A 144,179-nucleotide genomic window follows, 5' to 3' on the forward strand; every position below is an offset into this window, starting at 1 on the left:
TATAACAAACTGTGTCTCAGACCACAGTGCAAACAAATTAGAACTCATGATTAAGAAACACACTCAAAACCACTCAACTACATGGAAACTAAACAACCTGCTCCTGAATGACTACTGGGTACATAATGAAATGAAGGCAGAAATAAAGATGTTCTTTGAAACCAATGAGAAAAAAGACACAACATACCAGAATCTCTGGGACACATTCAAAGCAGTGTGTAGAGGGAAACTTATCGCACTAAATGGCCACAAGAGAAAGCAGGAAAGATCTAAAATTGACACCCTAACATCACAATTAAAAGAACTAGAGAAGCAAGAGCAAACTTGCAGACGGCAAGAAATAACTAAGATCAGAGCAGAAATGAAAGAGATAGAGACACAAAAACCCCTCAAAAATTAATGAATCCAGGAGCTGGTTTTTTAAAAGATCAACAAAATTGATAGACCGCTAGCAAGACTAATAAAGAAGAAAAGAGAGAAGAATCAAATAGACGCAATAAAAAATGATAAAGGGGATATCACCATCGATCCCACAGAAATACAAACTACCATCAGAGAAAACTATAAACACCTCTATGCAAATAAACTAGAAAATCTAGAAGAAATGGATAAATTCCTCAACACCTACACCCTCCCAAGACTAAACCAGGAAGAAGTTGAATCCCTGAATAGACAAATAACAGACTCTGAAATTGAGGCAATAATTAATAGTGTACCAACCAAAAAAATTCCAGGACCAGACAGATTCACAGTCAAATTCGACCAGAGGTACAAAGAGGAGATGCTACCATTCCTTCTGAAACTATTCCAATCAATAGAAAAAGAGAGAATCCTCCCTAACTCATTTTATGAGGCCAGCATCATCCTGATACCAAAGCCTGGCAGAGACACAACAAAAAAAGAGAATTTTAGACCAATATCCCTGATGAACATTGATGCAAAAATCCTCAATAAAACACTCGCAAACCAAATCCAGCAGCATATCAAAAACTTATCCACCACAATCAAGTTGGCTTCAACCCTGGGATGCAAGGCTGGTTCAACATATGCAAATCAATAAACATAATCCATTATATAAACAGAACCAAAGACAAAAACCACATGATTATCTCAATAGATGTAGAAAAGCCCTTCAATAAAGTTCAACAGCCTTTCATGCTAAAAACTCTCAATAAACTAGGTATTGATGAGACGTATCTCAAAATAATAAGAGCTACTTATGACAAAAAAAAAAAAAAACAGCCAATGTCATACTGAATGGGCAAAAACTGGAAGCATTCCCTTTGAAAACTGGCACAAGACAGGGATGCCCTCTCTCATCACTCCCATTCAACATAGTGTTGGATGTTCTGGCCAGGGCAATCAGGCAGGAGAAAGAAATAAATGGTATTCAATCAGGAAAACAGGAAGTCAAATTGTCCCTGTTTGTAGATGACATGAGTGTATATTTAAAAAACCCCATCTTTTCAGCCCAAAATCTCCTTAAGTGATAAGCAACTTCAGCAAAGTCTCAGGATACAAAATCAATGTGCAAAAATCACAAGCATTCCTATGAACAAATAACAGACAAACAGAGAGCCAAATCATGAGTGAACTCCTATTCACAGTTCCTTCAAAGAGAATAAAATACCTAGGAATCCAGCTTACAAAGGATGTGAAGAACCTCTTCAAGGAGAACTGCAAACCACTGCTCAACAAAATAAGAGAGGACACAAACAATGGAAGAACATTCCATGCTCATGGATAGGAAGAATCAATATTGTGAAAAAGGCCATACTGCCCAAGGTAATTTATAGATTCAATTCAATTCAATTCATCCCCATCAAGCTCTGATGACTTTCTTCATATAATTGGAAAAAACTACTTTAAAGTTCATATGGAACCAAAAAAGAGCTGGCATTGCCAAGACAATCCTAAGCAAAAAGAACAAAGCTGGAGGCATCATGCTACCTGACTTCAAACTATACTACAAGGCTACAGTAACCAAAACAGCATGGTACTCGTACCAAAACAGAGATGTAGACCAGTGGAACAGAACAGAGCACTCAGAAATAATGCCACATATCTACAACCATCTGATCTTTTATTTGTTTATTTATTTTGAGACCGAGTCTTGCTCTGTCACTCAGGTTGGAGTGCAGTGGCATGATCTCGGCTCACTGCAAGCTCCGCCTCCCAGGTTCATGCCATTCTCCTGCCTCAGCCTCCTGAGTAGCTGGGACTACAGGAACCTGCCACCACACCAGGCTATTTTCTTTTTTTTTTTTTGTATTTTTAGTAGAGACAGGGTTTCACCGTGTTAGCCAGGATGGTCTTGATCTCCTGACCTCGTGATCCACCCACCTCGGCCTCCCAAAGTGCTGGGATTACAGGCATGAGCCACCGCGCCTGGCCAACTATCTGATCTTTAACAAACCTGACAAAAACAAGCAATGCGGAAAGGATTCCCCATTTGATAAATGGTGCTGGAAAAACTGGCTAGCCATATGTAGAAAGCTGAAACTGGATCCTTTCCTTACACCTTATACAAAAATTAATTCAAGATGGATTAAAGACTTAAATATTAGACCTAAAACCATAAAAATCCTAGAAGAAAACCTAGGCAATACCATTCAGGAAATAGGCATGGGCAAAGACTTCATGACTAAAACATCAAAAGCAATGGCAACAAAAGCCAAAATAGACAAATGGGATCCAATTAAACTAAAGAGCTTCTGCACAGCAAAAGAAACTACCATCAGAGTAAACAGGCAACCTACAGAATGGGAGAAAATTTTTATAATCTACCCATCTGACAAAGGGCTAATATACAGAATCCACAAAGAACTTAAATTTACAAGAAAAAAATCAAACAACCACATCAAAAAGTGGGCAAAGGTTATGAACAGACACTTCTCAAAAGAAGACTTTTATGCAGCCAAAAGACACATGAAAAAATGCTCATCATCACTGACCATCAGACACATACAAATTAAAACCACAGTGAGATACCATCTCACACCAGTCAGAATGGCAATCATTAAAAAGTCAGGAAACAACAGGTGCTGGAGAGGATGTGGAGAAATAGGAACACTTTTACACTGTTGGTGGGAGTGTAAATTAGTTCAACCATTGTGGAAGTCAGTGTGGTGATTCCTCAGGGATCTAGAACTAGAAATGACATTTGACCCAGCCATCCCATTACTGGGTATATACCCAAAGGATTATAAATCATGCTGCTATAAAGACACATGCACACATATGTTTATTGTGTCACTATTCACAATAGCAAAGACTTGGAACTAACCCAAATGTCCATCAATGATAGACTGGATTAAGAAAATGCAGCACATATACACCATGGAATACTATGCAGCCATAAAAAATGATGAGTTCATGTCCTTTGTAGGGACATGGATGAAGCTGGAAACCATCATTCTCGGCAAACTATCACAAGGACAGAAAACCAAACACCACATGTTCTCACTCATAGTTGGGAATTGAACAATGAGAACACATGGACACAGGAAGGGGAACATCACACACGGGGGCCTGTCGTGGGGTGGGGGGAGGGGGGAGGGATAGCATTAGGAGATATACCTAATGTAAATGATGAGTTAATGGGTGTAGCACACCAACATGGCACATGTATACATATGTAACAAACCTGCACGTTGTGCACATGTACCCTAGAATTTAAAGTATATATATATATGTGTATATATATATATAAAAGACTTAAATCAGACCTCAAACAATGAAACTACTACAAGAACACATTAGGGAAAATCTTTACTACATTGGACTGAAAAATATTTATTGATCAATATTTTACAAGCACAGTCAACCAAAGCAAAAATGGACAAATGGGATCACGTGAAGTTAAAAAGCTTCTGCACAGCAAAAGATACAATCAATAAAGTGAAGAGACAATCCACAGAATGGGCAAAAATATTTTTAAACTACCCATCAGACAAGGAATTAGTAAGCAGAATATATAAGGAGTTTAAACAACTCTAGAGGAAATATCTAATAATTTGATCAAAAAATGAGCAAAAGATTTAAACAGACATTTCTCAAAAGAAAATGTACAAATGGCAAACAGCCATATGAAAAGGTGCACAACATCATTGATCATCTGACAAAGGTAAATCAAAACTAAAATGTGATATCATCTTATCCCAGTTAAAATGGCTTATCCCCAAATCAGGCAATAAGAAATGCTGGTGAGAATTTGGAGAAAGGGGAACCTTCAAACACTGTTAGTGGAAATGTAAAGTAGTACAACCACAATGGAGAACAGTTTGGAGGTTCTTATAAAAACTAAAAATGTACTTGCCATATGATCCAGCAATTCCACTACTGAGTATGTACTGAAAAGAAAGTCACTCAGTATATCAAATACATTCTATTTGTTGCAGCACTGTTTACAATAGCTAAGATTTGAACCTAAATGTCTACCAATAGATAAGTGGATAGAGTAAATTTGGTACATATATAAAATGGAATACTATTCAGTCATAAAAAAGAATGAGACCCAGTCATTTGCAACAACATGGTTGAAACCGGAGATCATTATGTTAAGTGAAATACGCCAGACACAGAAACGTAAACACCACATGTTATTACTTATTTATGAGACCTAAAAATCAAAACAGTTGAACTCATGTACGTAGAAAGTAGAAAATTTGCTACCAGAGGCTGGGAAGGGTAGTGGGAGGCAGGTGGTGATGGTTAATGGGTACAAAAATATAGTTAGAAAGAATAAATAAGACCTGCTATTTGATAGCACAAAGGGTGACAATAATATAACTTAATCGCACATTTTAAAATAACTTAAAGAGTGTAACTGGATCGTTTGTAACTCAAAGGATAAATGCTTGAGGGTATGGATGCCCCATTCTCCATGATGTGCTTATTTCCTATTGTATACTTATATCAAAACATCTCATGGACTTCATAAATATATACACCTACTATGTACCCACAGAAATTGAACATAACAATAAATAAATAAAAATAAACAAACAGGAATAGCAGCACTTAAAATGGATATTTCCACTGGCTCAGTGTAGAATGAGCAGACAAAAACACCCAGCTCCTGCTTTTCACATAATGTCCCAATATTCTCTGATGCTGCCTTTGGGATAAGTCTTCAAATAGCTGGAATAGGCAATTAGTAGTTCTCTGGGAGCCTCAACAGTCATGTAGGCACTTTCACAACTTCTTTCATGTTCTCACTCCAGAAATAAAATCAATCCTCTAGCTAGCCAGCTTGTCTCTGAGAGTAGATGGAGGTTAGTTAGCATTTGCTGGGCCCCTGAAGGTAACAAAGAGCAAACCAACGGGTTGAAAAACTGTACTGTCTAAAGAAGTGTGCATATGTTTGCACAGATTCTCTCTGTGGTTTAGTGCACAGTTAATAGACTCCACTTCCCAACTTCTTCCTAATGACAGAAGAAAGTGAAACACACATGTAACAACTCAAATTTTTCAACTGCATATTCAGGAAATGGCTTCTATCTCACCTGTCTCAGGGCATGAGAGAACTTGGTGCATCCAAATCTCTGAGAGATCACTAAGAACAACAACAACAAAATACACTTTGGCCAAGTACAAAGGTTTGAGAGGCACCTAGAATCACTGGATATGCTGATTGTTGAGGTCCGTCTTCTACAGAAGGCTAGTCTGTCAAGACAATGAGAGGGGGTTGTTTTATCCAATGCACATAAACCAATACACATAAACCAATACACAGATTCAAGATAAATGAAGAAACAAAATATGTTCAAGAAAACCCCCGAGATAAATCCTCCCAAAATTACCCTTAAACAACCAACTGGGTCAAGTTAGACATCCAAAGGAAGTTAAAACAAATCTTGAGATTAAAAAAAATTATTAAAATGTCTGGGATGCAGCAAAAGCAGTTCCAAAAGGGAAGGTTATAGCAATAAATGCCTCCACTTAAGAAGAAAAAAATATATATCAACTAAAAAACCCAACTTTCCACCTCAAGAAACTAGAGAAAAAAAACTCATAGTTAGCAGAAGGAAAAGAACAATAATAATGAGACTATAAATAAATCAAATAGAAAATAGGAAAAACTATAGAATAACACTCATATATTGGAGCTAAAATAGTTGTTCTCATGAAGGTAGAACAAAATGATGGTTATCAGAGTCTGGGAACGGTGCAAAGGAGAATAAAGAGGGGTTAGTTAATGGGTACAAGCATACAGTTAGACAAAAGCTCCAAGTCCTAGTGTTTGATAGCACAATAGTGTGACTATAGTTAATGATTCTTTATTACATATGTCAAAAATCTATAAGATATTTAAAATATTTCTAACACAAATGATAAATCAGATGATGGATATCTTAAATGAACTTATTTGATAATTACACATTGCATGCATGTATTAAAATATTACATACACCCCACAGGTATGTACAATCAATATGTTTCAATTTAAAAATCTATAGAAAGAAATTTACAAACTTACTGGGTTTTCGTTGTAAAAATATAAGCAAAAATGACAAACCTTTAGCTACACTATCTAAAAAAATACTCGAATAACAAAAATCAGATATGAAAGAAGAGTCATTACAATGGATGTCTTAGAAATAAAAGACTACTATGAAAAATTATATGCAAACAAATTATATAACCTAAAGAAAATGGATAGATTCCTAGAAACATAAGATCTCCCAAGATCATATCCAGAAGAAATAGAAAGGCTGAACGGCCTAGTAACAAAATATGAGACTAAAGAAGTAATCAAAAACCTCCTAACAAAGAAAATCCTAGGGCCAGACAAATATTCTATCAAATATTCAATTAATTAATAATCTTTACCAAGTGCTTCTAAAAATATGAGTAGAAGAATTACTTCTGGACTCATAAAATGATAACAAAGACAAAGACATCACAAGCAAAGAAAAGTATAAGCCAGTATCACGAATGGATATAAATGCAGAAATTCTCAATAAAATCCTAACAAACTAAATCCAAGTGGGACTTGTCCTTGAGATGCAAGATTAGTTTAATATATACAAATAGATGTGATATACCATATTAACAAAAGAAATGACAAACCACGTAATCATCTCATTAGATTCAGTTAAAGCACTTGACAAAGTTTAACACATTTGTAAGAGAAAAGTTTTCAACAAAATAGGCATAGAAAGAAATTTATTCTACACAATTAAGGTCATTGATGAAAAGCCCACATCTAACATCGTTATTTAATAGGGAAAACAGAAAGGTTTTCTTGTAAGATCCAGTACACTGCAATGATGCAACACTCTTGCTGTTTCTATTCAACATAATACTGGAAGAACTAGAAAGAACAACCATATTTTAAAAAGGAGTAAAGGCATCCAAATCAGAATGGAAGATGTAAAATTATCTCTGCATATGACATGATCCCATATGTAGGAAATTCTAAACATTCCACATGCAAAATCTGTTAGGGTCAATATATGAATTCAGTAAAGTTGCAGAATGCAACGTCAATGTGCAAAAGTCAGTTTTGTGTCTTTACAATAATAACTATTTTTTTCCAAAAGGAAATCAGAAAAAAATCCTATTTACTAGAGCAAAGAAAAGAATAAACTATTTAAAAATAAATTTAACCAAGGAAGTTAAAGATCTGTACACTAATGTATAAAAATTATGTGGTATGTGTACACTATACACGATGTTTTATACATTCTAAAACATTGGGAAAAGAGATTGAGGAAGGCACCAAAAATGAAAAAAAAAAGTATCTTGTGTCCATGGATTTTAAGAGCTTATATTGTTAAAATGTCCATACTACCTAAATCAATCTCAGAATCGATGCAATCCATATAAAAATTCCAATGACATTTTTCATAGAAATAGAAAATACAGTCCTAAAATTTGTGTAAAACTGCAAGCTATCCTTGAAAACTAAAGCAATCCTGAGAATGAAGAGCAAAGCTGAAGGCATCACAGTTCAGGATAATAAAATATACTACAAAGCTGGCTGAGTGTGGTGGCTCACACCTGCAATCCCAACACTTTGGGAGGCCAAAGCAAGAAGATTGCTTGAGGTCAGAAGTTTGAGACCAGCCTGGGCAACATATTGAGACCCCATAACTACAAAAATTAAAAAGTTAGCCAGGGCCGGGCGCAGTGGCTCACGCCTGTAATCCCAGCACTTTGGGAGGCCGAGGCGGGCGGATCACGAGGTCAGGAGATCGAGACCATCCCGGCTAAAACGGTGAAACCCCGTCTCTACTAAAAATACAAAAAAATTAGCCGGGCGTAGTGGCGGGCGCCTGTAGTCCCAGCTACTTGGGAGGCTGAGGCAGGAGAATGGCGTGAACCCGGGAGGCGGAGCTTGCAGTGAGCCGAGATCCCGCCACTGCACTCCAGCCTGGGCGACAGAGCGAGACTCCGTCTCAAAAAAAAAAAAAAAAAAAAAAAAAGTTAGCCAGACATGGTGGCAAATGCCTGTGATCCCAGCTATTTGGATGACAGAAGTGGGAGGATCACTTGAGCACAGGAGTTTGAAGTTGCAAGTAGCTATGATCACAACAGTGCACTCAAGCTTTGTGAAAAAGCAAGATGCCATCTCAAAAAATATACTACAAAGTTACAGTAATCAAAACAGTATGGTACTAGAATAAAAACAGTCATCTTGACAGGTGGAATAGAATACAGAACCCATAAGTAAATTTCTGCATAAATGATCAACCAATTTTCAACAAGGGAGGCAAAAAATACATAGTGGGGAAATATAGTCTCTTTGATAAATGATCTTTGGAAATTGAATATCCAGAAGCAAAAGAATAAAATTAGACATGATCTTACACCATAACCAAAGATCAATTAAAAATGAATTAAAGATCTAAACATAATAAATTAAACAGAAAAACTCCTAGAAGAAAACAGAGGGAAGAATTCCTTGACATTGGCCTTGCTAATGATATTTTGGATATTATATCCAAAGCTCAAGCAACAGAAGCAAAGCAAAAGAAAACCAAAAAAGTGGAATTACATCAAACTGAAAGCTTTTGCAAAGCAAAGGAAACAATCAACAAAATGAAAAGGCAGTTTATGAATGTAGAAAAAATGTTTGTAGACCGTATATCTGATAAGGGGTAATTATATAAAATACATAAGAAACTCACCCAACATAACTTGTTTACTTACCTCTGCCTGAACATTTTACCGCGCTCAGTGCCCTTCTGAAAATTCACCTCCCACAGACCTATGATATTCCTTTGGCCTTTACCACCTAAGACTTCTGTCTTCTCCAGCGTGAGAGTTCAGCTGGTGACACAGGGACCAGCCCATCCTTCTCCATCACAGCCAGCATCTGAACACTGGGATAGCCTGACCCTAGTCCAGCCTCTTCAAGACTCATAAGCACTGTACAGTTGGCCATCTAATGGCCTGGAAAGGAAGGAAATATCCATCCCATTTCAACTCTGCTGGCACCTAATCATGGCCTGAGGTAAGGCTAACCCCACCAGCTGACTCTGCCACAATCAACACCCACTTACACTGGCACAAACAGCCCTCCTTTACAAGAAACAATAAGACAGCCAAATGCCTAAGCAGATGAAAAGGGGTCCTTGGATAATCTCCAACCCACCCGACAAGTGTTTACATTAAATGCTTTTGTGCAGATGAGAAAACCTGCACAGGGCTTGTCTGGGCATGCTCACATTGGACTGGAGCCCGACATGCACACTGGGGGAAGTGGGTAGAGCCATGGGGAATTTGTACCTTATGCAGGCGAGGAGCCTGCTCTCTTCAGCTCCTGTGGAGCTGTGAGAATAAGTTGGTGAGGTGGAGAGCCTGTTAGCAGGACTCCATCTCACTTTGCTGAGTTGTTTTTCCTTTTTCCTTTTTGCACAAAAAAAAAATTCCACTTCTCACCCTTCTATGTGTCCATAAGCCTAATGTTTCCTGGTCATGTGATAAGAACCCAGTTGTAGCTGAACTAAGAAGAAAGTTATGCAGCATTTTTTGTTGTTGTTGTCTAGTCATAGGGCTTGAGGAACTGTGAGTAAGATGTGAATCAAAAAATATTTCTCTTTTCCTTTCTAAGCCTTTTTCTCCTCAGACTTCTTCTGAGGGTAGAGAAAACTACAAACTACCTCAACCCAACAGCTTCAGGTGTGCATGGGATGGATGGACAAATGGTGGCTCCCCTGCTTTCCTCCAGGCCAGGGCTGGGGCGCATGGCCCATGGCCCACTGGACAGCAATTACGTTTCTCTCTCTTTTGCAGGAACCAATTTGTATAAGAATAAGAGGTATCTTTCCAATCCCGCACTTTAAACTTCTCTTTTTCTCTATGCTGTCAGCAGTTAACGTTTAAGCGAGTTATTTTTTTTTTCATTTTATAAGACATTTTAGTCAGCCAGGAATTATAAGGATCACTGTTTATATTCTCCCTAAAGTTGTCATTATGAAAAGGGATTTGTGAGATTGGTCTTGAGCTGTAATCAACCTGGTGTAGTTTGCATTATTTTCTGTGTCGTCAGTAGCAAACTTTGTTGCAGGCCTCCATCTTGTTTTATCTCATTAGGAGCATGACTTGTAACCAAGTGGCCATGTTTTGTCTTAGCTTCTGTCATTTTACAATGGCAACTGGGTTTGTTCCTGGCTTAGGGAATGAGTCCTTTATGGTTTGATATCTGCATGACCTTTTACTGATTCTCTTCTCCTCTGTGAACAACTTCCAGACTTTTTCTTAAATCTTCCTTTCTCTGGGTTACTTTTAAAGGTCCTAAATTTTATCTAGAAGAAATGGATAAATTCCTCTACACATACACCCTCCCAGGAAGTTGAATTTCTGAATAGACCAATAACAGGCTCTGAAAGTGAGGCAATAATTAATAGCTTACCAACCAAAAAGAGTCCAGGACCAGATGGATTCACAGCCGAATTCTACCAGAGGTACAAGGAGGAGCTGGTACCATTCCTTCTGAAACTATTCCAATCAATAGAAAAAGAGGGAATCCTCCCTAACTCATTTTATGAGGCCAGCATCATCCTGATACCAAAGCCTGGGAGAGACACAACCAAAAAAGAGAATTTTAGACCAATATCCCTGATGAACATCGATGCAAAAATCCTCAGTAAAATACTGGCAAACGAAATCCAGCAGCACATCAAAAAGCTTATCCACCATGATCAAGTGGGCTTCATCCCTGGGATGCAAGGCTGGTTCAACATATGCAAATCAATAAACGTAATCCAGCATATAAACAGAACCAACGACAAAAACCACATGATTATCTCAATAGATGCAGAAAAGGCCTTTGACAAAATTCAACAACCTTCTTGCTAAAAACTCTCAATAAATTAGGTATTGATGGGACATATCTCAAAATAAGAGCTATCTATGACAAACGCACAGCCAATATACTGAATGGGCAAAAACCGGAAGCATTCCCTCTGAAAACTGGCACAAGACAGGGATGCCCTCTCTCACCACTCCTATTCAACATAGTGTTGGAAGTTCTGGCCAGGGCAATCAGGCAGGAGAAGGAAATAAAGGGCATTCAATTAGGAAAAGAGGAAGTCAAATTGTCCCTGTTTACAGATGACATGATTGTATATCTAGAAAACCCCATCATCTCAGCCCAAAATCTCCTTCAGCTGATAGGAAACTTCAGCAAAGTCTCAGGATACAAAATCAATGTGCAAAAATCACAAGCATTCTTATAGACCAATAACAGACAAACAGAGAGCCAAATCATGAGTGAACTCCCATTCACAATTGCTTCAAAGAGAATAAAATACCTAGGAATCCAACTTACAAGGGATGTGAAGGACCTCTTCAAGGAGAACCACAAACCACTGCTCAATGAAATAAAAGAGGATACAAACAAATGGAAGAAAATTCCATACTCATGGGTAGGAAGAATCAATATCGTGAAAATGGTCATACTGCCCAAGGTAATTTATAGATTCAATGCCATCCCCATCAAGCTACCAATGACTTTCTTCACAGAATTGGAAAAAAATTATTTTAAACTTCGTATGGAACCAAAAAGAGCCCACATTGCCAAGTCAATCCTAAGCCAAAAGAACAAAGCTGGAGGCATCACGCTATCTGACTTCAAACTATACTACAAGGCTACAGTAACCAAAACAGCATGGTACTGGTACCAAAACAGAGATATAGACCAATGGAACAGAACAGAGCCCCAGAAATAATGCTGCATATCTACAACCATCTGATCTTTGACAAACCTGACAAAAACAAGAAATGGGGAAACGATTCCCTATTTAATAAATGGTGCTGGGAAAACTGGCTAGCCATATGTAGAAAGCTGAAACTGGATCCCTTCCTTACACCTTATACAAAAATCAATTCAAGGTGGATTAAAGACTTAAATGTTAGACCTAAAACCATAAAAACCCCAGAAGAAAACCTTGGCAATACCATTCAGGACATAGGCATGGGCAAGGACTTCATGTCTAAAACATCAAAAGCAATGGCAACAAAAGCCAAAATTGACAAATGGGATCTAATTAAAGTAAAGAACTTCTGCACAGCAAAAGAAACTACCATCAGAGTAAACAGGCAACCTACAGAATGGGAGAAAATTTTTGCGATCTACTCATCTGACAAAGGGCTAATATCCAGAATCTACCATGAACTCCAACAAATTTACAAGAGAAAAACAAACAACCCCATCAAAAAGTGGGCGAAGCATATGAACAGACATTTCTCAAAAGAAGACATTTATGCAGCCAAAAGGCATATGAAAAAAATGCTCATCATCTCTGGCCATCAGAGAAATGCAAATCAAAACCACAATGGGATACCATCTCACACCAGTCAGAATGGCAATCATTAAAAAGTCAGGAAACAACAGGTGCTGGAGAGGATGTGGAGAAATAGGAACACTTTTACACTGTTGGTGGGACTGTAAACTAGTTCAACCATTGTGGAAGTCAGTGTGGTGATTCCTCAGGGATCTAGAGCTAGAAATACCATTTGACCCAGCAATCCCATTACTGGGTATATACCCAAAGGATTATAAATCATGCTGCTAGAAAGACACATGCACACGTATGTTTACTGCGGCATTATTCACAATAGCAAAGACTTGAAACCAACCCAAATGTCCAACAATGATAGACTGGGTTAAGAAAATGTGGCACATATACACAATGGAATACTATGCAGCCATAAAAATGATGAGTTCATGTCCTTTGTAGGGACATGGATGAAGCTGGAGACCATCATTCTCAGCAAACTATCGCAAGGACAAAAAACCAAACACTGTATGTTCTCACTCATAGGTGGGAATTGAACAATGAGAACACATGGACACAGGAAGGGGAACATCACACACTGGGGCCTGTTGTGGGGTTGGGGGAGGGGTGAGGCATAGCATTTGGAGATATACGTAATGTTAAATGACGAGTTACTGGGTGCAGCACATCAACATGGCACATGTATACATATGTAAGTAACCTGCACGTTGCGCATATATACCCTAAAACTTAAAGTACAATAAAAAAAATAACAAAAAATAAACCATGTAATAAGTAGACCAGATAGGTTGCATAAAGGTAAATAAAATAATTTTTCACACTAATGTAGATTCATTGCATCACATATTATTAATGTAAACTTTATCCTTCAAACCACCTAGCAACAATATCTCATCATTAAGTATAATAAATGCTGAGGGCATTTCCCACCTCTCTGTAAAACCACAGCACATTTTTTTCTCCCTTATTCATATTATGCAGGCCTAATTTGCACAGCATCCAGAAGTCTTTCATTAATTCACTTAAATAGGTTACTTTTTCCTAACGAGCTTACTTACACAAAAGTACCTAGGAGGTTTCCTCTCCTGGTGGGAAGACGTGTGATTCTGACACATAGGGTGAGAAAAAAAGAAAAAAAGTAATTCACTTGGGGCTGATGGCCTGAGAAGATGATAAATACATGGGTGGAAATCGTATTGTTTCTATCGGCGTCTACTTGAATTTCTACAAAAGTTTGGCCTTTGTTTACGCCACCTGAGTTTGAGCAGGACAGAGACAGGCTGTGGACACATCTGTCCCTAAGTATAGCCTCTCTCTGGCTCACTTTCCTCTTCCCATACTGCACCCTGTCCCTAGTAATCTCTGCTGAAGCATTTGTATCGTTTAGCATGCACTCTAATATCATAAGAATATAAGAAAGAGAGCTGTTATGGATTTAATTGTGTCCCCTTCAAATGCATATGTTGAAGTGCTAAACTCTGGTACCTCAAAATGTGACCTTATTCGGAAATACGGTGGTTGCACATGTAATTAGTCAAGACTAGGTCATACTGGTGTAGGGTGGGCCCCTAATTAAATATAACTGGTGTCCTTATAAAAAGAGAATCTTAGATGCAGAAACACACACAGGGAGAATGCCACGTGAAGATTACAGTTATGCTCCCGCAGCCAAGGACTACAGAGGCCAGGAGAGAACCTTGGAACGGATCCTTCTTTAGTGCCTTCAGAGAGGGCATGGCCATGCAGGCACCTTGATCTTGGATTTCTGGCCTTAAGAACTGTGAGACAATAAATTTCTGCTATTTAAAAAAAAAGTCCTAAATTGTGTAAGAACTACTTACCCCCTTTGAAAATACCTCATACACTCACAGTTAAATTATAACATTAATTGAGGCTTGTTGGTTTCACCTGTGAGGATACTTTTAGTAAAGTTTGAAAGCCAGAAATATTGCCTGTTTGGCGTGGCTAAAGTTGAGTAATAAGGGAGTTAAAAGAATTTTCTTAGAGAGTGCTCAGCTTAATCAAAAGTGGATATCCAAGTTATATGTATATTTTAAAGGCCTTTTTGTTTTTTTCTCTTCTGGGACCCTACTTTACTGGAAAAGGGCTTTTTCTCAGTCGACTGAATTATTTTTCTCCGTTTTGCCTTGCCACTCTTAATTCATGCCTGAGAGGCCCTAAAATAACTGCTGGGGGCATGGGACTCCTTGGGAAAAACAGAAGAGGTGCCATTAACACTGTTTTGGGAAGAAACCTGTTTTTCTCATGGAACCCCAGGAATTAAAAGCAGATAGATCCTTCTCAAAATCTGTTTTTGCCTCCCAGTCATGCCTGTTTATTAGGCCTTAAAAGATGCTTGCTTTCCTAGACCTGTTTCTTAAAGGGCTACACTCAGAAGGTAATAATCCAATTAGGAGATTGGCAAACAAAAAATCTATGGCTGCTGGACTTTCTTCTGCCTGTGTAGCTATATATATGTTGTGTGTATAATGTCTATTTTAAAAAAACTCAAATTTATTGGTCTAAAGGAAGATAACTGCTTGAATCAAATATTTTTAAAAGGGAAGATAAAAGCTGTGGTACTGCTCAGTTCAAGCGACTTTAATCTTTGAGAAATAAAAACACTCTTAAAGACTATTGGTAAAATGCAGATGTCATCAAAATGTAAATAAGTGGACTAAATTATGCAGGTTAGATAATAAGTTGGCTAAATATTTAAAGGTTATAAACTACTTTTTTGGTTTTTGAGAACTGTTCAACTTGGTAAGACCTGGGGACATATGGAATTAACCACCCCATAATTATGCTGGAAGGAGTCAAACCTTGGCTCCACCTAGCACATAAGTGAAACAACTTACCGGGTTTTACATTAAAGTTAAAAATTGCTAAAGGATACCATTGTGACACATAATTGAGACTATTGGATATAGATTTATATGTGAGGTGTGTAAGAACAGTAAAATATCTTTTTAATAAGATATTATAAGAAGGTATAGAAATGTAAATTCTTGCCTAGGGTTAAAGGATTGTTTTGAATGAAATAAAATAAATCTAAAAGTTCAAACATAAGATGGAAGGAATGTCAACATTAATCTTGCAAACATTCCATGTGTGAACATATTGACTAAATTCAAAAGGGTATTATACGGTTTTTCTGTAAATTGAGCATTGAAATAAAAGCACAACAAGGTATTCTTAAGGCACTAATCTGCTCTTTGGCAAAATTTGTAAAGTATTATAAAAGGTTTTTCCTTTTTTAAATTTCTGAGTCGTCATTTTGGCAAAATAATTTATTTTAATCTGGAATTCTATTTCATAATATATTGTGTTTTAAATCTCTAACATATTTAATAGGCTTTCCCAAATCAAACTTCAGTTTCAAAATTGCATTTCCTGACTGGGCATTGTGGCTCACACCTGAAATCCCAGCATTTTGGGAGGCTGAGGCAGGTGGATCATATGATGTCAGGAGATTGAGATTAGCCTGGCCAACATGGTGAAACCCCATCTCTACTAAAAACACAAATATTAGCTGGGCATGGTGGCAGGCACCAGTAATCCCAGCTACTTGGGAAGCTGAATTAGGAGAATAACTTGAACCTGAGAGGTGGAGGTTGCAGTGAGTTGAGACTGTACCACTGCACTCTAGCCTGGGTGAGAGAGCAAGACTCCATCTCAAAAAAAAAAAAAAAAAAATTGCTGTTCCTGACAGACATCTGGCTTTTGGAAGCTATAGAGGGCCACTGGAGTATCTAAAAGAGAGGTAAATGGGATTATTTGACATGTTTAGGTATACGGGATTGCCAAAATGATGTTTAATCTTCTTCAGGTTATTTAGTGAATAATACTAATATAAGTTCCAAAATTGTATAGAATGTCTACAATTCCAATGTCTGAGTATATGTTATCAATCATAATTCAGGTTGTTATGTGAAGTTATTTTAAACCATGGAGATAACCAAACTTCTTTGTGAATTGCATTTCTCACTGTAACTACCCTGGATATTTTGTTATTCACAGACAATTGCTGTCTTGTTTTGATCTTCTTCAAAAATGGTTTATAATTAGCTATAGAATTTTGACAGGTGCTCTCAAATGCAGGTTTCTGATAAATTTGGAGATTGTGACATTGGAATGTAGGAAAAATGCACAGGACTCATGTAGAGCTGAAATGTTCACAAATATCAAACAAAACAAGATTTAAGTAAATGGACTGAACTCATACACAACTGAAGCAATCTTTTTGACTTTTGCTTGGAATATCGCTGATCCTTGTTTTGTTTTTCAGAGTCAAGGAAACTTATTTTGAACTATTTATGACCTTTAATAATTGAGTAATGTATACTCCTGTGAACAAAATTTGGAGCATATTTGTCCCTCTCTTTCTGCCTGGCTTCTCCAGAATTTGGAAACCAGTTGTGAGTATTCTTAACTTATGGCAACATAGTTGTTTGCATCAGTGCAATAATAATCAATTTTCTTTTGCAACATGATGCAATTGGAGAAACTGGTTGTATTACCAGTGCTTTGACTGGAAGGGTATCCTTTCCTTTAAGGAGTCAAGCTTGACTTGCAGAGACGATAAAAGCCCCTGGGAAATCTGGCCTCATACTCTTGTCTACGCAGTCCCTGTAAAGGGTTCCTGACCTGTGGTAAGTAAAGAATGTCACTTCTGACAGGCCAAGGAGCTCCAAGTTTATCTTGGGACCATAAGAGAAGAGGATTACCCAACTAACAGGTATTTGAGGATACAAACCCATGGCTGGGCTCAGCTTTAAAAGGTCTTATCTGAGATTCCTTGTGGAACAGAGTTCCATCAAAGCCAATCTAAAAGGCCTATGTAGAAATAATTTTTCTTGCAGCAGTTTACGTGAATAATCAGGCCAAGTATAAGACTAAAGTCTATTTTGCAAACAACTCAGCCCTATCATGATTTGTTTTTTAACAAAAATAAGGGCTGCAGAGAGATAAATTATGTTTCAAACGTTATAAATTTGTCATTGAATTTTACAGTCATTAGTTGTTTTCAAGATTTTGCCTAGATTTTAGACTAACCCTACTTGTTCCTGTGAACCAACCAGCAATCTCTGGCTGCAGCTCAGAAAGAACAAAAGGGATGGGTGATGTAAAAATCTGGATCAATATTCTAGTTCTGAGCAATTATCTTGCAGATCCTGCCAGGTGATGGGAATAAATAGGGTGGCCATCACCCAGAATTTTCCTTTTTGGGAAAGTAAGACCAAATGAGCTAAACAAAGCCAAATCCCATGCACCCAAATCTTAGTTAGCATAACTATAGCCACTAGTTATCTGGGCATGTCACAAGACATCATTTTCACTCCCTTATTGAAGGAGGACTCAATTCCACAGCTTCATCTTAGTATTCAGCTTATGATAAGGAGTCGATGCAACCCACCTGAGACACATTTTTGTCTCAAATTCAATTCCAAGCTTCAGGTCAAAGCCCTAGGAATAAAAGCCAGATCTGAAGAATACAGAGGCAGATGATAACTGAAGTTAAAAGGCACATCATAAGTCAGCATGACTGATTCCTGCTGATTAAGCCAAGCTTCCCATTTCATGAATAAAGGTCATGTTAGTATCCATGGCAGTAATGAGGTCTAGGCAGGGGAAACGGGATGCACATGGGTAAGAACAGATACTGCCATCCCCTAGGCCCCTCTGTTAACATGGGTGAAAGCCAAGGTGACACCTATGGGTGGCACCCTCTCATGGTCACTGGGACTAAGTGATACAAGAATGGAGAAAAGAAAGAACGTCTCACTTTCCCTTCCTCACGTACCCCAAGTATTTGCTAGGAAGAGAAAGGAACCAGGGATGATTGCTCCCCTCTTTCTAAATGTGTAGCCATTCATCTTCAATCTGTACCCACTTCGAATGCATCCTGAACCCTGGGACTCCTTTGGAAAAAAAAAATGCCTCCTTTTTTTCCTCCTTCCTTCTCTGTCCTCTCTTCTCTGATAGGTAATTGTGTCTCTGTACTATGGACACTTCCCTCAGATGCATTCTTCAAACTAGGAAAAATTAATTTTTCAAACCTTAAACTGGTTGGCTTAGGATTGGGTTCGGGGAATGGGAACCCAAAGGCCTGACATGCCAACAAAAGAGTAAAAGGTTTTTTTGCCAGCTGGGCTTTTGGCCTCCCTCTCTCTGTGAAAACCGGTAAAAGTCCTCAGGATTTTTGAGTTATCCTTACCATCCTTGTTTCATTTTGACGCATGTTTCTTAATAACCTGGTTTCTCTCTTCTCACCTTCAGGCCATTAAACTCCAGTCATGCAACCAGAGCCTCGGATGATGACCCCCTTTTGCCAGGAACCATTAGATAGACCTCTGAAAAAGAACTGACTGCCGTTTTCCCAAAACAGCGCCCCCTGTCAGCAGGAAGCGATTACACGATCGGTCTTTGTCCTTATCCTTATCCTTATCCTTATCCTTATCCTTATCCTTATCCTTATCCTTATCCTTATGCTTATCCTTATCCTTATCCTTATTGTAATGACAGTTAGATGTACTTCTTTAGAGGGGGAAATGAGACAGCCAAATGCCTAGGCAGATAAAAAGGGGTCCCTGGAGAATCTCCAATCTGCCCCAGAAGTGTTTACATCACACTTGTGCAGATGAGGGAACCTGCCCCGGGCTTATCTGGGCATGCCCACAACAGACTGGAACCAAACATGTTTACTGGGGAAAGTGTGTGGAGCCACCAGAAATTCATACCTTAAAGAGGGGAGGAGCCTGCTCTCTTCAGCTTATGTGGAAATGTGGGAATCAATTGGTGAGGTGGACAGCCTATTAGCAAGACTCCATGTTACTTTGCTGAGTTGTGTTTCCTTCTCCCTTTTCACCCAATAAATTCCACTTCTCACCCTTCTATGTATCTGTGAGCCTCATCTTTCCTGGTCATGTGACAAGAACCCAGTTTTAGCTTAACTAAGGAGAGAGTTCTGCAATAGCAACAGCACTGCCTCATTGAACAGATGATCCATAAAAAGTCTGTATGAGGTTGAATGATAAGGTTATGCCCTGCAACCACTTTCATGGAGTTATAAAACTGATGTTTCCCATGGCTACCAACCAAATTGTGGTCTTGAGAAAGACTGCAGTGTGTGTCTGAACTAGTGGTCATGAGCCCTGGAACAACAAATCAAGTTTGTTGTCTATCTCGGACAAGGAACAAGTGAAGCCTCCTCTCTTTCTCACAGAGACCTCATTGCACTTCAGTAGGGGTGCCATTCAGCCACACTCATCATGGCTGATGCCTGCAGTCACCATTCGGGTATTTTGGGGCAAGTCATGGATTCCAGCTCTGTCTACTCTGTCCCCCAACTTCTGCAGAATGGAGAGCCCAGGACACCAGGACCTCTACCATCTAGCCCTTCACCTGAAACAACAGAGACCACCACACACTAAATGATTATCACGTATATACTCACCTGCTTGTGCCACAAGTGACTCTTATCCTCAAGCACTATCTACTGGCCTGTGGGTAAAAACACACAGCCCAATATAAAACCTTCTGACAGAGTGCATAGCACTTTAGAAACAAAGCCTAAAGGCCCCATAAAGCTTACTTTACAGTCATACCACCTAGGAAGGAAAAAAATTGTAAGATAAATTGAGAAGAAGGGAGGGAGGAAGGGAAGAAGGCAGGGAAGGAGGGAGAGAGAGAGAGAGAGAGAGAGAGAGAGAGAGAGAGAGAATATCCTATTTGGAAGAAAATAATGATGAATATCAGCAGTGCCAGCCTCTCCAGATGAGAAGGAACCAGATGGTAAGAATTTTAGCACCATGAAAAATCTGAATGCTGCAACACCACCAAAGGATTACCAAAACGGAAACTTGGAAATAACAGATAAATAATTAAAAGCATAAATTGTGATGAATCTCAATGAGATCAAGACAATGTTGAAAATCAAAACAAAGTAACTTTGACAGTAATCCAGGAAATTAAGAAATAGATAAACATCTTTAAAACATTTAAAGACAATCAGAGCATCTGGAATTTAAAAACTCACTTAAGGAATTTTCATATACAATTAAATGTTTTATCAATAAACTAGACCAAGTAGGAGAATTTCAGAGCTGAAAGACAAATCTTTGAACTAACCCCATCAGACAAAAACAAAGAAAAAATGATTTAAAATGAACAAAGTCTCAGAGAAATATAAAATTATTTAAAGAAACCAAACCTATGCATTATTGGAATTCCTGAGAGACAAAGAGAAAAAATGTAAATAACCTGGACAACATATTTGAGGACAGAATCCAAGACAATTTCCTTAGTCTTGCTTGAGAGGTAGACATTTAGATACAAGAAATTCAGAGAACAGCTGTCAGATACTATAGATAATGAACATCATAAAGGCATGTAGGCACCACTGCTGCTGCCTTGCTCCTGCCTGCACACAGATGTATGCTCCCGGTTCCCCTGCCCCAACCATCATGCATGCACTGCACTACGTTTCTGCTGCATGTGTGAACACGACTGAACCACCCCTGCAGGTGCATGTGCAACATGCCATGCAGCTACCGCCACTCTAATGTGGGGAAAAGTGTGGACCCCACTGCCACCACCCAGGTGAAGCACTTAGGCTGAAACCTCCCATTAGAGTGTTGTTTCCAGTATATCTGGAATAGCATGGCCCCTCCAGCACATCAAGTGCTTAATCTTGAGGGATCATGGAACAAAGCCTTGTGTCTGGTACCACACCTCGGGGTTGAAACACACAACCCAAAAGTGGTGAGTTGAACCTTGGCCTTTTGAAATCTTCCGGAAATGAAGCAAGTCAACTAAATCCAACATATGCCACAGTTAAACTCTCAAGGGCATCAAATAATCTAAAAGCAACAAACCCCATTCAAAGGAGAGCAACTTGACAGATTAAAGAAACAATAGTTGACACAGATGAGAAGAAAACAGCACAAGAACTCTAGAAACTCGATAAGACAGAGTGTGTTTTTACCTTCAAATGACTGAACTAGCTCCCCCAAAATGTTTCTTAAGCAGGCTGAAATGGCTGAAATGACAGACATAGAGTTAAGAATCTTGATAAGAATAAAGATCATTGAGATTCAGAAGAAAGTTGAAACCCAGTCCAAGGATTCTAAGGAATTTAAGAAAGTGATACAGAGTTAATAAATAATATAGTCATTTTAAGAAAGAACCAAATTATTCACAACAGAATAGATCAAGCTGAGAAAAGAATCTCAGAGCTCAAAAACCAGTTCTTTGAGTCAACTCAGCCAGACAATAATAAAGATAAGAATAAAAAAGAATGAACAAAACTGTCGAGAAATATGGGATTATGTAAAGAGACTAAACCTATAACTCACTGGCTTTCCTTAAAGAGAGAGACCTATGAGGGGCCTGAAAGAGACTAAAGCTATGATTCACTGGCATCCCTTAAAGAGAGGAAGAAAGAGAAAGCAACTTGGAAAATATATTTGAGGATATTGTCCATGAAAACCTTCCCAACCTCACAAGAGATGTAGACATTCAAATTTTGGAAATGCAGAGAACCCCTGAGAGATACTATACAAGGCAACTATACCTAAGACACATAGTCATCAGATTCTCTAAGTTTAACATGAAAGAAATAAAAATGGTTACTGTAGGTAGGAAGAAGAGGGAAATCACCTTCAAATGGAACCCTATCCGGCTAACAGTGGACTTTTCAGCAGAAACCCTACAAGCCAGAAAGGACTTGGGGCCTGTATCCAACATTATTAAGAAACTTAATTCTAACCAAGAATTTTCAATCCAGCCAAGCCAAGCTTCATAAGCAAAGGAGAAATAAGATCCTTTTCAGGCAAGCAAATGCCAAAGGAATTCATTACCACCAGAGCTAACTTATGAGAGGTCCTTAACGGAGTTTTAAACATGTAAACCAATGACCATTATTGACCACACAAAAAACACACATAATTATATACATGTATTACTGATACTGTAAAGCAACTATACAATCAAGCTTGCATAACAACCAGCTAACAACACAATGACAGAATCAAATCTGTGAGTATCAATATTAACCTTGAATGTAAATGGACTAAATGTCCCACTTATAAGGCACAGAATGGCAAATTGGAAAAAGATGCTAGGCTCAACTGTTTGCTTTTATCAAGGGACCCATCTCACATGCAATGATATCCATAGGCCCAAAGTAAAGAGATGAAGAAAAATCTAGCAGGCAAATGGAAAAGGAAAAAGAGCAGGAGCTACTATCCTAATTTCAGACAAAATATACTATAAATCAAAAAAAGATTTATAATATGTTTTGTATGGCATTAAATAATGACAAAAGAGGGTATTACATAATGATAAAAGGTTCAAGTCAACAAGAAGACTTAACTATCCTAAATATATATCCACCCAACACTGGTGCACCTGGATTCATAAAACAAGTACTTAGAGACTTACAAGGAGGCTTATATAACCACACAATAACAAAGGCAGAATTCCATACCCCACTGAAAATATTAGACAGATCATTGAGACATAAATCAAACCAAAATATTCAATACCTGAAGTTGATGCTTGACCAAAGGGACCTAACAAATATCTTCAGAACACTCCACCCAACAACAATAGAAAATTTAATCTTCTCATCTGCACATGTCACATAATCTAAAAATGACACATGATCAGCTATGGAACAATTCTGAACAAAACTTTAAAGAATAAAATTTAACCTTCCACATTCTCATACCAATAAATAAAAATCTCTGTAAAGAACATATCCAAAAACCATACAATTACATGGAAATTAAACAATCTTCTCCTGAACGACTTTTGGGTAAACAATGAAATTAAAGCAGAAATCAAGAAATTATTTTAAAATAATGAAAACAAAGATACAGTACACCAGAATCTCTGAGAAACAGCTAAAGCAGTGTTAAGAGGAAAGTTTATAGCATGAAACACTCACATCAAAAGATTAGAACAACCTCAGATTTACAACCCAACATCACAATAGATGTTAAGAACTAGAGAAACAAAAGGAAACCAAACCAAAAGCCAGCAGAAAATAAACAACCCAAATCAGAGCTGATCTGAATAAAATTGAGACACAAAAACATGTAAAAAGTTAGTTATTTAAAAGAGTAAATAAGATTGATATGCAGCTAGAAAGTCTAACAAAGAAAAAAAGAGAGGAGAGCTAAATAAAAACAGGCAGAAATAAAAAAGAGGACAGTACCAGTGACCCCACAAAACTGCAAAAACCCTCACAGACTACTAAAAACACCTCTATGCACACAAGTTAGAAAACCTAGAATAAATGGATAAATTCCTGGAAACATACAAAGTCCCAAGATTGAACCAGGAAGAATTTGAAACGATAAACAGAACAATAACGAGTTCTGAAATCAAATGAATAACAAAAAACCTACAAAGTAGAAAAAGTTCTGTACTCAAAAAATTCAAAGACAAGGAGCCAGGTGCAGTGGCTCACGCCTATAACCCCAGCACTTTGGGAGGCTGAGGTGAGAGGATCACGAGGTCAAGAGATCGAGACCATCCTGGCCAACATAGTGAAACCCTGTCTCTACTAAAAATTCAAAAATTAATTGGGCATGGTGGCACGTGACTGTAGTCCCAGGTACTCAGGAGGCTGAGGCAGGAGAATCACTTGAACCCAGTAGGCAGAGGTTGCAGGGAGCCAAGATCACACCACTGCACTCCAGCCTGGTGACAAAGTGAGACGCCGTCTCAAAAAAAAAAAAAAAAAAAAAAAAGAAAAAAATCACAGGCAAATCCTACCAGATATATAAAGAAAAGCTGGGCCAATCATACTGAAACTGTTCCCAAAATCCAGAGGGGAGAGACTCTTTTCTACCTTGGTATATTAGGCCAACAACATTCTGATACCAAAATCTGTCAGAGACAAAAAAAAAAAAAAAGCAACAACATAAAGTTTTCAGGCCAGTATCTTTGATGAACATCAATGCAAAAGTTCTCAACAAAGTACTGGCAAACCGAATCCAGCAGCACATCAAAAGGCTTATCCAACATAATCAGATAGGCTTATTCCTGGGATTCAAGGTTGGTTCACCATATTCAAATCAATAAATATGATTCATCACATAAACAAAACTAAAAACAATAGCCACACAATCATCTCAATAAATGTGGAAAAGGTTTTTGATAAAATTTAATATCCCTTTATGTTAAAAGCTGTCAACAAACTAGGCATTGAAGAAACATATCTCAAAATAATAAGAACCATCTATGATAAACCCACAGACAACATTATACTGAATAGGCACAACCTGGAAGTATTTCATTTAAGAACCAGAATGAGACAAGGATCCCCACTCACACTCCTATTTAACATAGTTTTGAAAGTCCTAGCCAGAACAATCAAGGAAGAGAAAGAAATAAAAGGCATCAAAAAAAAAAAAGAGAAAATCACAGTATCTCTCTTCACAGAGAGCATGATTATATACCTAGAAAACCCCACAAGCTCTGGACAAAAGCTCCAAGATCTGGTAAACAACACCAGCAATGTTTCAGGATATAAAATCAATGTACAAAAATCAGTGGCATTTGTATGCACCAAGAACATTCAAGTTGAGAGCCAAATCAAGGATACAGTTCCATTCAGAATAGCCACAAAAAGAATGAAATAGCGAAGATTACAGCTAACCAGAGAGGTGAAAGATTTCTACAATAAAAAATAGAAAACATTGCTGAAATAAATAAGAGATGACACAAAAAATGGAAAAAAAAAGCATTCATGCACATGGATAGAAAGAATCAATATTGTTAAAATGGCCATACTGCCCAAAGCAATTTATAGATTCAATGTTATTTTTATCAAACTACCAACTATATTTTTACAAAATTTTAAAAAACATATAAATTTCATATAGAGCCAAAAAAAAACTCCTCAAATAGCCACAGCAAAACTAAGCAAAAAAAAAAAAAAAACAAAAAACAAACAAACAAACAAAAAAACCCAGAGGCATCACACTATGCAACTTCAAATTATGTTACAAGGTTACAGTAAGAAAAACAGCATGGTACTGGTAAAACAACAAACACATAGACCAATGGAAGAGTATAAAAATCCAGAAATAAATTTGCACACCTACAGTTGTCTGATCTTTGACAAAGTCTACAAGAAAAGCAATGGGGAAAGGACTTTCTATTCAATACCTGGTGCTGGGATAATTTGCTAGCCATATGCAGAAGACTGAAACTGGATCCCTTCGTTTCAGCATGTGTAAAAATCAACTCAGGATTAAAGACTTAAAACCTAACACTACAAAAATTCTAGAAGAAATCCTAGAAAATGCCATTGTGGTTATACAAACTAGCAAAGTTTTCATGAAGAAGTTGCCAAAAGCAATTGCAACAAAAACAAAAATTGACATATGGGACCTAATTTAAATTTAAATTTAAAAAATTTAATTCAACAAGAAGACTTAACTGTCCTAAATATATATGCACCCAACACTGGAACACATGGATTCATAAAACAATTACTTACTTTGAGACCTACAAGGACACTTAGATAACCACACAATAATAGGGGCAGAATTCAATGCCCCACTGAAAATATTAGACAGATTATTGAGACAGCAAAAAAACCTTCCACACAGCAAAAATAACTATGAACAGCATAAACAGACAACCTAGAGAATAAGAGAAAATATTTGCAAGCTATGCATCTGACAAATGTCTAATATCCAGAATCTATAAGGAACGTAAATTAACAACCAAATCAAGAAATAAATAACTTCATTAAAAATGGGCAGAAGATATTAACAGACACTTCTGAAAAGAAGACATACATGCATGTGAAAAAATGCTCAACATCTCTAATCATTAGAGAAGTGCAAATAAAAACAAAAATGAGATATTATCTCAAATAAATCAGAATGGCTGTTATTAAAATGTCAAAAAATAACAGATACTTGTTAGGTTGTGGAGAAAAGAGAAGCTTATACATTATTGGTGGGAATATAAGTTACATCAGCTAATGTGGAAAGCAGTTTGGAGATTTCTCAAATAACTTAGAACTACCATTTCACCCAGCAATTCTATTACTGGGTATATGCTCAAAGAAATATAAGTCATTCTACCATAAAGGCACATGCACATGTATGTTCATCTTAGCAATACTCACAATAACAAAGACATAGAGTCAACCTAAATGCCCATCAACGGTGGACTAAATAAAGAAAATATGGTACATATACACAATGGAATACTATGCAGCCATAAAAAAGAATTAGATCATGTCCTTTGAAGCAACATGGGTGGAGCTGGAGGCCATTACCCTAAGTAAATTAATGCAGGAACAGAAAACCAAATAGTGTATGTTCTCACTTATAACTGGGAACTAATCATTAAGTACACATGGACACAAAGAAAGGAACAGTACATACCAGGTCCTACTTGAGAGTGGAAGGCAGGAGAAAGGTGAGGGTTAACAAACTACCTATTGGGTACTATGCTTATTACCTGGGTGCTAAAATAATCTGTACATCAAATTTTTTTGGCTTTCAGTCTACCTATGTAACAAACTGACACATGGATTCCCTGAAGCTAAGATAAAAGTAGAAAAGAAAAAAAAAGTATACAAAAACAACAATTAAAAATTTCTCTTAAAAAAGCACAAAAGAAGTTTTAGAACTCTTGGATATAACTCAAAAGCCAAAAGCTTTAGCCTTAAAAAGGTCATGACTACAAAAAATAAAGAAGCTAGAATCAAACATTTTGCAGACCAGGTAGCTAAAAAAGCTGCCTTAACTAAAAAACTTAGTTCTCTAAGCTCTTGTTTAATCCAAATATTCAAATTAACTCCCTCAATATTGAGAAAAGCTCAACAGACTCCCTCAGATACAAAAAAAGGAGAAGGTTTACAAAACAAAAGGGGGAAACTATTCTTTTGAAAATGGTATGTGATATGGCCCAGATCTGGATAACAAACCCAGAATACCCACCAGATTACAATTTCCATTTTTAGAGTACATGCATAAATTTACCCAGTGGGATCCCAAAATTGATTAAATGGAAAAAAAATACTTTTATAAACCATCATTTACTATAATAGAAAACGTGGCATCTGGATATACTGTCTGTCCTAAATATAACACAGGAAAATACTTCCATAGCACTCCTGAGCATTTTACCTTATACCTTATATAATACATATTGAGGTCTCACAATTGGAGTTTAGCAGCTCTCTCTCCTATGTGTGGACCTCAGGGCATTTAATCAGGATCTCCCCTTACCATTTCCATCGTGGTTTGCTGTGCTCATCGCAGAGGTATTCATGGGTGAGTTTGGGGGTCCAGTTACACCTAGAATTGTCTCCCTCTGGGCTGAAGAGGAAACAGCACATCAGACTGTCCGCAGACCAGCAAATCACCTGAAACAACAGAAAGCAACTCCCAGTAAACAAAGATCAAGATTAAGTCATACCCATGTTTTTGCCAAAGCCAGCTATTACCTGTAGGCACCATCTACTGGCCAAGACGCTAAACTGCACAATCCAATACAAAATCTGGAAGAAGTGCACAGTGCTGGGGAACCAGATAAGCTTCATGAGACCTCTGCAGTCAGGGTCTTGCAAAAGGAAGTGAGACTGCTCATATGCTCAGTACATCACTATTACAACCAGCATTTGAGAAAGCAACCAAACAAAGGATATTTATAACCAAAAACCTCATAAAGAGTCCTGGTTCATTGAAAGCACATAGAATCAAAGCCACACAATCATACACAGCAAGCATTAAGTCACATCCTCAAGGGGAAAGATAAGTTTTATCTAAACAGAAGTCAACCCAAAAAAAATAGTGACAACTTCACCTGATCAGAAGGAATTAACATGAAAACTCTGGCAGTATAAAAAAGAGCATTAAGACACCTCCAAAGGATCACAGCAACTCTCTAGCAATGAACCCTAATAAAAATAAACATTCTGAAATGACAGATAAAGAATTCTAAATATGGATTGTAAGGAAGGTCAGTGAGATCTAAAAGAAACTTGAAAAACAAAACAAATAAATCAGGAAAATAATTCAGGATAGGAAGGAAGATATGGATATTTTAAAAATCTAGAACATCTGGAAATAAAAACTTCATTGAAGAAATTTCAAAATACAGTTGAAAGCTTTAACAATACATTATACCAAGCGGAAGAAAACACTCAGAGATGTAAGATAGGTATTTCAAATTAACTCAGTTAGACAAAAACATAGAAAAAAACTAAAAACATTAACAAAGATTTTGTGAACTGTGAGGCTGTGTAAAGCTTCTAAACCTATGAATTATAGGTATCTAGAGGCAGAAGATAAAAAGTAAAATGTATGGAAAACCTGTTGGAGGGAAAAATTTAAGAAAACTTTCCTAGTCTTGCTAGCCATTTGCACATCCAGATATGGAAAACTCAGAGAACACCTTAAAATACATTGCAAGAAAAACCTCAACAAGGCATATTGCCATCAGACTATCCAATGTCCATATGAAGAAAAAAAAATGAAAAGCGACAAGATAGAAGGGTCTAATCACCTAGGAAGGAAATCCTAGCAGAATAGCAGTAGATTTCTCAGGAGAAATCCTACAAGACAGAAGATATTAAAGTCCAGTTTTTATTCTTCTTGAAAAAAAAAAGTCAGTCAAACTTTTGTATTCTGCTAAACTAGGCTTCAGAAAAAAAAACAGCTATAAAGTCTTTCTTACATAAACACGAAGGAAACTCATCACAACTAGACTGGACATATAAGAAATGCTCAAAGGAGTTCTAAACACAGAAATAAAGAGCAATACTAATCATCATGAAAAGATATAAAATTATGAAACTTGCAGGATTTATAAGGCTATTACACAATACATAATTGCAATTCCAAAGGAGCTAGATAATAATTAACATTATGACAGGAACAAAACCTCACTTATCAATAATAACCTTGAAGGTAAATGAACTGAATGCTCCACTTAAAAAATATAGACTGGTGGAACTGATTTTAAAAAAGATCCAACAAGAAACCCACCTAACTGGTAGAGACATTTATAACATAAAGAGGTGAAATTTATTTTTACAAAACAGAAGCCAAAAGCAAGCAGGAGTAGTTATGCTTATGTCAGATAAAACAGACTTTAAATCAACAGTAACAAAAAGACAAAGAAAGATCTTACATAATAAAAATGGATCAATTCAACGAGAACATATAAACAAACCCGAATATATATGCACCTAACACCAGAACACACAATAATGGTGGGTGATCTCAATCCCCCACTGACAGCTCTAGACAAATTATCAAAGCAAAGAAATCAACAAATTGGATTTAAATTGAATCATAGACCAAATGAGCCCAAAGGACATTTACATAAAATTCTACCCAACAATTATACAATATATATTCTTCTTCTCTGCACATGGAACATTCTCAAAAATAGACCATATCTTAGGCCACAAGGCAAGTCTCAATAAATTTTAAAAAATCAAAATCATAACAAGTATCTTCTCAGACCACAGTGGACTAAAACTAGAAATTAATACCAAGAGAAACTCTCAAAACTATACAAATATATGGAAATGAAACAAACTACTTCTGAATAATTGTTTGGTCAAAATACAAAAATAAGGCTGAAATTTAAGAAATAAAAATAAAAATAGACACGTAAAATATCCAAACCTGTGGGATACAGTAAAAGAAGTGCTAACAAGAAAGTGTATAGCATTCAATGCCTACATAAAAATAGAGTTCAAAAATTAAAAACCTAATGTCAAAACTAAAGTAACCAGGAAAAAGCAAGAGCAAAGTACACTCAAAGATAGAAGATGAGAAATAATGAAGATCAAGGAAGAACAAAACAAAATTGAAACAAAAAAAAATACAAACGATTAATGACAAGAAAAGTCAGTTCCTTTAAATAAGCACAATCAGAAACGTTAAATGTGACATAACTGATATCACAGATTAAAAAAAAAAAATTAACAGAGACTACCAAGAGTGTCTCCACACACAAACTAGAAAACCTAAAGGAAAAGAATAAGTTCCTGGAGACATGTAATTTCTCAATATTAAACCAGGAAATTAAAAAAAATTCTGAAAAGACCAATAATGAATAGTGAAATTGAACCAAAATATATAAAATAGATTCACAGATGAATTCTACCAAAATACAAGAAATAACTATATTAATCCTACTGAAACTGATCCAAAACTGTTAAGAGGAAGAAATCCCTCCAACTCATTCAACAAAGCCAGCATCACCCTGATACCAAAGCCAGACAAAGACACACACATAAAATAAGAAAACTACAGGTCATTATATCTGATAAACATAGATGCCAAAATCCTCAGCAAAATGCTATTAAACTGAATCTAACAACACATCAAAAACACAATACACCACAACCAAATGGGTTTGTTTTAAGGATGAAAGGATAGTTCAATGTGTTCAATTTGATCAATGTGATTTAACACATAAACAGAATTGAAAACAAAAACCATATGATTATCTCAATCGATGCAGAAAAATCATTGCATAAAATCAAGCATTCATTCATCATAAAATCTGTCAACAAACTAGGCGTAGATAGAACATACCTCAAAATAATAAAGCCATCTATGACAAATCTACAGTCAATATATTATTAAACAGGGAAAAGTTGAAAGTATTTTCTATAAGAACTGGAACAAGACAAGGATGCCTAGTTTCACCACTCCTAGTCAACATAGTACTGGAAGTCCTAGCTGGAGTGATCAGGTAGGAGAAAGAAAGAAAAGGCATCTAAATTGGAAAAGAGGAAGTCTCTGTTCACTGATGACATAATTGTATACCTAGAAAACTCTCAAAAAGACTCCTAGATTTTGTACATAAATTCAGAATAGTTTCAGATTACAATTCTTCTTTTTTGTGTTTTCCACTTGCTTGGTAAATTTTTCTCCATCCCTTTATTTTGGGCTTATGTGTTTCTTTGCACATGAGATGTGCCTCTAGAAGTCAGCATAACAATGAGTATTTACTTGTTATTCAACTTCCCATTCTGTTTGTTTTAATAGGGCAATTTAACCCTTTTACATTTAAGATTAATATTGTTATCTCTGGATTTGATCCTGTCATCATGATGCTAGCTGGTTATTTTGCAGACTTGTTTTTTGTAGTTGCTTCATAGTGTCACTTGTTTGTGTACTTCAGTGTATTTTGTAGTGGCTGGCAGTAGATTTTTCTTCTCTTATTTAGTGCTTCTTTCAGGAGCTCTTGCATGGCAGGCCTGATGGTGATAAATTCCCTCAGCATTTTCTTGTTTGAAAAGTATCTTATTTCTCCTTCACTTACGAAGTTTAGTTTGGCTGTATATGAAATTCTAGGACAGAAATTCTTTTTTTAAAAAAAATGTTGCATATTGGCCCCCAATCTCTTTCAGCATGTAGGGTCTCTGCTAAGAAGTCCCGCTGGTCGTCTGATGGGTTTCCTTTGTAGGTGACCTGATCTTTCTCTCTGGCTGCCCTTAACACTTTTTCTTTCATTTTTATCTTGAAGAATCTGATCATTATGTGTCTTAGGGTTGATCTTCTTGTAGAATATGTTGCTGTGGTTCTCTGAATTTCCTGAATTTGAATGTTGGCCTGTCTTGCTAGGTTGGGGAAGTTCTCCTGGATGACAGCATAAAGCATGTTTTCCAACTTGGTTCTATTCTCCCCATCTCTTTGAGGTACCTCAATTACTCATAGGTTTGGTCTCTACATAATTCTATATTTCTCTGAGGTTTTGTTCGTTCCTCTTTATTCTTTTTTAAAATATATTCTTGTCTGTCTTATTTCAGAAAAAAAATAGTATTCTAGCTCTGATATTCTTTCTTCTTCTTGGTCTATTCTGCTATCCATACTTGTGATTTCATCGTGAAACTCTCATGTGTTTTTCAGCTCCATTAGGTCAGTTATGTTCATCTTTAAACTGACTATTTTGGCTATCAGCTCCTGTATTGTTTTATTATGATTCTTAGCTTCTTTTCATTGGGTTACAACATGCCCCTTTAGCTGAGAAAAGTTTGTTATTACCCACCTTCTGAAGCCTACTTCTGTCAATTCAGCCATCTCAGCCTCAGACCAATTATGCACCCTTGCTGGAGAGGTGTTGCGGTTATTTGGAGAAAAAGAGACACTCTGTCTTTTGGAGTTTGCGGCATTTTTGTGTTTATTCTTTATCGTTTTTGTGGGCTTATCTACCTTTAACCTTTGAGGTTGTTATCTTTGAATGGGTTTTTTTGGGGGTCTTTTATGTTGATGTTGTTCCTGTCATTTTTTTTTCTGTTTGTTTGTCTTTCTTTTAACAGTCAGTCCATTCTACTCTAGGGCTTCTGCAGTTTGCTGGGGCTCTGCTTCAGACCCTAGTTGCCTTGGGCTCTCCTAAACCTGGAGGTATCACCAGTGAACGCTACAAAATAGCAAAGATGGCAGCCAGTTTCCCTCTCTGGAAGCTGGATCCCAGGGGTCACTGACATGCCACCAGTCATGCACCACTAGGAGGCAGGTGGGGTTCTCTGCTGGGAGATCTCAGTTAGTCAAGAGGGATGGTACTGACCCAATAAAAGAATCTTGCTGCTTCTTGGTGGAGCACGTGTGTTTTGCTGGGTTAAGGGGGAACCCTACTTCAACTGGACCACCTGTATTCTTCACAGCTAGCAGTCTGGAATGGCTGAGTTTAGGAATTTGCAGATATGACAGCCACCCCTCCTTCTGGGAGCTCCCTCCCACAGAAAGATCAGATGTCTGTCTAGGTAATTGAACACCTACCCAGTAATGAGAGGTGGGTTTTGACCCTGGTTAAAGAAGCAGTGTGGCCATGATTTGACAAGGCAGCTGTGCTGCACCTTGGCAGGGGGGACTCTCCTCACCTGGGGGTCTGTACTCTCCACAGCCAGTAGGCTGGGAAAACTGAGTCCTCCCAATGGCAGAGATGGAGTCTGCCCCTCCCCCTAGGAATGTGGTCCTGTCTCCAGCGGACTTCAGACCTCTGCTATTGTCTGACTAGGACTCCATTAGAGTGGGTCTTAACCTCTGAGGTGAGAGGTGACAGCGTGCTAGCAGCCGTCACAGCCTTTGCTGGCTCTCGGCGCCTCCTCTGCCTGGGCTCCCACTCTGGCAGCTCTTGAGGAGCCCTTCAGCCCACTGTTGCACTGTGGGAGCCCCTTCCTGGGATGGCTGCAGCTGGAGCCGACTCCCTCAGCTTGCAGGGAGGTGTGGAGGGAGAGGCATGGGCGGGAACCAGGGCTGCCTGCCGCACTTGCCGCCAGCTAGAGTTCCGGGTGAGCGTGGGCTTGCCGGCCCCAGGCTCAGAGTGGTGGGCCAGCCCCGCAGCCTGCCGGCCCCAGGCAGTGAGGGGCTTAGCACCCGGGCCAGCAGCTGCAGAGGGTGCACTGGGTCCCCCAGCAGTGCTGGCCCACGGTGCTGTGCTCAATTTCTCTACTGGCCTTAGCTGCCTCCCTGCGGGCAGGGCTTAGGACCTGCAGCCTGCCATGCTTGAGTCTCCCCCACGACCCCCGCCATGGGCTCCTGCGCAGCCTGAGCCTCCCCGAGGAGCACCGCCCCCTGCTCCACGCGAGGGGTCCCATGGACCACCCAAGGGCTGAGGAGTGTGGGCACACTGCGCAGGACTGGCAGGCAGCTCCACCTGCGGCCCCAGTGCGAGATCCACTGGGTGAAGCCAGCTGGGCTTCTGAGTCTAGTGGGGACTTGGAGAACCTTTATGTCTAGCTAAGGGATTGTAAATACACCAATCAGCACTCTGTATCTAGCTCAAGGTTTGTAAACACACCAGTGGACACTCTGTATCTAGCTAATCTGGGGGGGACTTGGACAATCTTTATGTCTAGCTAAGGGATTGTGAATACACCAATGGGCACTCTGTATCTAGCTCAAGGTTTGTCAATGCACCAATCAGCACTCTGTGTCTAGCTCAGGGTTTGTAAATACACCAATCAGCACTCTGTATCTTGCTAATCTAGTGGGGATGTGGAGAACTTTTGTGTCCGGCTCAGGGATTGTAAACGCACCAATCAGCACCCTGTCTAAATGGACCAATCAGCTCTCTGTAAAACAGACCAATCAGCTCTCTGTAAAATGGACCAATCAGCAGGATGTGGGTGGGGCCAGATAAGGGAATAAAAGCAGGCTGCCAGAGCCAGCAGTGGTAACCCGCTGGGCTTCCCTTCCACATTGTGGAGGGTTTGTTCTTTCACTCTGTGCAATAAATCTTGTTGCTGCTCACTGTTTGGGTCCACACTGCCTTTATGAGCTGTAACACTCATGGTGAAGGTCTGCAGCTTCTCTCCTGAGGCCAGCGAGACCACGAACCCACCAGAAGGAAGAAACTCCAGACACGCTGCCTTTAAGAACTGTTAACACTCACCGAGAGGGTCCGCGGCTTCATTCTTGATGTCAGTGAGACCGAGAACCCACCAATTCCGGACACAGAGGTGCTATGGAGGTTGGGCCCACAGAGAAGATGCTCCTTGGCTCCCTGTATTCAGCTGCCTTTCTAGGAATACGTACGTACAGACAAATTTTCCACCGTGGCAGAGATCCAGGGCCTGGAGTATGCAAATCTCCTGGGTCTCTAGTTGGGCCTGAGTGGCTGTTTTGCCGAGACTCCACACAGTTCTGTGTATCGGACCCAAGGCCCTGGTGGTGTGGGCTCACAGGGGATCTCCTGATCCACAGGTTGCAAAGATCTGTGGGAAAAGCATGGCTTTCAAGGTGGATTGCATAATCACTCACCACCTCCGCTGGCTGGAGGCCGGTATTCCTTTGGCTCCACTCCACACCCTGGTGGGCTGTTACAACTCTCTGTATCTCCTTGCTCTCCATGAGTCCACGCTGCTTGCCTATTCAGTCCCAATGTAGGAATTTAGATATTTCAGTTGAGGTTGCTGAATTTTTTTTCCCCTTTTCATTTCTCTTCATGAGCACCACAGACTGCAGCTCCTTCTAATTGGCCATCTTGCCCCTCCCTCTATTCACTTTTTTTAACAATTTACTTTTTAATTGAAAAATTAAAAAAGCATATATTTATTATGTGCAATGTAGTTTTAAGGTATGAATATTTTATGGGATGGCTAAATAAAGCAAATTAATATATGCATTATTTAAAATACTTATTTTTGTGATGAGAACATTATCTATTTTCTTTGCAGTTTTCAAGAATACAATAAGTTATTAACTATAGTCACTATGTAGTACAGTAGATCTCTTGAACTGATTTCTTCTAACTAAAATTTTGTATCTTTTGAGAAAAATCTCCAATCTTCCCTCTTCCTACACTTCGTACACTTAACTCCTGGTAATCATCTCCACTTCTACTCTCCACTTCAATGCATTCAACTTTTTTAGATTCAACATATAAGTGAAATCATACAGTATTTGTCTCTCGGTGCCTGGCTTATTTTACTTAACATATTGTATTTTTGTTTTTTCCATGATTTCACAAATAACAAGATTTTCTTTTATTTAAAGGTAGAGTAGTATTTCATAGTGTATACATACCACATTTTTAATCCATTTATTTGTTGATGAACACTCAGATTGAGTCTATAGCTTTGCTATTGTGAATAATACTGCAATGGACATAGTAGCTCAGATATCTCTTTAACATACTAATTTTATTTCCTTGGATTTATACCCAATAATAGAATTAATGAACCATACGGTAGTTCTTTTTTTATATGTTTTAGGAAAATCCGTGCTGTCCATACTGGTTTCCACATTGAATGTGCTAATTTATTTTCTGAAAAACAGTGTGCAAGTGTTCACTTTTTTCCAGAATTTGAGTAGCACATGTTATCTTTCACCTTTTGAATAATTGTAATCCTAATAGGTGTCAGGTGGTGTCTCATTGTCATTTTAATTTGCATTTCTTTCATAATTTGTGATTTTGAACATCTTCTCATGTACATGTTATTTGTGTGTCTTCTTTTCAGAAATGTTTATTCAGATTCTATGCCAATTATTAAATTTGTTTGTTTTAATTCTTGAGTTTCTTGAGTTTTTTAATATATTTGGACTATGAATGTTTTATTACATAAATGGTCTCCAAATACTTCCTCTTCTTCCATAAGTTTTCTCTTTGCTCTGTTGATTGTTTTTTTGGCTGTGCAGAAGCCTTTTTTTGTGATGGACTTCCCATTTGTCTATGTTTCCTTTTGTTGTCTGTGCTTTTGGTGATCATATTCCAAAAGTACAGTCAAAAAATAATTGCCCACCAAAGTCATGAAGCTCTCCCCATGTTTTTTATTAGTCCATTCTTGTATTTCTATTAAAAAAAACCTTAAAACTGGATAATTTATAAAGAAAAGAGGTTTGGTTGGCTCACAGTTCTGCAGCCTATACAGAAAGCATCAAGGCAGTATCTGCTTCTGGAGAGGCCTCAGGAAGCTTAAAATTATGGCAAAAGGCAAAGGAAGAGCAGGCATGCTACATGGTGAAAGCATAAGCAAGAGCAAGAGAGAGAGGGAGTAGGGAGGTGTCACACACTTTTAAATAACCAGATCTTGTGAGAACTCACTGTTGTGAAGACAGCACCAAGCCATGAGGGATCTGCCCCCATGATCCAAACACCTTCCACCAGGCCTGACCTTCAGCATTGGAGATTGCAATTCAACATGAGATTTGAGTAGGGACAAATATCCAAGTTATATCATTCTTTCCCAGCCCTTCCAAATCTTATATCCTTCTCACATTGCAAAATAGAATAATGATCTTCCAACACTACCCCCAAAATCTTAACTCATTCCAAAATTAATTCCAAAGCTTAAAGTTTCACCTGAGACAAGGCAAGTACCTTCCAGCTATGAGCCTGTAAAATAAAAAACAAGTCAGTTACTTCCAAGATACGATGTGAATATGGGTATTGGGTAAACGTGACTATTCCAAAAGGGTGCAATCTACTAAAAGAAAGGAGCTACATGCTCCATGCAAGTCTAAATCCTAGCAGACGTATATGCATTAAATCTTAAAGCTCCAGTGTAGTCATGTTTGACTTTCTGTTCCACTTCCAGGGAAACCTGTTGTGAGAGTTGGGCTCCCAAGGTCTTTCACAGCTTTGCCTCTGTGGCTTTGCACAGTTCAGCACTCATGGCTGCTCTAACAATTTGTTGAGAGCCTGTAGCTTCTTCAGGTGTAGAGTAAAAGTTGTCAGTGGATCTGCCATTCTGCAGTCTGAAGGATAGTGGCCCTCTTCTCACAGCTCCACTAGGCAGTGCCCCGCTGAGGACTCTGTTTGGGGGTTCTAATCCCACATCTACCCTCGGCACCACCATGGTGGAGGTTTCCAATGAGAGCTCTGCCCTCCAGCATGCTTCTGCCTGAGCACTGAGGCTTTCTCATACATCCTCTGCAATTTAGGTGGAGGTTGCCAAGGCTTTTTTAATCTTGCATTCTGTGTGCCTGCAGGCTTAACACCACATGAAAGCTACCAAGGCTTATAGCTTGCACCCTCTGGAGCTGCAGCCTGAGCTGTACCTGTGCTCCTTTGAGTCACAGTTGGAGCTGGAGTGGCTGGGATGTGGGGAGCAGTGTCCTGAGGATGTACAGGACTATGGGGCCCTGGGTCTGGACTACAAAACCATTCAGTCCTACAAGGCATCTGGTCCTGTTGTGGGAGAAGCTGCCACAAAGTTTTCTGAATTGCCTTCTATGTCTTTTCCCTCATTGTCTTGGATATTTACATTTGGCTCCCTTTTAGTTATGTAAATATGTCTAGCAATTTGTTGCCCCACAGATTGCTTGAATTCTTCTCCTCAAAAGAGGCTTTCTTTTCCACCACATGGCCAGGCTGAAAATTTTCCAAACACTTACACTCTGCTTCTATTTTAAATATAAGTTCCAGCTTTTATAAGTCATTTATTTGCTCCCACATCTTAGTGTAGGCTGATAGAGATAGCCAGGCCACATCTTGAACAATTTGCTGCTTAGATGCTTCTTCTTTCAGATACCCAACATCATCATTCTCAAGCTGAAACTTCTACAGAGCCCTAAAGCATAAACAGAATGCAGCCAAGTTTTCTTAAGGCATTACATGCATAATATTTGCTCCAGTTTCCAACAGGTTTATCATTTCCATTTGAGACCTCATCAAGCTGGACTTCACTGTCTGTTTACCATCAGAATTTCTGTCACAATTATTTTATCAGTCTCTAAAAAATTGCAAATTTCCCTCATATTTCTGTACTCTTCTTAGCCCTCCAAACTCTTCCATCCTCTGCCCATTACCCAGTACTAAATACACTTCCATATAATCAGGTACCTTTATAGCAAAGCCCTACTTCGTGGTACAAATTTTCTTTATTAGTTTGATTTGCATTGCTATGAAAAATACCTGAGGCTGGGAATTTTTTTTTGAAGTTTTAATTGGCTCACTGCTCTGCAGGCTGTATAGGAAGCATAGGGTTGGCATCTGCTTCTGGAGAGACCTCAGACAGTTTACAATCATGGCAGATGTTGAAGGAGGAGCAAGAGCATTATACGATAAAAGTAGGGGCAATAGCAAGAGGAGGGGAGGTGCCACACACTTTTAAATGACCAGATCTCACTAGAATTGTATTATAAAGACAACGCCAAGCAATGAGGGATCCTATCTCATGACTCAAACACCTCCTACAAGGCCTCATCTCCAGGATTGAGGATTACAATTCAACATGAGATTTGGCTAGGGACTGATATGGTTTGGCTGTGTCCCCACTCAAATCTCATCTTGAATTGTAACTCCCATAATTCCCACATGTCATGGGAGGAACCTGGTGGGAGATAATTGAATCATGAAGGAGGGTCTTTCCTATGCTGTTCTTGTGATAGTAAATAAGTCTCAAAAGATCTTTAAAAATCACAAGATTTAAAAATTTAAAATTTAATTAAATTTAAATTAGATTAATATGATTTAAATTAAGTTAATTCATTTTAACTTAGTTTAAATTAAAATTAAAATTTAAAATTTAAAAATCACAAGATTTTTAAAAGATGGTTTTAAAAATGAGAGTTTCTCTACACAAGCTCTCTCTTTGCCTGCTGCCATTCCCATAAGATGTGACTTGCTCCTCCTTGCTTTCCACCATAATTGTGAGGCCTCTCTGGCCACGTGGAACTGTAAGTCCATCAAACGCTTTTCTTTTGTAAATTGCCAAGTCTAAGGTACGTCTTTATCAGCACCATAAAAACTGACTAATACGGTAAATTGGTAAAAGTAGAGAGGGGCGCTGCTCTAGATACCCAAAAATGTGGAAGTGACTTTGGAACTGGGTAACAGGCAGGGGCTGCAACAGTTTGGAGGGCTCAGAAGAAGACTGGAAAATGTGAAAAAGTTTGGAACTTCCTAGAGACTTGTTAAATGGCTTTGACCAAAATGCTGATAGTGATATGGACAGTGGAACAGGCTGAGGTGGTCTCAGATAGAGATGAGAAACTTGTTGGGAACTGGAGAAAATGTGACTCTTGCTATGTTTTAGCAAGGAGACTGGCAGCATTTTGCCTCTGCTCTAGAGATTTGTGGAACATTGAACTTGAGGAAAATTATTTAGGGTACCTAGCAGAAAAAATTTATAAGCAGCAAAGCATTCAAGAACTGATTTGGGTGCTGCTAAAAGCGTTCAGTTTAAAAAGGAAAGGAAAACAGGGCATAAAAGTTCAGATAATTTGCAGCCTGACAATGCAATGGAAAAGAAAAACCTATTTTCTGAGGAGAAATTCAAGCCTGCTAAAGAAATTTGGATAATTTACAAGGAGCCAAATGTTAATTGCGAAGACAATGGGGAAAATGTCTCCAGGGCGTGTCAAGTCTTCACGTCAGCCCCTCCCATCACAAACCTGGAGCCTAGGAGTAAATAACGGTTTTGTGGGCTGGGCTCAGGGCACCTCCTGCTCTGTGTAGCCTGGGGACTTGGTGCCCTATGTCCTAGCCACTTCCGCCATGGCTGAAAGGGGCCAACAGATCTCGAGCCTTGGCTTCAGAGAGTTCAAGCCTCAAGCCTTGACAGCTTCCATGTGGTGTTGAGCCTGTGAGTACACAGAAGTCAAGAATTGGGGGCAAGGCACAGTGGCTCACGCCTGTAATACCAGCACTTTGGGAGGCTGAGGTGGGTGAATCATCTGAGTTCAAGAGTTTCAGACCAGCCTGGCCAACATGGTGAAACCCCGTCTCTACCAAAAATATAAAAAATTAGCTGGGTGTGGTGGTGCATGCCTGTAACCCCAGCTACTCAGGAGGCTGAGTCAGGAGAATTGCTTGAACCTGTGAGGTGGAGGTGGCAGTGAGCCAAGATTGTGCCACTGCACACCAGCCTGGGCGACAGAGTGAGACTCCATCTCAAAAAAAAAAAAAAAAAAAAAAAAAAAAAAAAAGAATTGGGGTTTGGGAACCTCCACCTAAATTTCAGAGGATGTATGGAAATGCCTGAATGTCCAGGAAGAAATTTGTTGCAGAGGTGGGGCCCTTATGGAGAACCTATGCTAAGGCAGTGTGGAAGGGAAATGTTGCATTGGTGCCCCCACACAGAGTCCCTACTGGGGCACTGCTTAGTGTAGCTGTGAGAAGAGGGCCACCATGCTCCAAATTCCAGAATAGTAGATCCACTGACAGCTTGCACTGTGCACCTGGAAAAGCTGAAGATACTCAAAGCCAGCCCATGAAAGCAATCAGGAGGAAGGCTGTGCCCTGCAAAGCAACAGGGGCAGAGCTGCCCAAGACCATGGGAACCCATTTCTTGAAAGGACATCATTTTGGAGTTTTAACATTTGACTGACTTGCTGGATTTTGGACTTGCATGGGGCCAGTAGCCCCTTTGTTTTGGCCAATTTCTTTCATTTAGAATGGCTGTATTTACCCAATGCCTGTACCTTGCATTGTATCTAGGAAGTAACCTACTTGATTTTGATTTCCCAGGCTCATAGGTGGAAGCGACTTGGCCTTGTCTCAGTTGGGACTTTGGACTGTGGACTTTTGAGTTAATGCTGAAATGAGTTAAGACTTTGAGGGATTGTTGGGAAGGCATGATCGGTTTTGAAATGTGAGGACATGAGATTTGGGAGGGTCCAGGGACAGAATAATATGGTTTGGCTGTGTCTCCACCCAAATCTCATCTTAAATTGTAACCCTCACAATTCCCAGATGATGTGGGAGAAACCCAGTGTGAGGTAATTGAATCATGAAGGTGGGTCTTTCCTGTGCTGTTCTCATGATAGTGAATAAGTCTGATGGCTTTAAAAATGGGAATTTTCCTGCACAAACTCTCTCTTTGCCTGATGCCATACATGTAAGACATGACTTGCTCCTCCTTGCCTTCTGCCACTATTGTGAGGCCTCCCCAACCACGTGGAACTATAAGTCCATTAAACCTCTTTATTTTGTAAATTGCCCAGTCTCGGGTATGTCTTTATCAGCAGTGTGAAAACAGACTAATACAGGGTGGAGACAATACACAAACAATATCAGTTTTCTTCCAGTAATTTTATAGTTTCAGATCTTATCTTTAAGTCTTATATCCACTTTGATTTAATTTTTTATATGGTGTGAAATAAGAGTGTAATTTCACTCTTCTGCAGTTGGATATCCAGTTTTCTCAGCATTATTCATTAAAGAGACTGATTTCTCCCCATTGTGTGTCCTTGGCAGCCTTGCTGAAAATCAGCTGACCTTAACTATGTGGATTTATTTCTGGGATCTCTATTATATTCCATTAAGCTATGTGCCTGATTTTATATGAGTATCATGCTTGTTTGATTTCTATGGCTTTATATTTTTTTTGAAGTGGTAGTATGATGCTTTGAGGTTTGTTCTTTTGGCTAAAAATTGCTTTACATGTTTGGTAACTATTGTGATTCCATATGAATTTTAAAATGATGTTTTCTATTTCCATGTAAAATGTCCTTGATATTTTGATAGTGATTTCATTGAATCTGTATAGCACATTGGATAGCATGAACATTTTAACAACATTAATTATCCCAATCCATGAACATATGATATCTTTCCATTTATTCGTGTCTTCTTCAACTTCTTTTATCAAAGTTTGATAGTATTCAATGTACAGATCTGTCAACTCCATGGTTAAATGTACTCATAAGTTTTTTACTGTTTGTAGCTACTTTAAATTAATTTTTTCTTGATTTCCTTTTTAGATAGTTTGTTGTTAGTTTATCAAAACACTGCTGAATTCCTTTTGTTGATTTTTACAATCTAAATTTTACTGAATTTATTTATAGTTCTCACAATTTTGGGTAGAGTTTTTACAATGTTCTATACATAAGATTATGTAAACAAGAACAATTTAACTTTTTTTTGGTTCTATTTGGAGTCTTTAACATCTCCCTCTTGTCTAATTGCTCTGGCTGGTACTTCTAGTACCACATTGAACAGAAGTGGCAATAATAATTATTCTTGTCTTTTCCCTGATCTTAGAGACAAACTGTTACACTTTTCACCATTGAGTATGATAGATATAAATTTCTTATGTAAAGCCTTTATTGTTTTCAGGTTAATTATTTTTATGCCTTTTATCTTGATAGTTTTTTATTCACAAATTGATGTTAAGTTTTGTCAAATGATTGTTTTGTATCTATTTATATGCTCATATAAATTTTGTCCATTTTGTTAATCTGATGTTTCAAAATTATCAATTTGTGTGTGCTGAAACATTATTGCATTCCTGGAATAAATCCCACATGAGATGGTGAAGTATTATTTTAACTTGCTGTTAAATTTGGTTTGTTCATATTTTCAAATCTCTGTTTATGTGGGATATTAGCCTAGAGTGTTTACTTTTTTTCTTTTTCTCTTTTTTTTCTTGTAGTGTCCATGTCTGACTTTGGTATCTGGGTTATGCTGGGCTTGGAAAATGAGTTTGAAAGTATTTTCTTTTTTTATTTTTTAGAACAGTTAGACAAGAATTGGTATTGGTTATTCAATGTTTGGTCAGAATTAACAGAGGAGTCAGCAGGTCTTAGGTTTTTCTTCCATGAGAAATATATTATTAATGTTTCAATCCCTTTATGCATTATTGTTATTTTCACAATTTCTGTTTCTTTGTGATTCATCTTAAGTTGTGTGTGTCTAGGAATGTATCTGTTTCTTCTAGGTTACCTAGTTTGTTAGCATATAATTTTTAATACTTTTGTATTATTCATTGTATTTCTGTTATATCAATTGTAATATATTTTCTTTCATTGCTGATTTTACTTGAGAATTTTCTATTGGTGTCTTAGTCTAGCTAAAATCTTGTTAATTTTGTTTAAATTTTCTAAAAGGAGCAACTCAGTTTTGTTGATTTCTTTCTATTCTTTTTGTAGTGTCTATTTCACTTATTTCTGTTCCAATCTTTATTAGTTATTTCTTTCTGCTAACTTTGGGCTTAGGTTGTTCTTTATTTTCTAGTTTGTTGAGATATAACATTAGGTTGTTCATTTTATATCTTTTTGCTTTTTTTGATATACATGGTAATTGCTACAAACTTCCATCTTGGAATTGCATTTGTTGCATCCCACATTTCTTGATATGTTGTGTTTTATTTTGTTTCCTCCAGATACTTTTACTTTTTCACATTTTATTTTAAATTCAGAAGGTGCATGTGTGAGTTTGTTACCTGGATATATTGTGTAATGGTGAGGTTTGGGATATAAATGATTTTGTTACTTAAGTACTGATCATAGTACCCAACCGTTTGTTTTTCAACCATTGCACCTCTCCCTTCCTTCCTCCCTCCCTCCCTCCTCTAGCAGTCCTCTGTGTTTATTGTTGCCGTCTCTGTGTCCATGAGTTCTTGATGTTTAGCTTCCACTTATAAGTGATATAATGTGGTATTTGGTTTTCTGTTCCTGCATTAATTCACTTAGAATAATGGCCTCCACCTCCATCCATGTTGCTGCAAACAACATAATTTTATTCTTTTTATCGCTGAATAATATTCCATGGTGTATATATACCATATTTTCTTATCCACTCTACCATTGATGGACACCTAATTTGAGTCCATTTCTTTGCTATTGTGAATAGTGTGGAGATGAACAAACAAGTACATGTGTCTCTTTGGTAGTATAATTTATTTTCTTTTGGATACATATCCAGTAATGGGATTGCTGGGTCAAAAAATAATTCAGTTTAAGTTCTTCGAGAAATCTCCAAACTGCTTTCCACAGTGGCTGAAGTAATTTACATTTTCACCAACAGTGTATAAGCATCTCCGTTTCTCTGAAGCCTCACCAATATCTGTTGCTTTCTGACTTTTTAATAATAGGCAATCTAGTTGGCATGATTGTATCTCCTTGTGGTTTTGACTTGCATTTCTCTGAAGATTAGTGATGATGAGCATTTTTTTCATAGGTTTGTGGGCTACTTGTGTGTCTTCTTTTGAGAAATATCTGTTTATGTCCTTTGTCCACTTTTTAACGGGGTTGTTTGCTTTTTCCTTGTTGATTGTTTAAGTTTCTTATAGATTCTGATATTAGTCCTTTGTTGGATGCATAGTTTGAAAATATTTTCTGCCATCCTGTAGGTTGTCTGTTTACTCTATTGATCATTTCTTTTGCTGTGCAGAAGCTTTTTATTTTAATTAGGTCTCACTGGTCAATTTTTGTTTTTGTTGCAATTGCTTTTGAGGACTTAGTCATAAAATCTTTCTCAAGGCCCAGGTCCAAAATGCTGTTTCTAAGACTTTTCTCTAAGATTCTTATACTTTGAGGTTTTAGATTTAATACTTTAATTCATCTTGAATTAACTTTTGCATTTGGTGAAAGGCAGGTGTTCAGTTTCATTCTTCCACATCTGGTTAGCCAGCTATCCCAGCACCATTTATTGAATGGAGAGTCTTTTTCTTGTTTCTTATTTTTTGACTTTGTTGAAGATTAAATGACTGTAGGTGTTTGGCTGTATTTTGGGGTTCTCTATTCTGTTCCATTGGTTTGTGTGTCTGTTTCTGTACCAGAACTGTGCTATTTTGGTTACTGTAGGCTTAGAGCATAGTTGGAGGTCAGGTAATGTGATGCCCTTAGCTTTGTTGTCTTGGCTTAGGACTGCTTTTGTCTCCAGGTATGTTTAAATTTCTTTTTTAATTTCTTAATTGATTCATTGGTTGTTCAGAAGCATATCGTTCAATTTTCGTGAATTTGTAAGTTTTCCAAATTTATAATTTTTCAAATTTATTATGTTATTGATTTCTATTTTTATTTCATTGCTATCAGAAATGTTACTTGATACAGTTTCAATCATTTAAAATTTGCTGATTTTTTTCATGGACTAAAATTTGATCCAACTTGGAGAATGTTCCATGTGCACTTAGGAAGAATGTGTATTTTGATACCATTGAATGGAATGTTATGTATATGTCAGGTTCATTTGATTTAAAGTGCAGCTTAATTCCAATGTTTCCTTATTGATTTTCTGTCTCTATGATATATCCATTTTTGATAGTAGTGTACTAAATTTGTGCTTTTATTTTTTGTATTACTCAGCTTTAGATTTCGTTTGACTTTTTAAAATAATTTTATTCTCTGTTAAATTTCTGGTTTTGTTTACTTATTATTCTCCTAATTTTATTAATAGTGTCTGTATTTTCTTGAAGTTTTGAGATTTTTCTGAAGATAACTGTTCGTAATTATTTTTCAGGCAGTTTGTATGCCTCCATTTTGGGGGGTCAGCTAGGGGAGATTACTGTGTCCTTTTGGTGATGTCTTAGTGTGTTTGTATTGCCCTTACAAAATACCTGATACTGGATAATTCATAAAGAATATATGTGTTGCCATTCTAGGAGCTGGAAACAAAAAATTAGGGCACTGGTAGGTTTCACTGTCTGGTAAGAGCTGTTCTCTGCATACTCCAAAGGGGTGGAATGATGTGTCCTCACATGGTGGAAGGCACAAGAGCAAGCTAGTCAAGTGCTAAGTGAATTCTCTTTTGTAATAACCTTAATAAAATTTAAAAGGACAGGAACCCTCCTGACCTAATCACCTATTAAAAGCCCTATCTTTTAATATTATCACATTGGCTATTAACTTTCAACACCTGAATTTTAAAGGGGACATACTCAAACTATAGCATTTGCCTCTGGTTACCCAAAATTCATGTTCTTGTCACATGGAAAATACATTTATTCCACTTCAGTAGCCCTAAAAGTCTTAGTTTATTCCAGCATCAACTCAAAAGTATAAAGTTCAGAGTCTCATTTAATCAAATTTGGGTAAGACTCAAGGCATGATTCGTTGTGAGAAAAAATTCCCTCTATTGGTGAGCCTGTGAAATTAAAACAGTTATATACTTGCAAAAGAAAATTCTGGGACAGTTTTAGAATACACATTTCAATTCCAAAGGTAAGAAATAGGTAAAAAAAAATTGTAACAGGTCCCAAGCAATTCCTAACACAAGGTAAATAACACCATGTAGTGAAGCCTAAGAATAGACCTCCCCGACACCATGTCTTTCCTTTTGCACAAACTAAGATGAGAGTTGGGCACCCAGACTCTTGGTGACCACACCCTCATGGATATTCTAGGAACAGCCCATGCTGCAACTTTCATGGGTTGAAGCCTTAGCCTATGGCTCTCCAATGCTGATGCTGCATGCTGATCACTTTAGAGATCTAGGGTCTTGAGAATGGTCCTGCCAGGACAGCTTCACTAACTATTGCCCTAGTGGGGAATCTCTGCAGTGCCCCAGCCCCACAGTTCCACTTGTCATTGCTCTGGTGAAGGCTCTCAGCACTAGCTCCAATCCCACAGCTCTACTAGACATTTTCTAAATGAGGACTGTCTTTTGCACACCCACCCCTGAAATAGTAATCTGCCTGGGCCCCAAGGCTCTCTATGGCATCCTGTAAAATCTAAGTAGAGTTAGTCATGCTTCTGCAGCTCATGCACTCTGTACACCTGCAGAATTAGGACCACACGGACACTGCCAAGGGCCCTAGACTGCACCCTAGGAAAGCAATGGCCTGAGGCTCACCTGTGCCTGCTTGAACTACAGCTGGGGCAGCTCAAGAGCATTGTGCCAGAATGTGGGGAACAGAGATGAGACAGCCCTGGGCAGCAAGCCCTGATGTTTCATGAGCACCTGAATTTTGGGGGGAAAGTATTCAAACCATTTTATTTTCTCCTGGACCCCGAAATTTGTGTCCTTCTCACATGCAAAATAAATTTATTCCACCACAATAGCTCCAGAAATATTAACTTTTTCAAACATCAACTTTAAAATCTATATCCAAAGTTTCATCTCAATATTGTCTAAATCAGATATGAGTGAGAATCAATGTATGATTCATTCTGAGACAAATTACCCTCCAACTGTCACCCTGTGATATCAAACAAGTTACGTGCTTCCAAAATCCAATGGTGGGATACAAATAGGATAGATATTCTCATTTTCAAAGAGATAAATAGAAAAGAAGAATAGACTTATAAGTCCCAAATACGCTCAAAACCCAGCAAGGCAAGCAACATTAAATCTTAAGGCTGGAGAAAGATATTTGTTTACCTCATGTCACGCATTCCAGTTACAATGAGGACAAAATTGGGCCCTTAAGGCTTCAGGTAACTCAGTCCCCATGTTTTAGCATAGCTCATGCTGCAGCCCTCAGAGACTGGAGTCTCATGCTTTGGGTTCTCCCAGGCTGTAGTTGCACACTGGTGGCTCTATTGTTTTGTGGTCTCGAGGGTGGTGGCTTTATTTATTTCTTTTTTTTTCTTTTCTTTTCTTTTTCTTTTTTTTTTTTTTTGAGACGGAGTCTCTCTTGCCCAGGCTGGAGTGCAGTGGCGCAATCTCCGCTTACTGCAACCTCTGCCCCCCCAGGTTCAAGCGATTCTCCTGCCTCAGCCTCCTGAGTAGCTGGGACTACAGGCGCCCGCCACCACGCCCAGCTAATTTTTGTAATTTCAGTAGAGGGGGGTTTTGCTGTGTTAGCCAGGATGGTCTCGATCTCCTGACCTCATGATCCACCTGCCTCAGCTTTACAAAGTGCTGGGATTACAGGCGTGAGCCACTGCTCCCCGTTGGGTGGCTTTATTTCTATGGCTCACTGAACATTGCCTTAATGGGGACTCTCTACCATTTCCTAGTTGCCATGGTTCCAATGGCTATTGCCATAGTAGGTTTCTCTGTGGCAACCCCACTCTCAAGGCAGCCCTCTTTTGGGGTTGCATATTCTAAGCTTTAGGAAGCTCCATTCTTCCAAATCCAGGTTAAGGCTTCCATGTTCCCATAGCTTGTGCACTCTGGTCCAGCAAAGATGGCACCGTGTGGATGCCTCCAAGGTTTTGTTACCTGTGCACTCTGGAGGGGTGGCCACTGTGACTCACATTGCACCTAGGCCCACTGGAGTCACACCTAGGATATCTGAGTTGCAATGGCTCAGAATTCAGGAAGCAGAGACTTAAAGCAGTGCCAGGCAGCAAGTGCTGAGACCTCAAGGATGACCAAGGCCCTTGTTTTAACATAGTTTTTTTCCCCAGGGCTTGGTACTTTTGGTTTTTGCTGGGAATGAAGCTATGATGATATTGTAAATGCCTTCAGAGTCATTTTTCCATCCTCATGATGAATAGCACAAGGCTTCCACTCATCCGTACTAATCCCTTTATCAAATGGTTTTTTGGCCACATCCTTTGCGTTCTTTCTTGGACATACTTTTTCACTGGGTGCAACATGGCCAGGCTGGGACTTTTCCAAATCTTGAAGTTCTGCTTCTCTTTATGTTATAAATTCTGTCTTTAATTTGATTCTCTTTTATTACCTTTTACTGTAAGCCATTACCCACCCTCAACACTTTGCTTAGAATTTTTTTTTTCTGCAAAAAAATTCTAGTTCTTTGTTCTTAAGTTTTTTTCACAAAGGACCAGGACACAAATAAAGTTCAGCCACATTTATTGCCACTTTATAACAAGGATGGCCTTTCCTCCAGTTTTTAATACCTTGTTCTTAATTTCCATCTTATACCTCATCAGAATTGCCTCCAACCCCTACCCATTACCCTGCTCCAAAGCCACTTTCACATTTTCAGTTATTTGTTATAACAATACTCCATTTTTCAATACTAGTATCTGTCTTAGTATATTGATGTTTCCATAACAGAATACTGCAAATTGGGTAATTTGTAAACAATAGAAATTTATTTTTCACAGCTCTGGAGGCTGGACGTTTCAAGTTCAATGTGCCAGCAGATTTTGTGTCTGGTGAAGGCTTGCTCTATGCTTCCGATATGGTACCTTGTTGCTGTATCTTCATATGGCAGAAAGCAGAAGGGCAAAAAAGGACTAGAACATTCCTTTCCATCTCTTTTATATGAGCTCTAATCCCATTCATGAGGTTGGAGTACTTATGACTTAATTATTTTCCGGGGCCCCACTTCTTAATATTATCACATAAAGTATAATGTTTTAACATGTTAATTTTGGAGGAACACATGCATTTAAACCATAGCATCCTGTTAAGTTTCTGGTTAGTCCTCCTTTACTGGTATTACACTTAGCTGTTAGATTCCACCAGTTACTAGTTGATTGAAGTCTTGCTTTTGGCCTTTCAAATTTATGCTCTTTAGCATAAATTTCTCTGCACTCTGATCCAATTGATTTCAGGCCCTTTGTCAGGGCCATGGTATTGCCCGTCTTAGAAGCTTGTTTTGACCCACCGATAGGCAGAAAGAACTTGTGTGTTATAAACCAGAAACTGGCATGTGGGGGAGAAGGAATTGCTCATCAGTAGCTTTCCTAACAAGATCTGCCCTACAGGGCAAGTGCTGTGTGTGCTTGTGTGTGTGTGTGTGCCCGCGCCTGCACATGCATGCATCCATGTATAGAGACAGAGAACAGGCACCAGTGTCACTGCCATCACTACTCAATATAGGCCTTCTGAAGCATGGATTTGTGAAAAATATGATCTGTAGATGTTAACTTGTTGCCAATCCACCCAGAACAGGTTTTCTACCTTAATCAGCTGTGAGAAAGAAGAATTGCCACCTGGCTGTCAGGATAGCTAAAATAGTTTCTCCACAAGGCAGACCTGTTGGGGATGGGTATAATCCCCACCTTGAATACCACAGGATCCCATTTTTCTTACCAAGTTTCTATAGATATTTTTGAGTAGATGCTTCCCAATTTTTTATAAGTACTTTGATCCCAAGCGCTTTGAATGATTGTCTTTGCTAGTTTTGACAAGCTTAAAACATGTCCCTGTGGGGCAGAGGTTTCTACAAGCTCCTCACATTGCCATTCCATGAGTTCTGCCTCCAAGTGTTTGTGGTTCTTTTAGTAGACATATTTTAGTTATTAATTGTAGTTATTACAAAATAATAGAAAATAACACTTGTATGTTTATCACTGCATTATTCACAATAGCAAAGTCATGGAATCAACCTAAGTGCCCACAAATAGATGAGTGGATAAAGAAAATATGGCATGTATAGGTCATGGAATACTATGCAGCCATAAAAATAATGAAACTATGTCCTTTGCAGCAGCATGGATGGAACATGAGGACATTGTCCTAGGTAAAATAACTCGGAAACAGAAAAACAAATACCACATGTTCTCACTTACAAGTATGAGCTAAACAATAGGTACACATGGACATAAAGATGACAGTAATAGAAGTGGGAGACTCCAAAAAGGTGGAGGTTAGGAGGAGGCCAAGTGTTGAAAATTATCTGTTGGGTACAATGTTCACTATTTGGGTGATGGGTACATGAGAAGCCCAAACCTCACCATTATGCAATGTATCCATGTAACAAACTTGTACATATACCCCCTGAATATGTAATAAAAAGGAAACTTCCACCATAGAAGGCAAAAAACAAAAAGCTATACTATGTTTAGTGATATTTAAATAAGCCTGAAACATATGATATGCAACTTTGGAAGGGAACATATTATGAGTGAACTTAGAAATACAGATGGAGGTTGATACTAGTGAGATATCCTAGGAACCTGTTAGAGTTATAGACTTCCTGTAGCCTCATCTATGGAAGAGATTCCAGAATTCCTAGGAAATATGGATGTAGGTTTGCAGATGGAGAGTGGATTGAACGCAGATGAGGATTAGATTAATTTTTGATGACATTGTCTAAAGCTGAGATATAAACTGGTGTTAATAATTAGATTTTAGTTTACCTGTCAGCTCTCAGGAATACAAATTATTTTTCAATACACAGGTAAAAAAAAGTCTTGTATTAGTGGGGAGCCCTGGAGCTAATACAAAATGTGTCATTTTTTAGGGCATTTATAATGACCAAGATAGTGTCATGGTTATAGGAGATAGACAAATCAGATGTCAATCTAATATGACACACTTCTGTGGGACAAGGAAAGAGGAACACGTCTTTGAATTGCTTTGACCTGGTTAAAAATATTCCAAATGATGGTGTTTGTTACATTTGATGCAGTGTCTAGATGGGGTGATCTCTTGGAGATGTAGACATGAAGAGAAGTCGACATCTCTCTTGATCCTGAGTGACAGTTGATGTAATAAAAGATTATGAGAATTCCAATCAAGGATAAATAGTCTTGAATGGGTCATAGTTGCCAGCTGAGGGATGAGGTTTATTAATACAGATGAAATATTTGTGTGTGATCCTTCACTGGCAAGATGTTCACTCAGTTACCTTCACAGAGTGGGTTGTTTAGGCCTCCTTCTACTCCTGGTGCAGTCTCACAGAACCTTTAAGTCTCTGGTACTTCTCTACATAGGCATTCACTATGCAGGATCATCTAGACATGAGTGAATTTCTCAGGTTTAAGAATTTCCCAATGGACAAGAATCGAGTAAATAATTTTATAATACACTTAACCTGACTGTAAGGTGTATGCGAGGCTATCTCCTACTAATTAGTATTAATTTGGTACGTGCTCTGAAAGTACAATTTTATAAAAATCCATGATTATTAGAGCAAATAGAGAAGGTTGGAGAATCAATTAAAAGGATGAAATTCTTGCATAATGGCTGTATGGAGGCTTGTGGTTATCTTGGTAGATTCTTTTTTTTTTTTTTTTTTTCCTCATAGCACCTTGACCTTCATGGAGAAGACATATGGGCAAAGAACCTCTGTCTGTGAAGTAATTTGTGCTCTTGATTTTGAACTTTATGTTTGTTTTTTTTTTTTCTTTTTGAGACGGAGTCTTGCTCTGTCACACGGGATGGAGTGCAGTGGCGCAATCTCGGCTCACTGCAAGCTCCGCCTCCCAGGTTCACGCCATTCTCCTGCCTCAACCTCCCGAGTAGCTGGGACTACAGGTGCCTGCCACCACGCCCGGCTATTTTTTTTTTTTTTTTTGTATTTTTAGTAGAGACGGGGTTTCACCGTGTTAGCCAGGATGGTCTCAAACTCCTGATCTCGTGATTTGCCCACCTCGGCCTCCCAAAGTGCTGGGATTACAGGTGTGCGCCACTGTGCCCGGCCGAACTTTGTGTTCTTGATTTTGAGAAGTGGCTTAATTTATCTGCTTCCCATGACTGCCGACATGAACATATTATTTGAATTTAAAGGGGTAATAATGAACTAGAAACTGAGAAAGGACTTGACATATGAATAATGCTTTATTAGTTGAACAAGGGAGGAGTGGGGATTCCATCCAGAGAAGCAATATTATACAAAGGCTTGAGATGACTGAACATGTCTTTGGAACATCAAGGGCTGGGGTCAGCAACATGAGATAAGGCTAGGGAGGTAAACAGAAGATAAATCACAAAAGCATTTTTAAGTTTCTGTAAGAGATTTGGACTTCATTCTCTGTATTAGTGGTTTATGAACTATTCTGGAGAGTTTTGGGAGTTTCATGGATATCTCCAAATGCTACCATGGGGATGCCAGGGAGGGGCAGACTTTAGACAAACCACTTCTACTTTAATAGCAATAATAATTGGCCGGGCGCGGTAGCTCAGGCCTGTAATCCCAGCACTTTGGGAGGCCGAGGCGGGTGGATCACGAGGTTAGGAGGTCGAGACCATCCTGGCTAACACGGTGAAACCCCGTCTCTACTAAAAATCCAAAAAAAAAAAAAAAAAAAAAAAATTAGCCGGGCGTGTTAGCCGGCGCCTGTAGTCCCAGCTACTCCGGAGGCTGAGGCAGGAGAATGGCGTGAACCCGGGAGGCGGAGCTTGCAGTGAGCCAAGATAGCGCCACTGCAGTCCAGCCTGGGCGAAAAAGCGAGACTCCGTCTCAAAAAAAAAAAAAAAAAATAGCAGTAATAATTAAAAACAACTTTTTAAATCATTTTTTGTAGTGGGCTTGCAAGTGAGAATTCATTTGTTGAGAGAGGTCTATGGCTAAAAAAAACATGTGGAAGCTACTGTCATGAGGAACCATGAGAAAGTTTTAAGCAAGGCAGTGTCTATTTAATTTCCATTTTATAAAAGTTATTCTGGCTGTTATGTAAATAATAGATTGGCGTAGGGCCACAAGTAAAGATAGGAAGGACAGTTAGGAGGCTGATAATCAAATTAGGAAGAGGATAGAGTCAGTTATGAGGTATAATTGATGCAAGTTGATAGCATATCCGCATTTATAAATTTTTTTTTCTGGGGACAATTTTGTCCTTTCTACTCACTACCTGCTTACAGTAAAACATACATAAAATGCAGAAAAATAAAAAAGAAGATATTAAAACGCAATCACTCACAATCTTCTATTTTAGCCTCTTCCAGTCCCTTTTCTTTCTTCCCATTCCCATTCCCTTCCTTACACACACACACACACACACACATGCACACAATCAGTCCTGTATTTGGAATGTGTTTAGCTCCAGTATTTCCTTTGTGTAGAGTGGAAGACGCTTTTAACCAGTGTTTGATAGATATAACTATATACAGATAAATAAATGTAGTAAGTCTAATAGGAACATCACCTTGCTACAAATTGACTAAACATGAATGCTCATTTTTATTAACAATCACTCTTGTGGTTTATTACCTCCAGTGAGCTGACTATAAAATTAATCTCTTGGAATCACTGAAATGTGACTAATAGCTACAATAAGACTTCCTGAACACACATACATAAAAATTCATGCATCAAAAATTTAGGGTTTATGATAAGTTCTGAAATTTCAGAAGATGGTCCAAAACATGAAAATTTTATGACCACCTTTTAAATTCTGAGATTATATAGGAAATATAATATTTAACATTAAGAGGAATAATGTATAACTATGTTAAGAAAAGGTCTAAATACATGATAAATGGGATAACATCAAAACAAGAAAATGAAAATACATCATATTCTTTTGTTCAGTGCTTCAATTTAACAGTATTAGAAAATCATCCCTAATAGAAAGTATTAGAAAATAATTATCATATAAAATGAGGGCTATAAGGAACCTTAGACATCATCTAATATAAATCTTCATTTTTTAGATAATAAAATTGGGATCCAGAGAAATGAAGTGCTCAAAACTGCTATTAGCAGAGCTGGGACGAAAACTTAGTTCAATTATTTTACTGCTTTTTTACACTTCTACAAACACACATATCCACACACACACACCCCACACACTTTTCTAATACAGTTCTCTGTATTTATCTCAGTTTTGACAACTGCCCACTCCTTATGCTTACCAATATAGGAATTTTTTTTTTCCTGCTTTTTCCCGTTTGGGCCAATAGTTATGCCTACTCCATTGTACCACACTTTATTCATCCCAGGTAGTTGGAAGGAAAGTGATTTCATTCACTAGGTTCTCATAGCTATTGCTCTTTAAAACAAATAATATCTGATAACAAAGGGCAGAGCACCTCTTTGAAATAGAACACAATTTCAACTAACGTGAATGCCTGATGTAAGCATTTCTGTGTAACTAAATGATCTGGTTAGATGGAGCTTTATAATTAAAAAAATCTTTTGAAGATTTTAACAAATTTCTGGAGCCCCATTTCTGGGTATCATGTAGTTTAACGATCATAACTGAATGTCTTTATTAAAACATTTTTTTGACTGAGGATATTGCAAGACTTGAGTTTCAGCTGCCTGAAAAATATTTGTCAAGGACTAGAGATATGAATAACACACAAGAGTTTAAGTTTTATGTGTACCATACACCAGAAAATGAATCTGGAAATTTTATTAAAAGTTTGTCAATATCGATGTGTTTTTCTGTGACTTATTTGTTTTGTTTAAACACAATAAAACAATACAACAACAAAATCTGTGCATTAAAGCTGTGTTCTAACTTGTTGAGGGTTTATAGTACCCAAAATAGATTTTACTAATCACCACTTTAATGACTATAAGGTTTCAGGAAAGACCTTTTAGTGTATTATTTTGCCACAAATATTTCAATTTTTTTGTCTCTTTCAAAATGTATTTCTTATGTCTAAATCTCTCCAAGTCAAATCTCTCTATAATTTTATTTCTGTCTCTATTATAACATACGTCACATTAGCCCTCCTCTACATCTAATTATATGGTTGTGTCTGTTTCTCACTGGATTTTTGTTCCTAAGTATATTAGTTTAGCATATTAATTTTTACAAACTGTTTTACGCACATCATTATTTTTTAATTTTGTGCTTTAGTAAGTTGCCCAAGTTGCTAGACAGTGGCATAAATGGACTTGAACCTAGGTTTTCTAATTTCCACTACATGACTCTTTACCACTAACCATACTGCCTCTCATCATATTGTTAATGGCAGATGCTGTATTTTAAAATTGATTTTATATATTTCTCACAGCTCTAATAGAAAAATTTGTAAAAATAAATCATTGCACAAATGAATATTCATTAAATTATAATTTGAGTGCTAGAACAATCATTCAAGAATAAAGCAGACTGATAATCAAATGATTAGAAGCAATTATGCACCCTAAGATGTTAACACCCTGTCTGTGCCTCTTAACAGAAAGTTTGCCATTTTTTTGATGTCAAATATTGTTACTTCAAAGAAAAATTATTTGACATTTGGGACAATTTCTGTGGAGCTATTTTGTCTATAGAAAATGAAGTGAGTTTTAAGCAGAGTAATAGTGAAAAAAAAGAGAATTTTTAGCCAAATGGTTTCAAAACCTTTTAGACTTCTCTCTTTTACATAGAACTACTACAGTTGGAACATAAGTCAAAGCCCAGCACTACTCACACAAATGCTTTAAGTACAGGAATTGTATCTTCTCCAGCATTGAACTGAACTGCCATTGTTAATCACACATATTTTTCTTGATTCTAAAAGCCAGGAATTTTAGTGCAGAGATTCCCAAGTAGTATGCCAAAAATGGGTTACAAAAGTACCAAGACACGGATCCCCTCAGCACTCAACATGGTGCTGCAGAGCCACGACAGCCTAGCACTATATTCTCTGACAATGAACAGTGATATGGTTTGGCTGTGTCTTCACCCAAATTGCATCCTGAATTGTAGTTCCCATAACCCTCACATGTCATGGGAGGGACCCAGTGGGAGATAATTGAATCATGGGGGTGGTTATCTCCAGGCTATTCTCATGATAGTGAGTGAGTTCTCATGAGATCTGATGGTTTTATAAGGGGCTTTTCCCTTTTTTGCTCAGCACTTCTCCTTGCTGCCACCATGTGAAGAAGGACATGTTTGCTTCCCCTTCTGCTATGATTGAAAGTTTTCTGAGGCCTCCTCAGCCATGCTGAACTGTGAGTTAATTAAACCTCTTTCTTTTATAAATTACCCAGTCTTGGGTGTGTCTTTATAACAGTGTGAGAATGGACTAATACAGTAAATTTGTACCTCAGAGTGTGGGGTGCTGCTATAAGGATACCTGAAAATGTGTAAGCAACTTTGGAACTGGAAAACAGGCAAAGGATGGAAAGGTTTGGAGGGCTCAAAAGAAGACAAGAAAATGTGGGAAAGTTTGGAACTTCCTAGAGACTTGCTAAATGGTTTTGACCAAAATGCTGATAGTGATATGGGCAGTGAAGTCCAGGCTGAGTTGGTCTCAGATGGAGATGAGGAACTCGTTCGGAACTGGAATTCTAACTTAATAATCATCTGAAATATAAGATATAAAGGTGACTCTTGCTAAGCTTTAGCAAAGAGACTGGCAGCATTTTGCCACTGCCCTATGGATCTGTGGAACTTTAAACTTGAGAGGGATGATTTAGAGTATCTGGTGGAAGAAATTTCTAAGCAGCAAAGCATTCAAGAGGAGGCAGCACATAAAAATTTGGAAAATTTGCAGCCTGACAATGCACTAAAAAAGAAAAACTCATTTTCTAAGGAGAAATTCAAGCCTGCTGCAGAAATTTGCATAAGTAACAAAGAGCCAAATATTAATCACCAAGGCAATAGGGAAAATGTCTCCAGGGCATGTTAGAGAACTTTGTGGCAGCACCTGTCATCACAGGCCCAGAGGCCTAGGAGAAAAAAGAAAGATTTAGTGGGTCAGGCTCAAGTTCCCCTGCTGTATGCATCCTAGGGACTTTAAGCCCTGCATCCCAGCTGCTACAGCTCTGGCTAAAAGTGGTCAAGGTACATCTCGGGCTGTGGCTTCAGAGGGTATGAGTCCCAAGCCTTGGCAGCTTCCATGTGGTGTTAAGCCTGTGGGTGCACAGGAGTCGGCAATGAGGTTTCTGAACCTCTGCCTAGATTTCAGAGGATATATGGAAACGCCTGGATGTCCAGGCAGAAGTTTGCTGCCAGAGGAGAGCCCTCATGGAGAACCTCTTCTAGGGCAATGTGGAAAGGAAATGTGGGGGTGGAGCCCTCACACACTGTCCCCACTGGGGCACTGCCTAGTGGAGCTGTGCAAAGAGGATTACCATCCTCCAGACCCCAGAATGGTAGATCCAATGACAGCTTGCACCATGAGCCTGGAAAAGCTGCAGACACTCAACACTAGCTCATGAAAACAGGAGGGAGGAGGGCTGTACCCTGCCAAGCCACAGGGGCAGAGCTGCTCAAGGTCATGGAAGCCCACCTCTTACATCACGTGACCTGGATGTGAGACATAGTATCAAAGAATATTATTTTTGAGCTTTAAGATATAATTACTGCCCTATTGGATTTTGGAATTGCATAGGGCCTGTAGCCCCTTCGTTTGGGCTAATTTCTTCCATTTGGAATGGGTATATTTAACCTATGCCTGTACCCCCATTGTATCTAGGAGGTAGCTAACTTGCTTTTGATTTTACAGGCTTATAGGCAGAAGGGACTTGCCTTGTCTCAGATGAGACTTTGGACTTGGACGTTTTAGTTAATGCTGGAATAAGTTTAGACTTTGTTGGGAAGGCATGATTGTATTTTGAAATGTGAGGACAGAAGATTTGGGAGAGGCCAGGGGTGGAATGATATGATTTGGCTGTGTCCCCACCTAAATCTCATTTGAATTGTAGTTCCCATAATTTCCTTGTGTCATGGTAGGGACCTGGTGGGAGATAATTGAATCATTGGGGGTGGTTACCTCCATGCTGTTCTCATGATAGTGAGTTAGATCTCATGAGATCTGATGGTTTTATAAGGGGCTTCTCCCTTTTTTGCTCAGCACTTCTCCTTGCTACTGCCATGTGAAGAAGGATGTGTTTGCTTCCCCTTCCACCATGATTGTAAGTTTCCTGAGGCCTCCTCAGCCATGCTGAACTGTGAGTCAGTTAAACCTCTTTCCTTTATAAATTACCCAGTCTCAGGTATGTCTTTATTAGCAGCGTGAGAATGAACTAATACAAATAGCCTGATCTGTTTCCCCCAATGTGATGGTCAAATACTATTATTTTCTATGTATTGCACAGACATAAAAAGTTGAGAATCAGTGCACTAGAAGGTAACACTTGGTTAATTCAGCTTTCTAAATATAATGCAAAATATTTGAAATTTCAGACTTATAATATTTTTTCTTCTGGTTTGAATTACTGAGGTTTGACAAAGAAACATGAAAATGTGGAATGTAATAACTTTATCTATTTTAAAAAGTGCATTTAATCTATGCAAAATGGTTGTTAACTTATGGCAAGATAGTTTTTATTACATTTATATGTTTAGATAAATCTCATACCATCAAGATCTGGCCAATATCACTATATGCTTGTTTTCTTTATTATTGATTTTTTAATTTTAAACAATTTTCTCAGTAATTTTTCACACCTCAGAATCACATTACTATTAATCATATTAATATTCACTTCTGCTGAAGTATGTTTATTCATGGTTATTATGCCTGAATACCTCACTAGAAATCAATTTTGTAGAGGCCACAAATCAAGACATTTTATTCCGTCAGGATTATGGCTCTGTGGAAACTACCAGGGACACAGGATCTTTAATCCACGCTCAAGAGAATCAGTCCAACATCCATCTAGATAATCCATTGAGTATGTTTGCCTCACAGTTACTTGATTTTCAACCACTGTTCACTTCAGCCACCTACTTTCATGCACTCACTATGGACTCCACAGTAATTTTGAACTGCTCCATCTCTGAAATAATAATAATTAAAAAAACCTCTAGTATCTCATTCTCTGAACCACAACTTCCTGTAGTTCCAGAACACTTTCATTTATTCAAAAATATTTATTGGGTACTTTCTAAGTAAAAGCTGTTTTTCTAGACCCTGGAGGCACAGTGAATAATAGTTACAACTTTCATACATGCTATTTAAAACGTACAGGATGTAATCAAATCAGGCTGGTTACAGAATATAACTACATTCTGATGAGAACACATTCTGAATAACTGCCAAATCTGTTCCTTCCTTTTTTGTCTAAAAGCCATTTCCTTAGATAAGTCTGTCATTCATTCTTGCCTAGTTGCAGCTTTAATAACCAACCTGGCTTCCTGCCCTGAGTTATCTCATTCCTTCTTCTTTCATGTTAATTCTAAAGTGATCTATTTCAAACACAAATTTGATTCAGCCACGTTTTTGCTTAACATCCTTAAAATTACTGTTCATACTTTCCAGAATACAGTTCAACTTTCTTAATTTAGCATATAAAATATTCCATATTTTGACTAATATCTATTTCTGTGCTCTCATCTCCTGACATACTCCACATACACCCTCTCTTAAATCAAACCCATAGCTTCTAGACTGCATCTTGATTCCTGATGTCATTGTGCTTTTATGTGTGACCTTTTAACTTCTCACAGTGCCTTTCATTCCTCATTTATATATCTTGTGTCTGTTTTTTAAAATCTATAATAAGCATCAACATTTCTAAAAAGTCATCCTGATTGCTTCTTCCAGTCTGATTTATATGCCCATTATCTGCATTCTTACAGCACTTAGAAAATATCTTTGTTATAGCACTTGCTGTATAGGGTTTCTTTTGGTGTGTGTATTGTAGCACTTTCTCTATATTATACTTTTTGATTTCATGTTCATTTATCTCTCCAAGTTGTGACTTCCATGAGGGCTGGAAGTTTGTTTCACTTGACATTGTATTTTCAGTACCTGGTACAAAGTAGGTGCTTAAAAAATGTTCATGGGTATATAGAGAGGAGGAGATGAAGAGAATAAATAAAGGGAGAGGGAGAGAAAGCAAGTAAGCTGAAGAGTAGAAAAATGTAGATGAAGGTAGGGAGGAAAGAAGGCAGGAAGAAAAGCAGGCAAGAAGAAGGAAGGAGGAGAGGAAAAAAGAAAGGAAGGAAGGGAGGGAGAAAAGAACAAATAAATTCCTGTTGAAGCATAGTTTCTGCTGGAATCTTCAAAAAATAAAGAGACAAAATAAAAAATTTATTACATGATCATTTATCACCTAGGTACATAAAACTATAAGAAACTCTTATAGTAAAATATGATTATTGCTTATATCTGTTTACTTGTTCCTTGTAGTGGCTTGTTTTATTTTATTATTTTACATGTGTGCTAAAGTTTCTCCAGTTAAGTCTTCATTTGCTTGTGAGTGAATTTGTAGAACATAATCACACTCCTCAATTAGAACAGACTTTATACAAACAGTATTATTTTTTCCTTGTTGTGGGTAAATTGTAATTTAATGCAAAAGGCTCTGCTGTTTTACATTTTCCAGAGCTTTCATTCATTCTTGCTTAGTAATTACAAATGGCTTGTAAATAAACACTTGCAATGATTTTCAAAATGTTCTGTATTTACTTATGAGTCTAGTATTTCTATCACTGTATCACTTAAGAGGTTTTGATATATTGTATACAGGTTCATTTTACAATGTATTTGAAGTTTGTAATTCTGCTTAAATATGAAAAAGTAGAAAGAATTAACAAACTGCTGCTTGCAGGCCAAGAGAAGACAGAGCTAAGGGAAATCAAGACAGAATCTATCAGAAACATGAAATCAATTGACAAAAGGTGGAAGACTGTCAACCAAAATAATATGTTATGGACCCTCAAGGCTTTCTGTTTATGCTAGAGGAAGCCTAAAATAATCTGTGGTTTTTGATGCTTGATTTAGTTTTCTACAAGCCTAATTAACAACAGATTAAGCTTGCTGCCACTATAGTTTATTACTGAGAGTGATACATACTTGCTGTTTATTTTTCTCTGGTACAGAAAGACTGGTGGCAGTAATCTTAAGAAAGTCAATTTCTAATGAACAAAATATTTCTTGGAAACAACTCAGTTATATCATGTTCTATCGGGGCATAACTGTTTTGGTTGGTTATAAAATGCAACTAAAAACATCCCCTGTTACAGGATGAAACTCCTTTGCTTTACTACAATTGAATGTGATGTAAACTTTTTTGAATTCATAGCCAAGGGTCAGTAATCTCTTCTTTATGGAGAATGCATGGGGAAGTTTAATTCAGGTGTCTGTGTTCAGAACAATTCTGTATGTGCATTGTGATACTCCCTCCTTACCAACTTCCACTTATTTTAGGTTTCACTTTTCCAAAACTAGAAAGGACTCTTTAATTCCATCTCCAAAGTTTTTGATATAGATTACAATTCAAGGTCACGTTGGAATCATAGTACTGTTTTGCTTTGCTTTGGATCTTTCTATTCTAAGCAAGATTTTACAGGGAAACAATAAAACAGAAGATATTTGTTTACACATGCAAACAGACTGGCAGCCAGATTTTTGTCTTATTTCCTGAATGCTCTCTTTTGACTTCAAAGAGAGCTTGATTTACATAAAATTATGCAGGGGGTAAAGCTGGATAAGAAATCAGTATAAAAGAACAGAATACGTTATTCATAGAATAAGATATGACATATGCCAGGAGTCCACTCTTAGCTGCCAACCTTAATAAAGAGATAAAAGCTTGAATAGTAAAAATTTAAAACGAATTATTGTATGCTATGATTTGTAATTTACAAAAAGGAATGGACAATTATGTCTTTATTTCTGGCTTATCTTGGCCCAACCTTTCCAGGGGCCATGGCTTAAGAACTCTTCAAATAATTACAGGAAAAGAGAGAGGGTAATTTTCCTTTACTACCATTTATTTGGCTATTCAACTCTTTGCCTTTGATAATATGATACATTGAGAGGATAAATTTTTTCTATTCCTTCCCATATTAGTTTTTAGAAATGTCAGAACATGCATATTTCATTCCCTCAGACATCTATGCTTCAAATATCTCAAGACACAGCATGGTCGATCAAGAAAATCATGACCAGAAGAGATCTGCAAGGTTTTTTAACTCCTTCTCCTGTCTTTATAATATGTTGCCTAATGCATATATAGCTATCTAATCAGTTCTTAAGCAATTTCTATGTAGAAGGGAATAGGAGCTTCAGTGTCCCGCTCAGCATTTCAAAGTGTCTCTCTGTGCTCCAAAATTCCATTCAAGTTAAACTGCAGTCATCCATGGATGCTATTGTTTAGGTTTATTCTAAAAACATATGTTGGAGTAGCAATAAAGAAACATAAATGAGTAGTTATTTAAGAGCTGTGGAGTTGACTCTAACTGAAATTATTGCAATATATTACTAAAACTACTCCAAAAGAATAAGTACACTATATAGTGTGCAACACCACTCTTTGGCTTATATAACACTTCCTTTACTACTTTACTCATAGATAATAGTTTTCTTTCCTTAAAATTTTTTGAGGTATAACATATAAAAATAAATGCAGATAGATCTCAGATTTATAGCTCAATGAACATTTATATATGTAACCACCCAGGTGAAAGCAGAAAAGATTTGAAGCTCCTCAAAGGCTCCCTTATGCCTTCTTCTAGTCAGTACTCACAGAAAAATTATTCTGACATCCATGACCATAGATCCATTATTCTCACAACGATTTTCATATATATGGAATCATATAGTATATAGTCCTTTGTGTCTCACTTCTTTTACTTAATATGATGTTTATAAAATTTATCCATGTTGTTGTAGTTCATTATTTTCTATGACTTTCTTGACTGTGGTCTAAATTTGTTGCTAAATAGTTTACAAATTACATCATTTCAATACATTATGCATCTAATTAAAAAATGAAAAATTTGACATCATAATTTTAATCATGCTTCCTATGCCCGTTATATAAATACTGGTGTTCTTATACAATTGACACAGTCTCAAAAAGGGATGTCTATATTATGAGTATACTAGAATAATTAACTGTTTTCTAAGCAAAAAGAACATCCCATTTTGAGGTTGCCTCAATTGTGTAATAACAGTATTATTGATATGGCAGGATAAACAAGGTGTTGCTGAAATTCTGATGTGATATTTTCCATTTTTCAATTAGATTTCTGATGTATTAAAATAACTTCATGATTTATGAACTCAACCTTGGCATTTTCTAAAAATCCCATTATCAGTAATTAAGAATATTATATTCTGTCTGCATTACAAGAAAGTATATTCTCAGTGAAAAGTTCTGGGAGCTTCTAAATTCTGACAGCAAAGAATTTAACTCACAATGCTAAATAGTGAGTGATATTTTCTGGGTCTCTGTATTAGAATCACCCACAGACAATGACTAGCATATTTAGGAAAAACAAAGAAAGCAATGTCTTCAAATAAAGAGCAGTTTTCCAGTTTGGGGAGAAGAGGAAAGAGATTGCAGATAAGTAAAGTTGTGCCTATTGCAAAAGATTGGGTTACAGTTAGAATTTGAGGTTTGTATTAGATACGTGCAAATAATTTGGTATCAGGTTTAGTTCACAATCAAGAAGGTCCTTATTAATTTGTAGAATATATGAACATCTTAAAGGCTGATGCTATATTTCATTAATCTTCTATAAGTCTAGTAAAGTTTCTGGTACATAGGCACAAAATAACCCTCAATAATTGCTGGTTCAGTTGAATTACCTTTGAATCCTGCCTGCAATTCCTGTAAAAGGGCAAATGATATGTTTAATACTCTCTCAGGGGAAGACCTAAGGGCCACCATCTATGTAGACAGATCAACAAAAATAATCTGGAATTACACTAACATTATTGAATAAAATGTATCTATGTCACCTTGTTACAGAATCAATGTTTAATATATGTGTATCCCCTTATGTTCCCAACTCAGCTTCATTCCAGGAATTTTGATTTCTGATTTGCATGGAGCTCATTATAAATTATTGTCATTAACCTTTTTTACCAACTCCTGGTGTTAGTTCAGAAAACTGACTTCTCAATTGTGGTTAAAACTGGGACCAAAGGCTTTCTAAATTGCTACAACATTTCAACATACCAGAAATCTATGTAAAAAAAATGAGAAATATGACATCAGAATTTCAATTGTCCCCGCTTAGCCCATCATATCAACACTAGGGTTATTGTACCAGTTGAGACAACCTCAAAATTGATGTTGCTTTTCTAGTTAGAAAGCTGCAATTGTGTATGACAGTTATAAAACACAGTAATAAATTATATGGCATTATTCATGGAGTAAGCAAAGTTCTGTGGGAAAACACAGAGAGAGTCATTTTTTCCAGCCCACTGGGTTGTGTTGTGGACAAAGATTGCTGTTTATTTTCTTTATTCACATTGTACTCAGAAACTCAACAGTTTCATTTTTTTATATTTCTCTTTCAGCGTTTTAAAAGTTCTTTTGCAAGTACTATATTTTCCAGATATAGTTTGCCCTGTAATCTCTGAGTAAGCTATAATAATACTGGTCTTTAACATTGTGGGGATAGTAACATTACTTGATAGAAGATGTGAATTCCAACAATTCTTGGCCTATATTTGGATAGATTTTAAGGAACACGATCTCTGAAAGTGACTCTTCCCCTTGAAGAATATAGCCCTCAAGCCATTGAAATAACTACTATAACTTTTTATAGTGTAGGTATGGCTAATGTATCTAAAAATCTGTATATGCTTTGTCTTACCTTACCCGTGTTCTACTCTTCTGGTTAGCAAGAACCCTATGCATGGTAAGAATGACATTTGCATATACAGCTATCAAGAGGTGCTATGAAACAGTTTCTTGATGATATTTGAATATAAAGCACTTCTGTTACATATCATCTAATATTATCCCAATTGCAATATTATGACACGTGAGGTTCTCTAAAATATCATCAGTAAAGCAATCAAGTCTTCATTGTTTTAATTTTATTTTTCTGAGAAACTTGAATCTTCAAACTGTTACTATACTCTTAATAAATAATACATTTTTTCAAATGTTCTAGTCTTAGAATGTTTGTTCACATTCCCAGGAATGTTAGAGGCACACCTCATGTCAGTCAAGGATTTACTATTTTCTTGACTCTAAGATAGGATGAAACATCATCATCATATGAATTGTAAGAAGAAAGATGACTGACATGAAACTACGTAAAATGCTCTGATTGACTTTTAAAACTGAATATGTAGCAGTTAGAAAGCTTCAGATTTCCAGCAAACCAACTCAAACTTGCTTATAAAATGACAATTTATTGACTCACATATTTGAAAGGGAAGACTGATGGTAAGGCTCAGTGATATCTTTAAGTAATAATACCCAATCTCTGCTCTGTATTTCAAAGTATTGGACGAAGTCTACATGCTTCCTCATTCAAGTCTAGTAGGAGGCAGAAATCATCCCTTCCTTAAACTCATGAAGAGTCCTGAACTACATGACGATTGGATCCCTAGTAGTGAATCCCTTTTTTGAATAAGCTAGGATTAATCTAACTGGCCTAGACTCATCACGGTCCACCCTTGGAGCTGAGGATGGAACAATTGCATTCAAATCTCATGGCAGCTAACCCATGGGGGAAGAATAAGATGATATTAGAAAAATGATAAAATTCCCACTACAGAAAATATGTTTCAAATGCCTCTCATTCTACAGCTTCTTTTGGAAATGGTTTCCATTGTTGTTAGCAGGTGTTTTTCTTTGATAGCAGTAAAGAGGTAAAGGATAAGCAGGCTTTCAGGGAAAGTCCTTTCCTGGGGCAAAAACTGTTGGATGCACTCTACTTAAATTTTGTCACTGCAAAAGGGAAAAAGATGTTGACCATAAATTTAAAAAAAAAATAAAGCATTCATAATAGAATGGTAGTCTGCTGACATAACAGTAAACTATGTTTAACTCTCTAGCACATTTCCAGGATTATTACAACTAAGTGGCAACAGCAAAATCACTCAGGAAGTGAAGATCATGGCAAAGCAAAGAAAAAGATAAGGATGGGGTTGGGGAGAAGAATGAATGCAGAACTCTCAGAAATTTTTAAACTGATTAAGCCTAAAACCAGCCCTACTACTCAACTATTACTATTCCCCAATTAAAACAAGTATCAGCAAACAAAATCTTCCAGTTTCTTTTAGTACAAGCAGAAAAATCCTAGAAGTAGAGGGGTCAGGTGAGCATAATCTACCAAATCATTATCTTCAAATCAAAGCAAGAAATAGGCTGAGAGAAAATCAGTAGGTAAAGCCTCCCTTGTTATATAAAAAAGATGATGACTGAATATAGTTAACCAATAACTGATATGTGATTAGATGTTTACTCATATGTCACAACAATTCACACTCAATTTGCTTAACATTGTTATTCATACATTGATGTGGACAGAAAAATGTGCCCAAATTAATAGTTAATAAACTTCTTTCATGAAATAGCCTCAATAGCAAAACCAACTTTTTTTGTTTGTTTTTTTACTTTTAAGTTCAGGGGTGCATTGCAGGATGTGCAGGTTTGTTACGTAGGTAAACATGTGTCACGGGGATTAATTGGAGCCATTAGTTATATTACTTGCTTCTCTCCCTCTTCCCATCTTCCAAGCTCCTGATAAGCTCCAGTTCATGTTGCTCCCTTCTAATGTGTCCATGTGTTCTCATCATTTAGTTCCCACTTATAAGTGAGAACCTGCTGTATTTGGTTTTCTGTTCCTGCATTAATTTGCTAAGGATAATGGCCTCCAGCTCCGTCCATGTTCCTGCAAAGGGCATGATTGTGTTCACTTTTTATGGCTGCATAGTATTCCATGGCGTATATATACCACATTTTCTTTATCCAGTCTATCACTGATGGGAATTTGGGTCAATTCCATGTCTTTGCTATTGTGAATAGTGGTACAAAGAAGGTAAGCATGCATGTATCTTTAGGATAGAATGCTTTATGTTCCACTGGGTATATACCCAGTAATAGGATTGCTGGGTCCTATGGTAGTTCTGCTTCCAGCTCTTTGAGGAATCACCATACTGTTTTCCGCAAAGGTGGAACTAATTTATGCTGTCACCAACAGTATAAAAGTGTTCCTTTTTCTCCACATCCTAGCCAGCATCTGTTATTTTTTGACTTTTTAATAATCACTATTCTGACTGGTGTGAGATGGTATCTCATTGTAGTTTTGATTTGCATTTCTCTAATGATCAGTGACTTGGAGAATTTTTTTATATGATTGTTAGCTGCATGTATGTCTTCTTTTGAGGAGTGTCTGTTCATATCCTTTGCTCACTTTTTAATGTTTTTTTTTGCTTGTAAATTTGTTTCAATTCCTTATATATGCTGGATATTAGACCTTTGGCAGATGCATGACTTGCAAATATTTTTTACCATTCTGTAGGTTGTCTATTTATTCTGTTGATAGTTTCTTTTGCTATGCAGAAGCTCTTTAGTTTAATTAGATTCTATTTGTCAATTTTTGCTTTTGTTGCAATTTCTTTTGGCATCTGGGACATGAGATCTTTTCCTGGACCTATGTCCTGAATGGTATTGCCTAGTTTGTCTTCCAGGGTTTTTATAGTTTTCTGTTTTACATTTAAGTCTTTAATCCATCTCAAGTTAATTTTTGTATATGGTGTAAAGAACAGGTCTAGTTTCAGTTTTCTGCAACTAGCTAGTCAGTTATCCCAGCACCTTTTATTGACTAGGAGTCCTTTCATCATTGCTTGTTTTTTTTTTCAGGTTTGTCAAAGTCAAAAATAGGTAGGGGTGGAAACTCTTATTTCTGAGTTTTCTATTCTGTTCCATTGGTCTATGTGTCTGTTCTCGTACTGGTACCATGCTCTTTTGTTTACTGTAGCCCTGTAGTATAATTTGATGTTGAGTAGCATGATGCATTCAGCTTTGTTCTTTTTGCTTAGGATTGTCTTGGCTATTTGGGTGCTTTTTTGGGTTTCATATTAATTTTAAAATAAATTTTTTAGTTCTGCAAAGAATGTCAGTGATAGTTTAATGGGAAAACTTACTTGGGCAGTAAGGACATTTTAACAATTTTGAATATTTTTATCTATGAGCATAGAATGTTTTTCTATTTGTTTGTGTCATCTCTGATTTCTTTGAGAAGGGGTTTGTAGTTCTCCTTGTAAAGAAAGATCTTTTACTTCTCTTGTAATCTGTATTCTTATTTTATTATTTTTTGTGGCAATTGTGAATGGGAGTCCATTGGTGATATGGTTCTTAGCTTGATTGTTGTTGGTGTATAAAAATGCTAGTAATTTTTTGACATTGATTTTTTTATCCTGAGACTTGCTGAAGTTGCTTCTAAGCTTAAGAAGCTTTTGAGCTGAGACAATGGGGTTTTCTAGATATAGGATTGTCTCATCTGCAAACAGGAATAGTTTGACTTCCTCTCTTCCTATTCGAATGCTATTTATTTCTTTCACTTGCTTCATTGCTCTGGCCAGAACTTTCAATAGTGTGTTGAATAGAAATAGTGAGAGAGGGCATCCTTGTCTGTACCAGTTTTTAAGGGGAATGATTTCAGCTTTTGCCCATTCCATATGATGTTGGCTGTGGGTTTGTCATACATGGGTGTTATTATTTTGAGATATATTCCTTTAATACCTACTTTACTGAGAATTTTTAACATGAAGGAATGTTTACTTTTATCAAAAGTTTTTTTCTGCATCTATTGAGATAATTGTGTGGTTTTACCTTTAGATATATTTATGTGATTAATTATATTTATTGATTTGCTTATGTTGAACCAACCTTGCATCCCAGAGATGAGGCCAACTTGATCATGATGGATAAGCTTTTTGATGTGCTGCTGAATTCGGTTTGCTGGTATTTTGTTGATTTTTGCATCAATGTTCATCAAGGATATTGGCTTGAAGTTTTCTTTTTTTCTTGTGTCTCTGCCAGGTTTTGGTACCAGGATAATGCTGGCCTCATAGAATGAATTAGAAAGAAGTCCCTCCTTTTCTATTTTAAAAAATAGTTTCAGTAGGAATGGTGCCAGCCCAGCTGTTAATACATCTGGTCCTGAGCTTTTCTTGGTTGGTAGGCTATTTATTACTGCCTCAATTTCCAAACTCATTGTTGGTCTGTTCAGGGATTCAATTTCTTCTTGAGGGTTGTATCTGTACAGGAATTTATCAATTTCTTCTAGATTTTCTACCTTATTTGCATAGTGGGTTTTTTTGTTTTTGTTTTCGTTTTTGTTTTTGACAGAGTCTCACTCTGTCGCCCAGGCTGGAGTGCAGTGGTGTGATCTCAGCTCACTGCAAGCTCTGCCTCCCAGATTCACGCCATTCTCCTGCCTCAGCCTCCTGAGTAGCTGGGACTACAGGCACCTGCCACCAAGCCTGGCTAATTTTTTTGTATTTTTAGTTGAGACGGGGTTTCACTATGTTAGCCAAGACAGTCTTGATCTCCTGACCTTGTGATCCGCCCGTCTCGGCCTCCCAAAGTGCTGGGATTACAGGTGTGAACCACCGCGCCCGACCAGTGGTCTTTTTTTTTAAATATGCTCTGATGGTTGGTTGTATTTCTGTCAAGTCAGTAGTAATATTTCTCTTATTTTTTCTGATTGAGTTTATTTGAATCTTCTCCCTTTTCTTCTTTATTAAGGTAGCTAGTGTTCTATTTTTTTTTAAACCACCTTCTAGTTATGTCTGTCTTTTGAATGATTTTTCATGTCTCAATCTCCTTTAGTTCAGCTCTGACTTTGGTTATTTATTTTCTACTGCTTGCTTTGGGATTTGTTTGCTCTTGGTTCTCTAGTTCTTTTAGTTGAGATCTTTGGTTGTAAACTTGAGATCTTTCTAGCTTTTTGATGTGGGCAGGCATTTAGTGCTATAAACTTCTATGTTAACACTGTTTTAGCTGTATCCCAGAGATTCTTGTATGTTCTATATTCTTATTAGGTTCTAAGAACTTCTTGGCTTATGCCTTAAATTCATTATTTATCCAAAAGTCATTCTGGAGCAGGTTATTCAATTTCCATGTAATTGTATGGTTTGGAGTGAATTTCTTAGTCTTGAGTTTTAATTTAATTGTGCTGTGATCCAGGAGACTGCTTGTTGTGATTTCAGTTCTTCTCTATTTGTTGAGGAGTGTTTTACATCTAATTATGTAATCTATTTTACAGTAAGCACTATGTGGCAATGAGAATAATATATATATTCTGTTGGTTTTTGGTGGAGAGTTCTGTGGATATGTGTCAGGTCCTTTTGATCCAGAGCTGAGTTCAGGTCCTGAATATCTTTGTTACTATTCTGTCTTGATGATCTGTCTAATATTGTCAGTGGGGTGTTAAAGTTTCCCACTATTATTATGTGCAAGTCTAAGTCTCTTTGAAGGTCTCTAAAAATTTGCTTTATGAATCTAGGTGCTTGCTCCTGTGTTGGGTGCAGTGTATGTTTAGGATAGTTAGCTCTTCTTATTGAATTGAACCCTTTACCATTGTGTAATGCCCTTGTCTTTTTTGATCTTTGTTAGCTTAAAGTCTGTTTCATCAGAAAGTAGGATTGCAACCCCTGCTATTCTGTGTTTCCCATTTGCTTGGTAAAATTTTCTCTATCCCTTTATTTTGAGCCTAGGTGTGTCTTTGCACATGATATGAGTCTCTTGAAGTCAGCATAGCAATGAGTCTTGGCTCTTTATCTAGCTTACTACTACTCTGTGTCTTTTAATTGGGGTATTTAACTCATTTATATTTAATTATAATTAAATTAAATTATATTAATTTAATTATATTTTTAATTATATTTAAAATATATTTAATTTAATTATAATTAAATTAAATTATATTTAATTATAATTCTTATCTCTGGATTTGATCCTATCATCATGATGCTAGTTGGTTACTTTGCAGACTTGTTTTTGTGGTTGCTTTACAGTGTCACTGGACTGTGTACTTCAGTGTGTTTTTGTAGTGGCTGGTAGTGTGTTTTTTTTTCCATATTTAGTGCTTCCTTCAAGATTTAAAAAATATCTGGTGGTTAATGAATTACCTCAGAATTTGCTTGTCTGGAAAGGCTCTTATTTATCCTTCATTTATGAAGCTTAGTTTGGTTGGATATGGTATTCTGGGTTAGAACTGCTTTTCTTTAAGAATGTTAAATATTGGCCTCAATCTTTTCTGGCTTGTGGGGTTTCCACTGAAAAGTCCACTGTTGGTCTGATGAGCTTCCCTTTGTATGTGACCTAACCTTTCTCTCTGGATGCCCTTACCACTTTTTCTTTCATTTCAACCTTAAATAATTTGATGATAATGCTTCTTGGGGATGATCTTGTGGAGTATCTTAATGGGGTTCACTGCATTTCCTTAATTTGAATGTTGGCCTGTCTAGCAAGGTGGAGGAGGTTCTCAGGCATGATATCCTGAAATATGCATTCAAAATTGGTTAAATTTTCCCCAGATGTTACAGGTACACTAATCAGTCATAGATTTGGTCTCTTTACATAATTCCATGTTTCTCAGAGGTTTTGTTCATTGTCTGCCTGTCTTATTTCAGAAACACAGTCTTCCAGATCTGAGATTATTTCCTCCCCCTGGTCCATCCCACTACCAATACTTGTGGTTGCATTATGAAATTCTTGTATTGTGTTTTTCAGCTCTGTCAGATCAGTTTATGTTCTTCTCTATCCTGGCTATTTTGTCTGTCAGTTCCTGCAATGTTTTATTGTGATTTTTAGTTTCTTTTCATTGAGTAAGTATGTGATCCTTTAGCTCAGTGAAGCTCGTTTTTATCCACATTTTGATTTCAGCCATCCCAGCCTCAGCCCCATTCTGAACCCTTGCTGGAGAGGTGATGTTGTCATTTGAAGGAGAGGGGGCACTCTGACATTTTGAGTTTTCAGTGTTCCTGTGCTGATTTTCTCATCTTTGTGGGCTTATCTACCTTCAATCTTTGACATTGCTGATCTCTCAATGAAGTTTTGGGGTTTTTTTGTGTGTTTTTTTCTTTTAACAGTTTGGCCACTTTTCTCTAGAGCTGCTATGGTTTGCTGGGTGTCCACTCCAGTCATTAGTCACCTTGGATTTTCCAGTACCTGAAGGTATCACCAGTGAAGGCTGCAAAACAACAAAGGTGGCAGCCTGCCCCTTCCTCTGTGAGCTCCATTCCTGGGGGGTACAAACCTGTTGCCACCCAAGTTGCACCTGTAGAAGGAGGATTGAGACTCTAGTTGGGAAGTCTCACCCAGCCAGGAAGAATGGGATCAGGGACCCACTTAAAGAAGCAGTCTAGCCCCTCTTTCACAGAGCAGTGGTGCTGTGCTGGAGTACCGTTTGCACCACTCATCAGGTTGGGCTCTCTAAAGCCTGGAGGCTGGAACATCTAAGTTGCTAAAATAACAAAGATGGCGGCCCACCCCTCTTCCTAGGAACTCTGTCCAGGCAGTTTTCAAACCACTGTTGGCCAGAGAACATCAGTGGGAATGGCTGCAGGCTTTGCTTGGGAAGTCCTGCCCAGTGAGGAGGAATAGATTAGGGATCCACTTAACGAAGCAGTCTGGCCATGCTTTCTAGGGCCCTGGTTGGGAGGTGCCCCCTAGATATGAGGAGTGGATCAGGGTCCTGCTTAAAGAAGCAGTATGGCTGCATTCTGGTAGAGCGGCTGTGCTTTGCTGAGTAATCCCTTCTACCAGGGCCGCTGTCGTCTTTGCTGTTTTGGCAATTTAACTTTTCCAGCCTCCAGGCTTTGGAGGCATGCCTTGGACTCTCCTAAGCCCTCAGGCTGAAAGGGCAGAGTTATTCAAACAGGAAAGATGGCAGCCCAATTCTATCCCCAGGCACTTCATTCCGGGGAGAAATAAAAACTCTGCTGGAGAATATGGGTGGGGAGGGCTGGAGCTCCCAGCTGGGAGGTCTTGCCCAGAGATAAAGAGCACATCAGAGTCCAGCTTAAAGCAGCAGTCTGGCTCTGTTTTGGTAGAACAGCTGTGCTCTGGTGGGGGATCCCTTCCATCCCTGAATATTTTGATTTGGACTCTCCTAAACCCACAAGCTGCAACAGCTGTCATCCAAACCGCAAAGATGGTAGCCAGGCCCTCTCCCAGGGAACTCTGTCCCATCCAAGGTAGGTGCAACACTGTTGCCGGGGGCTGGCTGGAATTCCAAGCCTGTGAGTTTTATCCTGTGAGGTAACATGGAAGTGGGACCCACAGGCTGATGCTGCTTGGCCCCCTGGTTTCAGCTCCCTTCCTACTGGTATATTTGGAGGTCCAACCTCCTGCCTTACTTGAGTTGCAGTCACCTTTGCCGGGGATCCTGGAGGCAGAGTATGTAAAGCTCCTGGGACTCTGTGGGTGCCTGAACAGCTGCTCTGCTGAGACTTCACGCAGCTCTGTGTGTCAGACAGAAGGCCCTGATGGACGAGGTTTGCCAGGGTATCTCATGACCCGAGGATTGCAAAGATCCATGGGAGAAGTGTGGTTTCCCAGGGTCGCAGATTTACTCACCACTTCCTGGGTCAGGGGGAGGTTCCCTTGGCTCCGTGTTGCACTCAGGTGGGCCATCACCCTGATTTACCTTTCTCTGTTCTCCGTGGATTGAGCTGTTTCCCTGATGAGTCCTAATGCAAATACCTGGATGTTTCAGTTGAGGATGCTGTGTTTACTCACCCCTTTTGTTCTTCTCTGTGAGAGCCACACACTGTAGCTGCTTCTAGTTGGCCACCTTGGCCCCCTCCCCAACTTTATTTTTAAGTATAGGCTCACTTTCATTTCACTGCAACATTGTATTTGCAATTTCTCACCCAGTATTTTGTATGGAACATTTTCTATATTTTATAACATAAAAAAATAGCAATTTTAAATACAGAATATGACGTGTTTCTTATAAAAAGGAGAAAGCCAATTTTCCCAACCTGTTTTTTCCTTTCATAAGGCCTACCCTTCCCATTTTAAATTATTTTAATATTTATTCATATATATTTTCTATCAATTTGAAGAAATTCTATCATTAGATTGTGAATTTACAAAAATAGAATCACAAAATATTAAGGCCAGAGGAAACCTGGAAATTATTTTATCCAATATCCTTACTTACCAATGAACAAAATGTGGAATGGGGAGGTAAAACAATGTACCCAAAGTCTACACAGATAATTGGTGATGACAGATAATTAGACTGCCAAAACCTTTGTAGCATTTCTGAAATCAAAAACCCTGCTTGTGAAGAAAAGATAAATCAAATTCAGCTGGAACGATCACAAAATATCTAAAAAGGATATGGAAATATTTGTTAAAGAATACCAAATTATTCTGATATGATCACTATGTATTACATGCATACGTTCTTGGACACACACACACACACACACACACTATACAAATTAGCAAAAGCACTACAACTAGAATTCAGGTCATCTTATTCCAGATGCAGTATTGTTTCTACTCCAACACGTTATCACACACTTGATAACTACTTAGATGAATTTTAAATCTAGAAATCTGGTAAAGGTTGTTCCTATATTTATGGAGATAAGAAAGACTTATTAAGTGACTAAAGGAATAAACAGTACACCTTAAAATTGGAATTATAAATTTTAAAATTTCTCATTTTCTCAAAAGTAGCTTTGGCTACTTCTTTTTTCTGGCTACACTTTTAATACAAAATAGCACTTCATATTTAGTCTATTGGTCTAACCGCCACAACAGTTTCTCACTGAAATAGAAGTACCTTGTAAACAATGTGTAGTGTTTTCACATTAATTATCTCATTAAATTATTATACCAATCTCAAGAATTACGGGAAATATTATATTTCAAAGGTGGGAAACTAAGACCTATATAAAATCATTTATTCATCTGGAGACAAAGGCAAGACAGCAGTTTCCTGGCTCCTGAAACCAGTGCTGTTTCTGTTGCATTTAAATCTAAAAATCGGCTGGGCGGGGTGGCCCATGTCTTTAATACCAGCCCTTTGTGAGGCCAAGGCGAGTGGATCACTTGAGACCAGCCTGGGCAACAGGGAGAACCCTTGTCGCTACAGAAAACACAAAAATTAGCCAGGTGTGGTGGCACATACCTGTAGTCCCAGCTACTTGTGAGGTCGAGGATGCAGTCAGCTGTGATTGCACCACTGCACTTCAGCGTGGGTGGCAGAGCAAGAATCTAAAAACTTCATGAAATGCCTATTATGCATTTTCTACTATGCTACAAAATGATTAAAGCAAACCTTATTTACATAACAGGTTCTCCAGTTATACTTTATTATTTTATCAGAAAAGCTGTACACCAAAATAAAATTTATACATTTAGAGGTTCATTATAGTCTCATGACAATTGTGAATGTCAGGTGTTATTTGTATTTGCTGTAACAAATACTTAAAAAATTTAGATCTGGCTTTGGAATTAGGTAATGAGTGGATGCTGGGAAAATTTTGAGGAGTATATTAGCAAAAGCCTAATTTTTTTTAATGCAGTGTGAGTATACGTATAAATGTTAAAGACTGCTGTCAAGGTTTCAGACGGAAAGGAAGAACATAGTAGAAAAGAAGAGAATGCATACATAGTCATAAACAGACTGTTGGTAGTAGTACAGTTGTTAAAGATGCTGATGATGCGTGCTCAAAAGAAAATGAGGAAGACAGTAAAAAGGTTGCTGTGCTTCTGGCTTTTGAAGATGAAGGGGCCATATGCCAAGTAAAGTACGTGACCTCTAGAAGCTGGAAAAAGAAAAAAAGATTCTAGACAAAAGCTTTCAAAAGTAATGCAGCAGCGTGGACACATTTTAGAAATATAGTCTCCAAAATTGTGATATAATAAATTTGTGCATTTTCTTAAGCCATAAAATTTGGGGCAATTTGTTACAGGAGCAGTGGGAAACGAATACAGATTTGAGAAATACCTTCTGTCTATTTAATCTGATTTTTCAAAAAGATTTAACCTTTCATTTGGGACCTGAATTGTATCTAGAGCAAATAAATCAGGTCACTTAAACTCAGCCCTCTTTTATTAAATAGTCTTTATAAATACTCTGGAGGGAGGTCTTTCATAAAGATTCTGGAGGGAGGTTTTTTAAAGATCAGATTCTGATTTAAAGGGGCTGGAGTTGGAATTGAAATTCTGCAATTCTAACGAATTCTTAGGTGATGTCAATACTGCTGCTCTTTATGTAACACTTTTGATTAGCAAAATGTTAGAATAAATCATTAATTACAGTTCAACTTAGTTAATCATTAATTACTTATTGCTGAATTAGTCATTTTAGTTATATTCTAACTTGGCCTTTATCCCTATAGCCACTGAAGAGAGTAACTTAAAGTGGCAGACATTACATTAAACCACAATTTTTTTTTTCAGAAGGAATGAAAAAGTTTTATATAAATCTTCTCACTGATTGTCACATAAATATGGAAGTGAAACATACTCATTCTTGTTGGCTATCTGGTAGAAAATGAGACCTTATGGTCACAGCCAGCCACAGCCAGTATCCTCAGCTATGGATACTAACGCAATGAAATATTTTCACGAATGATTATTCTGCCTTAAAATAATAGGAGATATAGAAAGCTATGTCTCAGAATGTGAACACATTCAGTGGAATTTCCACTCAGTTTAAAGTGGGAGACATATTTGTGTGGCATAGCTCTGCTACTTTGTATCTCTTAGGCAAGGCCCCTTTCTATGCTAAGCCTCAATTTCTCCATTTATAATATGAAAAAGTTGGACTTTTTAAGTTCTTTAACGAGAATTACTAGTCTAAGCAGTCATGATGGCAATATATCTGAGATGCAGTGAATGTCTACATTTTATAAAGTCTATATAAAAAGGTAACATAAAAATTTGCTTATGTGGTTAACTTGAAATGGAGGATGGCCCCACCAACACTGGCAGCGATCTTTTTTAACTTCTGAATAAAATGTTCATAAGGTCATCCATTTCTATTCAACAACATTTTACTTCCTGTAATCACAACCCCTCCAACACACACACACACACACACACACACACACACACACACACACTTCAGCTTTATAAAGTGTAAACAAAGCTACTTAAAATTCTCCAAGTAAGATAAACTTGCCATATCCTTAAACCTGGAAACTTTCTTTCTACTCAAGTTTCTCAGCATTTTGTTGGCAAGGAATTATCTTCTCCAATTAAATATGAACTCAATTTCTTCTCCTAAAATTGTTCACTGTTCCCCAGAGAGTCATATTAGAGGCTTACTCTGGATTAAACTGTAACCAGTTTTGAATTTTGATAAATAGTTTTTCAGAAGTGTAAGTGTACCTTTCAGAGATATGTCACAGGCTTCCTTCTATGCAATGTTTACTATATATTAAGCAGTCAGCACTCTACTTTTTGTTTGGCACTTACTAATACAGTTAAGATTAAAGAAGCAAGTAAATTTTGTGTGTGAAGCCTTATGCTAATTTTTATGCAGAGAGATCAAGGAAAAGTGTTAAATTCTTGACTTTTAGTAGCTAAAAGTCACATAAAAATATGAAAGTGACTTAGAAGCAGTTACCCAGTAGCATGTAAATACATACTAAAAAAAATGAAATTGGAATCCCTGTGTAGAATCGGGTCCCAGAATAATGGTATGATAAGAGTATACTTGAATTAAGGAAAATTATTCTTCTCTTTTGACAGCTAAGGTTTACTGAATGCCTAGTATGTCCTAGGCACTATATAAAGCACATACATGCATTATTTTATTTTACTCTCACAAAAACCTTATGAGGTCAGGATTATTATTAGTATCATTTTAAACATGAGGTAATTGAAACCTGGATGATAAACTAGCTGAAGGTCACACAGGTAGAAAATGGCAGAACAAGGACTAGAACCCAAGTCTCTCTGACTTCAATATTTGTTATTTTAACCTCAATTTTTTTGGGGGGGGATGGAGTCTCTCTCTGTGGCCCAGGCTGGAGTGCAGTGGGACCATCTCCGCTCACTGGAAACTCTGCCCCCCAGGGCCAAGCATTTCTCCTGCCTTAGCCTTACGAGTAGCTAGGACTACAGTCGTGTGCCACCATGTCCACCTAATATTTGTATTTTTAGTAGAAACAGCGTTTCACCATGTTGGCTATGCTAGTCTCAAACTCAAGTGATCCACCTGCCTCGGCCTCCCAAAGTGTTGGGATTACAGGCATGAGCCACCGTACCCAGCCTTTAACCGCGATGTATTGATACAGTGTACATACTAATTCAAATCAAAGTAAGGAAAGCCTGGTAGACACATTACATACTAAAAAGTCAGGTTTACTGATATTACCTTAGATGAATAGGATCTGATAATTTTGAAGTTAAAAGCAGTTTCTTCTATTACTGATGAGAAAACTGATAATCAGAGAAGAGAATGACTTGCTCAAGCCACAATACTAGTAACTGGCAAAGTTGTGACTAGCAAGCAGGTTTTTTGACTCCTCATAACTGTTTTCCCCTACTACACAAATAAAGCCTTGGTCTAATATAATTTTTATATACACTGTTTTTTTTTTGTCTAATGGAGTCCCAGCTTAGTTATGTCAGTCACATATAAACAAATGTAAATGATTTTGCATATTACCTTCACAGCTCCGATTTATTCTTAAAATGATAGGTGGCTTTCTTATGGAGACTAAGGCATGAAACATAAAAAAGCATGTCATTTAAAATTATGTCCAGAGGCAAGTAGAAGTCATCAAGCAAACAGCATATGTTCTTCTGGTCCCCATGAATGCTAGCCTGATTTGTATTTGGTTCTCCCAAAAGTCTCAATTCCTGGCTCATGTTAAAAAACTTTTTAGCACATAGTTATGTCAGTTTATCAATACTGTAAACAAATGTCCTGTCTCTTAACAGATTGTACTGAGATTGCCACTAAGCCTGACAAAGGCTGCTGAATAAAAAAGATAATTCAAATAATAACCCTAGTTCCTTTTAGCCAAATATCACACCAATAATTTACTCAGAGCTCTCAGTAACATCTATTCTTGCCCACTTTCTCATTTTTTTGAGTACTCAAGCTATATCAGGGTATTAGTTGAAATGGTTGTAATTAGAAAGGCAGTTGTCTTGGTGTATGCTTTGGTTTGCTGAGTAAGGTTGTATCTGTATTAAAATATGACCTTAAAAATACAATATTTTCAAAATTTTTCTGAGGATATTAACTAGTCTTATGCAATAAGCATTCAAAATATTTATTGAATTTCTATCTATGAGGGAAATTGTTACTGTTAATGGAAATATAGACATGAACAAGACAAATAAAGTTTTTTCCATTATGAAGCTTACAGTCTAGTTATGGGGTCAAGAGGAGGGCCATAGAAAGAGAATGGATGATGGCAGGTTGTTAGCAAAAACAAATAACAAACATGATCACTTCTCATAATTATGAATGCAACGAAGATAAAAATACAGTGTGATGCAACAAAGTGATTTGGAGTCAGAAAAGGCTGTTTTTGATTATATAGTAAAAGGCAGACTTTCTGAGGTTAAAGCTCAGAACTAAGCCCTAAATTTTACAAAGTTCTAGTGAAAATCTAACACAAAGCCCTTAAGTTAGGATGAAGCTTATTGTTATACAGGCCAACATGACTGGAACAAAGTAAGCAAAATAAACACAGGGATGTTTTCATAGACGAGGTATGTAGGAGACAGGTCACATAGGATTCTTTAGTTAAGGGCAAGTATATTTGATAATATTGATTACAGAGTCAAAATCATGTTTCTATATCCTACCTATCTCTTTTAAACAGCTCTATCAGGATTCGACTTCCAAACAACAAATTTCATCTGATTAAAGTGTACAATTTGATGGGTTTTAGTATATTTACAGAGTTGCGGAATCAAAACCACTATATCAGAACATTTTAATTATTACAGAAATAAATTCCATACTCATTAGTAGTTACTCCTCTTTCCATGTCAACATCCCAATTCACACTACCGCTAATCTACTTTCCACTTCTACATAGTTGCCTGTTGTGACCATCTCATATAAATGATACACATCATATGCAGTCTTTTGTAACTGTTTTCTTTTACTTAGCATAATGGTTTCAAGCTTCATCCATATTGTAGCATGTATAAACATGAATGCTATACTTTATTTACTTTTTATTGTCAAGTAATATTCCATTTTTAGTATATGCCACATTTTATTTACCCATTCTTCAGTTGATTAAAAATTTTATTGTTTCCCTTTTTGCTATTATGAATCGTGCTTCCAGGAACAATAATGTAACAACATGTTTTTAATTCTTTCTTTTTTTTTTTTTTGACGGAGTCTCACTCTGTCGCCCAGGCTGGAGTGCAGTGGCGCGATCTCGGCTCACTGCAAGCCCCGCCTCCCAGGTTCACGCCATTCACCTGCCTCAGCCTTCCGAGTAGCTGGGACTACAGGCGCCCGCCACCACGCCCGGCTATTTTTTTTTTTTTTTTTTTTGTATTTTTAGTAGAGACGGAGTTTCACCGTGTTAGCCACGATGGTCTCGAGCTCCTGATCTCGTGATCCGTCCACCTCGGCCTCCCAAAGTGCTAAGATTACAGGCGTGAGCCACCACGCCTGACCCCTTTTAATTCTTTTGGACATATTCTTAGGAGTGGAATTATTGGGTCATATAATAAATATATGGTTAACATTTCGAGCAGCTGTTTTCCAAAATCACTGTATAAAATTTTATTCAGCCGATAATTATAGTAATTATGTGTTTGATTCCAATAATGTAATTACAGTGACATTAGTAATTCTGTACAGATACTTGGAAATTTCAAAATTACTTCTATAAATTTCTACTTTCATACTTTTACCCTGTAGCTATGAAATGGCAACATAGGGAACATATGGGATATTGTTAATAGTTTTTATAGTGCTGTATATTAAACTTTTTTTAGACATGATTTGTATGGTCAAACTTTTCAGAGTTATTTCTGAGCTTTTAATACATTTTTATGGGACTGTTTACTTTTCTGTTGGGAATGTTTTGACAGGAACCAGAAGAAAGGTAGCTATTGAGAATTTTCAATACAAGTATAATGCTGAAGTGATGGAAATCCCATTTCAAAGACAGTTTTCTTGAAGCTTCCTAAACAAATTTTGGTCTCCAGAGGTGAGTCTCCTTCTGATTAGTTGAATGTAATCAATTCATCTTAGAGACAGGGTTGCCAACATTTCTTCTTCCTAACCACTTCCTAAGAACAGAAAAACTAACAAGCAAGAAACAGCAAGGCCTCTGTCAATCTTCTTGCACAGACAGTGCTCATTGCCTCAGACCTGGTTTGGCTCTTGGCCTTCACCCTTTTTGAGTCCTTATTACATTTTTCCTTTTGAAACCCAATTTAAATCATGCTTTCAAGTTCAACATAGTTCAAATTTTATGCATCATTTTCCTTTTGATGTTTCTATATTTGAAATCTTACAATGTGGATTTTGAACTACACAATCTTGCATTTGAGTATATGCCTCATGTTGTGCTTTAATAAAATCATGAACCCTTTGAAAGGAAGAACCACCCATTCCTCCTTTTCTGTCTCTTAGAGTACCTACATGTCAATTAGGAGCATCATAAATATACATTGACTGATTGATTTATTTTTGTCAGTTTAAAAATAGTTTCTCTAGCCAGAATAACTTATTTAAGACTTAATAAATGCCCTGCTGAGTTTCAGACTTGTGTGGGGCCTGTAGCCCCTTTTTGGCTTATTTCTCCCCTTTGAAATGAGAATATATATTACTTAATGCCTGTACCCCCATTGTATCTTGGCATTCACTAGACTGTTTTTTATTTTATAGGCCTATAGCGGGAAGAGACTAGCCTTTTCTCAGATGCAACTTTGGACTGTGGACTTTCGAGTTAATGCTGGAATGGGTTAAATTTTTCCATTAAGTCTTACATCTGTTGTATAGGCATGATTATATCTTGCCATGTTAGAAGGACATGAGATTTTGGAAAAGCCAGGGTCAGAAGGAAACGTTCAAATCTGTGTCCCTGCCCCAATCTCATGTTTAATTGAAATCCCCAGTGTTAGAGGTGGGGAATGGTGGGAGGTCATTGGATCATGAGGGCAGATTTCCCCCTTGGTACTGTTGTTATAATAATGAGTGAGTTATCATGATATACGGTTGTTTAAAAGTGTTTAGCACCTCCTGCTTCTTTCTCTTTCTTCTGTTCCAGCCATGTAAAGATGCCTGCTTACACTTTGCCTTCTGCCATAATTGTAAGTTTCCTGAGGCCTCCGCAGAAGCTGCTATGATTTCTTCACAATCTGCAGAACCGTAAGCTAATTAAACCTCTTTTCTCATTAAATTACCCAGCCTCAGATATTTCTCTATAGCAATGTGGGAACAGACTGATACAATGTGGGTAAATCCTTCATTAATGATTTAGCATTAGCCATTTGGTGCTGTTTTTGTGTTAGACTTCTCATGAGATCTGGTTGTTTAAGTGTGTGGCACCTTCCCCCTCTCTCTCGGTCCTGCTCCTGCCATATAAGACAGCTGCTCCCACTTGTCCTTCTATCATGAGTAAAAGCTCTCTGAGGCCTACCTAGCAGCAGATGCTGCTATGCTTCCTGTATGACCTGCAGAACTGTGTGACAATTAAACTTTTTAAGAAAGAAATTACCTGGTCTCACGTATTTTTATAGTAATGCAAGAACTGACTAATATACATATCTATAAAAAAGTAACATAACCATGCCTGCCCACTGTATCTTACAAATCATTATGGAAATTAAATAAGACCATGTATAATTTTTTATTGAAAATCATGCAGGGTAATGGAGACTTATTTAATTTAAACGAAATATCTCACTAAAAACACAAAAAAAGCTAAGTGAAATACAGTCAATCCTTGCTTTGAACGGTAATGTGAGAACATAAAAGTGACCATACAAGCTGACACTATGCAAAACAAATCGTAATAATCAATGGGAAAAAATATAGTTGCTTTGTGATTTTAAAACTTTTTGGTTAAAACATTAAAAACATTTTTACTGCCAGTTACAAGTGAATAGAAAAATGGAAAAAAATTATAAAGCAAATATCTACTTAGTACACTGTATTTAAATACTGAGAAATTAAAATATTTTATTAGTAAAGATGTATTAAGAGTGGTCTCAGCAGTGTCCTCCTTCTTCTAGTCATGGAACTTACAATTTGGACAACACATCTTTTCTATTTATTGGTGAATTGTTATACTCAATTTTAAGTTTGTATCAGCTTTGTACATTTTATCCTTTTTGATTTTAGTGTCATGAAAATCTCTAAGAGTTACTTTGATGTAAAATTGTTTGCCAGCATCACTTGCTCTGGAACATCTTCATCCTTTTATCACAACCACTTTTCTCATTTATGCCAATAAGTTTGCCTTCACTAAGTTCCTCTGGCTCTAGAGTCTCTAATAGCGGCAGTTTCAATCTTCCAACAGTTAGATATTTCTTCTACAATCTCATTACATTTGATTTGAATTTCACTCCCAGCGTTAGCACTTTTATTTCTTTGATGGACTTTGATTTTTCTTGACCAATTCCTTATTTCAGTTACCTATTATTATAAAATAACACATGAATTTGTCACTGAGGGACAAAAAGGTAGTATAAATATGTGCCATTTTTGATGAATAAACTGAATAATACATGCACAGTGACCAATTGCTGATAGACTATGAAAGAAATATGATTGGTCATTGATCACAATGCAAATCTGTTTTGTATATAGTGATTTGTGGACAAAAGTGCTGGCAGTGACATTTGCACTTTAAGAAATCACTAATAGTTAATATACCATAGTAAATAAAATCTAAGTCATATTGTTGGGAGACTGGTACCATTTAAGTGAACACTGGTAATTTGAACTCATGTATACTGTAACCACACGGTGAAATGAAAAGTATTCATTTAAAACATCTCATTCATAAATCAATTAAGACTCAGATAGGAACTATTGAGCCAAGATATGTAAGAAGAGGAGAGTCCAGAGGGAAGAGCTTGCCTTTTAGTGCTTCTTATGCTGTTTCTAATAAGGTACCTGTAAGGCTGAGTAGAAATTTTGATAAATGTACAGATCCAGGAGAACAACATGTGAAGCCCAGGTTTTACCAGAACTATTAACCTTAGCATTTATGGTTGGAACCCTGAAGAGCTACACCAAAGTAGTAAGGACAAACCTGAAACAATTCCAAAATCACTTACACTGCCACCCAACTTCAAGTTATCTTGATGGACTAAAAAATTTCAAGTCCTCAAATCTGAAGCTGGTACTATGTTGTTACTTGCTAGAAACTTGGCAGAAGCTTACACAAGTTCATTTTATGAGAAGAGATTATCCTAGGCCTTAAATTATTTCCAGAAATATTTTTTCTTCAAATCCAATGTCCAACATAGGAGCAAAAAATAATCAGATACATGCAAACACAAAACAACATGAATATGCATTACCACAAACACCAGACGACATGTTTGTACTGCATATAGTGGAATTACCAGACAATTTCCATGTTCTTTGAGATGAAGTTCAAGTTTCAGGAAAAAAAAAAAAAAAACAAAAAAAAAAAAAACAGAAAATTAAAAGACATTGCAGATTTGGAAAAAAAAAAAACCTCTGGAAATTCTAAAAATGAATATTGTAGTAATCAAAAAAAAGCCCGATGAATACATTAAATAGTAGGTTATGAATGAGTAATTTAAACAAAAATAAAATAAGATGCAAGAAGGAATAAAATTTTCAGACACGTTCGCAAAAATTGTGAATTCACAGGTATGGTGTCAGTGAATACAAAATGATGAAGTAAGGACCTCCAAAAACTTGCCCCTCCATAAAAGCAATTTAAAAAATTTAGAATCAACATTTTTAGAACTTTGGAAATTAACCAAAAACTTGCAACAATCCAGCAAGTGTTTAGTAAATGAAAAAATATATCTGAATCTCAGTGAGAGCAGTAAGTTTTGTGGCATTTTAATTTATTCTAGTCCCATCTCTTATTACCAGTTCAGCAGTATCCTTGAAAATTAAAGGCCCACATTTTCAATACTGAAGGGAGCAAAAGAAAGCTGGAGCACTTTCAAAGCATAAGCCCCAAAGAATATTAATTATTTGACTTGTCTGGTGGCTCTCTGGAAGACCTCACTCAAAACGTTTGCCTACATTTGATCTGACTCAAACTCACCCAGCTGACGTGGTGCAAGCCTGTTGTTAGGGGCATTTTTTGAACATTATAACATCCCAGCTGCCTGAGGTGACAGATAATGGGGAAAACAGTAGAAAAATCAATAGGCTTAAATGGAAAACCTTAGGAGGACATGTCCATATGGATGTTGAAGAACTCTGTAGTACTGTTGAGAATCCAGAAGTTCATATGCATGCATAAAGCTGTGTGCATGCTAAGGAAAATCCTGAGAAAGCCCTACACTCTTCTGCCTGAACTTGAAGTTCTGTGCAAGGAGAAAATAAAGGCTAAGGCAAGAGTGTACAAGCCTAACACAGTGTTCAATGCATGCCCCAACAAACACACATGGCCCATTAGCAAAGACTGAAGGATTTATAGGTTCCAGATATTTAAAGATATGTGTTTCTAATTACTAGTTGACCACTAATAGGGATCAGAAATTTCAGTTGCTATACATGATAAAGAACAGAAAATTCACTAAAGAGAAATAGAAAGTTAAATACTGCATGTTCTCACTTATAAGTGGGAGATAAATAATGAATACATGTGGAAATAGAGAGTGAATTTGTAGACATTGGTGACTTGAAAGGGTGGGAAGTTGGAGGGGTGAGGTATGAGAAATTACTTAATAAGCACAATGTACACAATTTGGGTGATGGCTGCACTAAAAGTCCAGAATTTACCACTGTACAGTATATCCATGTAACAAAACTGAGCTTGTATTTTCTAAGTCTATAAAAGTTAAAAAGTCGCTACACAAACAACAATTTTTTTAAAAAAGTAGCAACAAAAAACCCTAACAAGGAAAGAGAATCTAATTTCCAGATTTACCACATTATATTAATTAAAATAACTGGATTTCAAAAAGATAATGAAACATTCAAATAAATAAGATAATGTAAACCCCACACGGGAAATAAAACAATCAGTAAAACATATGAGAAAGCCCAGATGTTGGAGATACTAGAAAAATACTTTAAGGCCGGGCACGGTGGCTCACGCCTGTAATCCCAGCACTTTGGGAGGCCGAGGTGGGTGGATCACGAGGTCAGGAGGTCGAGACCAGCCTGTCCATAGTGAAACCCCATCTGTACTAAAAATACAAAAAAATTAGCTGGGCATGGTGGTGGTGCGTGCCTGTAATCCCAGCTACTTGGGAGGCTGAGGCAAGGAGAATTGCTTGAATCTGGAGGCAGAGGTTGCAGTGAGCCGAGATCACGCCACTGCACTCCAGCCAGGGCGACAGTGTGACACTCCACCTCAAAAAAATATATACTTTAAATCAGCTATTTTAAATATTTTATTTTTTTAACTATTATTTTAGGTTCAGGGGTACATGTACAAATCTGATACATAAATTGCTTGTCTAGGGGTTTGGTGTATAGATTATTTCTCCAGCCAGGTAATAAGCATAGTACCCAGTAGATAGTTTTTTGATCCTCACTCTCCCTCCTTCTACCCTTAACTAGGGCCTTTGTGTCTTTTGTTCCCTTCATTGTGTCCATATGAACACAATGTTTAGCTCTCATTTATAAGTTAAAACATGTGGTATGTGGATTTGTGTTCCTGTGTTAGTTCACTTAGGATAATGACCTCCAGCTTTATCCATGTTTCTGTAAAGAAGATGATCTCGTTATTTTTTCTGGCTGCATAGTACTTCATGATGTATAAGTACCACATTTATTCTATCCTGTCTACTTTTGATGGACATTTAGGTTGATTCCATGTCTTTGTTATTGTGAATAGCGTCACAATAAACATATGCATGCTTGTGTCTATATGGTAGTGTATGTGTCTATATGGGGAGTATACATTCAATCATGGAAATGCCGGGTTTAATGGTAATTAAGCTTTAGATTTCAGTTATTTGAGAAATTGTCACAATGCATTCCACAATGGCTGAACTAATTTGCATTCCCACCAGCAGTGTGTGTTTCCTTTTTCTCCACAACTTCACCAGCATTTGTTATTTTTTGACATTTTAATAATGCCATTCTAATTGGTGTAAGATTGTATTTCATTGTAGTTTTGATTTGTATTTTTCCAGTGATTAGTGACATTAAGCGTTTTTTCATATGCTTGTTGCTCACATGTATGTCTTCTTTTGAATGGTGTCTATTTATGTCCTTTGACCACTTTTTAATGAGTTTGGTTTTTTTTTTGCTTATGAATTAGTTTAAGTTCCTTATAGATTCTGGATATTAGACCTTTGTCAGATGCATAGTTTAAAAATATTTTCTCCCATTCTGTAGACTGATTGTTTACTTTGTGGATAGTTTATTTTGCTGTGCAGAAGCTTTTTAGTTTAGGTCCTATTTATCAATTTTTGTTTTTGATGCAATTACCTTTGGCATCTTTGTCATGAAATATTTGCCTGGTTTTATTCAAAATGGAATTTCCTAGGTTATCTTCCAGGGTTGTTATAGTTTCAGGTTTCATAGTTAAGTCTTCAATCTATTGTGAGTTAATTTTTTGTATATGGTGTAAGAACGGAGTTTAGTTTCAATCTTCTGCATATGGCTAACCAATTATTCTAGCACCACTTATTGAATAGGGAGTCCTTTTCCCATTGCTTGTTTTTGTTGACTTTGACAAAGATTAGAAGGTTGTATGTGTGTGGCATTATTTCTGGACTCTGTTCTGTTCCATTGGTCTATGTGTTGGTTTTTGTACCAGTTCCATGCTGTTTCAGTTACTGTAACCTTGTAGCATAGTTTGAAATCAGGTAATGTGATGCCTCCAGCTCTGTCCTTTTTGCTTAGTATTGCCTTAGCTATTCAAGCTCTTTTTTTGGATCCATATAAAATTTACAATCATTTTTTTCTAATTCTGTGAAGAATGTTGTTGTTAGTTTGATAGGAATGTCATTGAATCTGTAAATTGCTTTGGGCAGTGCAGCCATTTTTATAATATTGATTCTTCCAATCCATAAGCATGGAATGTTTTTGCATTTATTTGTTTTCTCTCTGATTTGTTTCATCAGTGTTTTGAAATTCTCATTGTAGAAATCTTTCACCTCCCTAGTTAGCTGTATTCCTAGGTATTTTATACTTTTTGTGACTATTGTAAACAGGATTGCATCCTTGATTTGCCTCTCAGCTTGGATGTTGTTAGTGTACAGGAATGCTGCTAATTTTTGTACATTGATTTTGTATCCTAAAACTTTGCTGAAGTTGCTTAGACGATCAACATGTTTTGGGGCAGAGACTATGGGGTTTTCTAGGTATAGGATCATATTTTCTGCAAACAGGGATACTTTGACTTTCTCTCCTCCTATTTGCATGCATTTTATTCCTGCCTCTTGCCAGATTACCCTTGCCAGGACTTCCAATAAAATAGTTAAATAAGACTGATGAAAGAGGGCATCCTGCCTTGTTCCAGTTTTCAAAGAGAAGCCTTCTATTTTTTGCCAATTCAGTATGATGCTAGCTGTGGGCTTGTAATAGATGGCTCTAATTATTTTAAATTATGTTTCTTCAATGTCTAGTTGCTTCAGAATTATTAACATGAAGGAATGTTGAATTTTATATAAATCCTTTTTATTTATTTATTTTTTTTGAGACAGAGTCTTGCTCTGTTGCCCAGGCTGGAGTGCAGTGGTGCAGTCTTGCCTTACTGCAACCTCTGCCTCCCAGGTTCAAGTGATTCTCCTGCCTCAGCCTCCTGCGTAGCTGGGATTACAGGTGCCCACCACCACGCCCGGCTAATTTTTGTATTTTTAGTAGAGATGGGTTTGCCATGTTGGCCATGCTGGTCTTGAACTCCTCACCTCAAGTGATCCACCTGCCTCAGCCTCCCAAAGTGCTGGGATTACAGGTGTGAGCCACCACTCCTGGCTCCTTTTTTTGCATCTATTGAGATACTCATGTGGTTTTTGGTTTTAGTTCTGATTATGTAATGAATCACATGTCTTCATTTGCCTATGTTGACCCAACCTTCCATCCCAAGCAGGGATAAAGCCTACTTAATTGTGATGGATTAGATTTTTTGATATGCTGCTAGATTTGGTTTGTTAGTATTTTGTTAAATATTTTGCATCTGTGTTCATCAAGGATGTTGGCCTGAGGTTTTCTTTTTTTTTGTTGTGTCTCTGCCAGTTTTTGTTATCAGGATGATGCTGGACTCACAGAATGAGTTAGAGAAGTTTCCTTTCTCCTCAATTTTTTGCAGTCATTTCAAAAGGAATAGTACCATATTATCTTTATACATCTGGTAAAATTTGGCTGTGAATCTGTCTGGTCCTGTGTTCTTTCTGGTTGGTTGGACTTTTAATACTGATTCAGTTTCAGTACTCATTATTAGTCTGTTCAGGTATTCAATTGCTTTTGGTTGAATCTTGGAAGGTTGTATGTTTCCATGAATTTTTCCATCATTTCTAGGTTATCTAGTTTGTATGCATACAGGTGTTTATAGTAGTCATTGAGAGTTTTCTGTATTTATGTGGAGTCCGTAGTAACATCTCTTTTGTCATTTCTGATTGTGTTTATTTGAATCTTCTCTCTTTTTTTGTTTATAGTTCTAGATAGTAGTATATTTGTCTTATTAATTCTTTCAAAGAACTCCTGAATTGATTGATCCTTTGTATTGTTTCCATATCTCAATTTCCTTCAGGTCACCCATGAAATGGTTACTTCTTGTCTTCCTATAGCTTTGTGGTTGGTTTTCTCTTTTACTAGTATGTTGTATCTTTGTTATCATTAGCTTCAAATAATTTATTGACATGTACCTTAATTTCATTAATTACCCAGAAGTGATTCAGGAGCAGGTTGTTTAATTTTTATATAATTGTTTGGTTTTGAGTGATTTTCTTAGTATGGATTTTTACTTTTATTTTGCTGTGGTCCAAAAATGTGGTTGGTAGGATTTGGGTTTTACTTTTTTATTTGTTGAGGACATTGTTTTATGTCTGATTATGTGGTTGATTTTAGACTACATGCCATGTGAAGATGAGAAGTTCTGTTGTTTTGAGTTTGAGAGTTCTGTAGATGTCTTTTAGGTATATTTGGTCAAGTATTGAGTTCAGGTCAGAAATATTTTTCTTAGTTTTCTGCCTCAATGGAGAGTCTAATGCAATGGACAGTCAGTAGAGTGTTGATGTCTCCCACTATTATTGTGTGGTTTTCTAATCTCTTCATATGTCTGTAAGGACTTGGTCTATAAATCTGGTTGTTCCTGTTTTGGGTGTGGATTTATTTAGGATAGTTAGGTGTTCTTGCTGAGTTGAACCCTTAGCATTATGTGATGTTCTTCTTTGTCTTTAAAAAGAAAACTTTGTGAGTTTAAAGTCTGTTCTGTCTGAAATTACAATAGCAACCTCTGTTTTTGTCTGTTTTCCATTTGCTTGGTAGGTTTTTCTTCATCTCTTTAATTTGAGCATATGGGTGTCATTGCATATGAAGTGAATCTCTGGAAAACAGCATAGCACTGGGTCTTGCTTCTTTATCTAACTTGCCAGTCTGTGCCTTTTAATTGGGTCATTCAGCCCATGCATAGTATTGATATCTGTGGATTTGATCCTGTCATCATGTTAACAGGTTGTTATGCAGACTTGTTTCTGTGGTTGCTTTATGATGTCATTGGTCTATGTACTTAAGTTTGGTTTTGTAGTGGCTGGCAAAGGTCTTTTCTGCCCATATTTAGCACTCTCTTCATTACTTATTTTAAGGCAAGTTTTGTTGGTAATAAATTCTCTTGGCATTTGCTTGTCTAAAAAGTATCATTTTTTCTCCTTTTCTTTAGAAACCTCATTTGGCTAGATATAAAATTCTTGGTTGGAATCGCTTTTCGTTAAAAATGCAGAATATATGCTGTGATCTCTTCTGGCTTGTAGCGTTTCTGCTAGCCTGATGGAGTTCTCTTTGTAGGTGATCTTCCCCTTCTTTCCATATGTCTTTAACATTTTTTCTTTCATTTTGCCCTTGGAGGATCTGTGTGTCTTAGGGATGGTCTCCTTGTTTAGTATTTCATAGGGGTTCTCTGCATTTCCTGAATTTGAATGTTGGCCTCTCTAGGGAGGTTGGGGAAATTTTCAGGAACAATATCCTGAAATAAATATGTGTTCCAGGTTTCTTGCTTTCTCTTCCTCTCTTTTAGTAATGCCAATGAGTCACAGATATTGTCTCTTTTCATAATACCATATTTTTTGTTTGTGTTTATTCTTCTTGTTTTTCTTTATTTTTCTCTGACTGTTATTTTGGAGAGCTGGTCTTTGAGCACTCAAATTCTTTCTTCAGCTTAGTTGATTCTGGTATCCATACTTGCAGTTGTAATCTGAAATTCTTAAAGTGGGTTTTTCAACTTATCAGATCAGTTTGATTCTTTATTAAAATGGACATTTTGTTTTTCATCTTCTCTATCATTTTTTGTATTCCTTTGAAACCTTAGAATGAGTTTTGACTGAATCTTGATGATTTTTATTTTTATCCAAATTCTTAATTCATTTTCTCATATTTCAGCTATTTCAGTCTGGTTAAGGACTATTGTTGTGGAAATAGTGTGGTCATTTGGAGGTAGAAAGACACTCTGGCTTTTTGAATTGCCAGAGTTCTTGCACTGGCTCTTTCTAGTCTTTGTCAGCTGATGATCCCTCAATCTTTGAAGTTGCTGTCTTTTGGATAGATAGATTTTTCTTTTATGTTCTTTGATATCCTGAGTTGTTTGGTTGTGGTATTAGGTAGGCTCAGTCAACTGTCTTCCTTTCTGAAGGATTTTAGGGGGCCAGGTTTCATCTCAGGACTCCTGAGTTGCATGCTGTAACTCTGGGGGAGGGATTGGTATCCAGCCACTAGCTTTGCTTTCTGGTCCCTCTAGGTTAGGACTGCTTTGCTTGAGGGGCCAAAGTGTTCGCAGACTGTTAGTCACACACTCCAATAGATGGTAAGAGCCCAAGCATTTCATTGGAAGGTGGCAGTGAGATCTGTGCTCATTTGTATGTGACAGCAGCAGTGGCAGTGAGATGGGCTTCATGCTTATCTGCTCTGGTGCATCATTGTCAGGCATGGTGGTGCCAGCCCCCATGTAGCCATTTGCAGTTGTAATGGTGGCAGTGAGACACATGGAGTGTGGGGTGCATGATTGCTGCCATTTTTATACATGTTTATGTCAGAGCTGGTGTCAGCATGGATGTGGGGCACTGGAGGGCACTAGTCTGGCCCTTCTGTACATGCATTCACACTGGTGGCAGTGGTGGCACAGGGTGGGATGTGGGGTCACTGGCTTCTGTGCATGCATTTGCCTTGGCGATGGTGGCACAGTAGGAAGTATAGGGTGCTCACATGCCAGCAGCAGTGGCACAGTGGGGTGTACATGCACACACACACACCAGCAGCAGGAAAGGGAATATGAAGTTTGCCCATGTGCGTGCACTGGCAAAACAATGTGTGGGGTGGCCATGCATGAGTTTGTGCCAGCAAAGTGGCATGGGTGAGGCTCTGGTAGGGACAGTGCATGGGAGGACTGCTGCACTTCAGTGGGGGCCGCTCTGCTGGAGCTCTCTGGTGGTCAGATGTGGTCAGCCAGTGAAGAACCTATGATACTGGCCCCTAGGAGGCACCCTGGCTGGGCATCCTAGGCTGGACTGCAAGCAGGCATGACCAGGTTGTAGCCCTGGGAAAAACCAGCAGACAGGGAAAAACTCACATTGAACCAGCCCCATCTCACGAGCACGATTACCCTGTTCTCTTTAGGTCTGACAGTTCTCCATAGGCTAAAGTTTCTTAGGGGAGCAAGGTGAAATGGCCATCACTGGCTATGTTCCACTGTAGATGCTTTCACAACAAACTCTCTAGATTCCACATTGGCTAGAGTTCTTCCCCTATTACCTCTCTGAACAGCTTTCCCTGCCAGCTCACGTGTCTGTGGGCATCAAGGGTTCTCCTACTGTCGGAATTCCAAAGGGCTATGGCAAGAGTGGGTTGATTCTTGCCTGCTCAACTCACATTTTCCCCTGGAGTCACTGGGGGCAAGCATGAGTGTTGATATGTCATAGCCCCATGCAGGCATCCCAGGTTCCTCCCCCTTCAGCCCAACATCTATCTTCTTCCTCTGTCCACTCACAATGCCTTTCTTCTGAAGATTTTCTCAGAGTGTGCAAATATTCCCAGTGTCCTGGTCCCTCAGTGGCAGATGTTTCTCTTGGCTGTGTCTAGACAGCCATCTTGCCTAAATCCTTAAATAGTTTAAAATAAGTAAAGGAAAGCATATCTGTAGAACTGCAGGAAAATATAAAAACAATCTTCCGCCAAATAGAGAACATCAATAAAGAAATAGAAGTCAATAAAATAATCAAATGAAATTCTAAAGTTGTAAGCTAATATAATTAAAATGCAAAATTAAAGAGAAGAATTTAACAGCATATTTGAGGAGACAGAAGAAGCAGTCATCAAACTTAACAACTGGCCAATTGAGATGATGTAATCCTAGAACAAAAAGAAGAGAAAATAAAGAAAAAAGACAGAACCTCAGAGACCATCATCAACTCAAGAGAACCATCGTACACATAATAGAAGTTCTGGAAAAAGAGAATAGAAAGAGAGAGAGGAAAATATTTGAAAAAATAATAACCAAAATTTGATGACACATATTAATTCAAAAATTCAAGAAGCTTAATGCCCTCTAAGTAGGATAAACTCAAAGAATGTTTTATAACATATTTATCTAATTCAGTATTCTTAAACCTGTGGAACATGAAAGTCTGACATTATTACCCCATTATATAGAAAAAGTTGAGGCTCACATTAGGGGTTATAATGTATGTCAACCTAGTGAAAGAATTAACAGTACAACCTAAGCTTTCTAATTCCTAGTCCATTGTGCTTTCTAATAGACCACACTACCATATGTATTTGAGTAGCCTTGGGCCTCAAACCATGTTTCATGGTGATGTGATTTAGACTTAGGATTTATGAGGCTTTCCTCTGCATAAAATTTACAAGTTAAGGTTTGATAACTTACATATTGTTTTCTTGTGCCTATGCTGACATCTTATCAAAATCTGCAATGTTTAAGAAAGAATTTCTGATGCTTTAAAATTCTTCTTGCTCTTTTCAATATGTTTTTTTCAAAATGCTATTAATAAATTCATATGGATTTATTGGTGATGTGTTCATAAAAATGACCAGAAGCTGCTTATAGACCAGCTACATTGCAATGATAAAAATAAAAGCTTCCCCTGTGATGATGAAAATAATAGTATTGAAACTCTGTAATAATAAATTTTCTTTTCAAAACAGAACTTCAAATTCTCTTGAAACAAACAAATATTCCTGAAAATTTTATTTGTGTGTATGTAGAAAGATTATTTTTATATTTTACTCAGACTTAATGTTGTTGTCAATTTTTGCAATGCAACAGTAGCATTACATGTAAAGACATTTGGCTTTAATATACTTATTTGCCTCTTACTAGCAGATATCCCTGCCAAATGTTTCAAGTTTTATCTTTTTCTATCTGTAACTGCATTAGAGTAGGACAACTAAACCGTCATTGAAAAGAAACATAAAAAATAGGGTTCATATGACCATACAATTATCTTAAATTTATGATGTTGATAGCTTCAATCAATAAGGAAGAACATTCATTGCCCTCTAGCGGTTAGTCTCTTAGCCCCTATGTTGCTGGCCCCATCAACATAGAATTTCTACGTTTTTCAGAAAGTAAAAATCCAAATAGGTTGACTACAATCAAAATAGAGGAAATCAGCCTAAGGAAAAAAAAAACCCTAGAATCCAGCACCTAGCTCTGGATGCAAATAAAAGATGTTAAATTGAAGAGTTAAAACTTCAAATATGAGATAAACAGATTTGGATTAAAATTTGGGGTTAAGTGACCAGCTTCTTTATACCTGCTGAGATTTAAAAAAAAAAAATTTGCCTCTCTCCAAATGTGGTCTATGTTTTTCTAAACCTGCGAAACCACTGCAGATTGAAAGAAACGTAAGATGTCTATATGAAAGAATGCTGGAGATTATTTTTACCTAACTTTCTTATTTTACAAAAGGAGACAGAAGCCACTAGAGGGAAAGTGTCTTTCTCATGGTTAAACTAACACTGACAAAATTGAAAATGAAACCCAGTGTCATTCTTCCATGTTAGTTTTCCAGATTTCACGTTTGAAATTATAGATTAAGAGAGGCAGAGATCTTTTATCAAAGAGATGTGAATTTAGTATTTGACTCTTCACCAAACCCCTGCAATGGTTAATAATGAGTGTCAACTTGATTGGATTGAAGGATGCAAAGTGTTGTTCTTCTGTGTGTTTGTGAGAGTGTTGCCAAAGGAGATTAATATTTGAGTCAGTGGACTGGGAGAGGCAGACCCACCCTCAATCCGGGTGGACACCATTTAATCAGCTGCCAGCATGGCTAGGATAAATGCAGGCAGAGAAGCATGGAAGAACTAGGCTGGCTGTCTTCTGGCCTCTGTCCTTCTTCTGTACTGGATTCTTCCTGCCCTCAAACATCAAACTCCAAGTTCTTCAGCTTGTGGACTCCTGGGCTTACACCAGTTGTTTGCCAGGGGCTCTCGGGCCGTCAGCCACAAACGGAAGGCTGCACTGTTGACTTCTTTACTTTTGAGGTTTTGGGATTTGTACTGGCTTCCTTCTCAGCTTGCAGACGGTATATTGTGGGACTTCACCTTATGACTGTGGGAGTCAATACTCTTTAATTAACTCTCTTTCATATATACATCTATCCTATTAGTCCTGTCCCTCTAGAGAACCCTGATTAATACAACTGCTCAGTCACTGTTTTTCATGAATATTGTAAGTTAATATTAGTTGGCTACAAAAGCTTTTGAAGCAAATACAAAAAGGATTTTGGTCAACTATTCAACCTATAATTACCCCAAAAAGGGTCTTTTTCATGAAAAAAAATTTTATAAAATTTTGGATTTTGACAAGGCCTTCAATAGAACTTGATTAAAAATACAAGTTGGTGGAACATTCTTGAAGAACAAAATTGATTGTTGTTATAGCTTTCAATTACTCTTAAAACTTTTGTGGCCTTCCAGAGCTCTTCATTAAATTTTGAGTATTCCTGAAAGAATTAACTCCCACAGTCATTAACCATTAACATTTTAATTAAAATTATGTTGTCATATTATTTTACTAATACAATAACATTGCATTAAAACATCTTGATAACAGGAAATCAAAGTCCATAGTTATGGAAGGTAAGCATGACATCTAAAGGATTATGAAGACTATAAAAACAGAAGAACATAGAGTGGTGCTTAATTTTTCCATTTTTCTTTTAGGTCCTTATGGTGGACACCTCTCTTTGAACCACTTTCTTCTAAATCAATAAAAGATCAATAAGTAATTGACAAGCTTCTCTCACTTACTGTAAGATAAACTCATAGTCTAGTAATAAGACATGAAGGCATTTGCCTCTATTCATTTCAAAATTAAGTATTGAATTTCTGTTATGTCTTTAACAATGTTTTTGCTGCTGAGTATAAAGCAATTAGTATATCAGACTGATTACATGGGACTTACATTGTAGTTGGGAATAGGTAGACCATTAAATAGATAGTCTTATGCAAAAAATTGAATTAGGTGATATGAAAAAGAATAAAAATATGGTTATTTTAGATTTGGTCGTTAGAAAAAGTTTCTTTGAGAAAGTGGCATTTAAGCTGAAATAACAGTGACAAAAAGGGATCAACCAGATATGAATATTTTAGCTGGAAGAAATTCTATTGAAAAGGCCCAAAGGTGGAACAAAGTGTGGCATACTAAAGGACAGATCAGTGTATTTTGAGATTAGTGACTGAATAACTACTACTTACAAGAGAGTAGCAGGGGCAAGGTGTTGATTGAGCCTGTGCATAATCTCCATCATTGCTATCATAACCATTTATTCTACTAAACAAGCACTGAGACAACTGGGGGAAAAATTGTCAGACATTCATAGAATGGGTCATTCTCTCCAGCTATTACTGAGACACACGCACAACAGGAGTTGGCAGAAAAACCCACACAAATTTAGGGCCTCAAACAATATTGGGGTTTGATAGTCTGAAGCATGTACAAATATCTCCACCAAATTGAAGAAAAAATTGACTCATCTTGTACTGCCTGCAACAAGAAAGAATGTGACATTATTTAAATTTCAGATGCAACATATGGGACTTTTAAAGTACAGTCATGCCACCTAACAATGTTTTAGTCAATGATGGACCATGGACCACACATATGACAATGGTCTCATAAGATTATAATATTATATTTTTACTTTACTTTTGTATGTTTATATATGTTTAGATTCACAAATACTTACCATTGTGTTACAATTGTCTGTATTATTCAGTACCGTAATATGTTATACAGGGTTGTATCCTACTAGTAATAGGCTATATGACATAGGCTAGGTGCATAAAGGCTATATCACCTATGTTTGTGTAAGGATGCTGTATGATGTTCCCACAATGATGAAATTGCCTACCAATCAATTTCTTAGAACATATCCCTGTTGTTAAGTGATGCATGACTGCAATCCTAATTAAAATACATATAGGATTTTTCACGTACTTTGAGCACTGATTCTATGACTTATATGAATGAATTATTATTCAAAAAAATCTAGATAATTTTCATAAGCAGGAATCTGTTAAGAGAAAAGACTTTCCCAACCAGGCATTATTATTCTATAAAGACATTGTAGGCAAAGCATGGTACTAGATTATGCAACTTGTTGGAAAAACAAATAAGTACATCAGTGGAATAGAACAGACAATTCATAAATAGACCTATGTGTGTGAACATATGTATTTACTAAAGATGACAATTCACATCATTGGGGAAAGAATGCCCTATTTAATTAATGGAGTTGGAATAACTGACTATTTGTTTCAGGAAAGGTAAAATAAATTGCCATCTCACACCAGGGCTGATATCTTGTTGACATGGCCCAGTTGTTAATAACTTATGTCCATTCTGATCAGTCAATACCTATAGCACATTAATAGTTCAATATTGTTAACTTTCTAAGTTTTAGAAACAATCCCAAACCTACAGAAAATCTCAAGTACAGTATAAAGAACTTGTTTCACCAGAACAATTTGAGAGTGTTGCCAATATGATGCCTCTTCACTCCCAAATATTTGTTTGTTTCTGACAAACAAGGACATTCCCTAACATAACTACAGTAAAACCACCACAGTCAAGAAAATAACATTCATATATCATTACCATGTTTTTAACTTTTATTTTAAGTTCTGGGGCACAAGTGCAGGTTTTTGTTACATAGGTAAATTTGTGTCATGAGGAATTGTTGTACGGATTACTTCATCACAAGTATTCAGTCTAATACCCATTAGTTTTTTTTTTTCTTTTTTTGAGACAGAGTTGTGCTCTGTCGCCCAGGCTGGAGTGCAGTGGCGCGATCTTGGCTCACTGCAACCACCGCCTCCCGGGTTCAAGTGATTCTCCTGCCTCAGCCTCCTGAGTAGCTGGGACTACAGGCATGTGCCACCATGCCTGGCTAATTTTTTGTATTTTTAGTAGAGACCGGGTTTCACCGTGTTAGCCAGGATGGTCTCCTGACCTTGTGATCCACCCGCCTCGGTCTCCTAAAGTGCTGGGACTACAGCGTGAGCCACCGCGCCCGGCCACCCATTAGTTATTTTTTAAAATCCTCTTCCTCCCCGCAGCCTCCACCCTCCAAAAGGCCCCAGTGTATGTTATTTTCCTCTATGTGTCCATGTGTTCTTATCATTTAGCTCCCACTTACAAGTGAGAACATACAGTATTTAGTTTTCTGGTCTTGTCCATTGCAGCACTATTTACAATAGTAAAGACATGGAATCAACCTAAATGCCTAACAATGATAGACTAGATAAAGAAAATGTGGTACATGTTCGCCATGGAATACTATGCAGCCATAGAAAGAATGAGAGCATGTCCTTTACAGGGACATGGATGGAGCTGGAGGCCATAATCCTTGATAAAATTTTATCTGCTTCTAAAGTTGATCTATTTCTTTCCCAACACATACAGGGTTTGCACTCTTTTCTAGATCTGACTATCTTCTATTCTTTTACTTTACCTTTACTTTCTGGCCCAGTAATTAGTTTTTCCAATATATTCCCAAATCATTAAGTCCTGAATCTTTCCCAGATTTTCCTATTAGAAAAAAATCTCCTTCGTTTTCCTGAATTGTATAATCTCAGCCAGAAGATAACCTTCTGTCAGACCAACATTTATCTGAGGATTAAATTTGATTTATTATTATTCTTCCTCTTCTTTAAAACAACTAATTTTGTGGTGTTTTCTCTAAAAGTCTATTTTTTGGACATTGCCTTTTAGGTTTTTTAAATTTAATTCTGTATCCTCATTACACAACCATCTGCAATACCAAGCTAAATGAAATTTTTGTAGTTCAAAAGGAAAGATTAGCAGCCTGCACCTTATAATCACACACAATTTGTCTAGGACTGTCCTAGTAGTCATGCCTTTGCAGTAGCTAGCTTGCAGGTCCAGGTGTTGCCTGCTACCCTGTACATCCAGTGTGTGATTAAGTACCCCTCTATGCACACTATGGTCTATACCCTTTTGAGGCAAGGTGTTTCCTTGAAGCCGCCAAGATCCATACCTTTGCTGAAGCCTAAATGGTTATGCTTTTATATAAAAACAGCTGTTTGCTTGCAGATGACAAGTAAACAGCTCAGGTCAAATTCTCATGGGTAACCCAGTTAGGGCCAAAAGCTGTCACACCCAAGGTTCTCCAATTAACAAGACATTCAACAATTAAAATAAGCAGCTAAACTGCACAATATAAGCCACTGTAAGATATCAGCTGAATAACTGCCATTCCTGTGAGCAGCGTAGAGGAATGACAGAAAATAAATGAATGAGGTGATAAGCCCTTGGGCTAAAGAAGCCAGTGTAGTGATTTACTGGTTTTTATATCTGTCAACTAATGACAATTTTTTTTTGAAAAAAGATACTCAAATGAAGTTGCCAGTATCTTAATTTTTGAAATAAGAACATAAAAAACACAATCACCACCTAATTTCCCCCAGCTCAGAAATGTTATTTTAACACTAAAAAAAAAATTAAATTAAAACATGCATATTTCCAGAATAAAGAAGAGTCTCTTTCAGTGAATACACTTGCAAATTTTAAAGACAGTTGTCCTGGCTATATCAGAAGCCTTGATCGATGTATGCTTTTCTTTTCAAAACTCCACCAATAATTTCTGTCTCAAAGTTCCCAGCAGTCCAACACACTAGAATATACGTCTTCCCTGAATAAAACTTATCCTTCAAATCTGCAGTGCCTTCTTACTCACAAAATACTGTAAAACCCCTAATGCTATGGTTCTTAATCATAACTGAATATTAGAATCATCTCAAGACTATTTGAAAAATCCCAGTGCCCAGGCTCCATTTGTAGGTGGAGCTTAGACTTCATTATTTTAAAAATATCCCCTGGGCATTTAATGTACTAGAAAGGTTAAGAACTAACTCCTGCCTTGTTGCTAAGTTACCTCCATAGATGGCCAAGACCAAGTGAGAAGACATGCCCTCTGGGAATAGACCTGCTCCCAAGAGAATGGACAGAGTCACATTTACCTAGTTACTCTCTCTAAACTTTCCAGTTGGATTATGTAAATCTGTCTCTTTCATTTACATACTCTGGATGAACAATATATTTATATCAAGACCTTCCACTGGTAGGAGTTGCTCTGTCTTCCTGCATGATGAGTTCTGCAAAAAGAGGCTAGCTCATTGCTTTCTTCTACCCTTCTCTATTTATTTGTCCAGGCACTTTAAACAGTTGTTCTCTAAACCACCTATATACACAGATCTTTCTATTTCAGTGTCCCTGTTGTTATTAGGAGTTATCTAATTAGGTAGTAGAACTGTTTCAGTATAACCCAAGATACTGACAGTGAGGTGTTTAAATAAGTGATTATCATTTTTCTGAGATTGATCTACATTATTTAACTTCATCCACTTCTAATTCTGCTGAAGAAGAGGGACCACATTATTTCCTCATCAACAAACACGTTTTTTCTAGGTTAAAACTCAGTTTTTTCTTTAGATTTCTATAAACTTTAGAATCAGCTTCTTAATTCTTTGGAATACCATGTTAAAAATTTTAATGGAGTTTTGTCAGGTTTTTGGACTATGGGTCTTTCCATCATCCATGATGAACATAGTATCTTTCTCCAACTACTTAATTCTTCTATTATGTCCTATGAAATGTTTTTGTTGTTGGTGGTGGTGGTGGTGGTGGCTTTTTATTGTTGTTGTTGTTGTTCCTGAGAAGTTCTTACTACTTTTTTGTTAGGTTAATTTTTATACAGTTTGTAATTTTTGAGGCTAATGTGACTGAGTTTTCATTTCTATTTGACAATCAGACATTGCTGATAGTTATCAGTCATCCTATTGATTTATTTGTGCTAATCTTGTATCATGCTACCAATTAGAAACCTTATATTAATTCTAAATGCATTTTAGTTTACTGTTTTTATAAAGCATAGAAAGTGATATCATGTCCAATAATAAATTTTTTATAACTTTCTAATAGTATATCATCATTTTCTTATCATGTTTGGCTTAGCTTTTTAGTCCAATATTGAATATTAGTGGATGCGTTACTTCATATCTGATCCTAATAGCAATACTGCAGATGTCTTACCATTAACTGTGACAGTTGTTTAACCATTGAAATTTAGCAATTGCTTTTGGAGGACAGCTATTGAGATGATCATGTGAATATAGTGATGTAATAAATTACACGAAGTAATTAAATGTTGATTCACTCTTGCTTTCCTGGTAAAAACATTATTTGGTCATGAATTACTATTGGGTAGCATACAGTTGAACTCTCTATGCTAATAATTTTATTTAGAATGTCTGTATCTATGTTGATAATTGAGATCTATGATTTTCCTATTTGGTGTTGTCCTTACCTTGTTTGGTTGTCAAGGTTGTTCTAGCCTAATAAATATGTTTAGTGTCTTCACATATTTTCATATGTACAGAAAGAGTTTACATGTGATGGGAATTGTCTCTTCTTTAAAGGTTTCGGGTAGGGCATGGTAGCTCATGCCTGTAATTCTAGCAATTTAGGAGGTCAAGGCAGGTGGATTGCTTGAGCCCAGGAGTTTGAGACCAAAATGGACAACATGACCAAAACCCATCTCTACAACAAATACAAAAAACATAGCTGGGCACGGTGGCATATGCCTGTAGTCCCAGCTACTTAGAAGGCTGAGGTAGGAGGATCATCTGAGCCCAGGGAGTTTGAGGCTGCAGTGAGCTGTGATCACACCACTGCACTACTGTACTCCAGCCTGGGTGACAGTGCAAGATGCTATCTCAAAAAAAATTTAAAAAATTAAAAATAAAAATAAAGTTTTGGTAATACTTATTCTGTCTCTTTTATAAATAACTCTAGCAATTTTCTAAAAATTGTGTGAATATTAAGTGTTTACTAATTCAGCCAAATTTAGGAATATTTTTTAATAAAATGTATTTATTTTAGGTTTTAAAATAAATCGTTATGAAATTGTATACGTAATTATTTTTTGAAAAACATTTTTGAGTCTGTCTTTAGTTTCTATTTTAATTTTTCATCATTGACATCTTTTTTACCTTCTTTCTTCTTCTAATAATTTTATTAAAGAAACAATATTTTATAATTCAGCCTTGAGGTTTTTGCTTATATTGTTAATTACTATTTATTATTATTAATTGCGTTATTTTATTTTTAGTTTATTTTGTTGCCCTTTTTCTAGATTCATGGTTTAAAAGAGTAGTTTACTTTCAATTAAATGTGAGTCTTAATGAGGGCATTTTTAGCTCTTATTGTTCATGCTTACTTTTCTGTACTTTTCCTATAGGATTTTTATAAATGTTTTTATTTTGGTGCATAATAATTTTTCAATGATGTCTATATTAACTTACAAATGGTTTACTAATATCAGTGTGTTTTTAATTTCTAGATGAATTTATTTTAGGAAATTACTTTCATTTGTTTACTATTGTTTTGTGATTTGTGAATATGTTTTAGTTTTAGTTTTTTAGATTTTTCTATATTTACATTATGGTCTAGTAGATAATTAAATTTTTTATACCACATATTTTTAAGACAATATTAATTCTCTATTAGGTCCAAAGTCTGATGTGTTGGTGAAATTTAGCATATACATATTTTAAAATATACTTGACTTTAAAACTTTTTGAAAATGAATTGCATTTTATTTTTTTCAAGGTGGCTGAATATTGATGTCAGATGCCAATTCCCCTCAGAGAGAATATGAAAATTACAGATCAATGGTCATGAAATAAGTTGAAATATCAGGGAAGAGTGACAAAACCTGTTGGAGAATTCAGAGAAAGCAACTGGGCACAGGAAAGGAAGGCAGCAAGAATCTGGCAGAGATTAACCCCTAAGGTACTTGGAGTCCCGTGGAAAGGATAGGTGGGGGTATTTCTTTGATCCTTTCACTCCTGTGAGAGACAGTTAACCTCTAAATTGTTTAAGAGCCCTGTGGGGGTCTGTCCTGCAGACCCCAGCTGCACGATGGATGAGACACTTACTCAGACACTGATATTCAGTGAAAGAGTGGGCCAGGGGGCTGCCGGCACTAGGAGCTGAAGAGAGTTTGTGGCCTCTCTAAGCTAGCAATGCTCACATTTACTTAGTACAGATTTAACTGACAAAAGCTTGAGTCAACACACCTATGGGCAATTAACTTGGTTACCAACCCCTCAAGCAGAGAGCAATTATGCACCTGCGGTTTATCAAAGGTTGGTCTTAGGACCACATGAGTAAACAAGCTATTTAGATAGACTCCTCTACACTCCTATGTTAATTACCCTTGCTATAGCTCAAAGATGATTAGGCTGCCTTCAACCATAACTTTATCCTGAGGCTTTTGTGAAAAACCTTCTGGCCTTCCAAGAAGATTTGTGTTTATTTTACAATTTTTCCCACCATCCTGACTGAACCCCTACAGAGCCCCTCTGACTTCATCCTCACAAACTCATGCAATGTGGTTAGTGGTAATTTGGAAGCTTCCTGGAAACAGAACATTGGGTGACTAGCTTGTGCAGGTGCACTTGCACTTCCCTCAAACCTCAATTAAGGCAACAGGCACCATACTGGTTATGCACTCATTTTTGGCCACTACCCTGTCCAGGAAATCTCAGCTCTTGTGTCATTGTATTGCCAGATTCCCCACAAACATACTCAAGAACCCATTCTAAATTTAGGAACAACAGGGGACCAGTGGGACACTAGGGAGCAGCAGGATTCCTGGAGATCTGTCATATGGTGCAGGCTGCCTGTAGAAGAAAGGAGAGCACAGTCTGCTAATGCACTCCCTGGGACACAGGAAGCATGGGTGCAGTGTTGATCTCTGAATTAAGGAGCTTTATTCCACCCCAGTGGATAGGCAGCTCCAGTGGCTGGGAATAGATGTAGAGAGGGAGTCCTCTCCTGCTCCCTCTATTCACTGCTGCAGATATGGCAAAGGCTTTTCCCACTGAGGGTGCAGATACAGCTTCTCCAGTGCTATTCATGACAGCTTCACCTCTGCTGAAAGGGAGCCTGCTGCTTCCCAGGCTTGCATGAAGAGTGGGGCTTATCTCCCTTTCCCTACATAGAGTGGCTTCATCCCTGCAACATAGGTCAGACAAGCCACAGAGCTGTCTGTTTTCAACTAGGGAAAGAGGTTCTGCCTCAAGGCCGTTTTGCCGGTGGCTACCTCACAAGCCTTTTTCATGGACCTCAATTCCACTGTAGCCTGCAAATAAAAAACAGTGTGTATTTAAATGGAAGGTTGAAACCCCCATGACAGAGGAATAATAAGAAAGTGGATCCTTTTTCTGCCTGCCCAGGAAAGGAAACTGGTGCAATCCCCTCCCTGATTCTTTTTACATAGCACACCACATCACAGACTGCTCCCACCTTCCTGGTCAAGGCATGCACTTCCACTCATGATCAGGGTAACCAAGGGTTGGCTGGCTTTTTACTCTAAAGCTTCACCTACTTCATTGGAGACTGAATTGCACCATCAAATAAAAAATATGCTGACAAAAAGGCATACAGCAAAGGTATGATAAACTTTCAGAGACCTTCAAACTCTCAGCACTGCAAAAGATACCAAGTTGTCTCATATGCTAAATACATTAAACAGCATTTAAGAAAGGCACAGGCCGGACGTGGTGGCTCATGCCTGTAATCCCAGCACTTTGGGAGGCCGAGGCGGGCGGATCACGAGGTCAGGAGATGGAGACCATCCTGGCTAACACGGTGAAACCCCATCTCTACTAAAAATATAAAAAATTAGCCGGATGTGGTGGCAGACGCCTGTAGTCCCAGCTACTCGGGAGGCTGAGGCAGGAGAATGGCGTGAACCCAGGAGGCAGAGTTTGCAGTGAGCCGAGATGGTGCCACTGCACTCCAGCCTGGGTGACAGAGTGAGACTCTGTCTCAAAAAAAAAAAAAAAAAAAAAAAAGAAAAGAAAAGAAAGGCACAAAAAAAATCTATAACCAAGAAAACCATATACACTGATGTGGTTCTCTGAAAGGACACAAAAATGAAGCCAAATAACCATACACAGCATACATTACAGTCAGACACTCAAGGGAGAAAATAATTAAAAATAAAAATTTCTCATTTAAATGATATAAAATTTAAAACTAATAACTGACAGCTTCTTCAGATAAGAAGAAATCAGTGCAAGAACTCCAGCAGCAGAAAAACACAGAGTGTTTTCACACCCCAAAGGATCACAATAGCTCTCTATGAATTATTCTTAACCAAAATGAAAATTCTTAAATTACAAGTAGCAAATTCAAAACACAGATTGTAAGAAAGCTCAATAAGATCAAAAAGAAAGTTGAAAACCAACACAAAGAAATCATACAAAAAATTCAGGAAATAAAATGAAATTAATGTATTACAACTAAAAAACAAAGACTTCTAGAAATAAAAAAAATTACTGAAATAATTTGAAAATACTCTTTAACACTTTAGCAATAGAATAGACCAAGAAGATGAAAGAATTTCAGTGTATGAAGACCAGTCTTTTAAATTAACCAAGTCAGATAAAAATTTTTAAAAAATAAAGAAATGAATGAAGACTTTGAAAAATTTGAGATTATGTAAAGCATCTAAACCTATCATTTATAGACATTACTGAGAGAGAAGCAAATGTAAAAAATTTAGAAAACATATTTGATGAAATAATTCAGGAAAATTTTTCTGATTTTGCTAGAGATGTAGATATCCAGATACAAGAAATTCAAAGACTATCTGGAAGGTACCATACAACAAGAATATCAGCAAGGCATATAGTCATGAGACTATCTGATGTCAACATGAAAAAAAAAATAAAACCTTAAAAGCAGCTAGAGAGATGCATTAAACCACCTATAAGGGAAATCTCATCAGACTAAAAGTAGACTTCTTAGCAGACACCCTACAAGACAGAAGGAATTGAGGTCCTAATTTTAACCCTCTTAAAAAAATCCAGCCAAGTATTTTATATCCCATCAAGCTAAGCTTCATAAATGAAGGAGCAATAAAGCCTTTCCCAGGCGAGCAAATGCAAAGGGAATTTGTTGCCACTAGACAAGACCTACAATAAATGCTCAAAGGACTTCTACATATGGAAATAAAAGAACGATATTCATCATCATAAAAGCACACATAAATACAAAGGTACCAGGAAGCACCTGCACCACTGGGCAGGTGGACCAACCCACTCTTGCCACTGGTAGCTGGGCAGGCAATTCTTTCTAGAGCTTCTGACCTAGTGGTTCCACTTCTGTCTGAACTCAGCCAGGAGAGCAACCTCCTATTTTCCTGGGAAGTACCTGGGCGGCAGGATGGGTGACCGGCCCACCCCTGCTGCTTGTAGCTAGGCAGGCAATGCCTGTTAGACTTCCACCTCAGGGATCCCTCTTCTGCCTGAACTCAGCTGGAGAATATAGCCTTCTGTTGTCCCAGGAAGCACCCCGATGGCAGGGCCAGTGAACCCATAAACCCTGACCACTGGTAGCCAGGTGGGCAATGCTTGCTAGTGCTTCCAGCCCAACGCTCCTTCTTCTGTTTGAACTTAGCCAGAGGGCAAAGCCTTCTGTTTCCCTAAGAAGTACTCAGATGCCATGGTGGGGGACTACCCACCTCTGTGTCTTGGAGATAAGCAAGCCACACCTTCTGGAGCTTCCAGCACAGCAGACATACATCTGCCTAAATTTGCTGAGAGGTGCAGCTTCCTGTTTCCCCCCAGACATCTTGATGGAAGATCAGGCAACTTCATCCACCTCAGCCCCTTATAGTCAAATGGGCCACATGCACTAAAAATTTCTGCACAGCATTCCTGCTTCTACCAGAACTTGCAGGCAAATGCAAACTCATGTTCTTCCAGAAAGCACTCAGACAGCAAATTAAGAAAAACCAGGTAAGGATACAGCCTGTCTGCTAACTACAGCCCCTGGCCTGAGGGAGCCCTGAGGACCAGAATGCCCAACAACAACAACAAAAAAAATGCAGCTGTGGAGACAGTAATTTGACGAGGCTCCTTTAAGACCTAGAAGTGGATTAGTATTGAAGCTATTCAACTGAACCCACCTTATGCATGCAAACCCATAAGGGCAACAAATAAGATAAAAGCATTAAAATCCCGTTTGAAAAACATTAATTTCAAAGACTGGAGAAACATCAGCCTACACAGAAAGAAGATAAATAACTAGCACAAGAACTCTGGTAACCCAAAAAGCCAGAGTGTTTTCTTACCTCTACACGACTGAATTAGCTTCCAAGCAATGGCTTTTAAAAAGGCTGAAATGTCTAAAGTGTAAGAAATATAAATGAGAAAATGGGTAAAAATAATCATCATCTACATTCAGGAGAAAGATGAAACCCAATCCAAGGAATCTAAGAAATACAATAAAATAATACAGAATATAAAAGATGAAATGGTCACTTTAAGTGACAACCAAACTAAACTGATAGAGTTGAAACACTCAGTTAAAAATTTTTCAGAATACAATAGCAAATATTAGCAGCATGATTAACCAAGCTGACGAAAGAGTTTCAGAGTCTGAAGGACAGTTTTCCAAAATGTAAGTCAGACAAAAATAAAGGAAAAACAATAAAGAAGAATGAATAAAACCTCAGAGAAATACAGGATTCTGGAGAGACCAAATCTATGACATGTTTGCATCCCCTAAAGAGAAGAAGAGAAAGCAAGCAACTCGGAAGACACATTTTCGGATATTGTCCAAGAAATTTTATCCAATCTTGCTAAAGATGTCAATATTCAAATTCAAGAAATACAGAGAACCCCTGTGAAATATTACACAAGAAGACACAAAGTCATCAGATTCTCCAAAATCAAAATTCAAAAAATAGGAAAGGAAGCTAGAGAGAAAATGGCAAAGGAAACCCCATCAGGCTAACAGTGGACCTTTCAGCAAAAACTTTACAAGCCTGAAGGGTTTGGGGACTGATATGGTTTGGCTATGCCCCTCACCCAAATCTCACCTTGAGTTGTGATAATCCCCACATATCATGGGAAGGACCCGGTGGCAGGTAATTGAATCATGAGGGCAGGTATTTCCCATGCTGTTCCCATGATAGTGAATAAGTCTCACAACACGTGATGGTTTTATAAATGGGGGTTTTTCTGCAAAAGTTGTCTTGCCTGCTGCCATGTAAGATATGTCTTTGCTTCTTGTTTGCCTCCTGCCATGATTGTGAGGCCTGCCCAGCCGTGGGGAACTGTGAGTCCATTAAAACTCTTTCGTTTATAAATCACCCAGTCTTGGGTAGGTCTTTATTAACAGCATGAGAACAGACTAATACAGAGGCCTATATTTAACATTTTTAAAGAAAAGAATTTCATAATCAGGCAAAGTAAGCTTCATAAGCATAGGAGAAAAATGATTCTTTTCAGAGAATAAATGCTAAGGGAATCTGTTACCACCAAACCTGCCTTAAAAGAAGTCATGAAAGAAGAGCTAAATACAGACAGTATAGACCATTGCCAGCCACCACAAAAACATACTTACATACATAAATTATTTACACGATAATACAAACACACAATCAAGTGTGCATAATAACCAGCTAACAACACAATGACAGGATCAAACCTGCACATATCAATAGTAACCTTGAATGTAGGAAGGCTGAATTTCCCAATTAAAAGGCACAGAGTGGCAAGCTGGAAAAAGAAGTAAGATCCAACTGTATGATGTCAACAAAAGACTCATTTTACATGCAATGGCACCCAAAGTAATGGCTCAAAATGAAGGGATGGAGAAAAAATTACCAATCAAATGGAAAACAAAAGAAAGCAGGAGTTGCTAATTTCTGGGAAAAAAAAGATTTTAAATCAAGAATGATTAAAAAAGTAAAATGAAAAATATGACATAGAGGTAAAGGGTTCAATTCAACAAGAAGACCTAAGAATCCTAAATATATATGCACCTATCACAGGAGCACCTAGATTCATAGAGTAAGTTCTTAGAGAGCTACAAAGAGATTTGGATAACCACACAATAATAGTAGGTGTCACTAACACTCCACTGATGATACTAGACAAGTCATCGAGGCAGAAAACTAACAAAAATATTTGGGTCCTGAACTAGACATTGGACCAAATGTGCCAAACAGACATCTTGAGAACTCTCCACCATAAAAACAAACAAACAAACAAAGAAAATAAAGTGTACATTATTCTCATATGCACATGGCACATACTATAAAATCGACCACGCAATCAGATATAAGAAAATCCTCAGCAAATTCAAAATACTAAAATTATATTAAATACACTCTCAGACCATAGCACAATAAAAATATAAATCAATACTAAGAAAATTGCTCAAAACCAATTACATGGAAATTAAAAAACTTGCTCCTGAATTACTTTTGAGTAAATAATGAAATTAAGGCAGAAATCAAGTAATTCCTTGAAACTAATGCTAATAAATACACAACATAGTAGAATCTCTGGGATGAAGCTAAGAAGTGTTAAGAGGGAAGTTTATAGCACTAACCATCAAAATCAGTAAGTTACAAAAATCTCAAATTAACAAATTAACATCACACCTAGAAGAACTAAAGAAACAAGAGTGAACTCACCTAAAGGCTAGCCGAAGTCAAAAATAACCAAATCAGAGCTGAGTTGAAGGAAACTGAGGTGTGAGCAACTATACAAAAGATCAACGAATCCAGGAATTGTTTCTCTGAAAGACAAAAATAATAGGTTGCTGGGCAGAGTAATAAAGAATAACGAACAAAAAAGATCCAAATAAACACAATCAGGAAATGACCAAGGGGACATTACCAATGGCTCACACACAAAAACAAAACAAAACTCTAAGGGTGAAGGGAGGGAAAAAAAACTCTAATAAACTACTATGAACACCTCTATGCACACAAGTTAGAAAATCTAGAGGAAATAGATAAATTCCTGGAAACGTACAACCCTCCAAGATTGAAGCAAGAAGAAATTAAATCCCTGAACACACTCATCATGAGTACTGAAATTAAATCAGTAATAAAAAACCTACCACCCAGGAAAAGTCCAGGACCAGACAAATTCAAAGTCAAATTCTACCACATGTATAAAGAGGAGCTGATACTATTCTTGCTAAAATTACTGCAAAAAAATTGAGGAAGAAGCAGTCATCTGTAACTCATTCTATGAAGCCATCATCATCCTGATACCAAAATCTGGCAGAGACATACATACACATACACAAACTTCAGGTCAATATCCTTGGTGAACATAGAAGCAAACATTCTCAGCAGAATACTAGCAAACCAAACCCAGCAGCATATCAAAATGCTAATTCACCACAATCAAGTAGGTTTTATCCCTGGGATGCAAGGTTGCTTCAACGTACATATCAAAAATGTAATTCACCACATTAAGAAAACTAGAAACAAAAATGACATGATTATATCAATAGATGCAGAAAAGGCTTTCAATAAAATTTAACATTGCTTTGCGTTAAAAGTCCTCAACAAAAGAAGTATTGGAGGAATCTATGTCAAAATAGTAAGAGCCATCTAAGAGAAACCCACAGTCAATATTATACTGAATGGACAAATGCTGCAAGCACTGCCCTTGAGAACTGGAACAAGAAAAAAAAAAGGCCCATTCTCACTACTCCTGTTTTTCTTAGAAATGGAATGTATACCCAGAGAAATCAAGTAAAAGAAAGAAATAAAATGTATCTAACTAGGAAGAGAGGAAGTCAAACTATCTCTGTTTGCAGACAACATAATTCTATACTTAGAAAACTCCAGAGTGTCTTCCCAAAGGTTCCTTCATCTGATAAACAACTTCAGAAAAATTTCAGGATATGAAATCAATGTACAAAACTGAGTAACCTTTCCGCCGGGCGCGGTGGCTCATGCCTGTAATCCCAGCACTTTGGGAGGCCAAGACGGGCAGATCACGAGGTCAGGAGATCGAGACCACCCTGGCTAACATAATGAAACCCCGTCTCTACTAAAAACATAAAAAATTAGCCGGGCATGGTGGCAGGTGCTTGTAGTCCCAGCTACTCAGGAGGCTAAGGCAGGAGAATGTGGTGAACCCAGGAGGGGAGGCGGAGCTTGCAGTGAGCCGAGATTGCGCCACTGCACTCCGGCCTGGGCAACAGAGCGAGACTCCGTTTCAAAAAAAAAAAAAAAATCAGTAACCTTTCTATACATCAACAAAGTCTAAGCTCAGAGGCAAATCAAGAAAACAATCCCATTCACAATAGCCACAAAAAGAATAAAATACCCAGCAATAAATCTGACTAGGGAGGTGAAAGATCTCTATGATAAGAATTACAAAACACTGCTCAAAGAAATCGGAGTTGATAAAAACAAATGAAAATTTATTCCATTTTCATTGGCAAGAGTAAACAATATTGTTAAAATGACCATACTACCCAAAGCAATTTACAGATTCATTTATATGAAACTACCAATGATATTTTTCACAGAATTAGTAAAAAAAAATAATTAAATTTAATACAGAAACAAAAAGAGTTTAAATAGCCAAGGCAATTTTAAGCAAAATGAATGAAGCTGGAGGCATCATGTTACTCAACTTCAAACCATATTATGAGGCTACAGTAACCAAAACAGCATGGCAGTGGCACAAAAACAGACATGTAGACCAATGAAACAGAATACAGAGCACATAAATAATGCTGTAAACTTGCAACTACATGATCTTTGACAAAGTTGAGCAAAAAAGCAATGGGGAAGTGAATCCTTATCCAATAAATGATGCTGGGATAATTGGCTAGTGATATGCAGAAGATTGAAAGTGGACATCATATATAGGCTATAGTAACCAAAATAGAATAATACTGGTACAAAAATAGACATCTAAATAAATGAAACAGAATAGAGAACCCAGAAATAAAAGTCAAATACCTATAATCAACTGATCTTTGAAAAATTTGACAAAAGTAATGTGAAAAGGACATCCTATTTAATAAATGGTTCTGAAAAAACTGGCTAGCCATATGCAGAAAAATCAAAATGGGCCCCAATCTTTCACCATATACAAAAATTAACTCAAGGTCAATTAAAAACTTAAATGTGAGACCACAGACTTATAAAAATTCCAGATGAAAATCTAGGAAAAACTTTTCTGAGTGTTCGCCTAGGCAAAGAGGCTATGATTAAGACCTCAAAAGCAAATGCAAGAAAAGTGAAAATAGATAAATGGGACTTGTAAACAGCTTCTGTACAGAAAGAAAATTTCAACATTATAAACTGACAACATACAGAATAGGAGAAAATATTTGCAAATTATGCCTTTGATAAAGAACGAATATCCAGAATCTACAAATAACTCAAACAATGTAATAAGAAAAAAAAACATTAAAAAGTGAGCAAAGGACAGGAACAGACACTTCCCAAAATAAGACATAAAAGTGGCCAATAAACATGAAAAAATGCTCCACATCACAAGCCATCAGATAAATGCAAGTCAATACCACGATGAGATATCATCTTACACTGATCAGAATAGTTATTATTAAAAAGTCAAAAAAACCACAGATGTTAATGTGGATTCAGAGAAAAGAGAATGCCCATACACTGTTGATGAGAATGTAAATTAATACAACCTCACTGGAAAACAATATGGAGATTTCTCAAAGAACTAGAACTACCACTCAATCCAATAATCAATCCCACTACTGAGCGTCTACTCAAAGAAAAATAAATATTTATATAAAAAGAACAGTTGCACTTGCATTTTTATTGCAGCATCATTCACAATAGCAAACTCATAGAATTAACCTAAGTGTCCATGAACAGGTAATTAAATAAAGAAAAATGTGAATATATATACATATACACATACATACACTCATTGTATATATATACAGGCACACACACACATATACACACATACACCCTGTGGAATACATGTGTTTATATAGATATACACATGTATGTATACATATATAATTTACACATATACAAAATATATTTATTAAAAAGTTAAGAAACATATGTGTATAATACATATTACATATATGAAATATGTGCATATGTGTATATTATACATATATAGGTATATATTATATATTTATACATATATGTGTTTATATACACCATAGAAATCTATGCAGTCATAAAAAAGAATAAAATTATGTCTTTTGCAGTAACATCAATGGAGCTGGAGAACATTATCCTTAGTGAAATAACCCAGAAAAATAAAATCAAATATCACATGTTCTCACTTATTAGTGGAAGTTAAACAACGGGTACACATGAACATTAAAATGAAGATAATAGACACTGGGATGACACAAGCAAGAATGGTGGAGGAGTGAGTATTAAAAAAGTACTTACTGGGTATTACATTAGTCCATTCTCACATTGCTTTAAAGAAATACTTGAGACTGGGTAATTTATTTAAAAAATGAGGTTTATCGGCTCAGTTTTACAGGCTGTACAGGAAGCATGGCAGCATCTGGCCTGCTTCTGGGGAGACCTCAGGAAACTTACTATCATGGCAGAAAGCGAAGCAAGACCAACACCTCACATGAACAGAGCAGGAGGAAGAGAGAGAAGGGAGAAGACCCATACACTTTTAAACACCCAAATCAACACCCAGATCTCATGAGAACACTATCATAGGACAGCACCAAAGGAATGGTGCTAAACCATTTATGAAGGACCACCCCTATGATCCAATCACCTTCCACCAGGCCACGTCTTCAACACTGTTATTGACAATTCAACATGAGATTTGGTGGGGACACAGAACCAAACCACATCAAGTACATTGCTCACTATTTGGGTGATGGGTACACTACAAGCCCAAGCCTCACCATTGCACAGTATTTCCATGTAAAAAACAAACATGCACATTTGCCTCCTGAATCTAAAATAATTTTTAAAAACCCACTGAGGTTGTGATTAAAAATTTTTAAAAAGAAATTTCATTAAAGTTCCCCATAATAATTGTGATTTTTCTATTTCTTCTTCATTACTCTAATGATAACAATTTCATATATAATAGTTATATATATATATATTTGTTCTTTACATTTTTTAGATTTTAAGTTATATTGTTAGATACATGAGATGCATACATATTATGTATTTTCAGTGATAATTTTTACTAAAATAAAAGTGTTTTCATTTTAGAATTTCTCTTTCTAAATTCTATATAGTCATATATGATATGCTTTGGATCTGTGCCCGCACCAAATCTCATGTCGTGTTGTAATCCCCAGTGTTGGAGGTAGGTCCTGGTGGGAGGTGATTGGATCATGGGAGGAGTTTCTCATGAATGGTTTAGCACTGTTTCCCTTGGTCGCGATAGTGAGTGAGTTCTTGTTAGATCTGGTCATGTAAAAATGTGTGGCACCCCTCCTCTCTCTCTTTTCCTCCTTCTCTGGCTTTGTGAAGTGCTTTATTTTCCCTTCAATTTCCAAGATGATTGGAAGTTCCTTGAGGCCTCCTCAAAAGCTGATGCCACCATACTTCCTGTACAGCCTGCAGAACCGTGAGTGCATTAAACCTCTTTTCTTTATAAATTACCCAGTCTCAGGTATTTCTTTATAGCAATGTGAGAATTGACTAACACAATATACTAATATATTGTGTTATCTATCTGTTTTAGACTTTTCTAAGAATAACTTTCTGCCCCCTTTCATTTGCAAGTTTCCTGGACTTTTTAAATCTAAATCTGCCTCTTATAAATGTACATTAGGTTTCTTTTTCAACCAAATTCGAATCTCTCTTAGTTAACAGATAAATTTAGTCAGTTCAACTTATTATAATTTTTGATACATTTGGATGTATTTAACTCTCTATATTTCTGGTTTTCTGTTTATCATGTTATATCTATGTTTATTTCAAGCATTTGTTTAATAGAATGTTTTCTGACTACTCTCATTTTTTTGAAAGTGGTACATTCTTTTTTTTTTTTTTTTTTTGGTGGTGCAGTGGCACGATCATGGCTCACTGCAACCTCTGCCTCTTGGGTTCAAGCAATTCTTCTGCCTCAGCCTCCAAAGTAGCTGGGATTACAGTCCCGTGCCACCAAGCCTGGCTAATTTTTTTGTATTTTTAGTAGAGATAGGATCTCACCATTTTGGCAGGCTGGTCTCTAACTGCTAGCCTCAAGTGATCTACCCACCTCGCCTCTCAAAGTTCTGAGATTACTGAAAGTTCTACATTCTATTTCTAATCTTTCACAGGTTACTTTTAAATTTTTAGCCCCAGTTTGTAAGCTTTTTTGAAATTATGTAGAGTTTATCATTATCTACATACATATTCCCTAAAATAGAACAAAAACTTTAGAAAGCTTTACATAGCAAAACTTCCAACATACCAGAGAATATTAGAAACTTGAGCAAACCAGCAAAAATTAAAGGAAGAGAATTTAAAAATGGTCAATAGTTAATATGAAATAATATGTAAGGAATAAAATAACATATCATTTGTTAGATTAATGGTGATATGTACAATTTTGTATCAAAATGTAAAACCCTTCATTTGTATTAAAAATATTTTTCTCTTTTTTCAGAACTTAACAGATTAAGGATCCAAGAAGTAAATAAGAAGTAAACATCTACAACCAATAAGGTCTATCCGAAATGCAGAAAACTTCATATTCCATAAACAAATATTTATAGTTTTTATGTCCTTAATTTACAGAAAGTATTTATATATTTAGCCACAAAGTACACCTGAAACAAAGCAAAACAGACAGATGTAACATATTCTCTTATCATGATCCAGTGTAATTTGAATTAAATAGCTTTTAGAAATTAACAAACACTCATAAAGTCTTCTGGATCAAAGAAGAAACTGATCCTCGTGGAAAACAACTATTACAAAGAAAATTTATAGCTTTGAATAGTTTTATTTTTTTTAACCCTCAAAATAAATGGACTCAGTATCCACCTCTTTAGAAATTTGTAAAGCAAAAACAGAAAAAATAGAAAGAAAGTAGAAACAGGGATTTAAACATAAAGTTAAATTTAATATCAGAAGAGAGAAGAGTGAAAAAAAATATGTGAAACTGAAAACTAATTATTTAAGATGAGTAATACAATAAGTAAATCTTAAAGGTCTGATTTTTAAAAAGAAACAAAAAATATGATATTTGATATGGAAAGGAAATAAAAACCACAACAGTCTATTATGAACATCTCTATAGTAATTGATTTGAAATTTTAGAATAAATTGATGGCAACATAATAAAGCATAAATTATAAAAGCAGATACAAGAAGAAATAGAAAACAAAGAGTACCCCATAATATATCCATCTAATGTGTACCTATAAAAATTTTTTAAAAAAGAAAACAAACAGATCAATACCCCCTAGAAAGGTGATTATAAATACATCATTTAGATTTCTGGTTAAATGTGGTAAACTATGCGTACACATTTATCTGTGATATATCATGACATTCCATTCACATGCTTATTAAGGCATTTTTAAGCCATATATCAAATAATATTGAGAGAAGAAGACAGAAGATCAGAATTGTCAAATAATTTTAAGTTCAAAGTTGATAAATAAGTGATAACTTAATTGTCAGATACAAAAAAGCTGAAGATTAAATGTCCCTGATGACGGATGAGAGAAAAAAAAAATTAACTCAATCTACATGGTGTAATTCCTGAAAGGCTAATTAATTAGAGGCAAACTGTATTTATACGAATATGAATGGGAATGGATCTGAAAACCAAAAAGATCATCAAATTCTATAAATGAGAGGGAAAAACTTAAAAAGACAGATCGAGTAAAAAATCTGCTGAAGAACGGAGAGAACTCACAACCTCTTTCAATTCTAGGGTCCTTGATCAGGGAGAACTCAGAATTTCTTTCTATTTTGGTTTCTTAGATCACTGGAATTTAGGTTTACATCTGTAGGCAACATTGTACAGTTCTTCATGGTTTCCACTGACCAGCCTAAAATACACAAATACAATGATAAATAAGAGCTGCCTAACAAAATGACTATTCTGCCAGAAGAATCTAGAATATTAGACTCAACCATCCCTCAGTGTTCACCTTTTAGTGTCTGATATGGTTTGTCTGTGTGCCCACCCAAATCTCATCTGGAATTATAGATCCCATAATTCCCAAGTGTTGTGGGAGGGACCTGGTGGGAGGTAATTTAATCATTGGGGCAGTTGCTTTTATGCTGTTCTCATGTTAGTGAGTGAAATCTCACGAGATCTGATGGTTTTATAAGGGGTTTTTTCCCGTTTTTCTTGTCACTTCCCGTCCTGCCACCCCGTGAAGAAGGACGTGTTTGCTTCCCCATCTAACATGATTGTAAGTTTCCAGAGCCCCCAGCCAGACATGCTGAACTGTGAGTCAATTAAACCTCTTTCTTTATAAATTACCCAATCTTGGGGATGTCTTTATTAGCAGCATAAGAACGGACTAACACAGTGGCTCTCTTAATTTTGAATAAATAACCAAACGTTATTAGAATTTTGGAAATAACCTTTTGTGTAAAAGGAAAAATGAAACAAAATAAAATCATCGTAAATACTGAAGGTAAAGAATTCTAAAAGCTATGGAGAAAAGGTCGTGGATAAGGTCATAAATAAGGAAACAGTGAAATCAGACTTCTCAGTAGAAATCCTGCTATTAGAAGGTAATGAAGTATTGCCTTAAAATTACTGAGGGAAAATTATCTTAAATCTATAATTTTATTTATTTAGTATGTTATCAGCATTTAGCAAATTTATTGTGGCAAAAACACTAACTTGAGATCTACCCTTGTAACAAACTTATTAAATTATACAAATATTGTCTACTATAGGTACAATGTTATGCAGCAGATCTCTAGAATTTATTCATGCTTTATAATTTAAACTTTATACCCCTTGAAAAGCAAGTCCCTATTTCCCCTTTCACCAGCTCTTGGTACTACCATCCTATACTCTGTTTCTCTGAGTTTGACTATTTTAGATACCTCATATAAGTGGAATTATGCAGTATTTTTAATTATGTGACTGGATTGTTACACTTAGCTTAATGTCCTAAAGATTTATTCATGTGTTCTCATATGAAAAGATTTTCTACTTTTTAAAGACTGAGAGATATTCCATTGTGTATATATACCACATATTTGTTATTCAATCATCCTAGGATAATTTTTCCTGGATGACCCAGGAAAATTAATTCTCTAAACTTATTTTTTTCATTTGTATTTGGGGACCAACATTCATACCTTACTGGGCTACCATGAGGATTACATTAGTTTATGCAGTAAAGTGCTTGTCTTGAGTGCCGGCTTGATAATTATTTTTTTTCCACTTTACCACCTCAGGATCCTAGAAATTTAGATTTAATAGTATCTGAGTTTCTACAAATTCTGCAATGAAATGTTCCCATGTCATGTAACATAGATAGAATAAATATTGGTTTACTTTATTATGCTTTTATGCTTGACACACTATTACGTGTTGACACTATTATGCTTGACACATTATCCCATCACAACGGAGGTTATGTAGAAGTATTAGTCAGGGTCTCTGTCTTCAAGAACTTTGCAATAGAGTTTGAAATACAAGAATAATGTACATAAATCTACTTTGAACATTCTGTTACCTGTCATCCCAATATCCATAATTGAATGAAATTAGCCACCAATGATAAACTTTAGGTAGAATTTATGCCTGCTTTCCTTCTACCTGTAAAAAATACACGTAATGTAAATATACTATAGAGTTTGCTATAAGTAGCTTATGAATTTTAGCAGATATTATCTCTCAACAAATTTTGAGGACAAGAGTAGGAATAATTTCACATGTCTTACTGTTTTTATTCTTACTAGTTTTAATAAGAATCTTTTACATATTTGTGATTCTAAGACACATATATATGTATATCATGCATTTTGTAATCATTGCTAACATGTTTTCGTACACTTTTAGAATTTCAATACAGGAATAAATGTTAGAAATCTAACATTCATTCTTAAATGGCTGCAGGGAAGTGGGGAATGGATAGAGAATATATATATTTCCCTAGATGTCCTGTCCAAATTATACATGGCATCCTCTGAAATAGATTCTGGCATCATCCTCCTCCCCACCACCCCCATGCATCCTGGTGAGAGTAATTCAGAGAGTGTGTTGAAGAGAAAACTGAGGCTAAAAATGTAAAAATGTATTACCCAGAGGTCCACACATACAATATGGCAGGGTTATCATTCCCAAGTAAGTGCTCTTTCCCATAGCCTACCTGGCCACTTCCTTTAGTTTTTTTATCTGTATTGTAAACATGGTTCATGAAGTCTTTATTTCCTAATACAAATAGGTGATCTTCTGGAAACTTGTAACTCTTCAACGTTATCTTTTTTCATTGATTTACCATATTCTACATTTATTAAAATTATTTATAAGTTGTATAGTTTATTTTAATGCAGCCTATTAATATTTAAACACTGTCTCCCTTGCCTGCATTATATCTTGAACATTGTAATTTATCAGTACATATCCAGCTTAAATATAGTCGTATAAATAACATCTCTAGAGTACAAAGTTGTATTTATTAATGTTTTATAATTTAATTGTTAAGGGAGGTATATTAGTCATTGTTCAATTAGGAAAGAAAACTACTCTAGATTTTTTAAACAGAGAGGGCTTTGTGCCAGAAATTGATTACAAAATAGTTGAAATGGATAGAGGAGGAAAACGATGTGCTTGAGAAACCAGTAAGAGGAGATATTACCTAGAGATTAAGAAGCAACTACAACCCATAGGCTCATACCCATCAGCCCACATTGCTGTTGATCTTCTGGTGGTGCTACAAGTGCCATTGCTTCTACTGAAACTGCACTATTGCTGAGATTGCCCTGCTGCAGATGCTGCTGAAATTACCACCAGTACTGCTAGAAACCCAGCGTTCTAATATATATGCAGTCCTTCAGTCATTAATTGCTAATGCTACCACAAAATATTAACAGAAGAACGGGAAAATTATGAAACTGTTTTTCTCTAGCCTTCAAATTCACTGCCAGTGCTACCCATTTATGGACTCTAACTGAAAAACGGCTTTCAAGCGTGTATAGGATTTCGTTTTCTGGTTTCTAGACTCCTGTGACTCAAGGAAGAATAAAGACTGAGAATGGAGTTGAAAGTCAACAGGTGAATGGGGTTATTCATACTGTCTCAGATACTACTGCCAAACAAGCTCCTTTTGTCTTAAAGTAACCAAGTACACTTGTGGATATAAAACTTCAGAGAGCAACTAGTAGAGGTAATTTGGAGAAAGAGCCAGATTTATATGGAATGTGGTTACTCACATGAAATATGATTTAATCAACAATCAGCCAAACAGTGCTATAAACTTCTTCATTACTTGGCCTGTTTAAGGCACAGTTAGGATATTTAAAGCATAATTTATACTCAAAGGAGTATAAATTGTACTCTTTTATAATTTAGTATAATTTGTATACCCTTTTATATACAAAAGGCAGAAACACAACTATTTAGTGTTTACTATTATGCAAAGTAGTTTACATGTGTTACCCTCTTCATCCTTGAACCAACCTTGTAAAGTTTTAATTTACAGAAACCGAAAGCAGAAAAATGTTGAGAAAATTGTCCATCTTCACAGTAAGAGGTAATAGACCCAGGCTTTAAAATAAATTTGCTCTGATTTGGTCTGATTCCAAACTCGACCATCTTTCCTATAAGTTAGTTCTATTAAAAGCCTCACTTTATTTGCAATATCTATAGTAAAGCTAGCCTCAAATGTATTTATGTGTGTGTGTGTGTGTATATATATGTGTGTATATATATATATGTGTGTGTGTGTATATATATATATGCAATTTATTTTAAATGTTGACATTGGTAATACAAATTTAAAGCAAACCATGAGAATAATCCTTCTCAAATAGGCAGAGAGTGAGAGGGAGACTGGAGGATCAGAAGCTCCAGAAGGTTTAATAATGATTATAATGAAGGTGATACTGTAGATATTGATAACAATAACTACAGTTAAAATTTGAGAGCTAATACTGTGCCAGACATTACGCTAACCATGTTATATGGTCTATATTATTTTACCCTCACAACAATCCTATGATGTACATCAAATTATTATATTCACGTATGTACATAATACTATTATATTACATGTTACATGTAAGGAGATTGAAGATTAAACCAGTTAAGTAGCTTTAGACTCAAACTTTGAACTCAGGAAGTCTTGCTGTAGCACTTAAAATATTAACTACTAAACTATGTCGTTCCTTAGAAAATTATGTTTTGTTGATATCCATGGAAAGTAATGGACATATGTGAATATATTTTGTCATGAACAATTTACATGGAAAGGAGGGAAAAGAGTGATAGTGTGTGGAGAAGGGAAATTTCTCTTGTGGGTTTTAGGGAAGGGATGAAATTCAAAGGAAAACAATACAAACAAGTTTTACTATGTGGTCAGAATCCAGAGAAGCACAGTAGTAGGTTTGGTGTAACTATTTGTATTTGATTTTAATCAAGATTATTCCAGAATGACAAACTGAGCCTAGGCAAGTTGGATTAAGCCTGACTGATATGGTGATGGCCCACCAGACATCTAATAACAGCACCTGTGGTATTGAAGATGTCTAAATCGGGACATGTCTTTTATGGGGAGCATTTTCTTACATAATAAAGGTGAAAAGTATGCACTGCTGAAATATCAGACATAAAATAATATGTATTATTTAAAGGTTGATTGAGTAAACTGGCAGAGAAAAAAATAGTGAGTGTTAGGGTAATTACAGCTATCATAGGTGGGAATGGCTGTGGACCCATGGGCATGGTTTTGCAGATAAAACCACTGATTTTCTTGGTGGTGGTACGAAAAGTTGTAGGAGTGGTGAAAATCAGCTGAGGAGCCCTTGCTGTGGAGATGCTGTGGATTCTGTTAAGTTGAAGATCTTTAGACGTAAATCTTGCTTGTGTTTCTTTAACAATATCCGAAATAAAATCTTTGGAAGTGAGACAAAGTCACTCATGCTACATTATTCACTATTAAGTATGCAACAGGGGTCTTTTAGTGCAGGGGTCCCGAATCCCCAGGCAACAGATCTGTAGCGGTATCTGGCCTGTTAGGGACTGGGCTGCAGAGCAGGAGGTAGGCGGCAGGCAAAGAAGCAAAGCTTCATTTGTATTTACAGCTACTCCCCATTACTGGACTTACTACTTGTACTCTGCCTGCTGTCAGATCAGTGGCAGCATTATATTCTCATAGGAGCATGAACCCTATTTTGAACTGCTCATGTGAGGGAGCTAGGTTGCACACTCCTTTGCCTGATGATCTGTCAGTGTCTCCCATCACCCCCAGGTGGGACCATGTAGTTGCAAGAAAACAAGCTCAGGGCTCTCACTTATTCTGTGTTATGGTGAGTTGTATAATTATTTCATTATTATTACAATGTAATAATAAAGAAATAAAGAGCACAATAAATGTAATTCACTTGAATCATCCTGAATCCCTCCCCACCCCTCACCCCCAGACCACCTGCCTGTGGAAAAATTGTCTTCCACAAAACCAGTCCCTGGGGCCAAAATGGTTGGGGACTACTGTTCTAGGGGCTGAGAGATCTGTGTTGAATGAGTTATAAACTTCATTTAGATAGCAGATTTTGAGGATATATCCAAGACCTTCTGTTCTGCTTTCTGAGTGTTAAGCTAGGCTTAGTCTTATGTGTCCTAGGGCAACTTAGGTATCTCTGAATAAGGAACACTGCCTCATTCTCTTATGGCATTGATTTCTCTGGAGCTGGATAAGGGGAGATCCTAGAAACAGAAAATTTGGGGCCATTTGGGCAAATTATAAGACCTGAAGACACCTAAAGCCAGTCATATTTCACAGTGTTTTTCATTGTGGCTGAAGTTAAAGAACAGAAATGTTTTTGTCAACACCTACAACACCTAGTAAAAAGCCTCAAAAGTCATTGCAACATCAAGTACACTATTCCCTAAGCTAACTCTTCTCTGAGATTTTTTCGCTATTTTTCTAGTTGAAGCATTCCTTTGGTGCTTCTTACATCCATATATGACAGCTCCAATATTCATTGACTTTGTTTGTTCATTTTCTCAGTTTCTGCTTTAGTTTCTTATCGTGTGTACGTAATATATATGTATGTATACATACTTTGCCTTACATTAATTGTAAAGTCATAATTTTTTTGGTGGAGAAAAGGCTATATATTTATAAAGCATCTTCTTAATATATTAAAATTGTGATTATATCTTCTATACTACTTTGTATCTTATATTACCTTTCCCATCAGAAAAACCCTCACCCAGTTTCTTTCTTTCTCCCCATTTTAGAGGAAACACTTATGTGTACTATTTTTCACTTCATCTTGAAAACAACACTGCCATTACTTTTATCACTTTTTTTCATTACTTTCTCAGACAAACTCCTTAAACCAAGAGTCTTATTTTCCCTACTTAAGTCAGATTTTAAAGATTTTAAAATACTCTGCAAAATTCTAAATTATGATGCAATTCAATTAATGTGATGTTTTAGAATACAGAGCTATTACATGTTTAAGCTCATTGTCTGTTTTCCTTAATTTTTGGCTTCCATGTTTTTTATCTTTACTTTAAAGATAGATTCCAATTTTCTAATACCCATACTTTTTATAACATCTTACAAAACTTTACAATATTTCTTTTAAAATTCAAGATTTCAGAAAAGGTTTAAGATACTTTCTTTTAACATTTTTGAGCAGAATGTATTTTGAATATTCTAAATTTCTAGGATTTGGTTTATAGGTTCCACTTTAATGCTGCTTTTTAAAATCAATAAATTGCAATGTCTTCAAAAGCATGCATAAGCGAAAAAAATCAGATTGTCCTTAGAATTATATCTGTCTTTTCTTGTTCATAATTTTTATTTTTACACATTCAAAACTAAGACAACATGCTATTAATACCCCAGGATCTGGGAGAAATAACAAAAATATAGCCATGCAATATTTGATTATCTTGACTGCATTATCCCTAAGTTGTTTTTTGCTAACACCATAACCTCTAAATCTGGAAAGTTGTACAGGCACCCCAACTGGGCTGTTATTTACTGCCCTCTCTTACCTCTAAACTATTATAATAGCCACAATAAAATAGGCTTTGCTAGAACTAACACATATGCCAAAAGGGTTTGGGCTTATGAAATTCACATATTGTTCTCCATTTGCTCAATATAGGACTTTCAAATTGGGAGAACTAACATGTTTAATAGTTTTTCTGTTTCATATCACCACAGTATATAAGAAAAATATTGGATGAACAAAATGCAATTTTATCATTTTAGAAGAAATTACACATTCAATAAATATGACTGGATAATTTCTGTGGCTTCAGGCAAAAAGTATGTACACAACATGAATCAAACTGACCAAAACTGAAGCAGAATTTGCCTTTCAACATTATTTGGTAAAGCAATGAAGAATCTACCTTTTAGTTGCATTTGGTGGTTCAGCTTGGGGGCCAGGAAAATACTTGTTTGTAGCCTCTAATAATTTTTAAATTTTTTTATGTAATACCTGATTTGAACAAAATATATATACACTGTAAAGAATAATAATTTTACAAACACCTCCCAATCCACCAACCAATAAAACGACTAAGACATTACCAATATTGTTGCATCTATCTGTATGCTCTTTTCCTATTCCATTGTCTTGCATCTACCCTCCACATTCACTGCCAGGCTATAACCACTGCCATCAATCTTGCATTTATTATCTCTACCCTTTTAATACACTTTATTATACATGTATATGTCCCATTGTTGCTGGTGGGCCCATTCAGGTTCTTGACTTCACCACACAAAAAAACTTGAGAGCGAGTCTAAAGCAAAAGTAAACAAGATACTTTATTGCAAAGCAAAAGTACACTCTGACAGCTGATCAGAGTAGTCTGCTCACAGGTGAAACAGCACCAACTGACACTGGAGAAACTGGCTTTATGGGAGTCTTACATAATTATTCATGAAGGGGTGGAAAGGGGTGTTGCTCTCATGTATGTTATGGGTTATTTTCTGTAAGCCACATGTGCAAGATTTAAGATGCTAACGAGACATATAATGCATACAATACAATACATTGTATGTCTCATTAATATCTTAAATCTGCCCCCAGCGGTGTGTCTTTTACTTTATAATGAGTGTAAGTCAACTCAAGGACACTAATAGTGGGTTTTTCACTTTTGCAAATTGGGGGATTTTCCCTTCTGCTCTTTTACTTTCTTGCTGAAGTATGTTCTAACCATGAGCTCAGGATATGATCTGTGCATTGTTTGGATAGTTTGTTCTTTCCATCCATTTGACAAGTTCTTTTGTTTCCTGTCTAGGAAGCCTATGACCACCCTATCTAATCTACTTTATTTTCTCTTTCAGAGTCTTTGCGTCCATATTCTTATGGGTTTTTGAAGGGCTAGGTCACTTCTTCTAGAGCAGCTTCATGCTGAGAGACAGCAGCGTCCCTGCTGAACCAGGGCCTGAAAGTCTCTATCTGATTTAAACATTATTGGTCATATCCTCCAATACGATAGGCTGGAGTTCCTGCATAACCATCATTTTGATGTGTAACTGTTGCAACCTAAAAGACACAAAGTTTACAAGGGGGTTAAGCAAGTAAGTCCCAAAGATTAATAGTGACACAATATATTGAGCAAAGTGTTTCTTTCCCATCTGGGCTGGCCTATTCCACCCAGTTTTCTTGTGGGAAAAACTATGAGCAAAACAAAGTGTAACATAATTGTACCAAAATAAAAGATTCACAGATAAAGAACAAAGAAGGCTGTTTAACTCTGATGCTTTCCGTCCTGGTTGCCTGGAAGCTTTAAATCCTCCAGTGCTTCATATAAATAGCTTGGAGTCTGCATCAAGGGTTTCTGTGAAGACTCAAATGGAACAATTTCTTTGTTCTTGATAAGTGCACCCAAGGTCCCATACCTCTAAGTTTTACTGCAGTTGTTTTACTCAGGAGCACCTGATATATACTACTTAATTTAGGTTGAAATGGATTACTTGAGGAACTCTTCTTTTATGTCTTAAGACAGACCATGTGTTTTTTGTTTGTTTGTTTTGTTTTTCTTTGTTTTTTTGGTTTTTGTTTTTGTTTTGTTTTTGTTTTTGTTTTTTTGCTTTTACTTGATAGAGGATGCTTTCTGCTTTTACTCTGAGGGAATATTTCCCCCTCAGAGTTTGATGCTGGGAGAGCTTGGTTCCCATACCCTTGAAGTGCCTTTTGTACTAGCCCTAAATTTACAACTTAGGGGTAGAGTGAAAAATCCTAGTCTGCCATTTGCCATCAACACCAATGATAATGCAGCATTTGGCAGATAGGGATCCAGGATAGAAAGTGAGAACTGGCAGTCCAGACCCTGTGTCTACAAGGAAATCAATATATTTACCTGACACATCCAGATTTAACTAAGACTCTGTTGCTATGATTGGGACTGATTGCCTCATCAGAGCCATTGTCTGCCTTGGGCCCCTTCAGTCTTTCGCCGGGGGCAGCAAGGCATTAGGAGTCCCATCCTCCCCTCAGAGTTGGGGACAGACCTTTCTCCATTGCCCTTTTTTTTTTGCCACATTGATGACGGGACCCAGAGGGATTGCAAGCCTGTAGGCCCTTGTTACTCACTTGGCATTCTAGACTCCAGTGTCTTGACTTTCCACAGGTACAGCAAGGCCCTTGGGGTTTCTCCCAGGATGAGCTGGAGGTGGGAGTTTTTCTCCCATAGCAAGGGCCCAAAATTGACCCTCTCTTTAGTCTCTCTCTGCCTTTCTTTGGTTCCTATGTGCCTCTTTTGCCCTGTCTCAGTTACAAAAGCTACATTTAGCAGGTTATATGTGGGGATATGGGTACCCATGGTCAGCTTTTGTAATTTTATAAGACCATGGCTATGTTTCCCCAGGTCATTTGAAAAGACATAGACAAGGCCTGGAATTCCTCCATATACCTTGGGGGGTCCTCAGAGAATTGTCTTAGCCTTTGTTTGCATTGAGATAAATTTGAAATGTGAAAGGGAGGTGGATTTGAATTATCTCGCCTCTTTATTTGCTACTTCCCTGAGGAAAAGTATAGTCTGTCTTTCATTTCAAGTGGGTGATATGATGCTTCACTTCAAGTTGTCCCAATAAGATTGTGCTCCTCACGAAGTGGAAAACAGACAGGTTGATATGGAGGGTGAATTAGTCTGTTTTCATGGTGCTCATAAAGACATACCTGAGACTGGCAGGAAGAAGAGGTTTAATTGGACCTAAAGTTCCACATGGCTGGAGAGGCTGCAGAATCATGGCGGGAGGCAAAAGGCACTTCTTGCATGCTGGTGGCAAGGAAAATCAGGAAGAAGCAAGTGTAAACCCCTCATAAATTGATCAGATCTCATGAGACTTATTCACTATCACAAAGAATAATATGGGAAAGACTGGGCCCCATGATTCAATTACCTCCCCCTGGGCTCCTCCCACAACACAGGGGAATTCTGGGAGATACAATTCAAGTTGAGATTTGGCTGGCAACACAGCCAAACCATATTATTCTTCCCTGGCCCCTCCACATCTCATGTTCTCACATTTCAAAACCAATCATGTCTTCCCAAAAGTCCCCCAAAGTCTTATGTCAGCATTAACCCAAAGTCCACAGTCCAAAGTCTCATCTGAGACAAGTCAACTCCCTTCTGCCTATGAGCCTGTAAAAAGCAAGCTAGTTACTACCTAGATACAATGGAGGTACAGGTATTGGGTAAATACAGCCATTCCAAATGGGATTGGCCAAAACAAAGGGGTTACAGAGCCTATGCAGTCTGAAATACAGTGGGGCAGTAAATTTTAAAGCTTCAAAATGATCTCCTTTGGCTGCAAGTCTCACATCCAGGTCACACTTTAAGGTTCCCATAGTCTTGAGCAGTTCCACCCCTGTGGCTTTTCAGGGCATAGCCCCCTTCCTGGCTGCTGTCACAGGCTGGCATTGAGTGTCTGTGGCTTTTCCAGGCACATGGTGCAAGCTGTAAGTGGATCTACTATTCTGGGGTCTGGAGGACGGTGGCCCTCTTCTCACAGCTCCACTAGATGGTGCCCAAGTAGGGACTCTGTGTGGGGGCTCCAACCCCACATTTCCCGTCCACACTGCTCTAGCAGGGACTCTCCATGAGGGCCTGCCCCTGCAGCAAACTTCTACCTGGGCATCCAGGCATTTCTGTACATCTTCTGAAATCTAGGTGGAGGTTTCCAAACCTGGGAGATACAATTCAAGTTGAAATTTGAGTGGGGACACAACAAAATCATGTCGGGGGGCGGGTAGTAGAAGACTGTTAAGTCTAGTGGGGAAAGATCACTAGGAGAAATATAAGAGGTTTTAGAGATAATCCTTGAACTAGATTTTAAGAAAGGATAGCTGTTGGTGGGAGGCACATTTCCTAATACAGAGTCATTAATTATGTTAGGTTCCCCAAACCCTTTTTATAAACATGAGCATAACATATTCGGCATTGGTCTTAAAGAGTATTATCTGAATATAGAGCCATTTTACTGGGGGAGGAATGTCACATTTCCGTGAGACCTTGGGGAATTTCCGACCATAATTACAAGATAGTATTGTTCTCGGCCATGCTGTGTTGCAAAGAAATATGAGTTTCTTTTTAACTCATTTAATTTAAAATAAGCCCAATTCTGGTGAATATATCCTAGAGGGGAGTTATCAAGGATAGAGTTCTGTTTTCCTATCCTGGTGGTTGTTATTGGACTGTCTTACACCATGAAAACAAAAGAAAGACAGAAAGACTAGTTACTGGGTGTGGCTCTAATTCATTTCCTTTTTTCTTGAGCAAGATGCTAGTACATGATTTAAATGTCCCATCCATAATCATCTCCAAAGGGCTAGAGCATCAAGACTCTAGTATGGATATCCCCTGCTGTCTCTTGTGCTTCTCTAGATCCAGGCATCTGTGGTGTCAAACATACCTCCATGATCGGCTAACAGTATCTTTATTTGTTTCCTCCATTCCTGAGTGAGGGACCATTCAGTGGTCAAATGTATAAATTAATCCTCATCATCTAAGCTATGGAACTTCCCTTTCTGATGAGGTTTTGACAGTTTACTCTTGTATACTTGATGCCACATTGATATGGTTTGGCTCTGTGTCCCCACACAAATCTCATCTTGTAGTTCCCATAATTTCCAGATGTTATGGTAGGAACTAGGTGAGAGATAATTGAATCATGAGGGTGGGTCTTTCCCATGCTGTCTTTGTGATAGTGAATAAGTCTCATGATATCTGAGGGTTTAAAAAATGGGAGTTTCCCTGCACAATCTCTTTTTGCCTACCACCATCTATGTAAGAAGTGACTTGCTTCTTCTTGCCTTCTGCCATGATTGTGAGGACTCCCCAGCCATGTGAAACTGTAAGTCCATTAAACCTCTTTTTCTTCCCAGTCTCAGCTATGTCTTTATCTGCAGCGTGAAAACTAATACAGTAAACTGGTACCAGTAGAGTGGGGTGCTGCTGAAAAGATACCTGAAAATCTGGAAGCAACTTTGGAACTGGGTAACAGGTAGAGGTTGGAACAGTTTGGAGGGCTCAGAAGAAGACAGGAAAATGTGCAAAAGTTTGGAACCCCCTAGAGGCTTGTTAAATGCGTTTGCCCAAAATGCTGATAGTGGTATGGACAATAAAGTCCAGGTTGAGATGGTCTCAGATGAATATGAGGAACTCATTGGGAACTTGAGCAAAAGTGACTCTTCTTATGTTTTAGCAAAGAGGCTGGTGGCATTTTTCCTCTGCCCTAGATATTTGTGGAACTTCAAATTTGAGAGAGATGATTTAAGGTATCTGGCAGAAGAAATTTCTAAGCAGCGAAACGTTCAAGAGGACTCAGGTGCTGTTAAAAGCATTCAGTTTTATAAGGGAAGCAAAGCATAAAAGTTCAGAAAATTTGCAGCCTGACAATGCAGTAGAAAAGAAAATCCCATTTTCTGAGGAGAAATTCAAGCTGGCTGCATAAATTTGCATAAGCAATGAGGAGCTGAATGTTAATCATTAAGACAATAGGGAAAATGTCTCCAGGTTATGTCAAAGGTGTTCACGGCAGCCTGTCACAGGCATGGAAGCTCCGGAGGAAAAAGTGTTTTCATAGGCCCGGCCTAGGGTCCCCATGCTGTGTGCAGTCTAGGGACTTGGTTCCCTGTGTCCCAGCTTCTCCAACCATGATTAAAAGATACCAAGGTACAGCTTGGACTGTTGCTTCAGAGGGTGGAAGCCCTAAGCCTTGGCAGCTTACACATGGTGTTGAGCCTTCAAGTGCACAGAAGTCAAGAATTGGGGTTTGGCAACCTCCGCCTAGATTTCTGAAGATGTATGGAAACGCCTGGATGCCCAGGTAGAAGTTTGCTGCAGGGGCTGTGCCCATATGGAGAAACTCTGCTAGGGCAGTGTGGAAGGGAAATGTGGGGTCAATGCCCCCACACAGAATCCCTACTGGGGGACCACCTAGTGAAGCTGTGAGAAGAGGGTCATTGTCTTCCAGACCCCAAAATGGTAGATCCACTAACAGTTTTCACCATGTGCCTAGAAAAGCTGCAGTCACTCAATCCCATCCTGTGAAGGCAGCTGGAAGGGAGCCTCTACCCTGCAAAGCCAGAAGAGCAGAGCTGCCCAAGACCATGGGAACACACCTCTTGCATCAGCATGACCCGGATGCAAGACCTGAAGTAAAAGGAGATTATTTTGGAGCTTTAAGATTTGACTGCCCCACTGGATTTTGGAATTGCATGAAGCCTGTAGCCCCTTTGTTTTGGCCAATCTCTCCCATTTGTAATGGCTGTATTTACTCAATGTCTGTACCCTCATTGTATCTAGGAAGGAACTAACTTGCTTTTGATTTTACAGGCTCATAGGTGGAAGGGAGTTGCCTTGTCTCAGATGAGACTTTGGACCATGAACTTTTGAGTTAATGCTGGAATGGTTTAAGACTTGGGGACTGTTGGGAAGGCAGGATTGGTTTTGAAATATGAAGACATGAGATTTGGGAGGGGCCAGGCATGGAACGATATGGTTTGGCTCTGTATATTCACCCAAATCTCATCTTGTAGCTCCTGTAATTCCCACGTTATTGGAGGGACCAGTGGGAGACAATTGAATCACGGTGGCGAGTCTTTCCTGTGCTGTTCTCATGATAGTGAATAAGTGTCATGAGAGCTGATGGTTTTGAAATGGGAGTTCCCCTGCACAAGCTCTCTCTTTTTGCCTGCCACCATCCATGTAAGATGTGACTTGCTTCTCCTTGCCTTCTGCCTTGATTGTGAGGCCTCCCCAGCCATGTGGAACTGTAAGTCCATTAAACCTCTTTTTCTTCCCAGTCTCAGGTATGTCTTTATCCACAGCATGAAAACGGACTAATACACCCATAAAGAGGGGGCCAATTCCAAGGTGTATTGCCCTTGACTGCATATCCTTATGATACCATGATCTTTTAATGTCCTATTTTCCCCTCTCACAGATTATTTGCAAGACTCGAACAGTAGTACAACTCACTATACTGGGATAATTGCCAGGTTTAAAAACTTATTTCCTCTGCCTCCAGTAATCAGAAACTAAAATTATTATTTTTTTCTCTATTCAGTCATGGCCTATTTTGACGAAGACGTTTTCTATTTGTTCAAACTTATCTTTAAAACGTGACAAAGGCATCTAATTAGGGACACAAAAAGGTTGAAATCTCCAACATTAGGTTCTTTAATTTGGTAGTGATAGGGGTTTTTATGTAATCTAATATGGTCCTGAAAGACAATACATTTGTCAGAGCTTACTCGAGAAGCCAATCAGGAGATCAAAGAACAAAATTTATTGCCCTACCAATAAGGGATTAAAGTACAAAAGTAACAGTTGTTAGCAGCTATTGAAGCTAAGCAAGGATATGAAGAGGGCATTATGAAGGGATGAAAAAATAGATTCAAGGAAGGTAGAAGAGCCTCCAGTGAGGCTTGCCTTAGCTGGTGACCAGCTTCAATTTTCTTGCCAGTCCTGCCACTATCACCACTTCCTGTTGCCAGTTGCCTAGTTCAGGTTCACTGCACAAAAGAATTTGAAAGTGAGTCAAAGTAAAAGTAAGCAAGAGAGTTTATTGCAAAGCAAAAGTACACTCTCACATCTGATCAGAGTGGGTTGATCCAAGGTGAGACAGCAACAACTGACACTGGAGAAACTCCCTTTATGAGAGTCCTACCTGATTATTCGTGAAATGGTGGGAAGAGGTGTTGCTGTTAAGTATGTTATGGGTGGTTTTCTGGCAGTGCATGCGCTGCGATTGTACATGCTAGTACATACATACCATGTCTCATTAGCATCTTAAATCTTCACCCAGAGATGTGTTTTTTTACTATTAATGAGCATAGGTCTGCCCAAGGACACTAATCATGGGTTTTTGCACTTGCAAAACTTTGGGGATTTTCCCTTCCTCTCTTTCACCTTCTTGCTTCAGGATGTTCTAACCATTGGTTCAGCATGTGGCCTATGTACTGTTGGATGGTTTGTTTTATCAGTTTGACAATTTTGTTTTGTTTTGTTTTCTGTCAAGGGAGACTGTGTCCACCCTATCTCACATACCTCACCTTTATCATGTATTGTTTATCTTGGCTTATTTTTAAGCATTATAAAAATAGCATTATATTGCATGCTGTCTTCTACAACTTATTTACATAAAATATGGTGTTATGAATAATAAAAAAGTTGTTCATTATTTAAGGCTATTCATTTTCACCACTGTTTCATATTTCATCATGTGAAATATAGGAGACATTATTCATCCATTTTTTTGTCAGTGAATATTAAGCTTGTTTCCAAATGTTGCCTTTTATAAACAATGTCTCCATGAAGATATTTATATATTTATTTTGGTAAATTAGTGCAACATGCTTTTTTAGTACAGTGGTTCTAAAAGTGTGGTCCCTAAACAGACAGCATCAATATCACCTGGAAGCTTGTTATGAATGCACAATTTGGGGTTCCACCTCTGACCTTCTGAATCACATACTCTAGGGGTGAGATCCAGAAATTTGTGTTTAACAAGCCCTCTGATATTGTTTGGCTGTATCCCCACCCAAATCTCATTTTGAATTGTAGTTCCTGTAATCCCCATGTGTCATGGGAGGGACCCAGTGGAAGATAATTGAATCCTGGGGGCAGTTTTCCCCATCCTGTTCTTGTGATAGTAAGTTAGTTCTCACGAGATCTGATGATTTTATAAGGGGCTTTTCCACCTTTTGCTTGGCACTTCTTTGCGGCTGCCATGTGAAGATGGACGGGTTTGCTTCCTTTTCTGTCACGCTTGTAAGATTCCTGAGGCCTCCCCAGCACTGCAAAACTGTGAGTCAGTTAAACCCCTTTCCTTTATAAATTATCCAGTCTCGGGTATTTCTTCATGTCAGCATTAGAACAGACTAATACACCCTCTATTTGACACTGCTGCATGCTCATGTTTGAAAACCACCACTCCAGCATATAATCCCATTAAAAGAATGTCTGGCTCATAAATTGTCTTTGTATCTTCAAATCCATGAGATAATGGTAAATTGTTTCCTGAAGAGACTTTACCAGCCAGCAATGTATAAGTTCCACTTTCATTTTACCCATATTCTCATCTGCCCTAAGATTCTTAGTGAAAAACTTATTTTTCATCCAGTGGGTAAAAAAGTTTCTCGTTGCCATCTTAGTTTGCATATCTCTAAATGTGAATGAAGTTGTTGCCATCTTAGCTCGCATAGCTCTAAATGTGAATGAGGTTGATTTTTTTTTTTTTTTTTTTTTGAAACGGTCTCATTCTGTTGCTCAGGCTGGAATGCAATGGCACAATCACAGTTCACTGCAGTTCCAACCTTCCTGGGTTCAAGTAGTCCTTCTGCCTCAGACTCCCAAGTAGAGAATCTTTTAACTTTTATGTGTGCCAGTATTTCTGTGAATGTTTGTTCATGTATTTTGCCCATACTTGTGGAATTGTTTACTTTTTCTTATTGACTTGTGGGAGTTCTTTGTGTATTTTTGAAATTTTGTTTTGCCAGTTAGATATGTAGATAATATCTTCTCCCAGTTTAATATGTATTTATTTTTTCTATTTATTCAAAGAGTAATTTGAGGAAGAGAATTTCTTGATTTAAATGTAGCCATACTTACCATTTTTTCTCATATGATTGGCATATTGAGGGATTAAAAATTCTTTCACTACCATAATGTCATAAAATTATATTCTGATATTGTTTCTTAAAAGTTTTATATGTTTGCCTTTCATATTTTAGTTTTTAACCCATTGGGGGCTGATTTTTCTGTAAGGCATATAAGAATCTAATTTTATTTTTTAAATATGAAAATATATCAACACATTTTATTAAGTGTTTCCTTATCTCTGATAATCTATAATGCCATCCCTACCTCTTCTCAAATTTCCTTATATGTGTGGTAGTCTGAGCATCACTACTTGAAACCATTGGTCAAATTCCTCCAAAACACACTGTTGGGATTTCTGTTAGAATTATATCAATTCTTTTTTCATAGAAAGACTCCAGAACACTTGAATTCAGAACAATTCTGCTTGACTTGTATGCTATTGCTACACAATGTTTTTCACCCCAATAACAAATTGTAGTTATTTTGCACTTACACCTACAATGTTTATGTTTACCTATCTCTTTATTCACCATGGCTTTTAACATCTCAGCTCTTCTTTGTGAGGTCATTTCTTACTTGAATTATATCACTTAGAAGTTTCTTTAGTGAAGATTTGTTTGTAGCAAACACTTTTAGTATTTGTCAATATAACTTGATCTTTATTCTACTTTCTTGAAGATCATCTATTCTGCTATAGGTCTCTCAGTGAACATTTATTCTTATTATTTTGAAATGGTTGCTGCATGTTTTTTGTTGTTGTCTTGATTGCCACTGTTTAAGTCTGCCTTTAGTTTTATAGTTATTTGTAGGTGATCTGTTCTTCCTCTTTACCTGTTTTCTAAGCTTTTATTTTAAAATAATTATAGATTCAGAGGAAGTTGCCAAAATAGTACAGATAGGTATCATTCATCCAATTCCCACCAATTATTATATCTTACATAACTATAATACAATATCAAAACCAGGAAATAAACTTTGGTGCAAAGTGTGTGTGTATCGATTTATGTAACCACCACCATAGTGAATATTGCAAAATAATTATTTCATCACACCAAAGACTTTCATTGCGCTACCCCTTTATAGTCACACTTATCTACCTCCCCCATCACCATCCCTAAACCATATCAATCCCTAATCTAGTCTCCATCCTTATACATTTGTTATTTTTAAAATGTTATATAAATGGAATCATAGAGTAGGTGACTTTTTGATAGTTGCTTTATACTCAGCAAAATGCCCTTTGAGGTAAAGCCATTTTTGTGTTTTTGTATATATCAATAATTGCTTCCATTTTATTGCTAATAGTATTTCATAGATGTTTCACAGATTAACCATTTTCCACTTGAGAAACATTTTGTTTGTTTCCAGTACAGAGTAATTAAAAATAAAACTACTGTGAAATCCATCTATATATATTTTGGGGATCATAAACTTTCATTTCTTGGGGGAGTAAATGCCGAAGATTACTGATTCTTAGTGTAATTGCATGTTTAGTTTTATTTTTAAAAATCTGCAAAACAATTTTCAGAATGACTATAGCATTTTACGTCCTAAAAAGTAGTATATTATTTATCTAATTTCCCTGAATTTGCACCAGCATTTGTTATTATTACTAGTTTCTTTAAAAAGTTTAGCTGTTCGAATAGGTGTGTAGTGATATTTCAACATTATCCACTAATACATAAAAGTTAAACCACAATGAGATATCATTTATCAAAATTAAAGAAGAAAGTGATAATTTTTAAAGTATCCTTCCTTTTCTATTTTCTCAGAAAGTTTGTGTAAAATTGGAAATAACAGATTCAGTATTTGCTAGGATTCTCCAGGAGAATCTTCTGGACCTTAAGATGTCTTATATGGGGGGCAGGGGGGTTATAAATTACAAATTATTTTTATTTAATTGATATGGGACTATTAAAATGATCTATTTTATGTTGAGTGAACTGTGGTAGATTTTAGGCTTAGAGAAAATTGATGATTTTATCTCAGTTGTCAAATTTACAGTCTAAAGTTGTTCATTTCTTATCCTCATGATGTTTAGAGGGTCTGTAGTGGTGTATTATATTTCATTCCTTATATTATTAATTTTTGCTATTTCTTTTTGTCAGTCTTGCTAGATGTTTCTAACTTTCTTTTAATTTTTGTGGCTACATAGTAGTTATATATATTTATAGGGTATATGATATGATACAAGCATGCAATGCATAATAGTGACATCAGGGTAAACGAGATATCCATCAACTAAAGGATTTATCTTTCTTTATGTTACAAACAATCCAACTATACTCTCAGTTACTTTAATATGTGCAGTAAATTATCGTTGACTGTAGTCACCCTGTTGTGCTAGCCAATACTGGATCTTATACAATCTATCTAACTATAATTTTGTGCTCATTAACCATTCTTACCTCTCCCCCAACCCATCATTCCTAGTCTTTGGTGACCATCATTCTACTCTGTCTCCATGAGTTCAGTTGTTTTAATTTTCAGCTCCAACAAATAAATAAGAACATATAAACTTTGTCTTTCTGTGCCTGGCTTATTTCATTAACATGATGCTCTCCATTTGCACACATGTTGTTGCAAATAACAGGATCTGATTCTTTTATGGCTGAATAGTAGTCCATTATGTATAAGCACCACATATTCTTCATCCATTCATCTGGTGATGGACACTTAACGTTGTTTCAAATCTTGGCTAATGTGAATCATGCTGCAATAAACATGAGAGTGCAAACATATTTTTGATGCATTAATATTCTTTCTTTTTGGTATATTTATAGCAGTGGGATTGCCACATTATATACTAGCTCTATTTTATAGCTTTTTGAGGAACTTCCAAACTGTTCTCCATAGGGGTTGTACTAATTTACGTTCCCACCAACAGTGTACGAGGGGTCCATTTTCTCCACATCCTCACTAGGGTTTGCTACTGTGTGTCTTTTATATAAAAGCCATTTAAACTGGTGTGAGATGATATTTCATTGTAGTTCCGATTTGCATTTCTCTGATTAATAATTCTGTTGAGCACCTTTTCAGACACCTGCTTGCTATTTGTATGTCCTCTGTGGAGAAACATCTATTCAGATATTTTGCCCTTTTTTAATTAGATTATTAGATTTTTTCCCATTGCATTGTTTGAATTCCTTATATATTCTGGTTATTAATCCATATCAGACTGATGATAGTTAGCAAATTTTTTCTTCCATTCTGTGGGTTGTCTCTTTACTTTTGTGATTGCTTCATTCACTGTTCAGGAGAGTTTGAACTTGATGTAGTCTCAGTTGTTCATTTTTGCCTTCGTTGCCTGTGTTTATGGGGTACTACTCAAGAAATCTGTGCACAGTTCATTGTCTTGGAGTGTCTTCTCAAAGTTTTCTTTTAGTAGTTTCATATTTTGGGGTCTTAAGTTTGTCTTTAATCTATTTTGATTTGTTTGTTGGATATGACAAGAAATAGGGGTCTAGTTTCCTTTTTCTGCATATGGATATTCAGTTTTCCTAGCACCATTTATGGAAGCAATTGTCCATTCCTCAATGAATGGTCTTGGCAACTTTCTCAAAAATTAGTTCACTGTAGGTGTGTAGACTTATTTCTGGATTATCTATTCTGTTCCACTGTTGTATGTGCCTGTTTTTATGTCAGTACTATCCTGTTTTGGTTATTATAGCTCTGGAGTATAAATCGGGATTCAGGGAATGTGAGTACTCCAGTTTTGTTCTTTTGACTTAGAATAGCTTTGGCTGTTCTGGGTCTTCTGCAGTTCCATATACATTTTGGGATTATTTATTCTATCTCTGTGAAGAACGCCATTGGCATTTTGATAGGGATTGCATCGAAACTGTAGATTGCTTTGGGTAGTATGGTCATTTTAACAATATTGATGCTGCCAACCCATGAACGTGAAATATTTTTCTATTTTTTTCCTGTCCTATTCAATATCTTTTATCAGTGTTTTATAGTTTTCATTGTAAAAATCTTTTATTTACTTGGTTAATTTAACTCCTAGGCTTTTTATTTCATTTGTAATTTTTGTAAATAAGATAACTTTCTTGGTGTCTTTTTCAGATTGTTTGCTGTTGGCATACTACTGATTTTTGGTATGTTGATTTTCTATCCTACAACTTTACTGAATTTGTTAATCAGTTCTAATAGTTTTTTGATGGAGGCATTAGATTTTTTCAAATATAAGATTATATCATCTGCAAACAAAGAGAATTTGACTTCTTTGTTTCCAACTTAGATGCCTTTTATTTCTTTCTCTTGTCTGATTTCTCTAGCTAGAACTTCCAGTACTATGTTAAATAACAGTGGTAAAAGTGGTCATCCTTGTCTTGTTGCACATCTTCGAGGAAAGGCTTTCAGTTTTTCCCTTTTCAGTATGATACTAGCTGTAGCTCTGCTGTACATAGCTTTTATTATGCTGAGGTATATTCCTTCTATACTCAATTTTTGAGGGTTTTTATTATAAAGGGATGTTGAATTTTATCAATTTTTTTTCAGCATCAATTGAGATAATCATGTGGTTTTTTGTCCTTCATTCTGTTGTTATAACGTATCACATTGATAGTTTTGCATATTTTAAACCATTCTTGCATCCCATGGATAAATCTCACTTGGTCATGATGAATGACCTTTTTAAAGTCTTATTGAATTCAGTTTGTTAGTTTTTAATTGAAAATTTTTGCATACGTTTTCATCAGGGATATTGGCCTGTAGTATTGTTTTTTTGATGCATCTTTGCTTTTGGTATCAGGGTAATATGGGCCTCATAGAATGACTTTGGAATTACTTCACTCACCTCTATTTGTTTGGGGTAGACTGAGTAGGATTGGTATTTTTTTTATTCTTTAAATGTTTTGTAGAATTCAGCAGTGAAGACATTGATTCTTTGGTTATTCTTTGCTGGGAGACTATTTTATTATGGCTTAGACATCATTACTTGTTACTGGTCTTTTCAGGTTTTGGATTGAATCAAGATTCAATCTTGATAGGTTACATATGTCTAGGAATTTATCCACTTTTCTAGGTTTTCAAATTTATTGGTATGTAGTTGCTGATAGTAACCTCTAATGATCCTTTCAATTTATGCAGTATTAATAAAAATGTCTCCTTTTGTATTTCTGATTATTTGTTTCTTGTCTCTTTTTTTCTTATTTAGTCTGGCTAAAGGTTTATAAATTTAGTTTATCTTACCAAAAAATCAACTTTTTATGTCATTGATTCTTAAAATTCTGTTCATTTCAATTTATTTTACTTTTTGCTCTCATCTTTATTATTTATTTTCTTCTATTAAATTTAGGTTTGGTTTTCTCTTGTTTTTCAAATTCTTTAATATGCATTCTTATGTTGTTTATTTGAAGTCTTGCTTCTTTTTGGATGTACATACTTGTAGCTATAAATTTCCCTGTTAGTACTGCTTTTGCTGTATACCACAAGTTTTGGCATATCGTTTTTCCATTCTCATTTTTTTCAAAAAATATTTTAACTTACTTCTAAATCACTTCATTGACTCACTGGTCATTCAGGAGCTTATTGCCTAATTTCCATGTGTTTGTATAGTTTCCAAATTTCTTCTTTATTGATTTCTGCTTTTTCTCTCTTTTTTTTTTGTTTTTTTGCCATTGTGGTCTGAGAAGATTCTTGATATTATTTCAACTTTTTTCAATTTTTTAAGACTTACTTTGTTGCATAACACATAGTCTACCCTTAAGATTAATCCATGTGTTGAGGGAAAGAATAAAGAATGTATTCTGCAGCCATTAGATAAAATGTCCTATAAATATCTATGCAGTCCATTTGGTCTATAGTGCAGCATACATCTGACATTTCTTTGTTTATTTTTTCTCTACATGATCTGTGAGATGTTGAAATTGGAGTGTTGAAGCATACACACATTATTATTTTATTAGCATCTATCTCTCTGTGTAGCTCTAGTAATATTTGGTTTCTATATCTGGATGGTTCAGTGTTTGGTGCATGTATATTTACACTTGTTAGATCATCTTGCTGCATTGACCTTTTTATTATTATAAAATGACCTTCTTTATCTTTATTATGGTCTTTGTCTTGAAATCTATTTTAACTGATATAAGCATAGACTCTTCTTCTCCATTTGGTTTCCATTGTCATGGAACATCTTTTTCCATACTTTCATTTCTAATCTATGTGCGTCTTTGTATGTGAAGTGTATTTTTGTGTAGGGAATAGGTAATTTGGTCTTGTATTTTACTCATTCAGCCATTCTATGTGTTTTGATTGGAGAGTTTTGTCCTTTTATATTCCATGTTATTGTTAATAATTAGGGACTTACTCCTGATATCTTGTTGCTTTCTGGTTGTTCTGTGGCCTACATTTTTCCTCGTTGTTTTGTGATCTACATTATTCCTGTCTTGCTTTAAGTGGAGGTGATTTTTCCTGGGGAATAATTTAATTTCCTCTCCTTTATTTTATGTGACTCCATTGTGTGTTTTTAGGTTTGATTTACCATGAAGCTTGAAAATAATATATTATGTTCCATTATTTTAAAACAATGACAACTTCACACTGACTGTATAAACAATCTAAACAAAAACAAAACTAATAAGTTTCTATACTGTAACTTTGTCTTTCTGCTCTTAATTTTTTGTTGCTTCCAGTAATGTCTTATTGTATTGTCTATGTATTGAAAATGTTTTTATTAATAGTTTTGATTGGGTCATCATTTTGTCTTTCTACTTAAGATATGAGTAGTTTACCCACCAAACTTACAGTATTATAATATGTTGTGTTTTTCTGTGTACTTATTATTATCAGTGTGTTTTGTACTTTCAAATGATTTACTATTGCTCATTAACATCCTTTTGTTTCTGATTTAAGAAGTCCTTTTAGTATTTCTTGGAGGACTGGTCTTGTTTTGATGAAATTTCTCAGCTTTTGTTTGAACGGGAAGGTCTTTATTTCTCCTTTGTGTTTGAAAGATATTTTCACCGCACATACTCTTCTAGGGTAAATGTTTTTTTCTTCAGCACTTTAAATATGTTACGCCACTCTCTCCTAACCTGTAAGATTTCTACTGAGAAGTCTGCTGCAAAGAAGTATTGGAGCTCCATTGTATGTTATTTGTTTCTTTTATTTTGTTGCTTTGAAGATCCTTTCCTCACCCCTTACCTTTGTGAGTTTAATAAATACCTTGAGGTAGTCTTCTTTTGGTTAAATACTTGGTGTTCTTTAGCCTACTTGTACCTGAATATTGATATTTTTCTTTATGTTTGGGAAGTTCTTTATTGCTATTTTTGAATAGTCTTTCTACATGTATCACTCTCTATACCTCCTCTATACAACAAATAACTCTTAGATTTCCCTGTTTGAGGCTATTTTTTAGTTATTGTTGCTGTGCTTTATTCTTTATTAATTTTTTGTCTTCTCTGAGTGTGTATTTTCAAATAGCCTGTCCTCAAGCTCATGAATCCTTTCTTCTGCTTGATCAATTCTGCTGTTAAGAGACTCTGTTGCATTCTTCAGTATATCAATTGCATTTTTCAACTGCAGGATTTCTGCTTAATTATTTTCAACTGTTTCTATTTCATTTTAAAATTTATCTCATAAAATTATGAATTAGTTCTCTGTGTCTTTTAGGATTAATAAACTGCAGCTATTCTACTGTTACGTATACACCCCCCACCAAAAGGAAACATATGCTCACAAAAACATGCACATAAATGTTTATAGCAGCTTTATTCATAATGGCCAAAAAGTTAAAAGAACCCAAATGTCCATGAATTAATAAATGAATAAACAAAATGTAGTATAGCCATAAAATAGCATATTACTCATAAGCTATTTGAGTTTATTTGAGTTTTTTTCAATACAGCTATTTTGAAGGGTCTGTCTGAAAGGTAACCTACCTCTATCTCTCCAGAATTTGGACCTGGTGCCTTATTTAGTTTGTTTGGTGAGATCGTGTGTTCCTGTATGGTTTTGATGCTTGTGGATGTTTGTCAGTCTTTGAGCATTGCAATCTTTGCAGTCTGGGCTTGTTTGTACCCCTCATTTTTAATAAAGTGTTCCAGATATTCAAAGGGACTTGCATGTTGTGATCTACAATTATGGTCACTGCACCCATATCTGCCTTTGGGGCACCTTAAGTCCAGTGGTGCTGTAGTTCTTGCAGACTCATAAAGGTATTGCCTTAGTGGTCTTAGGTAAAATCTGTAAGAATTATCTGAATTACAAGGCAGAGACATTTGTTCTCTCCCCTTACTTT

The 144,179-nt window shown here is 36.9% G+C and overlaps 1 annotated feature.

Annotated features, from left to right (window-relative positions):
• Positions 104,624-105,279: an enhancer, noted in NCBI's record as "NANOG hESC enhancer chrX:78856708-78857363 (GRCh37/hg19 assembly coordinates)". NCBI's record gives its function as "activates a minimal SCP1, AML or CMV promoter by ChIP-STARR-seq in naive H9 embryonic stem cells {active_cell/tissue: H9 hESC(naive)}" and the evidence as "EXISTENCE:reporter gene assay evidence [ECO:0000049][PMID:30033119]".

This window comes from Homo sapiens, chromosome X (genome assembly GCF_000001405.40).
Source record: "Homo sapiens chromosome X, GRCh38.p14 Primary Assembly".
In the NCBI taxonomy this organism is placed as follows: domain Eukaryota; kingdom Metazoa; phylum Chordata; class Mammalia; order Primates; family Hominidae; genus Homo; species Homo sapiens.